The 139,379-nt window shown below is 60.5% G+C and overlaps 2 protein-coding genes across 4 annotated transcripts; one reads left to right on the top strand and one right to left on the bottom strand.

The window, feature by feature from the left end:
- Positions 1 to 33,946: 33,946 nt before the first annotated feature.
- On the top strand, positions 33,947 to 59,607 carry SLC19A1 (solute carrier family 19 member 1). Of its 3 annotated transcripts, XR_003517960.2 has the most exons (7): positions 33,947 to 34,074; positions 39,846 to 40,077; positions 43,546 to 44,299; positions 44,377 to 44,569; positions 46,841 to 46,982; positions 54,311 to 54,472; positions 56,411 to 56,542. XR_003517960.2 is itself a non-coding variant. In XM_027582975.2 (6 exons), exons 2-6 carry the CDS (start codon positions 39,889 to 39,891, stop codon positions 56,651 to 56,653), a joined length of 1,521 nt encoding a protein of 506 aa, XP_027438776.1. In that variant the 5' UTR covers positions 33,947 to 34,074; positions 39,846 to 39,888; the 3' UTR covers positions 56,654 to 59,607. The 3 variants fall into 3 exon arrangements, 2 of the variants coding, with proteins under 2 accessions (XP_027438776.1, XP_027438777.1); XM_027582975.2 differs by lacking the exon at positions 54,311 to 54,472 and having other exon boundaries at positions 56,411 to 59,607; XM_027582976.2 differs by lacking the exons at positions 33,947 to 34,074; positions 54,311 to 54,472 and adding an exon at positions 37,892 to 38,018 and having other exon boundaries at positions 56,411 to 59,607.
- Positions 59,608 to 59,671: 64 nt separating this feature from the next.
- COL18A1 (collagen type XVIII alpha 1 chain) lies at positions 59,672 to 109,357 on the bottom strand. The gene is given in 42 exon segments (XM_027582965.2): positions 59,672 to 60,050; positions 60,253 to 60,368; positions 60,729 to 60,926; positions 61,195 to 61,431; positions 62,351 to 62,383; positions 62,928 to 63,056; positions 63,521 to 63,594; positions 63,686 to 63,839; positions 64,328 to 64,361; positions 64,363 to 64,460; positions 64,691 to 64,734; positions 68,621 to 68,683; positions 69,113 to 69,155; positions 70,132 to 70,200; positions 71,469 to 71,543; positions 71,788 to 71,841; positions 72,063 to 72,089; positions 72,839 to 72,913; positions 73,156 to 73,218; positions 73,476 to 73,502; positions 73,585 to 73,614; positions 74,238 to 74,327; positions 74,652 to 74,687; positions 74,991 to 75,062; positions 75,679 to 75,714; positions 76,573 to 76,599; positions 77,714 to 77,776; positions 78,357 to 78,488; positions 79,862 to 79,888; positions 80,598 to 80,660; positions 81,180 to 81,338; positions 81,473 to 81,526; positions 81,894 to 81,980; positions 82,087 to 82,149; positions 82,471 to 82,497; positions 82,832 to 82,942; positions 83,207 to 83,277; positions 87,375 to 87,504; positions 89,426 to 89,485; positions 90,182 to 90,268; positions 97,076 to 97,620; positions 107,930 to 109,357. Coding segments are annotated over 42 exon segments (5,175 nt in total). The 5' UTR covers positions 109,308 to 109,357; the 3' UTR covers positions 59,672 to 59,836.
- Between the last annotated feature and the right edge of the window lie 30,022 nt (positions 109,358 to 139,379).

Genomic DNA, 139,379 nt, shown 5'->3' with positions numbered 1-139,379 from the left:
CAGAGATCATGCTGATGGAGAAATCAGAGCAATGGGGCAACGGTAGGACTCCATTCAGCTGGAAGTTCTGGAAAGGCCAAGCGAACGTGCGGCGCTCGCAACCAGATAGACTACGCATGCAGGGTGGAGGCGGGGCTGCCGCCTGGGAGGAGGCAGGGAAGGGCCCCCGAGTCCCGCCCCGGGGGTGGTCACATGAGCGTGTACAGGCATAAAACTGATTCTGCTAAGATTTGTGCATCTTACTCTGTGTAAATTAATTTTAAAAAATTAATCAAAAAACCAAACAAACCAAGAACCTTTCAAAATACAACCTGACATTGGTTGTGAATCCGTGGGGCGTGAGAGACGTGGCAGGGTCAAGGCTTCGGCAGCAGCGGCCGGTGAGTGACAGTCCCAGGGACGCCTGCAGGCCGCTGAGGGACGCCCGCCACCCCGGCCCTGGGAACGACACCCGAGCCCCAAGTCGAGCTAGCCGAAGACGGTCACTTTCTTCTAAGTGCATTTTATAGAGGATCTTTACATCAACGTGTTTGCTGTCTGTCCCCCTTCGGCTCGACCAAGGCATTGTTGTCATATAATACACCGCATGTCTTCAAGGACACGGCTTGTTGAGTTCTGACACGCATGTGAAAATATGTCCCCAGCCCAGACAATGAACCATGCCGCCACCCGCAGAGCCCCGGCCGCCGGGCCGTCCCTCCACCTGCCTGCACGCTCAGGCCAGCACTGGTTCCCGTGTCACGTTTCCTGGGACCTTGTCCACATGGACTCACGCTGCACACGCCCACTGGGTCGGGCCCCTCCCTCGGCACGCAGTTTCGAGCGTTGTGCGTGGGTTGCATCCCTGCCCTCACCCTTGCCCGCTGCCGGCCAGCATTTCAGCCACGGACACATTGCAATTTGTGTATCCACTCACTTGTCGATGAACGTCTGGTGGTTTTCGGTTTGGGGCTACTATGAATAACGGTGCTGAGAACATTCTTGAATGCGACTTTCTGTGGGAAGGCGCTTTAACCAGGAGCGGGTGGGGGCAGCGCCGGTCCCAGGCCGGGTGCATGCTTAACTTCCCAGGAAAATGCCAACGTGTTTTCCAAAGTGGCTGCTTCGTTCCCGTTCCAACCGGCATCACGCGCAGCTCCCACTTCTCTGCGTCCTCGCCCCTGACATGGTCAGTCTCTAATGTGACCGTTCTAGTGTGAGTGTCACGGGGACACATCCTGCTCTCCCCTAACCACTAATGACGTCGAGGACCACCACTGACGATCTCATCCCCAGCCTCTGCTGGGTGGGCTGCTTTTGGGGAAGCGTGACTGGAGAAATTTGCTCGGGGCGGAGCGGAGCCTTGCGGGCGGGCGGTCTGACGCACTGTTCTGAGCATCTCAGAGCTGCAGCTAGAGTCCTGGGGCTGCCTGCAGCCAGGGGCAAAAGGAGGACGCAGGGAAGTGTTTCTGGGTGGGCGTGTCGTGGCTTGTCACCACCTCACCGGCACCCCACCACTTTGGGGGTGCACGGCCAGCCTGGGAGGGACCCCGGGGAGGAGCTCCGCACATGCAAGGCACTGGTGGTGGGCCGGGGCAGCCACGGAGACCCTCGTGCTCTCCCAGGTCTCCCTGGGGAAGGGGCGAGGAGATTCCACATTAGGGGACCGGTAAAACCAGTCAGTCGGGGAGTCTCCAGCGCGGTGCTAACGAAACCACACCACGTCTGGTGGAGGCGGGGACGTGAAGCGGGCCTGGCGGACAGGAAGGCACAAACACCACAGTGTCCGAAATGGCCCCGTTTTGAGGAGCAAAATACACCATTTTGTCTCCCAAAATTTGTTCTTTCCCCTAATCAGGATTTTTTCCTCCATATAGAGCCACAAACTATGGCGTGGCTCTGAAATCAAATCTTTGATGTCCACCTGGGAGACAAAAGATGACGTTAGCGATTCAGGTGCCCTGATGCGTGGATTTTAAACTGGACGGTCTCACGTGTGAGCCTCCGGAGAGCTCCCCCACATTTGACAGCAGGGGGCAGTGTGGAGGCAGTTGTGCGCAGGACCTGACAGCAGGGTGGGACAGGGCCGGCCACAGCGTCCCCCACAGAGACATCTCCAGGAAGCCCGGCCACCGGAAACCACACATGGGGCGCTCACTGCCAGATTCCTCCATGAACGTCCAGAAAATGAACCAGTGGCCAGGCCTCGGAGGTCCGCAGCGTTCCGCAGCCCTGACGGGAACGAGGGCTCCTCCGGGCCCTGTAGCACCTCGATGTTTTATTCACTCGTGTCTTACATATTTCATGGGCTCTCCTCCCCCAGAGGCTTTGGAGGAAACGCACGGCGTGTCCTTGTCAGCTGCCTGGACCTCCTTCAGAGCAGGACGTGGTGGCCTCCACTCAGATCAGAATGACCTGTCCTGTCAGGCAGAAGCTCCTTGTAAGGCTTTTCCATTTTTAAAGCATTGCCTGAGAATGAAGTTAAATGAGTGCTTGCCCAGTGTGGCAGGAGAGCCCAGAGGGATGTGCCGTCGGGGCACGTGTGGGGTGCTGACCCCTCTGCGCGGGCTCTCAGGATGCCCAGGGCGAGGAGGGCACGCCTCCCTGCAGGCCTGTAGCAAGGACCCTGGCCTGCGCCTGCCCAGCAGGCCCAGCCAACAGCAGGGGCATCTGCCCGCGTCGGGCTCACGGGCCGCCTTGCTGCACATCTGGCTCCACGGTGTCCAGAGCCTCTGGTCCCTGTGTGCCTGGTGGGCATCTGCCAGGGGGGCTGAAGCGCCCCAAGCCCTGTGGCTAACCAGGACAGCCACAGAGCTCCTCCTTGTCCTCGGGAGGGGACCACCTGCCCTGTCCGCTTGTGCTCAGAAGTTTCTGGGCCGGATCTCCAAGAGCCGATGCTGCTATAGTGTCTCGGCGGAGGGGGCCAGGGCGGAGAGCCGCAGAGCTGCGGGAAGGACACGTCAGGTTGTGTGCATGGGCACACAGACACACAAGCCAGGCACACACACATGCATGCACACACACGGACACACAAGTGCACGCACGCACATGCAGACACAGTGCACCCGCCCACATGCATACAGACACGCATGCACTCACACGGATGAAAGGGAGCACTTCACGAGAAGGGAAAATGACCCCCGAGCCAAGGGAGGACCAAGGAAGGAGTGGAGCAAGAGAGAAATGGTAAATAAGTAAATAGAAGCAAATACATTGTAGAAATCATGATAACAAGGACTCCCAGGGTTTAAATGTATGTAGAGGGGCGCCTGGGTGGCTCAGTCGTTCAGCGTCTGCCTTCGGCTCAGGTCCTGATCCCAGGGTCCTGGGATCGAGCCCCGCATCGGGCTCCCTGCTCCGCGGGAAGCCTGCTCCTCCCTCTCCCTCTGCCTGCCACTTGCTCTCTCTCTCTCTCTCATTGTCAAATAAATAAATAAAATTTTTAAAAAGTACAAATAAAAAATGTATGTAGAATTCTAAAATAGAAGAACAGTAATGCAAAGGGTGGGGTAGAACAGCATCAGGGCTTTCTGCACGCGGGTCAGCTAAGAGGTGGCAGGACTAATTTCCACTAGAGTCTAACAAGCCAAAGATACATTGCAAACCCCGAGGTGACTACTGAAGGCAGCAAAGTAATTTATAACCGGCAAGTGAATCAAGAATGAACTTGCAATAGAGACAAAACTGGTCTGAACGGAGCCAAGAGAGGAGAAGGGGCAGGGAGCAGGTAAAGGGTCCATCTAAACCCAGATACTTAGACCAAATGCAAAAGAACCTAATGTTCCAGCTAATAGGTGAAGTTTGTTAGACTGGGTGCAGTGGGGACCCTAAACAAGGACACGAGAAGATAAACATAAGATGTTTTAGGTTTGTAGGTGTGCACGCACTCCCATGGGCCCTGCCCGCTCTGAAAGACCACACGTGGTGCAGCCGTGGGGACGGAACGCCGCTGGCGAGCGGGGGACGGAGAGAAACGTGCAGCCCCAGCTGCGTTCCCTTCGTTGTGTTTAAGTTTTGTCAGATACATACATGAGCTTGGTACCAATTTAAAAGGAAAAACAGGAAGAAGGAGGAAGGGAGCAACGAACCATCGGTTTAGGAATCTGGTTATAGCTTTCCCTGCGGAAGGTGCCCGTTGGCTTCCCAGGTGCCGTGTGAGATGGAATCAGGGACGGAACGAGGGCCCGCGAGCCCCCATTCCAGCCGAGGGAAGAGACGGCACTTACACTTGGATCCCTTTATGACGAAAGCTGACCCGAGGGCCAAACACAGCAGACCTTGCAGGGAGCAACTAATGTGAGCGCTGTGCCCTTCCTTACAGACCTCCTCACCCCTGAGCGGCCTCTGCACCCCAGGTCAGCCTCTCCCATCACCGGGGGCTCTGGCCAGGCCACGGAGAGGGTGGTACGGTCACCGGGGGCTCCGGCCCAGCCATGGGGAGGGTGGTGCGGGCCACCGGGGGCTCCAGCTCCGTTGAGCAGAAGTGGGACCGGCCCAGGCCCTGCAGCGCCCACCCTCAGTCAGAGCGGTGCAGGCTGCAAGCACACAGACCCCGCCCCATCTCAGGTTTAGAAGGAGGGGATCATCTTTGTCACTTGACGCCTCTCAGAGGGTCACCCCCTCCCTCCCCAGAGCCAGCCACCCCACTGTCATGGGAAAATATAACGAGTGAGCCAAAGAACACGCAGACCCTGGGAAGCCCCCCACTAGGTTTGCTCTGCTCCCCGTCAGAGTCCCTGTTCGGAGGTCCCTCGCTGTATAACACAGGACCCCGTAACTTAGGGACTTACCCGGGGAGTCAGTTTTGCACACCATCTCAAGGCTTCACTAGGCAAGAAGGTCCACTTTTTTTTTTTAAGATTTTATTTGTTTATTTCAGAGAGAGAGAGAGAGAGAGAGAGAGCCGGGGCAGGGGGAAGGGCAGAGGGAGGAGCAGACTCCCCGCTGAGCAGGGAGCCCCACGTGGGGCTTGATGCCAGGACCCCAAGATCATGACCTGAGCCGAAAGCAGACACTTCACCAACTGAGCCACCCAGGCGCCCCAAGAAGGTCCACTTCTAAGGTGACGTCTGTCTTGTTTGCCTGTGGCATCCCTCCTGAGCACCCTCCCCACACGGAGGCTCACCCTCCAGGCCTCTTGGGGCAGCTCCATGTTCTAGCAGTGTGGGCCACCTGGCTTTCCAGAATGTCTGCCAGGAGGACCTCCCACCTAACACCCAGGTTCTCCACGTTTGGCAGGAGCCAAGAGGCATGCGTGGAGCAGAATTTCTCCGATTCTTGTTGAGCTGATTTCAGGAAGAGCTTTCTGATTCCAAGAAATCCCCTATGGGACAAGGCCACAGCTGTCCTTCCTTGTTCATAGAAAGGTGCAAATCACTCCCTGGTCCCGGGGGAGGGAGGGGGTGCAGCTGGAGGGGTCCCGAGCCAGCAACCTTGGAACAGAGCCGGAAGGCAGGTGCCCAGGCTCCCCCAGGCTTCTTGGTGGCAAGTGGTGCCAGAGGGGGTGAGCAGGGGAGCACCTGCACCAAAGCTCCTGCAAAGAGTGTCCCCAGGAGATAGCCAAGAGCGGCCCCAGAGGGCGGACCAGGGCGGGCAGGCTCCCCGTCTTGCTGGGAGGGGTGTTCTCTGACACAGGCCTACGCTAATGGGCGCCGAGCCTGCCCTACAGCCCCGATTCTCCAGCGGCCCGGAGAGCAGGAGCACAAGGCTTTTACCCCTGCCCATGGCCGGTGCTGGCCCGGGGGGAGGACAGTCGTCCTGGGGAGCTGTGAGTGCAGCATTTACACACATACAGAATGCTTTACTTCTGACACTTCCGACCCCACATATCTGGGTTCTGTCTGGCCCAACTGGGTGTCCTACAATTTGTCTGTGAAGCCATCGACTCGGAAGCCGCGTCAGAGCCCCCAGACCTTGGCGAGGCGGTCCTGCCCCCACCTCAGATGCCGTCACAATCCTGTTGTCAACCGTGCTTCTGACCACCGGCTACAAATCAGGGTTCCCACGACCCCTCCTCGGGCCCGACGGATTTGCTAGAGCGACTCATAGATCTCAAGGAAACACGTTACGGGTTTGTTATATAATAAAGGACGTGATAAAGGGTGCAGATGAACAGCCAGATGGAGAGGCATATGGGGCGGGCCCGGGAGGGTCCCGAGCACAGTAGCTTCTGTCCGTGGAGTTGGGATGCGTCACCCTCTCCGTGTGGACGTGTGCACCCACCTGGGAGCTCTCCGGATTTACGGGGGTTCCTCCCGGAGGCCTGCGATGATGGCTCATTGACTCCATTCCCAGCCCCTCCCCCTCCCTGGAGAACTGGGGGGAGGGGCGGGGTGGCCTGAAAGTTCCGAGCTTCCAGTCACCGCTGCTCTTTCTGGGGACCAGCCCCACCCAGGAGCTCCCCCGAGTCACCTCATTAGGACAGACGATGCTCCGAGTGCCCTTGTCACGTGGGGAATGAGGAGGGCCCCGGCAGCGCTGTGCCGGCCGCGGGGCCAGAGACCAGTGCAGACGTTCCCTGTGATCTCACACCAGGCCAGCACTAGGCCTGATTCCCAAGAAGTCACCTCTCATGTGAGGCCTGGGCCTGACCCCTGGGGGACACAAGGGGTGTCTCACGGCCCCGGGGAGGCTGACAAGCCCGCTCAGGGGGCACAGAGGGGCCTGTCCCTCAGCCCTGCTGCCCCGGTCCCAATAAAACGACTCTGCCGTCTGTGACCTATGAAAACCAGGGAGCTTCCTCCTCACCTCACAGCTGCCCTCCGTCTGCAATGTCCGTGGGCCCAGCAGCCCGCAGGACCCCACCAGGCCCCCACGGCCCCTGGATCTGTCGCCGGGGCGGTAACAGCCGAGCTCCGCCGTCCGCTCAGGTGGGAAGCGCCTCCTGGGTGGGGACAGAGCTGGGGTCCCCAGGGGCGGGGGTGCGTTCCTGCAGACAACAAGAGGACAGGAACAGGGGACAAGAGACCAGAAGACGTGGTTACTTGGGCCAACTTCCATCCCCCGGTAACTGAAGGACAATCCCCGAGGCAATCAGCTAATGGGGTGACGACCCTAACACAGCATGGGCGCCAGGGCGCCATGTAAGCTCTGTGTCTGAAATATCAATCAGCCATCAAAGACGTGTGGCCAATGGCAGAGGAACCAGCAATGGCCCCAGAGCCCCACTCACGGTGCCCGGCCACGGGGCTGCCTGGACAGATGGGCAGACAGCCGGCTTCTCTCAGGACGCACCAAGACGGGGGTCGCAGGAACGCCCCACTTGTGTCGCCTGCTGCGGGCCTGGGAGTGACAGACAACCCCACTTCCCTCCCTCCCTGGGGCCTCTCCAGGGATGCCCCAACTCCCACCTTTGCCCCCATCCCGGCTGCACGGGCTGGAGACACGCAGGTAGACCAGGGGCCCTCAGCACAACCGTGCAAGTCCAGGGGCCCGGCCTGGGCAGGGAAGCCCCTGCCCTCCATGCCCGGGGCCTGGGGTGACCAGAAGGATTCGCTCCCACCCCCAAACACACCCAGGGAAACGTCAGGGTCCTGGCTGAGCCGTGTTTCACACTGATGCCCCTGCAGAGCTCAGTTGGTCCCCAGTGGACCCCCAAGAAGCCAGCTGTGGGCTCCAGGCCCAAAGGGGCTGCACCCAGGGGCTTCCGTCGGGGGTGGGGCAGGTGAAGGGGGCCTACAAGCAAGGGTACCACCCCGGGACTTGTTCGGGAGGGGCCATGCATACCTCATTCCCTGTGGAGAGTCTCTCCTGCAGGACATACCCAAAACAGGACCCCTCCGCAGGTCTGTCTACCGCAGGGGCTGTTGGGCCCCATCTGCATGGGGGTTCCCCGGGGTGTTCTCATGCCGGTGGGGGACGTGGGGGTGTCTGCCTGCCTCGGGGGGTATTGAGGTCAGAAGACGGGGCTCTGGTCCTGGTAGGTATGTCCGAGTGACCCTCGGTGACCCAGAATCCACATGTTCACAGACCGCAGGAGCCAGAACCAGACCCCCAGGTGCACCCCCAGGGCGAGCCTGGCCCAGAGGACGGCTGGGTGGCCGGGCCCTCAGGCGGGGGGACGGGGCTCAGGCCTGGAGCCTGCCTTGCTCACAAGCCCCCTGGGGGCTCACCGACTTTGTAGAGGAGGCAATGGGGAGGACAGGGGGGCCAGGCCCTGCTGCCAAGGCTCAGGGGCCTTCAGGAGACGCAGGTCCTCCGGGAGCCACGAGGAAAAGGGCAGAGCCTTGCCCGCACATGCATGCGCTCATGAAGATGCCTTATTTTCGTCGGCTCAGGGCCAGAGACAGTCCAAATGCTGGAAAGTGGATGGGACGGCGTGGTATTCGTGCCCTGGGAGGCAGTGCAGGGCTCCAATGTCAGGGACGGGCCACACTGGCCCATGGGGCAGGAAACGGGTCCTGTGGGGGCCCGGGGAGGGCAGTAGCTGGCTGATCGGAAACCGCTCTGTTCCTTGGTTTGGATGGTGGATACACACGTGCGTGCGGTTTCAAACTCAGAAGTGAACACCTCAGATCAGAGCATTTTAGCGTTGGCTTATTAATTTCAATTACATATATTTACATAAAATACCATGAATGAGACCCCCCCTCCGCCTCTGGTAAGAAATTCACGATCCTGCCTTTGCCACCGGGTGTCCTCGGAAGCGATGCCCACCTGCGTGCACAGGTGTGTGTGCGTGCTCACACGGGCGCGCCTGACGAGAAAGGAGCATGTTGCTTCTCTGCGGGGCCCTGTGCGCATGATGTGGATGCGAGGTGGCCGCCAGCACAGAGGGAACGTGCTGGGCGTTTCCACAGACGCCCAGGGCCCTGTGTCTTCCTGGAGCAGCTCACACCTTGGGGCCCGCCGTGAGCACCCCAGCGCCCTTCTCCGTTCTCCTTACTTAGAAATGACTGCCCAGGGCGGGGGAAGTTTCCAGTGGCATAAACCAAGGGCGATTGAGATGACATTATAAAATCCACCACTGCGTTCTGCACCAGCCCGGAAGGTCTGAGCGGTCGCTAGGATCCCAGGCCCCTGCTCCCACCTGTGCCCACGTCACCCCGCTCTACCCTACGAGGCCCTCCGTCAAGGTCACGTCCTGCCTGGGACGCCTCCTCCAGGGAGAGGGCTTTGCCCGAGTGGCACCCAGAAGCTGTCCCGTGAGTGCCCCGGATGCCTACATGCAGCCCCTGATCCAAGGCTCCCTCCATGCTTGGGAAATGCTTCCGGGAGTGGCCACTGTGTGCAGTGGGCCTGACCGACTGGCTGGACCTCAGAGCCCCACCCAGAGCGGACCACTGGCTGCCATCCCTGGACACCAGCTTCTTAGCAGGACGTGCTGGGAGGGCTGGGGTCCCTACAAGCCCCTGCTCTGGCCTCGGGGAGACCCTGGCTCTGGACCTCCCACACGCATGTGACCTCCCTAGGCCCCGGCGTCCTTTCTCAGAAGTGTCTGGATGGTGGAGGTGAGCAGTGCCCCCAGCCTGAGAGGACAGAGAACGCTGGTCCCGGTGCAGCTTTGGGATGGACAGAATGTTTGTGGGGGCCAAGTGGCCCAACTCAGAAGCCACTGAGGGCTGGGGTTGGTTCAGATAGGGAGTGTTTGTGTTTCCCTGCAGGAGTGGGAGATAGAGGGGTCAAGGCCCTGTGCAGGCTGCTCAGGCCTTGGGGGGACAGGTGCAGACCTGGGAGGTCAGGAGGCAGGAGGTGTAGACGCCTACATTGCACGGTGCGGAGGGTGCTGGGGCTGGAGAGGCTACCCGCAGGTCGGGAGCATGGGGGCTCCCGTTTGCTCCTACTTGGCTTGAAATGGATGAGGGCAGAGCCCGCCACCCTGAGCCCCCCATCCTTCGCCAGGTTGGCACCCAGTCACTGAGCAGAAGGACAAATAAGTGAGTCACAAGATCATGATGACTAGGCTCCAGCGTCACTCCCTGGGGGTCCTAAGTACTGGGGGACACAAAGTTTTGCAACCCCACCTTGAGGTATTTCAATGGAGCATCATCCCAAATCCAGCGGACACACACAGAGGTCAGGCAGGACGACTTGCCGGCTCTGCATCCACGGGAAAGTCGGAAAAGACGCCTGCAAAGGCGTCCCGGTCAGCAAACGGGGACATGACGGGGAGGACGCCCCCAGCAAGCCGTGGCCCTGCACCTGTCCGTGCGCACGCACGCGGAGCGCTTCCGCCGCTGTCCCCCGGCAGGACGGGGCTCGTCCCGCTCACCCTGTGTGCCCCGGTGGGTGTTCAGTGCATGTTCTCTGTGTGGACAGAGGAGAGGGAACGCCTCTCTCTGGTTTCCAGCTGTTTGTGCGGGGTCAGCCCACCACACCCACGGAGGATTTAGGGAAACTCTGGGCCACCCTGCAGACCCAGGCCCAGACCCATGGCCAAGCCCTCCTCGGGCCCAGCGCCCGGGACGAGCACCAGGCATTTGGTGTCTTTCTCTCTCAGAAAAGGATGGAAGAAAAGGATTTGTCCTCAGAAAGACAGCGGGACTCAGCACAGCTTCCAGCAAAGACAAAGGTAACATACTGACCACACACACCCAGCCGGGCGCGCAGAGCCTGCAGCAGACGTGAGCCGCGCTGAACGTGGTGCTGGGGAGACGCGGCGGCCACGTCCACCGCCTCCCACCACCCCCCCCCACCAGCTCTGGACTCCAGAGCGAAGCCCACCCATGGGAAGGCCCTGTCTCGGGGCACAGGGCTGTCTAGGGCCCGGGAGACCACCGTGGGACAGGGCTGGTGGCCCGGGGACGCCCCTCCCTTCCTACCTGCTGTCCTGGGAGGACGTGCTGGGCAGGGCGCTCCCCCCATGGGGCCTGCAGCAGCTGCTGCCCACTCGTGTTGGGGGGAGAAACGAGAAAACAGAAGAGGCAGAAAAGAACTCCCTGTGGAGCCTCCCGGAGGTCTCCCTGCCAGGGCAGGCGCGGCTGACCCCACCCCGAAAGCCCTCCGCTGCAGGAAGCAGCACCCTGGCGTCCCCAGCAGGGTAGGGGAAGGTGCAGCCAGGGTGAAAACTTCACAGAAAGGGAAGGGAGGGAGGGAAGGAGGGAGGGAGGAGGGGAGGGAGGGAGGGAGGGATGAGGCGGAGAGGGAGGCAGGGAGGAGGAGCGGGCGCCAGCAGCACCCGGAGACACCAAAGGGCCCAGGCCCGGTGCATGTGGCAGGGGTGCAGGCTTGAGGCACAGGGAAGGCAGGGGTGCGTGAGGGGGTGCGGTCCCACACAAGTAAGGGCTGTAGATATTTCTGAGGACCAAACAAAAACCACTGAAGTGGCAGAAACGCCGGTGAAAGCGACCTGGAAATGTTTCCCGCGCTGACCAAGAGTCTGTTGAGGCACATTGACGCTTTTGAGTCCAAGAAAGAGGCACAGATGTCTCCCGGGAGTGCATCTAGATTCCCGAACTTCTAAAAACATCCCACGTGCTTCCAGGGAAGAAGGGAAGGCGGGAGAACCACACGGAGCTTGTCCAGGGAGCGAACATCAGCCGTCCCCACTCGACTCCGCGGGCCACCTGTGCGGGGCCAGCGGCTCGTGGCCCTCCCCTTCCGGCCGGGCCCCCTCCTCAGGCGGCCATCAGAGTTCCAGCCACATGGAGGGAATTCCTGCGTGGGCAGGCCTGTCCCTCAGCACCGCGGCCCCCCGTGGGGCAGGCGCAGCCTCCTCCCCCACCGTCCAGTGTGCGGCTGAGCCCCTGCAAAATCCACGTCTGTGACCTAGGAGGGCAACGGACTCGCCAGTTCTAGGAAATGTTCTTCCCAGTGCTCTCATCGGAGGGGACCCCCCTTAGTGTCAAGAAACAGAATGCCCGACTCAAACCAGCTTCAACAGGAACTTGTTAATAAATCTTGACTTTTGTAAGGAGACGGTCCAAGACTGGGCAGGCTTCCAGTGAGACGTGATCAGGCTTCCACGTTAATCGGCTGACGCAGCCCCTCCAGGATACAGTCCGTCCTGTACTCAGGGCGGCTTCCCTCTTGATGTCAACATAGCTGCTGGTTCCTGCCTTCACGACCACACGCCACGAGACAGAGGGGGCGAGAGGGAGCCCAGGCTACTGCTCTCCCAGACTTCCTGACAGAGGCCACGAGAGTGCCCTGTGGCTGAGGCCAGCCCCTCCTGCACCAGGGTGACCCTGATTCCGCTAATCAGAGCACCACCCTCACTACGGAGGGGAGGGGTGAGTGTCCCCATCACGGGCTGCTTGGGCGACCGTGGACACGCAGGCAAAGTCAGGGCACTTACCCAATGAGGGGGAAGGTGGCTGGGCCGGCAAACCCAGATCGCCCACAGTGCAGCCCCCTCCCCGGGTGAGGTGGGGGGAGCCCGCCTGAGTCCTGGCTCCGGGGCCGGGGGCGGGGCCTCGCCTCTTCCCGCCTCATCCTCCCCTTGGTCCTGGACCAGGACTGGTTCTCAAACTGCATCCCTTGCACCCAGAGTTCAGGTGAAATCTCCTGGGTCTGCTGGAAACAGCCCCCGCTGCCACCCTGTTCTGGCGTGTGCCCAATAGCTGACCTTTGACCTTTCACAGGGTTGCACAATTCATGTCAGGAAAGGTTTTACTTGTTCGCCCTGGAAGCAAAGCTGAGGACCTCGTTGGGGTCTTCAGCCATCCCTTACTACGTCCGCACCACCCTTCTGCACCAAATCAGGGTCCACAGAGCCCTAGAGGGCTGAACTAGACAGTTACCCTCACCTGCAGGGAAGAGATGCTCGGGCCAGAGAGAATGCAGTTCCTTCTCAAGGTCAGGGGCAGCGGGGCAGAGCTGAGTCTCACCCCAAACAAATCCCCTGACTCGGGCCTTTGGGTACAGAGCCATTCACAGGTCAGGGCGTTCGTTCCTCTGTGCACACCGCGGTGTTTTCGGACTGAAATGGGTAAGAATCTTGTGTTTTTAAGGAGGGATGCGTCTGAAAAAAAGGGGGTGCACCTGGGTGGCTCAGTCGGTTCAGCGTCCAACTCTCGGGCTCAGGGTCTTAGGATGGAGCCCCACACCTGGCTCTGTGCCCAGCAGGGAGTCTGCTTTTCTCTCTCCCTCTGCCCCTCCCCCTGTTCTCTCTCTCAAATAAATAAATCTTTAAAACAAAAGAGGGGTGCATCCGACTGCTGCACGTTTGCTCAGCACGAACGGGGCAGGCGCGACTCCCCAGTCAGGGCAACCCAGGAGCCCATCAGCCCTCAGACTCTCACTGGTCCTGGTTTCGGGACCGAGGCGTCGGGAGACCACAACGCGGACGGAATATGGGGTCTGGTCTTCACGGAGGTGGGAATGCCTCCCCGAGGACGCGCACCAGATCACCTTGGCAGCAGCGTGAACCTGGCAGCCGGAGCGAGAGAGGCCCATTTGACAAATTAAAGATGTGACAAAGGACAAAAGTCCCTGGAAATTTCCATCCCAGTGCTGGGGACCGCATCTGGTCACCCCCATCAGGACAGCAGTGCAGGTGGCTCTCCTCCTGCCAAGAAGCTCAGCAGGGCATGTTTCCACTCAGCCTGTGAAGGAAAAGTAAACTCTTAGCTCAGTGCTTTTTTCTAAACATGAGACACGTTCAAAGGCAGAATCCGGAAGACGTGTTTGTCTTGGGACTGTGGCATCCTCGGTCCAGGCTGCTTGCTGTGCGGGGAGATGGGGCGGGACTGGACCAGGCCCAACGACACAGCCGTCTCGCGTGTGCCAGTTTAAATTATTATCTGTGTCTGCAGATTTGGGCATTTTCAAAGTACATTTATCATTTTAAAATCCAGAGAGAACTTGAACACAATCTTGAGGTCCTTGCAAGAGGCAGGGCTGAGGTCGACGGCTTCCCCACCCCCAGCCCCTTGCCTGGAACACCAGCAATTCACAGATGTTTCCAGAAACCCACAATTCCAGTTTCTTGGGTGGCTTTGTGGTTTTCCCTGCAGCTTTCTTAGGAACACAAAAAAACTGCACATATTTGAGGTGAGCAATTTGATATGTATGGAAACTATCACTGAAATCAGGATCCTAAATGTAGTCACCCCAAAGTTTCTTCCTGCCCCTTTGGGATCTCCCGTCCCCAGACAACCGCTGACCTGCTCTGTCGCTTGCGGTTAATTTGCATTTCCCAGAACTTCCTAGGGAGGGAGTGGTCAGCGTGCACACTTCGTGGCCTGGCCTCAGGGCATGAGTCGGCAGAGCCCTTTTCGGCTCACCTGGCTGTGGGTTGTGCTGGCTCGCGGCTCCTGTCCTCATTGTGCGCTCAGCTACAGATCCACCTGGGGCGGGACCAGGGGCGACTTCCAGTTTGGGGGGATTATGCACAAAGCTGCTGTGGATGCAAACTTCTGTTTCTCTTGGGTAAACATGAAGCGGTGGGAGAGCTGGGCCGTAGGAAAGGTGTGTCTTTAAGTTTTTAAGAAAATGCCGGCCACTGTGAGGTATCTGGTCCCCACGGCAGCGCCTGGCAGTTCCAGACGCACTGCCCCTCCACCCCCCGCCTCACCCCAGGACCTGGTGCTCAGTCCCTCTGGTGTGAGCCGTCCCGGTGGGTGGGGTGCCATCTGGCTGATCCGTCAGAGGTAAAAGTCTTTGCTTTTGTCCCTCCCTGATAAAGTGTTTTCTTTTTTAAAAAAATAAACTTCACTTATATAATACTTTTAGGTTTATAGAGAAATTGTAAATCTATTACAAAGATTTTCCACATGTACCTTGGCCCCTTTATAAGCATCTCACATCGGTATGGTCCATTTGTTACAATTAACAAACCAATAATAACACGTTATTATTAACTAAGCGTTCAGATTTCCTCAGTTTCCCCTAACGTCCCCCTTCTGTCCCAGGATCCCGTCCAGGACACCACGTGACACCGGTCATGTCCCTTTACATCTCTTGGCCGTGACAGTTTCTCTGATGACCCTGACCGTTGGGAGGAGGGCCAGTCAGGCGTTTGGGGGGATGCTCCTCATTGGGAGGAGGGCCAGTCAGGCGTTTGGGGTGTTGCCCCTCGTTGGGAGGAGGGCCAGTCAGGCATTTGGGGGGATGCTCCTCGTTGGGAGGAGGGCCAGTCAGGCGTTTGGGGTGTTGCCCCTCGTTGGGATTAGCATGATGTGGTTTCTCATGAGTGGGCTGGGGTCAGGGGTTGTCGGGGGGAAGACCACACAGGGAGGTGTCCGTCTCATCCCATCCGGCCCAGGTGCCTGCCGTCAACATGACTTGTCACTGCTCATGTTGCCGTGGTCACCCGGCAGAGCTGTGTCTCCCCGGTGTCCCCACCCCACGTGGCTCCTTCCCTTTCCTGCTCTGTCCCCTGGGGAAGGGAGTCGCCACGCTCAGCCCACACCTAAGGAGTGGGGAGGTGTGCTGTGCTCCCCGAGGACGGAGCGGCTGTGCAGACACTGGGATTCTCCTTCGGAGGAGGAGATAAGTACCGTTTCCGTGTCAGCGCATGAGTGACTCATTTATGGATGTCCGAATGGACTCGTGGATATTTATTTTATACTGTGGCTATAATCCAACAGGACTTCACTCTGTTGCAGGGACTGGTCCAGCTCTGACCACCGGGAGCCCCTTCAGGTGGCTTCTGTGTCCCTCTGATGCCCATCAGGGTGGGGGCTGTGCTCTGCTTTTGAGCACCTCCTTCCTTTCTGGCTCGACCTGGTGCTCCAGGCCCACCTTGGGCACATCCTGCCCGGCCCTCGAATCAGTGTTTCTGCAGGGTGCCCTGGTCCCTCTCACTGGGGAATGGTGTTACAAGCCAAGACCTGGGACTGGACATGCTCACGGCTGCCGGGCCCTCCCAGCCGCCGAAGAAAGAGATCTGTGAGTGCACATCAGCCTATGTATTTACATGCATCCAGAGTATTTCCATATGTAACCATCTGTCTACACTGAGCTAAACATGAGTTCTTGCTGAATCCATCACCACACGGGTCATTGCAGCCTCCTCCTCTTGCTTAGGTATAACATCCTCCGACAGCGAGACACCTGGCTCCCACCTTCCGCCATCCACTCAGGTGCTCAGCTCCCAGATACGTGGACAGCAGCAGTAGAATTAACTGGCACCCCCTGGGAAGCCCCCTTATCAACTGGAGTGCGGTCCTTGAGTTCAGTCCCCTGCTCCTTACAGACTGCACTCAACTGCAGAGTGGGTCATTGCTGTGTAGGTCAGCAGGTCATCCTCCACAGCGTGGATGCTGCCTACGTTTGTAACACAGCTGGATGTCTGTCACCTCCTGGAGTCTGTCCCTACACCCCCAACCTTCTAAAGTGTTTCTTAATGGGCATACGGGGACATTTCTGACCGTGTGCGCCTACTGGTGAGGAGCCTTCCATTTCTGAATGTCGGAAAAAGTCTATTTCACCTCCAGCTCTGCAAGACCATTTCTTGGGTGTGGACGTGTAGGTTGAGTTTCTCTGAGCACCTTAACGGCGTCACCCCACATGTCCTCACGTGCATCCTCTCGAGGACAAGCCTGCAGCTACTCTCACATCTGCTCCTCTTCGGAGTGTTTTCCTCTCTTCTGCTGGTTTTACGGTTTTTCTCTTTGTCACTCGTTCTGAGCGGCTAATTGTGATGGGCCTTAGCTTGGGTGTTGTTGGGAGTCTTGGTTCTACAGGTTCATGTTCAAATATTTATCTCACCTGCCTCTATGGGCTTGTCTGTAGCGCCCTGTTCTCTGTTCATTCAAAGTATGTGTTCACTGTATGCGGCTTCTGTGGCTGTATCTTCAACTTCACTAACCTTTTCTTCTGCAACGTCTAATCTGTTATTAATCCCATCCAGTGTGTTTTCTCCTGGGGCATAGCAATTTTTGTCTCTACAAGTTTGATTTGGGGCCGTCTGTATCTTCCATGTCTCTTTATCAAGCTCACTCTCTCTCTACCTTCTTGAATGTAAAAATGTACTTATAATAATTGCTTTCATGTCCTTGTGTACTAAATCTGTCTTCTTTGTCATTTCTGGATCTACTTCTATTGATTGATTTTTATCCTCATTTTTAGTCGTAGCTTTCTGCTCTTTTGCAGGCCTGGTAATTTTCAATTGGATGCCAGAATTATGGCTTTATGATGTTGCATAATGGATATTTTTACATTCCTATAAATATTCTTGAGCTTCGTTCTGGAATGCACTTAAGTTACTTGGAAACAGTTTGTTTCCCTCAAGGCTTTGCTTTCAACTCTTAAGATCAGAGCCACTTGTAGAGCCCAGGGGTGGTTTTTCCCTCCTGCTGAGGCAAACCCTGTGAGCGCTCTCCTCGGGGCCCCAGGAATTCTGAGGTTTCCCCAGCCTGGAGCGAGCGGGCATTATTCCTGCCCTGCATGCACCCTGGGGATGGGATTTTTCCCTCTTCCCCTTTTGGGGTTTCTTCCCTGGCCTTGCGGGTTTGCTCACACACACATACGGACCAGCATTCACCAGAATACTGAGTGGGAGCTGCGGCAGATCTCTGCAAGTCCCTCGGGGCAGCTCTTCTCTCTGTGGGACTCTGTCCTGTGATCCCTGTGGCCTTCCCTCTCAGATCCTCGATGTGGGAAACCAGCGGGCTCTGCCTGGGCGCCCCTCCCCTGCACTGCAGGGGGAGCTCGGTTCTCACGCCTCAAGAAACGCGGTCCCATCCTTCCCGGTGTCCAGTGTCAGGAACTGTCGCCTCAAAGGTTTGTCTAGTTTTACTTGTTCCGTGTGGGAGACGAAGTCTGGGCTTGTGACTCGGCCTCAGCTGGGATTAGAAGTCACAAGAGCTGGCCTCTTGAAGAACTCCCCAGAGGCCACCCCACATCTTAATAGTTCTTGGGGTTTCCCTCTAAGATGCGTGCATGCTGTACGTGTGGTGAAGTGTGAGGGGTGGTATGTGTGTCCGTGTGCTCAGGGCTGATTGCATGTCACTTGCCACAAAAATAGCTTATGGTTCAGGCCTGAGCTCTCTGCCTGATCATTTGTTTTAGATTAGGAAGAAAATCGTGGAGATTTAGTGCATGTTTCTGGAAGTTCTATCTTCCTCGGCTGCACGGGCTCCCCCACCCCTGGTTTAGCACAGTGTCCAGACCCTCAGCTGCATCCACTGGGCCGAGCATGGGGAAAAGTGAGGTACTCCATGTTCCAGCTACAATTCTGATTACGAGGACCCTGCAAAATCAATGTTCTAGTATCATAAGGAAGGACAAAGGTCATGCTGTTCTAACCCGACAGAAATTTGCTTTATTACAAATGGATGGCAAGGTATTAAAACACAACACCTGCATTTTTATTTTATACCTCGTTATTTTCAGCACAAATGTAAAGTTTTTGTTTGTTCCTTATTTTTGCCTCAGTCATTATTATCGGAAGCGATTTGCCCAAAGCTGGCTATCATTCAGATACTCATGCTCCCTGAGTTCACCATCTGGGTGAGTTCACCATCTCCAGGAACATGCTGGGCTGGCAGACAGACGCCGCATGGTTCATGTGGCCGCTGAGGTGGACTGGGTCCTTTCCTTTGTGTGTGATCTTATACCATGAGTGGATGAGAAATGGCCATATTTGAATGTGCAGGGAATAATCCCGACAGTGAGCGGAACTCCGGGGGGGCTGCCGTGCACTGAGCGCCACACACCTTCCCTCTCCAGAGCACCCTGTGCCCTGCGGTGAGTGCGGGCTGTCACCCCTCTGTCTCTGAGGAAGCGAGTCTCAGAGGAGTCGCGCCCATGCCCCGAGGTGACAGCAGCGACTCCTGATGACCTGTGACGCCACTCCCCTCGGAAGCCACGTGCCTGGTCTCTCCTTCCTCTCTGGCTCGGCCCCACCCAGAGCTAAGGTCACGAGGTCATCCTCCCCTGCTCCAGGAGCACTGACCCTGTCCTCCTTGGAGCCCCTCTAGCCTCCCTGTGTGCACACCATCCTAACCAGCGGGTCTTGTCAAGAACGTGTGTTGTTTTGTGCACCTCCTGCCTTAAGTTTCATAGGTGGTACGGGGTCGGCACACATCCTGTCCCTTAAGTTGGGCTTCTAAGGTCCATCCACGCTGTGTAGCTGATTAACTACCCACTGGGGCGCTGCGCTGAGTACCCAGCACCTCTGCCACGTGTGGGCACATCCTGGTGCGTGGTCCATGTGGCTCCAGGACAGGAGGCCTCGGCGACACGGACAGTGTCCCTGGGCTTCATTTGACCTGTGCAGGATGGCTGCCCAGTTCACATCCGGTGGCACCCGAGGGGCCCCACAGCCCACACCGCGGCCTTTCCGGGCCTGATGCTGTCCCACGTTTGCCACGTCAGCCAGGTGTAAAGTGCTGCTTCACCTGCACTTGGACTCCCCAAATCTTCTCGAGCGGCCTGCTCACACATGCACCTGTCCACCACGCTGTGCCCTTTCCACTCGAGTGCTGGGGTGCACACACCAGCCACGTGCAAGTGCTGTTTGCTCCTCTTTGTCCCCAGAACTGGGCATTGTGGTTAAAATAAATTTCTGTGTGACACGCTGCTCCCCACCCCATTCACTGCATAACCTTTTGTATTTGGGGGCATCCGAATTATGCTGACATACGAGAAAAGAAAGGCAAAAAACCAATTTTTAAAAATTTTTAAAAATATTTCTGGAAATTGGATGGTCAAAACATGGTGTTCTCGTGATTTTAATGTGACTACTTTCAGTTCTTATTTTGAACATCTGTCACTTGTCTTGTCATTTTCAGTATGTGTGCTCACCTGGCCCTTGTTGATACAACCCTTCACCAAACACATAAACGCGCAAATATGTGCAAACGTACTGGGTGTGGGAGGACCCCAACCTGGACTTGGTCTGTGGTGCAAGGCCTCTCACACTCGGCTGTTCGGCTGGAAGACGTTTGCAGGTGAGGGTAGGCGTGCCGACGGTCTTCTCCTTTAGGATTTCTGCCTCTGGCATCCTCAAATGTATCTGGTTATTGACCTCCTCTATGCTGTGGAATCTGAGTCTAACTGCGTCTGGTTCCGAGTGGCCACATGACCCAGCGCTACCCCCTCCCTGCGGACTCCGGCCCCCTCCAGCGCCCCCGGCCCCCCCCACAGGACACTCCTTAACTACAGCTGGTCTTCCTCAAATGAACAAGAATTCTATTGTCACACATTTATTCTGAGAGATGAGTTTGGATTCAATTTTCCAAGTTGGAAAAAAAAAACCACACTTACTGTATTCTGATTAACGTTGTGCTCACCATACAGATCCCATAGTTGGGGAGACAAAACTCGGCCCCATGGAGCCTCCCCGTGCAGGCTGGTGGCGTGGCTTCCCGCTTACACTCAAATGTCCGGCTGACAAGTTTGTTTCTTCCCCACAGATGCTCTGCACGTGTACATATGTACTTTTTAAACCAGCTACTTTACTCAATTCTCTTATGGCTCTAACATTTTGTTGGCATTTCCTTTGGCTCTCGTGGGTCTCCTGAATCTGTAGCCCCTGAAGATGAGCAGCTCCTGTGTGGGACTCTGAGCCCCTTCCTGTGTTCCTGCCCTGCCGCACTGGGAGCATCGGAGCCCCTCCGCGTGCCCGCCACGGTGGGTGCCCCCAGCCCTCACCAGGGAGGAGCAGCCACACGACTGGCTGGAGGCAGGGTCGGCAGACACCGCCGGCTGGGCTCACGCCCCGCACCCTGAAGGCAGGGACACGGCTCCTTGTCTTCTTTCTCCCAACGTCTCCACGGCCAGCCCTGCCATGTTCTCATGTCCTGCCGCACACGGGCGGGAGGGGGTGGACCTGGCTCTGGGCAGTGGGGTGGCTGGTGTGGCCCGAGGCTGGGGGAGCATGTCTGGACCGCTGGGGAGGGGCACTCGGGTGGGTGCTGCCCGCCCTGCTCTCTCTGGCGCTGGACGCAGTCTGCGTGGCTGGTGGCCACCGTGCTGGACAGCACGGGTCTCAGAGAAGGCGAGGGGAGTCCTGAACATCTGGGTGACCAAGGCAGGACCACGGTCAACGGAGCCTGGCCCGAGCTGGGTTTGGGCTGATGGCAGAACATCTTCTGGATGCAGAAGTCCCCAGAGCAGGACGAAGGTGGGAGAGCACTCGGCATGCCGGCCACACTGGGGGCCTGCGTCGTTCCCACTCTGTCTTGGGCCATGACTAGGGCGCCCAGGGGACTGTGGCCGGTCAGCAGCGGATGGCCGAAGCTTGTCCTCAGTCTCCGGCACCCTGCGGGATCTCGGCGTCTCCAGGTGGCCCTGCACAGCCCCCGTCAAGGTATGGCTTTGGGCCTCAACGTGCAGGGCAGGTCCCGTGTCTGAGCCAGTGGAGAGCCCGTGCCGCCTGCTTGGTTGACAGGAGGACCGCCCACAGCACGAAGGGCTCGGGGCGGGAGGAGGGAGACGTCAGTCACCCAGGCTCCCACCGCACCCTCGGCCCTTCTCCGTGTGAACCGTTGCCACGTGCACGTTTGACCTTGGTGAATGCACTCAGAGGTCGGAGAGGGGAAGAGAAGTGCCCCATCCGAGGGCAGCTGGACCAGTGTTGCCCACCAAGGGGGGTGGGCAGTGGCTGCTGGGGACCCTGCCCTGGCCGGCAGTGCTCCTCGGCTGTGAAGCCCCTGGTGACCCTTGCCCCACACTCAGAAGCCCCAGCATCTCCCCAGGACCGCCTCCGGCCGGCGGACCCCAGAAGCAGAGGCAAAGAGATAATGAGCCCCCCACCCCCGTCCTGGCCCCACAGCAGGCCCTGCTCGGCCCCCTTTCGGCCCAGAGTGGGGCAAGCGGAACATGACCATGGTCAGCTCTGCTGGAGGCTCCCCTACCAAGGCCCTGCTCCCACTCTGTCTGGGTCTCAGGCGAGACTGAATGATGCCACATTCCCTCCTGGACGGGACCCTGACCTGTGGCTGGGCTCCCAGGCCTCAGCTTTTCACTGGCCTGCTGCGGCAGCTTACGCCTGTGTGGTGTGGTGGTGCCCTCGGACAGTCCCCAGGCCCCCCAAGAGTGCCCTGGCCAGACAGGGCAGACCAGCGTCCTAGCAGGACAGTTATGCCCTCAGCTGCCCCATCTCAGGCCACAGTGTCCTGTGTTGGGACCTGGGGAGCTCAAGGTACACGGACGCAGGCCTTTGCCCATGCCCAGATAAACAGCTCTCACCCTCCCTGCCCGAAATCTGCCCGATGTGACCCCCCCATTACCACATATGGGCCACACGCAGAAAGAAGACATCCTGTGTCGCTGGCATGCTCCCTCACCGCCCCCCTGGGGTCCTTGGGCACCCCCACCCCAGGGGAGCAGCGGGGCAAGCCCTCCCCTGCCTTGCCGGGCACACCCGACGACCGGTCCCAGTGAGGCCCGGTGAGGCCCAGCCTGTCCCTTCCACATGGCCTGGGGCCCCTGGGATGCCATTGGCTCCACAGGCTGCCAGAGGCCCCCAGACCCCCCGCCGCACAGCAGAGAATGATTAGCTAACCGCCAAGCCAGGGAACCGCGGCCGCATTTGGAAAGCATAGCCCTAAAATACCCCGAATAGGAAGCCTCACAGGCACCCCCCGGGGAGGCAGTGAGCCCCTCTTCGTTCCGCACGGAGGCAGGCAGGGTCATGGCCAGGGCTCCCAGGGACCGAAGCCAGGGCTGTGGGGTACAGTCGCTGTCCTGCCGTCTCCCCCACACCGCGGGGTCGGCTTGTGCTGAGCGTCTGTGTTGCTGACCAAGCCCAGGCTCCTCATCTGAGCTGTGATGAGCAATTCCCTCTTGTCGTGAGCATTACTGGAAGCCCTAAGGGCGGTGAGGGCAGAGGGAGAGAGGACAGCCTTCCGCAGGACCCTGGCACCTCCCAGGCTGGGCAGCCTGACTCCATCCTGCAGCTGTGGCCTCCATGGGCCACACCGGGGTGGTCAGCCCTGACACCCAGCCCCAGAGTGGCCTCTCAGGTGGGAAGACACGGCTCCAGTCTCCCAGCCAGCATCTGGATTTACCTGGTGGGGACCCCGTGGGGACCAGAGGCCCCGGGCACAAGGCAGGGAGACACAGTAGAGCCTTGGGTGCAGAGGGGGTAGGGGAGGGGGTGCAGAGGGGGTGCACACGGGGGAGGGGTGTGGAGGGTGCATGGGGGGGCAGCCCATGTCCGGCTCACTGACTACACGCGCCCCCACTAGGGGCTTGGCCACTCTGAGCCCCTGCGCCTGGTATGTGGGGGCTCGACCCCAAACCCTTCCCCCACGACAGGACGTGGGTAGCGCGGGTCCAGGTCCGGCTCTCCCTCGCACGTCCTGGGCCGCCTCGCACAGCGCGTGGGGCACGGGGGCTGGTGCATACACGTGGCGCGACCCTGGCCTGTGGCGGGCTGGTCTCCGGGGGGGCCTGACTGGGGAGAATGCTGCCCCCTGAGCAGGCTCCCCCCACCCGCACGTCACCCCCGGATCACACTCACCAGCAACGCCAAGAGGACCCTGGGACCAGGGAGCCAGGCGGTGGCTGATGTCCTCAGGCGCGGCCAGGAGCCAGGTCAGTGACAGCGGCACCCTGAACCACTGGCTCACAGGTGCCCAGGCCGGCCCTGAGCCCTCAGGTAGCGGAGTCACACTGGGTGGGGCCGTCTGCACAGTTTCGAAAAGAAGTCCATTACCTTTAATTAGTACAAATGTAATCAATTTTAATTAGTTTTAGCTAATGTTAAACCTTTAATTAGTTAAAAACCAGGGTGTTCACACAAAAATGTCAGATTTCAGCCTTCTTTTGAGAAGTCGGCCGCACCAGCAACACCAGCCTGCCTCCCGGTTGGGAAGAGCAGTGGTCAGCTGGACAGAACAGAGGCCAGGTGGGATAGGGGGCGGGGCCTGAAGGAGGTCTGGGCAGTGGGGAGACGGGGGCCCTGGGCCGTGAGGGGGCCCTGAGGGAGAGAGGGGCCCTGGGGGAGACGGGGGGCCCTGAGGAGTGGCAGACTGGGGGTTCCCGGGGGAGATCGGGGGCCCTGGTTCCCCAGGCTCCATCCAGACTCCCGCCTCCCCGTTTCCTGGCGTCCCTGCATCTGGGGAGGCTACAGTCTTGGGGAGGGCCCATTATTTCCATCTGGGGTGGGTCCATGTGCTCTGTTTAGGCAGTACCCCCACAGACCAAGGGCCATGAGGGCCCCCAGGTGACTGCCCAGGGGCAGCGGCCGCCCTCCTCTGGGGACACCTGTCCTGCTCCCTCTCCTCAGGGAAGCCAGGTTGAAGCCCGAAGGGATGCTACCAGTGGCCACCCAGGTCCTCACGCCCCTCTTTCCACGCCTCTGTGTCCCCCCGCTTAGCAGCACCTCGTGCTTCATGGTTCTGACCCACGACCTGTGCCGCTGCCTTGGACACGGGGCCTCCTGCCCACACGAGAGCAGAAGCGTCAGAGTTCGCTGATTCGCACTGAAACATACCCGCTTCCCGTCAGCCCCCAAACAGCCGAGGGGCAGCATGGAAGCGTCGCTCGTCCCCATCGGGGCTGGCCAGGTTCCACGGGGCTCCCCTGGAGGCGGGCAGAGGTGGGGCGGCATGGGAACCGCACCCCTGCCTGGCTTTCTCCCCCTCCCTGACCTCTTCCATCTCCCCCATCCTGGCCTTGCCAAGGTCAGGGGTGCAGTGACCCTCAGGGTCAGCAGGAGCCGTAGAACCTGCCGTCTCAGGAGTCAGCGTGCGGCCCGGTCCCAAGCTGGGCACCCTCACCCTCGGGGCCACGCACTGCCTGGCGCATCCATCCCCTGTCGGCCCAGGGTACCCGAAGGGCAGAAGGCTGGTCCACGTCGGTCCCAGAGCTGGAGGGCAGGTGCGGGCAGGTGAGGGCCATGTAGGACTCGGGGGCTGGGCTTTTCCAATCTCACCTCTCCCTGCAAAATCTGCCGCCCACTGACCCCTCCACCAACAGAGCCCAGCCAGTGGCCACTGCCACCAGGCTCTAGCCTCGAGGTCTGTGACCCCCACCGCGGGGTGCCTGCTCAGGGGGCACCAACACAGCCAGAGCCCGTGGGGGTGCCAGCCCTGCATGTGGGTGGCAGCCCATCGGAGCAGCGTGAGCCCAGTCCACTCCTCTCCCTGCACTTGGGGAGGGACGTGGCGCTGGGCCCCTCAGCCGTCAGAGCATTCCCTGCTGGTCACTCCATGCCACCCTCCCTGCCCTTGACGGAGCCCACACTGAAAGGCAGGGGTGTGGTCACGTGCCCTTCCGGGCCCTGCGAGCTCGCCTCTTCCCGCCACCATGCCCAGTCCCCACCTGCCCACCCACTTGCCAGCTCAGCGACGGCTCTCAGGATCCAAAGGGCAGCACTGTGTTGTTGCCCAAGGAAGTGGGACGTGACGCCAGGAGCCGCCTGCCACCTGGTGGCCACGTACCCAGCCCGGGCGCATCTTCACAGCATGGCATCCAGAAAAAGGAGTAAAAGAACAGCGTCTGCAGGAGAGGACAGAGCCACTGACAAATGTAAAATGAGTCAATAACAGGATACAACATTTTGGGAACATAAAACCACGGAACAGCCCTATACACCCTGAATTTGTGATGACGGTCCTTCTGCAGAAAGAGGAGGGCTGGACCAGGGGTGCTGGCTCCCTGGGTTTTCTGTTACAAAAGGGGAAACAAAGCCTAATGTTAGGACTTGATAAATCTGGATGGGAGGTTAAAAGTAAAATAAAAGGAAAAATACCCCAAACACTAAGAAAAAGGTTCACCTATCATGTTGTCTGTTAACAGTACAATAGTAGAAAAATTAATTGCCTGGCACACTGATGGCAGCCAGAGGTGAGAGAAGCCAAGTGTCCCCTGGCTGATGCGCGGGAAACAAAATGTGGTCCAGGGGTGCAATGGGGTCTGTGCAGCCTTGCACAGGAAGGAAATCCCAGCCCCAGCTACAGCCTGGATGCGCCGGGAGGACATCACGCTCAGGGACCACACACAGAAGGACAAACCCTGTGTGGTTCCACTTCTGTGAGGCCCCTGGAGCGGTCAGCTGCAGAGGTCGTGAGCAGCGGGTGGGCACCAGGGCGGCGGGGGCAGGGGGGCTGCATTCTGGGAAGACAGAAAACCCCATGGTTCCCAACAGCGTGAGTGAAGTGGCTAACTCCATAAATTTCATGCTGTATGTCTTTTGCCATAATTTATAAAATGATAATAGCGAGGCCCAGGCTGTGGATGTGATGGTGGCCCCACCGGTCGCGGGAGGTGATGGCTGGGGACAGTGGGTGTGCAGCCCGGGAGCAGCCCGGCTGGAGCTCGTCTGGGACCCCGCCCTGGGGACAGCCTCCTGGGGAAACAGGAGTACTCGCTGCAGACACATTCGTTATAACCCGACACGGTCCCATGTCGCGGACATCTCTGAAATGGGTGGTGCCCCTTGTCCTCGTAGGCAGCAGGAAGAACCAGGGACACCCTCCAAAGGAACGGACCCACGGCCCTCACCGGCCACCGCTGGGGGTCCGCCCCCACCTCCCTCTTGGGGAGGCAGCACCCACTTCCGGGCGGTCCCCCCTGCCCTCCAACCAGGAGATACCCAGCCCCAGCCTCTGGGTCGGGGTCAGCGTTTACTCCCATGGTCGGGAGGTCCTCCCGGGGCCAGTACATGGCGAATTTGGGACAATCTGTCTGCTTGGTTTTTCTGGGAGTAAAAGAGCTTTTATTGCTCGGGGTCTTGAGTATTTTGTGTGCTTTGTGGAGCATCCTCCTGCTACCCAGACCCGGGAGCAGGGCAGGCGGAGGGGCAGACGCATCTGCCTGCGTCAGGCAGAGCCCAGTGGCTGGGGACATGCTCAGCCCAGGCCTGGCTCCCCGGACAGAGCAGGGGACCCGCACAGGGCTCAGCGAGGGGGCCGGGGAATGGTGCCTCAGCGCTGGCTCAGGCCGGTTCTGCTCCAGGAGCCTGCTCTGGGCAAGGCACATCCTCCTGTCCTCACCCAGGAGCCTCCGGAGGGCCTGCCTGCAGGGGTCTCTGCACATCCCAGGGCCGAACTCCAAGCAGGAGGCCGGTCCTCCCCAGCTGTGCTCCCTGGGTGGCCGTGACAGCCTGTCTCCAAGTGAGGACCAACAGCAGCTTGAAATGGGTGATGTGCCTGACTTAACAAGCAGAATTTGTACAACTCTTGACCTGTGTTGTCTCTTGTGGTCGCCATGAGCCACACATGGTATTTAAATTAAAATTAGGAAAGTTAAGAATGCGGTTGGTAGCTGAATTTCTAGTGCTCAGGAGTGGGTGGCTGGCAGGCGGCATCTCCGTCTGTGCTGGGCGAAAACAGCAGAAAATTTCCCAACCTCGGGTGGGCAACTATTTCTCAGGAAACATCAAGCAATATTCACAAAAGGGAAAGTGGACACACTGGACTTCATCAAAATCAAGCCTTCAGCTCTGCCAGCATGACCCCCAGCAGACGGAAGGACCAACCATGCCCGGGAGAAAACATTCATTCCACGCAGCTAACCTAGAACTTGAGTCAGAATCCGTAACTCACCTTAAAACTCACAGAAAAGAAGACCAATAACCCAGTTTTTAAACTATGCCGAAGATTTGAGCAGACGTGGAACAAAGACATACAAACAACTAATGAGCACAGGAGGATATGCTTGACGTCGGGATCACTTGTCATCGAGGCAGGAGACACTGTATCGCTCCCACTGGGAAGGTTAACGTTTAAAGGGCTGACGATGCTAAGTGTTGGCGAGCACATGGACCGTCCGATGGTCGGATCTTGGAAAACAGTGGGGCAGTTTCCTGCAAAGTTAAACCCTCACCTACAGGTGGACCCCACAGTCCACTCCTGGGCAGCTACTCATGGGAAGTGATAACTTACATTCACACGAAAACTTGGGCACAGATGCTTGTCGCATTTTTATTTATAATGGCTGAACCTGGAACAACCCAAACGTCCATCAAGGAATGAAGGATAAACATGTGGCATATCCATACGTGGGAACTGCCTGAAGAATAGGAAAGAGCGGCCGGGGGAGGCTGAGGCCATCCTGTGCGAATCCCTCTACCAGAAAACCGTCCTGGCAGGAGGCGGCTGAGCGCGTGCCTGAGGCCCAGCCGGAGGACCGCCTGGCGGAGGCTCTCCGGATGGCGATGTTGTGTGTCTAGATGGTGTACGGTGAAGGGGTGTGTTGTCAGAACATATTGAACTGCAGACGTTCAATGGGTGCGATTTATTGCACATGAATTGCACCCCCAATAAAATTGATTTTTTGAAAGTCTGCAGTGAGGCAAGTGGGAAAAGGCAGGTTGAGTGCGGGCCTCCCCCTTCTTCCTCCTTCCTGTCCTGCTCTGGTGGTGCAGATCTGGGGGGGCGGGGCGCTCCCAGAGGCTGGGGCAGAGGCCATAGGTGTTGGGGACAGGCTGCCCAGGCCCTCCCTGCCAGGAAGGAGGTGAAGTGGACAGAGCGCCGGCCTCTGGCCCTTGGTCACAGGTCAGACACAGTGCCCTGGAGCCGTGAGGTGGTGACACAGGTCAGGTGTGCTCTGGGCTGGGGCACACCCATGGCCACACAGGCCTCCCTGTGACTTGCAAACACCTCCCACGGAGACCCCCTCCCCGACTGCAGACCCCCACCCCACATCCTCCTGCACTGCAGGGTATGTCTCTCCCTGGGCCCCAGGTTGATGATGCACTCGGACCAGGAATGGCCAGAGTGACCAGCATCCACCTGAGTCCTGACCCCTCCTGGCTCCCGGACCCCAACCAAGTGGCAGCCAGGGGTCCCCATCCATCCTCCGACGTGCAGGACCCCACTGTTGGTGTTACTGCCCCATAGAAGTCACATTTCTGGATATGAAGACGGATTTCTTGTGGGAACTTCCTTCACTACTTTGTCCTATTTAGTCTTAGAAATGAACTTGAAAATTTATTTGCCAAGTTTCAAAAAACCAAAAGTTCCCCCTGAGACCTAGGGCAGAAATACAGTAAATGGAGGGTGGGGGGGTGCAGATCTGGGCAGCACTGACCTCTTAGTGATCTGAGGGTTCCCCAAGGGCCACGAGGAGCACCCCCGGCTCAGGGGCATGGGGTGGCGGTCCCCAGACCCCCCAGATGGTGAGCACCTCCCTCAGTGCTTACCAGGGACCCCATTTTCATTGTATCTCATGGTCAAATTGCTGAGAGAATTCTCTATGCCATGTTTTTTTTTTCATTTTTATTTTTTGAGGAACCATATTTTGGACTTAAAAAAGTCAAGTTTTATTTGCTTTCCCATGAATGCATTTTCTCTTCTCTCCCACCGCTTCATTCTGTTTCACTTTCTCTTGTTCACCCTGTTGTTCCATTCTGGTTTCTGAGTTAACTGCTATGTTGCTTTAATTTTAATAATAGAACCAAGAAAAAATGAAACAAAAGCATCCAACAGTGAATTTTCCTCTGAGGCCCTTGGGCTAGGTCCTGTGGGAGTCTGTGTCGTGTCCCAGCGGCCACTGGTCTATAAATAGAAGTGGTGTTAGCTCCAACTTCCTCTCTGACTCATTGGGAAGAGTGGCTGCTGACTTCTAACTGGTGGGGTCCTCACGCACCTTGTGTCTCACTAACATCTGGTTTTATAGGATGAAGATGTGACAATGCAGCCCAAGTGATTTTCATTTTTGAAATCATTTCCAGCTTCAATTTGCAGCTTGGTTTGGGGTCATCTTTTATATTTTTTCATGGGAATTTGGGGGAAAATGTGTATTCTCTCTATGCATACTGCATCTTATAAAAAAAAGTTAAAAACAAAATTCAACTGAGTAATTTGAAGATCTAATTGGCTTTATTCAGCAATTCATGACTTGGACAGCATCCCATCCCGCAGATGGAAGGGAGCTCCAAGAAGTAGTACAAGAAGGAAGGTTTTTATAGGCAAAGCGGGGGAGGGGGGGACGAGGAAGTTAAGGGTGGATAATTTCAGGCAAGGTCACCTTCCCTTAGGGAGGCAGGGGTCTTATCAGGCAGATTACCTTTTACCTTATCAGGAAGATTAGTGCTGACCAGGAAATTCCGAACTGATTGGTTTAAAATTCCACTCCCGGGAGAGGCTAAGACTACAATTAGGTCAGGTGTTAAGTGTTGGCGGCGCCTAGCACAAATGATTCCATTTGGGGGCCTGTTTCTTTTTAACAACAAAATCTAAACCGCGGATAGTGGGATTTAAGTCTCTAATATCGCCATCAAGCATTCCCTGTGGTCTACCCAAGTTTGCCACAAAAGGACTGACATCCCTTCCGTGGCATGTTCTCCTTGCACACCCACAGACTCAGTTTCTGTGTTTCAGTGCGATGCTGTGTGACTGTCGGAAGGCTCTGTGCACGTGGGTTTTATGGATGTAACATGCCCTCCTTGCCCACTTCACTTTTTTTTACCTTGAATTCCACTTTCTCGGGTGTTAGTACTATGACACACCCACCCTCGCAGCACCTGTGCCCTTCCTGCAAGCTTTCCCATCACTTTGCTGCGGGGGTGTCCTTTGTGGATTCTGCTTTTCAACATGAAGGCAGTCCACCCCATTTTGCTGGCCCCCGTCCCAGCCAGCCCTGCCCATGTCATTCTGTGAGGCAGCTGTCCCGGGCACTGGTGGCTTCCCCGGACGAGCCAGGGCCCTGGATGACAAGTCCGACGGCTGCATCAGCCCTGGACAGCACCTCCTGACCATGGGTTAGAACCAGAGCTTGGCCACATGGCCTCGAAGCTTCAGGGCCTGAACCATCCAGTGCTTGGGGGAGCCCGCCCCCAGAGGGAGGAGCATGTCACTGGCGGGACATCCAAGCCACCACCCTGCCCCCTCCCCACCCGTGGGAAAAGGTTTCCCAGCCAGACAACCTGAGTGGATTCTCTCAGCCGACCCACCCACCTGCTGCAGGGATGGGGTCAGGCAGTTCTCCAACCTTGTGGGCTGCACCACACCCCTTTCCTCAAGTTCAGAAGAGTACATCTGCTGGCTCATTGCCTTCCTAGCAGGTTTTTTTCCCTTTAAATTATAAGGCTGGGGGGCGCCTGGGTGGCTCAGTCGTTAAGTGTCTGCCTTCAGCTCAGGTCATGATCCCAAGGGTCCTGCGATCGAGCCCCGCATCGGGCTCCCTGCTCCGCGGGAAGCCTGCTTCTCCCTCTCCCACTCCCCCTGCTTGTGCTCCCTCTCTCGCTGTGTCTCTCTCTGTCAAATAAATAAAATCTTAAAAAAAAATTAAATTAAAGGCTGGTAATATCCTGCCTGTGATCTTGCTGTATAACTTTGCAATATGTCACCACTGGGGGAACCAGGTGAAGGGGCACTGACTCTGTGTTATTTCTTACAACCGCAAATGAATTTACAGTGATCTCAAAATAAAAAAAATTTACCACAAAAAAGAAGGCTGATAGAATATATAATTAAAGAAATAGCTACCCAGAAGTTAAAATTTTAGACTACGCAGTGGAGAGTACTTTACTTGCTGCATGCAGGGAAACTGTTTACATACCGCCCTTGGAGAAGCCCTGAAGTCGGAGCTCGCCCGCACTGCCCCTCCTTACAGACCCTCACTTTACTACCCCAGCGGGGGTGGGGGGTGGGGGAGTCTTCTCCTGCCCCCGCAACAAATCAGCCAATCAGAAACAGCCACAGCCCAGCCAATCAGAAACCACCACCACCGGGCCCTTCCTTTCTTCCGATCGATTTTCCTTCAAAGCAGCCTCTCCCACGTTCCCCCTTTTGCTCTGTAGAGCGACTCTCCTATGTTCTCTGGCCCTGCCTGCGGTGTTATAACTTGCACGTCCTGAATTTCAATTTTTCTGCTGTGCTCAAACAAACCCATTTTGCCAGTAGTTGCCGCTTTGTTACAATGCTTTTGTAACAAATACCCCAAACTCAGGAGTCAGCAGCAGAAAGCATTCTTTCCTGTCCACGCATCTGAGGGGGGCCTGGAGAGGGGCCTGTCCGGGTGCCTCCGGGCTGCAGTGGGGTCCTGCTCCTCTCTAAAGGCTCTCGTCCTCCTCGGACTGGTGGCCGCCGTGCCACCTTCTCAGAGCTGGAGGCGATGGGCCTGCCAGGGGTGCGAGTGCGGGGGAGTGGGGCGGGGCCCTGGCTGTCACTGCCCCACGTCGGACACCTGCTGGTCCCTTCCCGGGAATGCATCCCACGGGGCGGCTGCCAGGTCCCTGGGCATGACTCCTTCTGCTCTGTCCAGGCAGACCTGGTCATTCCTTGGTCTTTGCGTCCCCCTGGATGAATGAGGCCTAGGTCCTGCCCTTGGGCATTGGGCTTTTGCCGCCCCACCCCGGGGGCCGTCTCTGGGGGGGACGGTTGGCAGCCAGTCTCCCCATCCCCCCCTCCCCCATGAAAGTTAAAGGTAAACCTCAGCCAAGCGGAGTCTGGAGGCTGGGAGGGGGCCCTGCCACTCAACCCCAATCACAGGAAGAATGGCCAATCACAGACCCCACAGAGGAACCCTCCGCAGGAGAGAATCACCCGCGACAGGCCCCAACAGCGGAAGTTCACGGAATCTCCTACAAGACATCAGCCACCCCTGCAACTCGGCCATCGGGAAACTGAGAAACCGAGAAACCGTCATCACCCTGAACTCTTGCTTTTCTCCAGTAGACTTTCGTTCAAAACAACCCCTCCCAACTTCCTCCTTCTTCCCCATAAAATATGACCCTCTTCTTTGTTGGACTTGCCAGAGCTTGCGTGTCCCAAACGGCAGTTTGCTGCCATTCCTAGATCAACTCATTTGTGCTGATAAAATAACTGGCTGTTTTATTTTTAAGGTTAACACCTCCTTCTGCATGCGTCCGGTGGGCTGTGGGAACTGCAACTTCTCCCCAATTCGATTTCCTTCCTGGGAGCCTGGGATGGGTAGAGGAAGGTGGGAGCCAGGGGACCAGACCTGACCTCCCCTCCCCAGGGCTTCCGGGGTTCCTGGCTTCCCCTCCACCCCCAACCACAGCCCGGCTGGTTCTTTGTCAGTCTTGAGAGCTGACTGGGGGACCTGACTGGGACTCAGGCACTGGGTGCATTTGGGTAGGGGGCTTGCTGTGACCCCAAGAGCAGGTGTCTGTGCCTTGTTGGTGTGGTAGGCAGCCACCAGACCCAATGTGGGTCAGAGTGAATCCTACAGGTTGGCGCTGCGTGGGGGGAGGGGAAGTTCGTCAAAACCCCCACAGTTCTGTCCTGCCTGGCACAGTGACCAATGTCCCTGGCTTAAGCTTGCGGGTTAGCCAGAAAAGGAACGTTTAAAATGAGCCAAAAAGAAAAATCACATGAACTTCTAGCCTGGGAGGGCAGGCGGCGTTAAGCCCCAGCAGGGGTCAGGGGCCGGCACTCCTCCAAGAGGCGGTCACAGCTGGAAAGGGGGCAGGAGTGCCTCCCTCCAGGACTTCTGCGAGCCGCAGCCTGGGCCAGTAGGTGTGGGTAGGTTCCAGTGGGCTCTGGAAGGGGCCTCCCAGTGGGGGCTGCATGAGGGGGTGGTCCAATTGGGGTTCTGGGAGGAGTGGGTCAGTGGCGGCTTCAGAGGAGCGTGGGAGGGGACAGGGGAACAGACCAGAGGGCTGCATGGGGGGCAGGGGGGGCAATCCAGTAGAGGCTCCCGGTGAGGTGGGGGTCAGAGGGACGGCCCAGAGGGGCTGCTGCGAGGGAGCGGATGGGCCAGTGGGGGCTGCATGGGGGCGGAGCGGGGAGAGGACAGTCCAGTGGAGGCTGCGGGCGAAGAAGGGGCAAGGGGATGGTCCGTAAGGGGCTCGGAACGGGGGGGGCGGGGGAGGCGGTCCAGTGGGGGCTGCATGGGGGTGGGGGAGGGGAGCGAGGGACAGTCTAGTGGTGGCTGCGGGCCGAGTGGTGCGGCAGATGGACGACCCGGCGGGGGACTGGGGCGTGGCGGGGGTGAGGAGACAGTCGAGAGGTGGCTGCAGAGGGGGCGGTATCGGGAGGGGCAGTCCAGTGGGGGCCGAGGCCGGGCCCGCAGACGCTCCGGGGGTGCGCCTGGGCCCTCACTGCGGCGCCCCCGCCCGCGCCACGAGGCGGCCGCGTGACCGGGGAGCGGCGAGGGGGCGGGCCGGCGCGGGGCGAGCGCGGGCCGTGTAGCCTGTGCTCGGGCGGGGGCGTGGTCGGGGGGCGTGACCGGGGGCGGGGCTCCACCGCCTTTCCCGGCAGCGCCCGCGGCCACGGGTCACTGTGTGTGCCGGGACGGCGCGTGCGCCCGGTTCTGGTGGGTCCCCGGCCCCCGCCACCAACGCGCCCCGAGGAGCGGACGCCGGCCGCCCAGATATTTCGCGACGCGAGCGCTGGGGGCAGCGGGGTGAGTGTGAGGTCACGGGCGGGGGACTGGGGGGTGCATGCATAAGGCGTGGGCACTGTCCGCGCGTGCAGGGCGCGCCTAGGGCGCACGGTGACCCGTTCCTCCCAGCGGTGGCCGTGGATCCCGCGTGCAGCGCGGCACCCTCGCCTCCGCCCGTGTAGGAGGGACTCGGGCTTCGCTCGCGAGCAGCCTACTGCTCCCCCGCCGCATTTCTCCCCGGCGCTCGCGGTGCGCGCACGCTCAGAACCCCCGGCGCGGCGGACTCACCTCCTGTCACTTCCGCACGGTCCGGGTAGTCGGGGGTCTGAGCGCCGCCCCGACCCTCGCCCATCACCCTCGGACTCCGGGTCCCTTACGCGGGATGGATAGGACCGCGTGCACTCGGTGCTGGTCCCCCCGCCCCGGCACCGTTCCCCGGCAGAACCACCCTGGCGCACGTGATCCTCCGGCGGGAAGGCGGGCGGCGGGGGATTCCCCAGCCACCCACGCGACCGGGTGGGCCCTTGACGCGCCTCCCAGTCCCGTGCCAGGGCCTTCGTTCGTCTCCCAACCTAGAGCTCTGTAGGTGTAGACTGACTTCATTTTTTGGAGGAGCGGTTGGAGCAGAGAGTGCTGGAGAGTGTCTGATAACTTGGGCACTGTGCTTGCAGTCCTTTCCTGAGTGGACCCAACATATCTGCAAGAGGAAACTGTCCCCAGAGATCCTGTGTGCTTTCCCCGGCCGAAACACTTGTCCTGGAGAGTCCAGGGTTGTGGCGCAGGCACGCTCGGTGTGTTCCTGGGGTTCTTTACTATGTCGGGGTGCCCAGCCCCAGCCGGCCTGGTCTGAGTACAAGTTAGAATCCAAGCCAGCTGAGAAATCCAGAATGCATCTAGAAAAAGCTGTTTTCCATTCCGCTTAAAGTGCAGGTGGGATTTTGGAGCTGCCACCCGGTTCCCTGCAAAGTGACAGGTGTTTGCTCTCTGCAAGGGAGCCTGGAGGGCCCAACTGCAGCCCAGGTGGAATCAGCAGAGCCAGAACTTTCTGGCCTCAGGGAACTGCCTCCCTCTGCAGGTCTGGGAGCCCAGAGCCCATGCCTGAGGGTTCCCGGATGGTGTCTCCCCCTGCTGCCTCTGGCTAGACTGCATTGCTCGTTGTTTGCATTCTCCTGACTTGGTGCTACTAATTCCTTTATTTTTGAGGGGGCTTTGGTGGATGTTAATAACGCCAGATATTACAATTATTGGTGCTGGGCAAAGGTGATCAACACCTCCCGGGTGTTTTAAACTTGTGGGTTGAGTGTCTACAGCAGTGATGGCCAGGGGGCTTAATTTTACTCTTTGGGACAGGGAACTGTGAAGTGATTTGGGGGGAGGGTGCAAGGGTTTTTCGTTTTTACTAAGAATGTAATGAACCTTCCTTGTCAACCTGGAAGAGTAGTAGCTGGTTTAAAATACAAAACAAGACAGGTGGTGTTGGGTTTTGTTTTGGTTTTGGGTCTCCAGGCTAACTAGGTTCTGGAGGGACAGAGCCAGTAGTAGCAGCTGATGCTGCGTACTTGCCCCCAGGACGGGTGCTGGAGGGTTGCGAGGAGGGGTCCCTGTGGGAACTGTTAGAACCTTCCCTGGGAGGCACGTGATGGGGTCCTCGGTTGTCTCCCTTGACTCTCTTGGTCGGCCGGTATTTCCTTTGCTTGCCCTGAAGAGGCCTGAGGTTGCATGGTGTTGGCCTGGGGTCAGCACACTTGCAGTCCAGGCCAGTCCTCCTGCCAGCCACCTGCCCTGAGCTTGGGCATCTCATTTGCCTTCTGGGCTGTTTCTGCACCTGTGAGTGTGCGATGGGGTCTCGCCACCTTCCCTTCCTGGAGGGTGAGCCTGGGAAGGGCCTCTGTGTTTAGAAGAGCAGTCTCTGTTTTTGAGAGAGGACTTTGAGTCATCGCCGTAGTGGCTGGCCTCCTGTCAGGGTTGGCGATTACACCCAGCTCAGGTGAGTTGAATAAACGGACCCGAGGCAGACAAAGTCCACTCCGAATGCAGGCAGGGCCCCAGCCTCGCTGGCTGAGACGGCTGGCTTCTGGGTCTGTTGGCCCTTTTCTTCGAACCTGAGTCCCTGGCATGGGTGGCCTCTCCTGGGGAAGCTGAGTAACGGCCGAGGCTGCCTGCCGTGCCCCGGGCTCGCAAACACACTGCTGCCGGGGTGCTCTACATTTTTTCCGTAGCAGCCCCTCTTAAAAACGGACTTCCAGTCAGACTCTGGAGTTTCGGCCCCTGTTTCTGTGTGGCAGCCAGTGCTCCAGGGATGGGGCCAAGCTACTCCCCATGACCCTGTCCTGCTGCCTGGCTCAGCTTGAGTGACCCGTTGTCCAGCCTGTTTCAGAAGTCTTTGGAAGTGCGCGTGCAACGGTGTTGACAGAAGTGTGGAAGTTCGCCTCAAAGATGCACATTCCAGAGAGGACACAGGCCTTGTGTCCCCAGGTGTCTTCTCGTTCAGATGAACTTTCTCACTGACCACCTCTCGCGGGCTCTTGCTGTAGCCCCCTGCAGTGCTAGCAGCCCCTCAGGGCCGGCCCATCCTTTCTGCTGGGAGACCACTGGGGGCACTTGAGCTGGGAGGGGTGACCAGAGGTCTGCTTTGCCACATGTGCCATGCCGTGGGACCTCTCATCTCGGGAATCTGGGAGCTGTCCATGAAGGGGAGGTCCAGGACTGTGACCCTCCCCCCACCCCAGCTGGAGGAGGGGCAGGTTTTCTAAGCAACACTCAGGAAGGATGTCCGAAGCAGAAATGCAGGTGCCCAATTTTGAAGGGTCTGGTACCTTCTGTGCTTCTCGGCGTTTTCTCTGCCATTTCTGGCATGGGGCGGGGTGAGGTTCGGGCCAGTCGTGGGGCAGTAAACGTGCTATTTATCCAGGGTGAGCATCTCCATTCATGATTTTGGAGAGCAGGTCCTGGGCGCCCGGGCTGAGGAGAGCTTGAGTTCCCCTTTCTGGTGCCCATGCAGTGGGCCGGAGGCCACGCTGCTCTTCCGAGGAGACTCCTGCTGGGAACTGGGGACCTCAGGTGCACTGGCCCTGCGGGGGAGCCCCGCGCCTGTGAATGGGCCACAAGTGTAGAGTGAACACAGTGTGGTCCCCAGAGGCGAGATGTGTGTGTGGGACACAGCCCAGGGCTCAGTGAGCTGTGGGGACACAGGGGCCCTTAGCATCATGTGATCAAAGAACAGGTGGCCCCAGAGGCTTGGGCTTCTCCCCAGCAGCGGGGGAGGCCTCTCCTTCGCTCCCACCATTATGAAATGTGTGGGGGGCTGGAGGACTGGGGGGGCTGGGGGATTAGGTCGTCCAGCTTGCCCCCTGCACTGGGCAGTGTTCCCCAGTTGCAGGGATGGAGCTGGGGGGTGGGCTGGGAGGGAAGGGCCCCCAGGAGTCCTCCTGGGTCACAACAGAGGTTGACCAGCCTCAAACCCCAGAAGGACAGGCATGCAGGGAGCCGCCCCAGGTGCTGGCCAGGGAGCTCACAGGGTAGGGGGAGTGTCTGCAGAGACAGTGACATTGCAGACACTCCCCCTACCTCTGTTGTGACCCTGGAGGACTCCTGGGGGCCCTTCTGAGCAGTGGTTGGGGGCGGGCTTGCCATGCTCCCTGGGAATACTGGATGTGGAGCTCTGCGTGTCCAGCCAGGAACCCTGAGGCAGTGTCTCCCGGGGGTCCTGTGCTCTTTCGCCGGCTCCGGCATGCCTGTGGGACGTGTTAGGGTGCAGAGTCCTGGGCCGTGGCCCAGACCTTCGGATAGCTGCGTAGGGCAGAGCCCAGAGCTGGAGTTTCTGACGGTTCTCGGTATAGTGTAAGAAGCACTCCTCCTCGGGTTCGGAAGCTGTAGGAGTCCAGGATACAGAACAGAAAAAGTTTGTGTGTTTGGTGCTGGCGTTTGAAGCTTCCGCCATCGCCCCACGATTCAGGGTACACCAGGTAAGGGAAGTTCCCATTGCTTCTGGAGAGGACACCTTTTGAACAGGAGGGCCGAGTCCTCAGGCTCCTGAGGAGGGAGGTGGGGGGTGGGGTGGGGTGGGGACCCACTCCCGGGGACCCCGGGCTTGGGTGGATTCTTGGCTGTTCACCCCATGCTGGAGAGCTTAGCTGGGTGGGTGTGGGGTTGCCCTGGCATCTAGGGAGTGTACCTTGGCGTGGGAAAGTGAGCTTGAGGGGAGTCTTCGGGCTGGCGGTGCACCCTGAGGTGTGAGTGCTTCTGGCTGTGGCAGGCCCTGGGGCCCTCCCTTCCGTTTGTGCAAGCTCCCAGTGGGTTTGCAAAAGTGAGTACCAGAGTCTGTCCTCAGGAGCCCTTGGCCTGCGTCCCTGATTTGACAGTTTCCTGCAGGGGCCCCAGAAGGTGGGAACAGTCCTGCTCATTGGGCCGCAGTTCACTTTGCTGAGGCCCCAGGCCTGGTGTGAGGACTCCATCTGCCATCCATGGTCCTGGGTAGGGAGGGGGTCCTCTGCAGTCCCCTGGCTTTTCTGGGCCTCATCCTGGGAAGAGTGTGGGAGCACTTCCTGCTGGGACACCATCTGAGCTGCACGTGCTAGGAATCTGGTGGCTTTTCCTTGGGGTCCCTGGACCCGCCAAGCCCTGCAAAGCTGGCCCCACATCTTGGGAACTTTTTGTGCCCACTGCTGGGAATTGGCGGGGGTTTCTCCACAGGTCCTCTTGGCACGGGCTTCACCTGACACAATTCATGGCTGCTTGCTTTTGACTTAACTCTTTAAAAAGGAACTTTGTATCAATGCCATAAATGCAGAAAACCAGTATCACTTGACATATAGAAACAGTAACAGAGATAAACAGTGGAAACGTGGCGAGTAGATCTGATCCCTGGCCCTCTGTTAGAATGCGTTTAGTGGGTTTTGGAAGGGTGCTGTTCACACCTGCATCAAAGGGAGCCTTCTGGACGGAGAGTTCTCCGCATGTGACCTAGTGGTCTGAGTAATGCTTCTTCTGGCTCTACCCAAAGTGCCCCTGGGTAAGGCTGCCCTTAGGGGACACAGGGCTGGACAGGGCCACCTGGCAGCCCACGCCTCTAGCTCCTTCTCTTTAGGGGAGCCTCAGGGGCTGCCAGGGTCATGAGCCTTAAGGTCTGGGCCTCTGTCCCATGCGGTCCCTTCTGTCACCTTGTCACCCCATCCCCGGAGGCTCCTGCCCTCCTCACCCACAGTCAGCTTTACCGGCAAACCCCATCTGCCACGTCCCCAGCCACGTCCCCAGCCTTGTGCATGGAGTCCCCCCACCTGAGATTTGACGGGACGGCACGCCCAGGTTGCAGTTGGGGCCACCAGCCACCCTCGCTGTGGCCAGCTGTGTGCCTGGCGCCCCAGCAGGACTCTTCAGCCCATACGCTCTGAGCCATCTCGGGGCCAGGTGACCCTCTAGTAGCTCTAGCTGGGTGCGTGACACCAGCTGCACCCCTGGGACCTCTCCTGGGGAGGGATTCGTGCCCAGCCCATAGCCACAGCCACCCCACTGGGAGCTCTTGAGATGACTGTGCCTGAAAGCCTGGACTTTAAGTTGTGTTTGGTTTGAGTTGATTGATATTTAAGGAGCCCCCGTGGGTGGTGGGGGGTGGGGTGCAACAACCCTGCTGGCTCCTGGAGGTGGTGACAGGCTAGGCCGCATGGGCCCCCTCCCCGTGTGGGTGTGGACATTGAATCCTGACGACATGAGAGAGCACTGGAGTGTCTGGGGAGGAGGGGGGGGCGGTCTGAGGGCTGTTGGTGGGCTGCCCTGACCCTGGGCTCATCTTCCAGGAACGTCATCGTCTTGTCCGGGGCGCCGGGGGGCCTGGGCAGCATGGTGCCCTCCAGCCAGGAGGCGGAGAAGCAGATGCCCGCAGAGCCGGGGCAGGACCTTGAGCTCAAGTCCTGGAGGTGTCTGGTGTTCTATCTGTGTTTCTACGGCTTCATGGCGCAGTTGCGGCCCGGGGAGAGCTTCATCACACCCTACCTCTTGGGCCCCGATAAGAACTTCACACGGGAACAGGTGCATGGGCACGGCCTGCGGGGGGTGGGGGGGTGGGCATGGGTCTGCGGTTGGGGGGGGGTCTTGGGCACGGCCTGCGGGGGGGGCGGGTGTGGGCAGGGGCACTCCCCAGCCTGAGAGCAGTGGAGCCTGCCAGGTTAGGTGGCTGTGTGGTGTGAGGGGTCCTGCCCCCTAACCCCCAAAGGGGCACCTTCACACGAGGGCCAGACTCTGACTTCCTAACCAGGCCAAAGAGTGAGGGCAGCCGCAGAGGGGTCCTCATCTGCTGAGGGTCTGAGGGAAGAGTGCGGGGAATCGCAAGGGCTCACCTGGTGGGCAGGCTTGCTTCCAGCAGAGACCTAACAGCCATATGCCTGAAGAGAGGACCAAGGAATTTACTCCATGGGAAGGACAAAGATCTGGTTGAAACTTGACTAGTAGCTTCTACCCTGGGGCCATAGAGGAGCGAAAGCAGCAACGGGTTTTATCCCTAGTGCTTTCCTTATCTGAGGAACAAAAGAGCCGAAGGGCTGTTGGTAGATAAAATGCACCGACAGGGACAGGCCTTCTGTCCCGGGCTTCTGTCCGAGCTCAGGTCCCCACCCCACTCCTGCCCCGGAGCCTGGCCCCAGGCTGGCTCTGCCTGTGCTCCCTGGCCCAGCTCAGCCCCCGCCCTCAGCCTCCCGTCCCCTCCAGCGTGTCCCTGGGTCCCACTGAGCTGCTGGATTTTTCTGGGAGGCCCTGCTTTTCTCTGAGAGGCTGACCCCTCCCCCTGGCAGACCTTGGAATTCTTAAGTTCTCTGGAGTTGCTGTGCAAATGAGGCCTGACCCTCGAGGGCCCTATGGGGTGGGGGTGGGGGCGCTGGCTGTGTCTGACACCTGCAGGCGAGCGCGGGGTCTCCCCACCGCGCTGCCCGGGGACACTTGTCCACACCCGGTCAGGCTGCTCTGACCTCAGCACACTCTAGGGGCTGAACTGCAGGTTCCCCTCGTGCTTAGGCAGCGGCCAGTTTGTTGCCCCCGAGGGAAATGCTGCTTCAGGTGTCTAGGGCACAGCCGTGCGCGGGTCCGGTGCGCGGGCCTGGTGCGCAGGCTTGGACTCCCGTTCCAGTGGCTGGCTTCACGCTTCCCTCACCGGCCGCGGTTGGCACCGCCGAGTCTCTGCCCATCTGATAGCCGTCGGGAGCCGGCTTGCTGTCGGCGTGTATTCCTTTGGTGTGTGTGGCCCGGCCTGGCTGTCACCTGGCCGTCACCGTGCTTGCTGGGCCAGCCTCCACATCGTCCTGTGGGGCTGTCTGCCTCGGGCTTGCCCTGGGGGATCAGACTGCCTGTGTGTCACCTATTTCTCCCGGTGCTGGCGCTCCAGCAGGACACAGTGGTCCCCTCACTGTGCTCATGGTGTCCTGTTACGGGGGGTTTTAAGTGTTGGTCCCGCCAGACTGTCCTTCATGCTTCTTTGCTGAGGACGCCTGTCCTCCCTGCCTTAGCGAGTGCCTCGGGGAGGGGTCGGCTTGCTCTGTACCTTCAGGCGATGATTCCCTTACCCCACGCTGCCTGGGCTGAGTCCTGTGGGGCTGCGCCCACGGGGAGCCCCCATCCAGATCTGCGCCCAGCACTCCTCACAGGGCTGGCCCCACCTGTCGCCCGTCAGCGCTGGGATCAGGTGCCCTTCTTAGGGAAGGCCCCTGCCCTGCCCCTGCCCTGCCCTCAGGCGGGACCCAGCGCCCATCCAGGTGCTGCCAGGGATCGGGCTCTCGCGCTTGCTCCTGGATTTTGGGTCCCCTCGTCCCACTCCTGAGAACACACTCTGCATCCTTCCTGCCCTTCCCGTGGCTCTGGCCCCCACCCCAGTTGTCTTGGCTGCTCTGGGGCCCAGCCGAGCCTGCCCATTCAGAGAAGCAGCTGCCCTGAAGCTACCTGGATCCGGATCCGGGCGCGGTTCCCGGGTTTCGCCCGTCAGCCTGGACCTGGCCTGTCCACACACTAGGCTGTTGGGAAGGCATCCAGGCAACACTAGGCTCAGGCCAGTAGGAGGCTGTCCTTGTGCCAGTGCTGGGCCACTTGACGGATGTCACCTGCCCCAGGACTTTGTAGGTGCCCACTCCCTAGTACCTTCCAAGTGTGACATGGGTCAGCCCTTTGCCTGCCAAGCCCATTGAGGATGCAGGCGGGAGGAGGAAGGGAGTAGGAGGAAGAAGCAGGGGAGTGGGGGGAGGAGGAGGAGGAAGCAGGGGAGTGGGGGGAGGAGGAGAGGGGAGGAGGAGGAGGAAGCAGGGGAGTGGAGGGAGGAGGCAGGGGAGTGGGGGAAGGAGGGAGGAGGAGGAGGAAGCAGGGGAGTGGGGGGAGGAGGAGAGGGGAGGAGGAGGAGGAAGCAGGGGAGTGGGGGGAGGAGGAGAGGGGAGTGGGGGAAGGAGGGAGGAAGAGGAGGAGGAAGCAGGGGAGTGGAGGGAGGAGGCAGGGGAGTGGGGGGAGGAGGGAGGAAGAGGAGGAGGAAGCAGGGGAGTGGGGGGAGGAGGGGAGGTGGGGGGCCGGTTGGTCCTCCTGCCTCTCTGGCCCCTTGGGCTCTGGTGGCTAGCCATTTGTCCAGAGATGTCGTAACTGAGGGGCTATTTGATGCTCCTGGACACCACGCCCACTGTCTGGGCCTCTGGACACAACCCTAGAAGCGCTGTCACACTTGTCCGGGACCACCTGGGGCACCCCCTGGGCGGGCAGGGCTGCACACACCTGTGGGTGAAGGCCGAGGTGCTGGGGTCCACCCCGTCACCCAGAGGCTGGTAGGTGGTGGGCGCAGCACAGCCCCACTGTGGACCCGAGGCTGCTCTGCGGGCCTCGGTTTCTTTACGTGGGGCCTTGGAGCCCGCTAGCTCTTGGGGCTGAGGGCCGCCCGGGCTGGCTTAGGTGGTTCCGTGGCCCGAGTCACAGTTAGCGCCCTGAGTCAGTGGGTCCCCAGAGAGGCCGCGACCTCAGAGGGCCCAGCTGTGCCCACCCCGGAGGATCCGAGCCGTGGCCAGAGCCCCTTGGCAGGGTCTGGTGGGGTTGGGTACAGGGCTTCCCTCGTGGTGGCCCTGTGGCCTGGGGCCCTGTGAGGCTGGCAGTGGGTGGCCTCACTCTGCACACAGGCGTGGCCCTCCTGTGGCCTCTCCGCTCCTGTCCCCTTTCCCTTGTGGTGTCTGCTCTGTGAAACCTGTTGCCAGAGGCCTTTGCTCCCGGGGCTACCGCAGTTGTGTTGCCGAGAGCGTAAGTCGGTCACGCTGTCAGCGACAGGAGAAACCACGTCACGTTTCCTCTCGTGAAAGCACACAAACCCGATCAGCACATGTCACCGCGCCATTCGTGACCGTTCGCGAGGTGGTCCCGGCATTGCGTGGGCCATGTCCTTACCGCGGGATGCCTGCACGGTCCCGACGGCGCTGAGCCTGTAGGACCTGGTAGCGCGGGGGGATGCGGACACCGTGACCCCGGTGTCACCGGCCTGCTGTCCCCCAGGTCACCAACGAGATCACGCCGGTGCTGTCTTACTGCTACCTGGTGGTGCTGGTGCCCGTGTTCCTGCTCACCGACTACCTGCGATACAAGCCGGTGCTGGTGCTGCAGAGCCTGAGCTACATCTCCGTGTGGCTCCTGCTGTTGCTGGGCCGCTCCGTGCCGCACATGCAGCTCATGGAGCTTTTCTACAGCATCACCATGGCCGCCCGCATCGCCTACTCCTCCTACATCTTCTCGCTCGTGCGCCCCGCCCGCTACCAGCGCATGGCCAGCTACTCGCGCGCGGCCACGCTGCTGGGTGTCTTCACCAGCTCCGTGCTGGGCCAGCTGCTCGTCACCGTGGGCAGGGTGTCCTTCTCCACGCTCAACTACATCTCGCTCGGCCTCCTTGCCTTCAGCCTGGTCCTCGCCCTCTTCCTGAAGCGCCCCAGACGCAGCCTCTTCTTCAACCGTGACGCCCCTGTGTGCCGCGGGGCCGCGCCCTCCGAGCTGGATCGCATGAACCCGGACGCCAAGCTGGGCCGGGCGCTGCTGGAGGCCTGGCGGGACTGGACCCTGGTGCGCATGCTCCGGGAGCTGGGGGACAACCTGCGGTCGCCGCAGCTCCGCCTCTGGTCCCTCTGGTGGGTCTTCAACTCGGCCGCCTACTACCTGATCGTCTACTACGTGCACATCCTGTGGAACGTGGTCCACCCCACCACGGACTCCACCTCAGTCTACAACGGGGGGGCGGACGCTGCGTCCACCCTGCTCGGTAGGCCCCCGGCTCCACCGACCACGCCCGCCCTGCCTACCCCCCCAGGACGGCGGTGACGTGTCCTGTCTCCCCAGGTGCCATCACCTCGTTCTCTGCGGGCTTCGTGAAGGTCCACTGGGCGCTGTGGGCGAAGCTGGTCATCGCGGGCGTGACGGCGGCGCAGGCTGCGCTGGTCTTTCTCATGTACAGTACCAACAACATCTGGCTGTGCTACGTGGCCTTTGTGCTCTTCCGTGGTGCCTACCAGTTCCTGGTGCCCATCGCCACGTGAGTTGACCTGAGTGGGTGACTGTGTGAGGCCACAGTCTGGGAGGCCACTGAAGTGTCAGAGCCCAGAGCCAGGCAGTGGCGGGCAGCTGGGGGGCACACACCTTCCTCTTGCCATTTGGGGATGGACAGACCATCCGCATGTGTACAGAGGCCTCCCTTCCAGAGTGTTCCGTGGGGAGCAGAAGGGGCGTGTGCACGCAGTGCTGAGCTCGTCCGGGGTGTGCACTCGTGTCGGGAGGAGTGGTGGACCCGGGGTGCTCTCCTTTGGGCCTAGTTGTCCCTGTCCACAGCACAGCCCGTCCTGGCTTCCGTGACCCTGAGCTTGGTCCACGTGCTGTCCCCTCTGCTTCTCCCATGGAGGCTGCTTGGTGTCCACAGTCACCAGCCCTTGTGGAGTCCTTCCTCCCAGCTCCCTCCCCTGTTTTCCAGGCCCCAAGCAGTGCTGTGGGCCCGTCTCGGTGCACGAGGCCTTTCTTGTCCCCTCCCATCGCAGGGCAGTGACGCACGCACGGCCAGGGAGTGACCAGGTGGCCCAGCTTGCCGGCCGCCCAGGGCTGTCCTGATGCCCTCACATTCCTCACACCTCTGGGGACTCCCCTCTGTCTGCCCAAGGATGTCCCCAGAGCTGTCCTCCAGCCCACATGTGCTTTCCAGAACCTTCTCTAGCCCACGTCCTGCTTGCTGCTAAGATCCTCTGTGTGCTCCTTCAAATTGACCCTTCCACGAAGCTGATGCCACACGTGTTCATACCACACACACTCACGTCACACGTGCCCACGTTACATGCACGTAGGGGCCTCCCTCCCTGTGCCTCCCGCAACCAGCAGGTGGGCCTGCTCTGTCACCCTCCAGGGAGGGTGGGGGGCCCTCCTGGTCACCCTGAGTCACACATCTGTCCCCACTGCTTCCTGAGCTCAGGCGGCATCCCCAGGCCTGACTCTCCGCTTCCCGTGGCTTCCCTGCTTCCTGCCACACCATACCCTCTCTCAGCCGGCAGACATCCCAGAAACATTTCTTGGCACATGCCCCCTGTCCTGTCACCAGGATGTAGGCAGGTATAGAGGAGAGAACAGGTGCCTCCTCCCACCCGAGGCCTCGCTGCTGGCATTCAGGTGTCTGGCCTGACGTGACCTGGAGCTCGTCCCTCTGCCTCCTGCCCTGTCCACTTTGCTGTGGGGCTCAGTGTCACAACGCGGGCGTAACCGGGCTCTTGCTGATGCCATGCAGCTGGGCCCCAGTTGACGGCAGCGGTGTGTGTGGTATTTTCCTATGGCGGCCCTGAGATCAACATCCTCTTACCGACACTTCTTTCTCCGAATCAGGATGATGGCCTCAGGTGGATCCCAGAAGGGACCTGGCCAGGCGGGGCATGTGCTTTGGAAAGGGGGTGTTGATAGATAGCGGGAAGTGCGTGGTGGCCCTGCAGGCCCGCTGGCTTTCCCACAGGGACAGCGGGGCTGGCTCCTCCCCGGTGTGAGCGGCCTGTTTGTTCTGCGGGTTCTCTACTGCGTCAGCCGAATGTGCTCGGAGCCTTGTGCCGTGTCCACTGGCACGGCTCGGTTTGCTCCTGCTCAGGGTTGTGGAGACCACGGGGGACACGAGGAGGGGTGGCGTGGCATTCTGCCGTGCCGGGGACGTGGCCCGGTGTGGGTTTCCCTTGGACCTCTGCCTGACGCGCGTTCTCTCGCTCCGCGTGCTCCTCAGAAGGGGTCACGGAAGCCCAGTGGGTCGGCCTTGCTCCCACCCCAGACCCCAGCACAGCGGAGCCCCTCGGCCTCTGTCATCCCCTTGGAAGGCTTCTTGGGTATGTTTGCTCCTTCACTTTTCAGAGCTCTAGAGTATTTCCTGTCCAGTTACTCGTTTTTAGAGGCGCTTTGGGGATTTCAATGGGAATACCCTCACATGTCCGTGTCTCTGCAGAGGACCGGAGCTTGAGTGCACGGTCACTCCTGCTTTCATCGTTGCTCGCTGTCCTGTTCCTAATCTATGAAGTCTTCAACGAAGAACGACCGTGCTTCTAGAACCCTCCTCATGATGCTCTGCCCGTTCTCATGAGGATGACCATCTCTGCCCCAGAATTACCAGGAGACGTTTTGAACATCCTCCTGGGGGTGCATCTTGTCCTTGGTCTCAGATTCACAGAGCCTGGGGCATGTGCCCAGGAGCGGCGGGTGGCCTGGATGCCGGGAGGGACTTGCCGAGTCCCCTTTGTACTGGGGTGCTTCTCGTTGCCCTGCTGAGTCTCACCCTGGCCGCTTTCCCGTTCAGTTTTCAGATTGCGTCTTCTCTCTCTAAAGAGCTCTGTGCCCTGGTCTTCGGAGTCAACACATTCCTTGCCACCGTCCTCAAGACCATCATCACCCTCATTGTTTCTGACAAGCGGGGTCTGGGCCTCCCAGTCCACTCACAGGTGAGCCCATTTCAGCCTCACTGCCTGGGGGACGGGAGCGTCTGGCCAGAGGCATCTCCCACTCCATGGGTCTGGGACTGTAGGTCCGCACTGGGGGGTGGGGAGTTGTGCACAGGGTGGGCTGGGCATTTCTGGCCAGACACTCAGACTGGAGCGGAGCAGAGATGGAAGGGGCAGCCGGATGCCCTCTGGCCTCTGAGGCCGGCCCAGGTGCAGTCCCCTCTGGAGGAGCTCTGACCAGCCCCCGTGCTCCCCATGCTGGCTGATGTCCCAGGAAGGATGGAGGCGTGGCCGCGAGCCCTTTCCTTGTGTGGTTGCAGCGCACTGCCCTCCTGTTAGATCTCTGCCCTTCTGTCAGCACCTGTCACACCCACGCCCTGGCTCACGTGCCAGCTATCTGCTCCATGCAGGACAGGAAAGTCAAGCCGGTGGGGTGCCTGCTGGCTCCTCTCCGGTCCCTCCCCTCGTCCAACCCTGAGGGCGTTCTCTGCTGAGCAGAGCTTGAAAGTTCCTGTTCCTGGGAGGTTGGGGGACACTCACACATGGGACTCTGGGTGGTCTCAGCCACGGCAGGACCTGTCCAGGCCAGCTGGAGTTAGCCCGAGGTCGGGCATGCAGGAGGGATGGTAACCAGGCCCCTGGGTCCATGCCCTCAGCCTGGGGGCTTGCGGCCTCCATCTGCCTGGAGCCCGGACCTCCCTGGGCTTGGTGGGCTCCACAGACAAGTCCCGACCTCTGTCTGAGGGAGCTGAGTTGGCCCTTCTCTGGTGACCGCAGAGCTGACCCGGAGGAGGTGCTGGGCAGGGCACCTCCTGCCCTGTCTCTTGTTCAGAGACTGGCCTGTGGAGTTTGGAAGTGCCCTTGGGGAGAAGGAGGTCTGAACCACGTGCTCATGTCTGCAGGCTTCTGCAGGGCCCCCCGGGCTGAGCTCTGGGACTGTCCAGCCCGAGCAGGATTGGCAGAGCCCCCCACGTGGATGAGTGTGCAGTTGCACCCACGGGGTGGGCGAGAGGGGCTGGGGGTGCGGCTGGACCCGGGGGTGGGCAGCCTGGGAGCCTCCCCCGGAAGCAGCAGCTTGGCAGGAGAGCACCCTTGGCCCCAGAACTTCCCATGGAGCCTTGCCTGGCAGCAGCACCCAGGAGGAGCCCCCAGTTGATCCCCTCCGGGCAGCGGGTTGTTAGTGTGGATGGGCAGAGGCCCGTCTCAGTTCCCAGAGGGCTCAGTGGACCCAGCCCATGGTGGCTCTGACCTGCCTGTGGACACCGACCTCAGGTCACTGCCCCTGTTGATGGCCCTGTTCTGCCTGGCGGGCCAGGGGCAGTGTGCCTAGAAGCCAGGCGCTGCCCCGGGGCCCATGGCTGGGTATTACTGGTGGGGGCTTCCCCAGGGGCTGGGCCTTCCCATGTGGTGGCTCCCGGGTCAAGGGGAGAGAAAAATCCGTGAGATTTTCTCTAGCTAGTTTCATTTCCCAGTTAAATAAATCTAGAAGTGGGTTGGTTAGTTTGTGATTAGAAATGCTGATGGGATCCACAGGGAAAGTAGCCCCTGCTCATCTTGCTCACTTTCCCTGTTTACAGTCTGTGTATCTCTTCATGTCATCCCGAGTGCTCTTGACTTTAAAATTAAAACAGCAAAAATGGGCATATTGGGAATGACAAAGAATTGCAATTCAGGACAAGCAAAACCATAGGCAAGTCTGACCCATAAAGGAGAGGGACATATTTTATGGGGAAGAAGGAGGAAGTTGGGAGGGGTTGTTTTGAACGAAAGTCTACTGGAGAAAAGCAAGAGTTCAGGGTGATGACGGTTTCTCGGTTTCTCAGTTTCCCGATGGCCGAGTTGCAGGGGTGGCTGATGTCTTGTAGGAGATTCCGTGAACTTCCGCTGTTGGGGCCTGTCGCGGGTGATTCTCTCCTGCGGAGGTTCCTCTGTGGGGTCTGTGATTGGCCATTCTTCCTGTGATTGGGGTTGAGTGGCAGGGCCCCCTCCCAGCCTCCAGACTCCGCTTGGCTGAGGTTTACCTTCATTAATTCTCACCGTGTTGAGAGGGAGCGGCATTCAGGCTCGAGACTCGTGGGAACCAGGACACAGTAAGTGGGGAGCTGGCCTGGGTTTGCTTATTTTTTTTTTTTTTTAAAGATTTTATTTATTTGAGAGAGAGAGACAGACATAGCAAGAGACAGCATGAGCGGGGTGGAGAGGGAGAAGCAGGCTCCCCGCGGAGCAGGGATTCTGATGCGGGGCTCAATCCCAGGACCCTGGGATCATGACCTGAGCTGAAGCCAGACGCTTAATGACGGAGCTACCCAGGCGCCCTGGGTTTGCTTGTTTTTTAAGTTATGCTTTTTATTTTTCATTAACCGTACATTCGTATGCAGTGTTCGAGGTAACACAGACCCACACCTCTTCCCACTTTCCCTGCTGGTCACGCCCTGCGGGGCAGCGTCGCTCTGGGGGGCTGACTTTACACAGGCAAGAGCGAGAAGGCTCCGCCCGCAGGGCCCTGCTCCGGTCGTTCCCAGCCACGCCCCTGACCCCAACCCTACAGTCCCTCCACCATTTTTGTGTCTTCTCCTTTCAACAGTGTCCCTTAAGTGGAATCGTGGTCTCTCACCTGTGGGATGGGCTTTCTCAGCTCGCTCTCCTTGAGATCCACGTGGGTCACCATGCGTGTGCGTGCGTGTGTGTGCGTGCGTGTGTGTGTGTCTGTCTCTCCCACTGTCCGTCACCGTGTCCGTTGGGTGGTGGACACGGCTGTTGTACCTGCTCCCCGTGAAGGAGTCTGGGTTCCCAGCTTTTGGCTTTTGTGAATAACGGTGCTTTGAACATTGCACGTAGGTCTTCATTTGTCTGGGACGAGTGCCCAGAGGAGCCAGTGCTGACCCCTGTGGCGGTTGCGTGGTTTTTAAGGAGCCCCCAACCTGTTTCCCCGGTGGCTGCCCTGTTCGGCATTTCTGCCAGCAGATACAAGAAAGCCAGTTGCCCAGATCCTCAGGAGTTCTGGTGTCATCCCTGTTTTTCACTGAGCGTCTGCCTGGCATGGGGCGGTGCTTGTTTGTGGTCCCGTTCGCATCCCCCTGCTGGCGCCAGTGACGCTCTGCCCTCATGTGCCAGCTGCACGTCGCCTGGTGAGGCGGTCCCTCACTCTGCTCCGTTTCCTCGTTGCATGGCTCGTTTCCTCACTCTTGAGTTTTGAGCATTGTTTGTATGTTGTAGGTCCCAGGTCTTTGTTGGATTTATACCGGACCCTTGAACGACACGGTTTGAACTACACAGGTCCACGTATGCGTAGACTTTTTTCAACATATAGAGCACTATAGATGTGTTTTCTTTGTGATTTTCTTAGTATTTTCTGTAGCTTACTGTATTGTAAGAATACGATATGTAATGTGTATATTAACGGTGTGTTAATCGTGTTATTAGTAGGGCTTCCAGTCAACAGTAAGTTACTAGTAGTTAAGTTTTGGGGGAGTCAGAAGTTACACGTGGCACGCCCAGCCCCTACATTTTTCAAGGGTCAGCTGTACACGGTCCGTATGCATTCTCTGAAGCTTGTTCTTCTATCCAGACGGCTTTTGCAGAGCAAAAGGTTTTAATTTTGGTGAGGTCTGATTCACCTGTTTCTCCCTTTATGGATCTGGGTTTTGGTGCAAAGCGTAAGAACTTTTTGTATAAGCCAGGTTCTTGAAGATTTCCCCAACATCTTTTTTAAAGTTTTATAGTTTGGGGGTGCCGGGCTGGCTCAGTTGGAAGAGCATGCGAACTCTTGATCTGGGGGTTATGTGTTTGAGCCCCACATTGGGTATAGAGATTACTAAAATAAATAAAAAACAAAAAATGTAAATGGGGCACCTGGGTGGCTCAGTCGGTTAAGCCTCCAACTCTTGATTTCAGCTCAGGTCATGATCTCAGGGTCGTGAGATTGAGTCCCACATTGGGCTCCATGCTGGGTTTGGGACCTGCTTAAGATTCTCTCTCCCTCTGCTCCTTCTCCCCCTAAAAAACAAAATACAAAAAACAAAAGAAACATGAAGCTTTGCAGTTATACACTGAAGTCTGTGATCCATTCTGAGTTGATTTTTTATGAGGTATGAGGTTTCCATCAGGGCTGCTTCTGTCTGTGGACATCCGGTCGCTCCAGTACTCTTGTTGAAAAGAGTGTCTTTTTCTCTGTTGAGTTCCTGCTGCACCTGTGTCACAATCGAGTGGTGCACATCTGCGTGAGTCTGTTTCTGGGTTCTCCTCCTGCTCTGCTGTCACTGCAGTGTCCTGCCTTCCAGACATATGGGAAGCTCTGAAATTGGGCAGACCGATTCCTTCAGCTTTGAAATGTTTCTTCAGAATTGTTTCAGCTGTTTCTTTGCCTTTCCATGTAAATTTTAGAGTAATTTTGTCTACCTACAAAATTCTTGCTGGGATTTTGCTAGGGGTTGCAGTAAGCCCATGTCGTTTCTGGGAGAATGGGCATCTTTACTCTGTCGAGCCTTCTAGTCTGTGAACGTGGTGCATCTCTCCACTTATTTAGAACTTTCTTGATTTCTTTCAGCATTTTGTAGTTCTCAAAGTGAAAGTATTGTACCTGCTATGTTAGATTTACACCTGAGTATTTCCTTGTTTTTTCGGCAATTGTGAATGATACTGTATTTTTAATTTTAGTGTCTACATTTGCCTGCTGGGGCCGCCATATCAGAATACCAGAGACCCAGTGGCTTAAATAGAATTTGTTTTTCACAGTCCTGGAAGCTAGAAGTCTGAGATCAAGGTGTGAGCAGGGCTGGTTCCTCCTGAGGAACTTGGTGGTGTGTAGACATCGTCTTCTGTGTCCTCACGTGGCCTTTTCTCTGTGTGTGCCATATCTGGTGTCTCTCTCTCCTTCTAAGGGTACCAGTCCGGTTGGAATAGGGTCCACTGTTAGGACCCCTTTTGACCTTAATCATCTCCTTGAAGGCCTTATCTCCAAATACAGTCACACTGGGGGTGGGGCTTTCACAAGTGAATTTTGGGAGGGACACAATTCACTTCATAGCAGTATCTCTACAGACACATAGACGTTTCTGAATATATAGAAATACAGTTGACACTTGAGTGTTAGTCTTGTACAGTCTTGCTGAGGCCATCTATTAGTTCTAGGACGTTTTGGTCTTCATATGTTTTATATTTCCTGGTCTTGCCTTCCTGTGGCTGGCTCAACTTTCTCTTTATTATTTCCTTCTACATGCTTCACATTTCTATTGTTCATCTTTTTCTAGGTTCTTGAGATGGGAGCTTAGATTAATGACGAGACTTCTTTTCTGACATTTGCATTTTAGTGCTATGCATTTCCCTCCCAGTACTGCTTTAGCTGTATCCCACAGATTGGTGTGTTGCATTTTCATTTTTGTTCGTTCCAGTGTATTTTCTGATCTCTTGAGACTTTCTCTTTGACCTATAATTATTTCAGAGGCTTTTGTTTAGTTTCCAAGTGTTTCGAGATTTTCCTGTATTTTTTGTTGCTGATTTCTATTTTCAGAGAATACAGTCTATCTGATTTCAGTCCTTTGAAATTGGTTGAGGTTTGTTTTATGGCCCAGGATGTGGTCTGTCTTGTTATATGTTACGTGGACCCTCGAAAGGGCTGTGAATTCTGCTGTTGTTGGGTAGAGTGTTTTATAAATTCCAGTTAGATCCTGTTATTGATGGTGTTGTTAATTTGTTCTCTATCCTTGTGATTTTTGTCTCGTTCCATTGTTGAGAGAGGGGTGTTGGCATCTCCATCTTTGTGATTTGGTTATTTCTCCTTTCAGTGCCATCATGTTTTTGCTTCACGTTTATAGCTCTTTTGTTTGTTGCATGTGCCTTGGGAATTGCTGTGTGTGTTTCGATGAATTGAGCTTTTGGTCATTATGGAATGGAATGTCCTTCTCTGCCTCTGGTCATTTTCTTTTCTCTGAAGTCTGCTTTACCTGGTATCAACATAACCACTCCTGTTTTCCTTTAATTAATGTTTGTGTGATATAGTCTCTTTTACCCCTTGTTACCTGACTGTATTGTTATATTTGAAATGAGTTTCTTGTAGACCACATAGGGTTGAGTCATGTTTTTTCATCTATTCTGCCAACATCTGTCTTAATAAGTGGTGAATTTAGACCATTTATAGTTAGTGTAACTATCGATGTGTTAGAGTTTATGCTGCCATACCATTTTTGCTTTTCTTCTATTGTTTATACATTCTTTAGAATTTTATTTTGGTTTATCTGTTGTGTTTTTTGAGTATATCTCTTAGTGTAGCTTTTTTAATGGTAACTTTATGTGTTAAATGACTGGTCTGAGTGAAGTATGGAAATCTTACATCTTACTATGTCATTCTGCCTTCCACTGTCAATGGTACTGTTGTCTTAAGTGTTTTCTTTATGTACCAGTACCGCCACATGAGACAGGGTTCTGACTTTTGCTTTAACTATCAAACATTTAGAAGATTCTAGAGGAGAAGGAAAGTCTTCCATTTACCCATGATTTGGCTCACTGTGTTCTTTCTCTTTCCTGTTGGTCCAGGGATTCTTCTTTATGATTTCCTTTCTGTTTAGAGCACCTCCTTTAAGCCATTCTTTTAGGGTAGGTCTGCTGGTGACAAATTTTTCTCTTTTTCCTTCTTCTGAGAGTGTCTTGATTTCCTTTTCATTTCTAAAGATTATTTACTGGATATAGGCTTCTACGTTGATAGTTTTTTCTTTTAACTTTGAAAAATGTGTCCCTTCCTGGCGGTCTTCATAGTTTCTGATGAAAAATCCACTGTTTTTCCCTTAAGGTGTCACTTTTTTCTGCCTGCTTTCACGATTTTTTCCTTTTTCTTTGCCTTTTGCTTTCAGAAGTTTAAATACAGTGTGTTGGCCTAGTTTTCTTTGGGTTTGTCCAGTTTGTGGTTCCCTCAGTGTCTCAAATCTGTAGGTTTATGTCTCTTACCAAATTAGGGGAGTTTTCAGCCACTATTTCCTGAAGTACTTTTCCAGCCCCAACCTCTTTCTTTTTGTGGGATTCCCATGACACAGCGTCACATCTTCTGGAATAAAAGGGAATGAGGCTCTGCTTATGACTTTTCTCTCTGTTCAGACTTGGTGATTTCTGTTGTCCCAGCTTCCAGTTCATTGATTGTTTTCTCTGTCTCATCTGTTCTGCTGTTGAGGAGTTTTTAGCTTGGTTATGGCATTTTCAGTTCTGTTCTGTATCTCTTCTTCTTTTCTTGGATGTTTTCATCTGTTCCTAGTGTGTTACTGCTTGTTGAAGCATTTTCATCTTGGTGGCTCTAAAGTCTTTCTCCAATAATATTAACATCTGCATCATGATTCCGTTAGAGATCATTGTGGTTCTAAGTATGCTGAGTGAGTGACTGAACCCTGGACATTTCGGATATTATGTTACGAGATCTGGATCTAACTGAAACCTTCCAGTGTAACTGGCTTCTCCTGACGCTGCTCTACAGAGGAAGTTGGGAACATGCACGTTCTTACAGCCAGGTAACAGGCTCCCCACTCAGCTCTCCTGACCGAAGGGTGGATGGGGGGGGGCCCCTTATTACTGCTGGTTGGGGATGGGAGTTCCAGCTCCCCACATGGCCTCCAGCCTCCCGCAGTTAGGGGCAGGGGTGCCTTGTTATTGCTTCCCACAAGGCCTCCAGTGACACCACTGGGTATGGGGTGTTCTTGCTGCTGCTGGGTTGATGGTGAGAGTCCTCACTCTGCAGGGCAGGGAGTTGGGGGTTATTATCACCTGGTGAGAGTGAAAGTCCAGGCTTTCTGTGTGGTCCCTACTGCGGTAAACTTTCCAGCTCCCCACTGTGCCTTCACCACCACCACCGGCAGGAGGCATGGCACCTGGCTAGAGTCTGGGTAGTGAGGGTGGGGTCTGGTTGGAGTCTGGATAGTGAGGGTGGGGTCCGGTTAGAGTCTGGGGAGTGAGGGTGGGGTCCGGTTGGAGTCTGGGGAGTGAGGGTGGGGTCCGGTTGGAGTCTGGGGAGTGAGGGTGGGGTCCGGTTGGAGTCTGGGGAGTGAGGGTGGGGTCCGGTTGGAGTCTGGGGAGTGAGGGTGGGGTCCGGTTGGAGTCTGGGGAGTGAGGGTGGGGTCCGGTTGGAGTCTGGGGAGTGAGGGTGGGGTCCGGTTGGAGTCTGGGGAGTGAGGGTGGGGTCCGGTTGGAGTCTGGGGAGTGAGGGTGGGGTCCGGTTGGAGTCTGGGGAGTGAGGGTGGGGTCCGGTTGGAGTCTGGGGAGTGAGGGTGGGGTCCGGTTGGAGTCTGGGGAGTGAGGGTGGGGTCCGGTTGGAGTCTGGGGAGTGAGGGTGGGGTCCGGTTGGAGTCTGGGGAGTGAGGGTGGGGTCCGGTTGGAGTCTGGGGAGTGAGGGTGGGGTCCGGTTGGAGTCTGGGGAGTGAGGGTGGGGTCCGGTTGGAGTCTGGGGAGTGAGGGTGGGGTCCGGTTAGAGTCTGGGGAGTGAGGGTGGGGTCCGGTTGGAGTCCAGTGGCTCCGCTCTGTCAGGTCCCTGCCCTGGGCTGTCCCTCTCCTCGTCCTTTGGCCAGAAAGAACGGCTTTTGTTGGTTTTTTTCCCTTCATCAGCTGGCTTTTCTGGATTGCTGGTTTCTTCAGATCTAAAAATAAACACAGGGCAAAGGTTAAAAAACTCAGGGGCCACGTTGCTGTGTTCTCGGCCTGCAGCGTCCTGCTGGTGTGCCACCCCCCACCTCTCTCGGTTACCTTCTTACCTGAGTTGTGTGTGTAGCGTCCAGGGTTCTAGCCATAGTTGGGGGAGGAACAGAGAAGACACTCAGCTCTATCCCCCTGGAAGCAGAGTCCTTGAGGGTTCAATTGCCAGTGTTGCTTGTAAAGAGAGGCTTTCCTGGAAGGCAGCAGCAGGAGGCCTGCGGGGAGCAGAGTGCCGCGGTCTTGGGCAGGACTCACGCCTGGTCTGGCCCGCAGATGCGGGAGACCCCCCAGCACCGCCCGCCCCACGGTCGCGAGGATTAGGAGGGATGTATGCAGCTGCACCTGTCCCTGGGGCAGGAACCGGCGTGGTGCTCAGGGCTGTGCACACACAGATGTCCTCAAGCCCCCGGCAGCCGTGGGAACTTGACCTGCAAAGGGAAGCACATGTTTGTTGTAAAACAGAGTGAGCAGAGCCTCTTGGGGTGGGTCACAGAGGCCACACCGTACAGGAAACGTGCCAGGGTTCTGTGGGAAAGCGGCGGGAGCCCCCCCAGGGCTGCGCCAGCTGTGGCCTGCAGGGGGCCAGAGGGTGGGCCTTGCCCCCTGTGGGACTTGCTCCTGGGCTGCCCCCTGAGCGCCCACCCCCACCCCTGCAGTGTTCCCGTCGCCTCCACAGGAGGAGGGAGACCCAGGGAGGACTCCCCTGCCCCTCCCGGGCCGAGCTCATCCCTCCCAAACCCGCCCCTGCCCCCTCTCTGTTGTAGTTTCTTGTCTACTTCGCATACTTCCTGGTGCTGTTTGGTGTCTACCTCTTGGGGGCCGTGCTGGTGGTCCTGCAGCGCTTCCGGGCCAGCCGCCGTGCGCCCCAGCCCCCAGAGCTGAGCCCTGCCAAGGAGAAGGCCATGCAGATGCTGAGCGAACAGGAGGGCGGCCTCAGCAGCCTACAGCCCGAGGCCCTGCCACTGGCCTCCCAGGAGCAGAACCAGCAGCCCGAGGCCAAAGCCTGACCCTTTGACACCAGAGGCCACGCGCCAGCATCCTCCACATCCTGGGGCCTTGGCATCTCAGAACGGACGCCCCCTCCGCGCCTCCACAGGTGGCCTGCCCCTTGGTGTCAGCAATCCAGGTTTCTGGCCTCGTCCACATTACAGGGTTCGGATTGTGGAGCCAGTGGTGACCAGCGGGGACCCTTCATGGTACCTCCCTGTGACCTGCACCTCGGGGGCAGCCTGCCTCAGGAGGGGCCTTGGCTTGTCCTGCAGTGGCCCAAGGACGGTGCCCCTCCGCCCTGCTTGGTGCTCTGGTCCTGTCCCCCACCCACACGTGGTGGGCAGTGGGGATTCACACGCCCACCAGGCCTCCCCGCCATCTCCCCCCACCCTGGGAAGCAGGCCCTGCTCGTCTCTGGGGACCAGTGACTGGGACGGGGACTCGGGCTCCCGCACTGCGGGGCTGGGAGCCCCGATTTCTGTGGACTGTGGCTCAGTTGTCCAGGTACTTGCTTTAGATGATGTTGTTCCTTTTTTTTAAAAAAATTGACCTACACGAGAAACCTTAATGGGCCCCTGTTTCTGTGGGAGAAGCTGGACACTGCCCAGTGGCGGGCCCTTCTGTCAGGTGCACGCGGGGACGCTGGGGTCCCCGGAGCCCCACTTCTCCCCGGGCCCTGCACTGTCCTGCCCGTTTCTGAAGTGAGGTAACGCTGACCTACCTCACCGGGGACTGTGGGTGGCCTGGGGCCGCTCGCGTGCCAGCCCAGACGGACCGTCCGAGTGCACCTCCGCCGGGTGTGAGCGCCTGTTGTGTCCCTTCCGAGCTGCACGGTCTGCTCTCCCTGAAGGGGATTAACCCCCAAGCCCCAAGCGTGGAGGGCCTTCTGATCCTGTACTAGCCAGGCCTGGGGGGGGGGTAGGGGCAGGGAGGGGGACCCCTCCCTGCCCCTGCCCCTGTCCCCCCACAGGCAGGGACCCACTCCAGGCCCACAGGTCCTTGGGCTGAGCACAGCCCTTCCTACAACTCCCGTGGTCTGGAGCAGCGCCCGCGCTCCCTGGGACCGGAGGGAAGGGGGCTGCTTGGAGCCATCCTGGCAGGGAGCGGTCGGAAGGACACGCCTGGCCGGGGATGGGCTGCCGGAGCCTGCGGGGGGAGCCCTGGAGGCCGCCGTGAGGATGGAGGCCACTGTGCGGGGAGGCCGGGCATCCACACGCACTCACCGTGGCGCCCCGTGGACCCTGTGAGGAGGGGGCAGCGCTGTTCCCCGTCCGAGCTCAGAGATCTAGCAGGACTGGGTGGGTGGAGGGGGTGAGTGTCACCTCTGGTCCCTGAGCACATGACACAGGGCCCTGCTGTGCGCCCCCGCCCTGGGACTCCCCTGCCCTGCGAACCCTCCCGTCAGTGGCCGCCCGGCCGCCTGGCCTCAGCCGGTTCCACACGCAGCAGCAGCTGCAGGGAGAACGCGGGTGCAGGGCGCAGACCACCTGTGCGGCCTGGGAGCGAGAGCCTGTGAGGGCTGCCGGCCCCCCGGGGAGGCTCGGGAGAGGAGAAGGGTTTGGGGCCGTGGCAGCGTCCATCTGCACCTGTGTGCGGCCGCTCACGCCCACCTGTGCGTACACCTGTGCTCCCGCCGCACGAGCCACCGGCAGGGGTGAGGGCTCCGGGGCATCTGTCACATGATCACGAAGGCTGCCTGCAAACCCAGTGTCCGGGTAAAAGGCCATCTTTATTTGGAGCCTGTTTGGAAACCACGTTACTCCTGTGGTTTCCAGCGCGCAGGCCGCAGAGCTGCGGCGGCTGGGGGCTTGCCCATCACCCTTCCAGCATGGCCACCCGTGGAGGAGGGGCCTCTGACGTCTTCCCCAGATGCTCGGGTGCACCTCAGAATGTCCTGTGCTCCCTCCACGTCACGTGGCCGCCTCTTTCTTGGGCTCAGCGAGGCAGGCCCCCTGGGAGGGGATTCCTGGCCGGGGCAGGTGTGGCCTATTTGCCTCTGGATTTTTTTTTTTTAAGATTTCATTTATTTTACTAGAGAGCACGAGCAGGGTGGGGGCGTGGGGGAGGGGCAGAGGAGCCCGACAACGACGTGGGACTCGATCCCAGGACCCCGAGATCATGACCTGAGCCGAAGGCAGAGGCTTCACCGACGGAGCCCCCAGGCGCCCCACCTCTGTGGATGTTTGAACTTCATGTCCTGCGAAGATGAACCGGGACCCTGGCCCTGGGCTCAGCAGGCAGGAGTTCTGGCCAGGGACCCGGGGATGGGGAGCAGCTGTGAGCCCGGTTAGAAGAGACTGGGCAGGGGCTGGGCCCCAGGACGGGATGCTGCTATCCCTGGGTTGTGGGCCCCTCAAAACTCCTAGCATGGGGGCGTCTGGCTGGCTCAGTTGTTAGAGCTCTTGATCTCAGGGTCATGGGTGTGAGCCCCACCTTGGGGGTAGAGATTACTTAAGAAAAACTCCCCAAAGGCCCTGGCTGGGCTGAGCTCCACGCTGGGTGTGAGCTCATGGGTCCCTTGGGAAGCCAGTGTGGGACAGAGAGCTGAAGGTGGGCCCCATGTGCAGGGCTGCGGACGGAGCCACCAGCCCATGGTGGTGTTGGAACAAGGGCCAGAGCCTGGGGGGCCCTGGGGTCTGCAGTGGGAAGACACGCTGATTTGGGGAACTGCCCTGACCTGGGGGTGGCCAAGGAGAGGTGGCCACACCCTGCGCCCCTGGCCTGAGCCGCCCCAACAGCTCACAGCTGGGGAACGAGGGCTCATTACAGCTTGTGCAGCCCCTGGGCCAGGTCCAGAGGAAGGGAGGCCCGCAGGAAGCCGAATCAGCACCTGTGGGGGCCACGGAAGGCCGCAGGGGCACCCCACCCCCTGGGATAGTGAGTTCCCTTGCCGTGGCCAGGGTCTACCCCCTGGTCTGATTGGGGCCCAGAGGGAAGGGGACAGGGCCCTGTGTGAGGAGGGGAGGGGCGCAAGAGAGTCCTGGCACCAGGCTTTGTTTTAAACTTTTTAAAAAATACACTCTTTGGCTTCCTTTTATTTCTTGAGGGTGAACCGTATGCTGTGAACCATACAGGAAAGTGTCCCAGCTGGGTCCCCACCCTGGGGGGGTGGGCAGAAGCTCCGGCACAGCAGCTTCTCCACTCTCCCGGCCCTCCCCTCTGGCCCCATGTCCGCCTGTCCGTCTGAGCCGGCAGAGCCCCTACTTGGAGAAGGAGGTCATGAAGCTGTTCTCGATGCAGAGCACAATGAGGGTGTTGTGGCAGCCCGTGGCTTTCTGCGCCAGCAGCCGGCCAGCCAGCAGCGAGGACGCCTGGCCCGTGGCTGCTGCAGCCTCTGTCCGCCACGTCTCGCAGTAGCTGTCGGTCAGCCGGCGTCCGCTGGGGTCTGAGCCGTGCCACACGCTCTTCTGGGGCCTGCAAGATGCAGCGGCCATCAGCCCCAGACCAGGGCCTGCCGCTCAGGGAAAACGGGGTATTTCCCGAAGGCCCACCATGGCAGCTGGATGTGGGGCCAGGGGGAGGGCGGGGAGCTGGGGTCCTTGGTCCCTGGGGGCTCCACTTCCCAGACCACACCCCCTGCCCATCTGCTCTGGGGGGCACAGCCTGGGGAGCCTACCAGGCGGGGTGCTGCAGGACATCTCTGCCATCGAAAGAGAAGATGCGGGCCCCGGGCTTCAGCCGACCCTCGGAGCCTGAGAATAAGGCCTCCCAGCTGGGGAACAGCACCTCGTCCTGAGGAGGGAAGTGCAGTGGGGCTTATTCCCTCCCGGGAGATGTCCTGCCAGAGGTGGGCCAGCTCGCAGGGCACCCTCCCCAGTCCCAGATCCGGTCTGGCCCCGAGGAGCGCACAGTGGTGGTCAGGAGGCGCGTAGGCCACCAAGTCCCCCATCGACGTTTCCTAACCCAAGCTCCAAGGCGGCTGCACGTGAGGGCCTGGCCCTGCGGCCTGAACCCGAAGACACCCCCTGTGACGCATGGGACCCCTGGCAGGTGGCTGCAGGGGCTGGGGGCCGTGTGGGAGGCCCTGAGGGGGAGGGCCCGCCCACGTCCACGTCCACGCCCACGCCCACGCCCCAGAGCAGCCGCACCCACCCTGAGGTTAACGATGGGCACGCTTGTGCGGTCGGCCCGGCGCACGACGCTGTAGAGGTCCTGCAGCCGCGAAGACAGGAAGGCGCGGAAGGTGCCGGCCAGCCCCACGGCGCGCGCCTGCTGGAAGCACTGGAAGTCCGCCCCGCGGATGCCTCGCATACCGCCCGGCTGGGGGCTGTTCAGTGCCACCAGGTGCAGCTGTGGGGGAGAGCCGCGGGATCAGCCACCAGCCCCCGCGGGGCACCCGGCCCCCCCAGGGCTGAGTGTGCACCCTGCTGGGGGCCCTGGGGTCCAGAGCAGCCACCCTCGGGCCACCACCCCATCCAGCTCCCAGCAAGTCCCTGTCCTCGGCTCTTCCAGAGACAACCAGAGAGCAAGCCCCAGGTCCAGAGAACTGTCCCCGGCAGCCCCAGGAGTCCTTGTGAGCTGAGGGGCTGGGGAGTCCACATGGGGGGGTGTCACTCACCACTGGGTGGTAGTCCTGGTGGGTGTGGGTGTGGGTGGGCCCGCCAGTGGGGCGAGCTGGCTGGAAGTGCAGGTAGGAGCCGTGCTGTGGGGCTCCGGGGTAGGGCTGGGGGTCCGGCAGACGTGGGGGGCTGGCCAGGATGTCATCTGCCCGCCAGGGCCGCGCCGTGGAGTGGGTGAGCTCCCGCCGGGGGTACGGGTTGCCCACGGGGGGCTGCAAGGCGGCCACCTCGTTGTCCTACAGACGGGAAGGCAGACTGTGGCAGGGGCCCTGCTCTCCTGCATGAATGGGCTGATTCCTGGCTGCCTGTCCAGCACCCCCTGCATTCATCCGCACCCCCGGCGTGTGCTCTGGGGCAGGAGAGGGCCGGCCTGGGGATGGGAGGCTGGAGGGTGCATCCACGGACCCTGGGGTGCCCTGGAGAGTTAGGGCGGGAACCCTGCCAGCCCGATGCCCACAGCGGTTGCCTGGCCTTGTGCTCAAGCTCAGGACCACATTCCCTGACCTTCCAGCGCCCCCCTCACCTCCGCGCAGTCCCCCAAGCTTGCCGCTCCGTAGGCCCTTGCTCCACCCCACCTCAGAGAGGTGACCGGAACCCCATCCAGTTCCCAACAGCACCGAAGGCCTTCTGACGCAGTGTGTGCTTTGCCTCTGCTTGGATCCCTGTGCCTTGTCTCTAGGTGCCCGTGGTTAATAATCCATAATAAAGCATACTGCCTTATTATCCACCATCTCTACCACCTGTCCCCTGCCCGGGAGCTCCACGGGGCAGGGCCTTGCGTGTTCCTGCCTGAAACAGTGCCTGCCATATGGGAGGGCCTGAGACCATGCTGAGTGAATAAATGAATGAATGAATGTATGGGAGAGTGGACCCGCTGGGCTCCATGAGCCGACAGACCTGCGGAACCTGGGACGCACACCACCTAATGCAGCCTCGGTCCTGGGCCTTTACCCTCCAAAGAGCCACAGCGGTGGGAAACCCAAATATTTAGGGCCCTCCCATCCCCCAACCCCCCAGGGGCCCCATCTCTGTGCCTGGCACTATTGGAGGGTGGTGGGCGAGGCCCGAAGGGAGGCAGCCTCGTGGTCTGCGCACCCCGTCCCACACCCCGCACCCCAGGACCCTGGAGCTGTGGAGAGTAAGATGGCTCCTTACCGTCCCGCGTGGGAGCGGCGTCCGCGGCCCCAGCTGGAAGAAGACACAGGGGTTACCCCAGTGACCCCTGATGCCCGGCACCAGCCCCTCCCTGGTGGAAGCCGGTGTGGCCGCGTCCTGGCGCCCATGGCACACAACACCTTATGTGCGTTTACTTTCCAAAGTGGGAGAAGCGTCTGCCTTCGGCTCTGGTCATGGTCCCAGGGCCCTGGGATGGAGCCCTGAGTAGAGTTGGGCTGTCTGCTCAGCGGGGGGTCAGCTTCTCCCTCTGCTCCCCCACCCCCACTTGTGCTCTCTCTCGAATAAAAACTAAAAAAAACTGGGAGGGTCACTTCTCCGTGAACCCTAAACAGCTCCAAAAATCAGTCCACTCATTAAGAGTAAAGAAATGTAAGGAGGAGCTCCGTCCGTCACTCACCCCGCGAGGCGTCCGCCCCTCCGGACAGACCGCGGCTTAGGCCAGCCCTGGGTGTCCGGGTGCGGGGCCCCCCTCCCTCACACGGGCTCACCCGAACCCTACCGCACGGCATGCGAGCTGGGGAAGCTCTCTGGCTCCTTCCACGTACAGGGAACTCACCAGGACCTTCCGGAGCCCGTCGCGGACCCGGACATACAGCTCCTCCCTCTCAGCCACGAAGATGAGCCAGCCCTCCGGCACCCCCGGCACCTTGTCCAGCATGGTCGGATACGTGGCCCAGATCCTCACCTGCTAGAAGCCCGACCTACTGGGTCCCCGTCACACACAGGGAGCATCCGGGCTTGTGGGGGTGGGGAGGTGGACGTCCTCCGATGAGGGACTATCCTGCAGGCTTGAGTGGGGGCCTTTCTCCATCACACCGGCCCCTGAGGATGCTCTGTGGTGCCGGGGGGAGGCCACCCGCAGGGAGGGCTGGACGCCCAGGCCCCACGCTCTCTGTGAGCACTGCTGGGGCTCCTTCCTACTGGCCACATCCTCCCTTGTCCTCCCCTGCCCACCTGAGTGCCCCAGCCGCCCCCAGGCTGCCCACTTCTGCTTTGGGAACCACGTCTCAAGGCCACTGTGCATTTGCCCCAGGGGCAAAGCCGGGCCCAGCGCTGGGCTTCTCTGAAAGCCCACCCACAAAGGGAAGGGTGGCCGGCCGGGCTGGGGCAGGGAGCATCTGACCAGTCAGGCGCAGGGGGCACTCTTACCCCAGAGGAGGTGCCCATGGTTCCAGGGGGCCCAGGGGGCCCAGGTGGGCCTGGGGGGCCAGGAACACTGATGGCTAGAGGAGAGAAACCAGAGATGGGGACGCATGTCCTGGCTGGACCAGCGGGAGCCCGGGCCCCCACTTCCCACCCCCCCACCCGACTTACTTTGCCTGTAAGGGCCCGGAAAGGAAGGGGGTCCTGGGGGACCAGGGGGTCCAGGGGGCCCAGGAGGTCCCTGACGCCCCTCATGGCCGATGCCAGGGGGTCCCTGAGGTCCAGGTGGGCCAGGCTGGCCCCGAATGCTCTCTCCCTTGGGACCCTAGTTGGGGTCAACAAAACAGGAGGCAGGAGAGCTTGAGGGGCCAGGCTTCATCGGCCGAGGCCCTGAGGGAGCAGCTCGGGGCGCCCCCGCCTCCCTCCCCACGCCACAGGGCCTGGGAAACCTGGCCTCCCACATCGTGCACCCTTCACTGGGACGGCGTCCCAAAACGTGGACAGCGGTGCAGCCCCCCGAGAGCCCTCCTCCCCCCTCCGTCCCCCAGGCAGAAGCTGGGGCCTGGGCTCCCTGGAATCTTTGAGGGCAGGCGGTCTCCCTGAGGAAAGAACAGCACCAGCAGGCGAGTGGGCGTGAAGGTGGGTGTGGGCCCCTCGTGCCCCGGGCCCCCCGCCCCGACAGTGGGGGCGGGAACTGGAGGGGAGGGCTCGCGGGCACAGCCTGGGGGCTTGCAGGTGTCCACAGCCCAGCTGCACCGCCCTGGTCCCCTGGGGCCGTGAGCTCTGGTGCAGGCCTGGGGAGCCCAGACTTACCGGAATCCCGGGGTAGCCTGGCGGGCCGGGGGGGGCCGGGGGGGCCGGGCACACTTGAGCCGAAGAATCCGCCGCCCCCAGGCGCACCCTGTTCTCCTTTCTGCCCGGTGCCCCCTCGGTCACCCTTCTCCCCCTGTGGATGGAAACGTTGGTCTGGGAGCAGCCCGGCTCCTGTCGCTGGCGTGGGGGGTGGGCTGACCCCCAGGAGCCCTGGGTGGGCAGGTGAGGCAGCAGAAGCTTCTGGAGCCCAGGTCTGGCAGGCCTGGTGGGACAGGGCTCAGCTCCCCACTTTCCTACACTGCCCGAGCCCCGGAGAAACCAAGTCAGGGTGGGGCGGGTTTCGGGGCCCCGGGTATCACCCACCTTCATTTCAGTCCCCAGCTGGAGGAGGTCGAATGGGAACTGCCCTGCAGGAGAGAAGCAGCGGGGCGAAGGGGGCCCTCGGTGAGCCCCTTGGCAGCGCCCTGCCCCCACCTTCATCTTCCTTCCTCGCTCTCTAGAATTTCTTTGTTTCTGGGTAGATTTCTGGTGGCTCGGCAGGGTTCCCAGAACCCCCGCCCGCCTCCAGGAGCCACAGGTCTGATCCCCTTCCTTCTCTAAATGGCACCTTTTTAGAATTTATTTTTGTTTATGACGGGTCGTTGATTTTTGTAAACTGCCCTCCCAACGTCAGGAAATTGACTCATTCTAACGGTGTATCTGTGCGTCCTCCTGGGTGGTTGACGTTCAAACGCGTGTTGTCTGTAAAAATGGCCGTTTTATTACTTCTTTCCAAAAACACATGGCAGTGTTTCCCTCCCCCATCTCCCGCCGGGCTTCGGCCCCTGTGGCGGCTGGGGTCAGGGGGTGAGGCGGTCGGAGGGTCAGACGCCCGCCCGCGGGCCGCCTGCAAGGGCAGCCCCCAGTGCGGCGGCCCGCGGGGCTCCTTCCACTCAGCCCGGCAGGGGGCGCGCCAGGGTCACCGGTCTCTTCAAAGCGCCGCCGCCAGCTGTCCTGCTCGTTCACTTGCGATCGGTACCGTTTCTTCTCTTTTCTTCGAGGTAAGTTTGCTCTTTGTTTTCGGGCTTCTTGAGCTGGGCGCTTGGAGATGTGTGCCGGGTGAGGCTGTGACCTCCGGAGCAGTGAACGCACCGCGCTGGGAGAGCCTCGGGGCCTGGGGCTGGGGGAGCCGCCGCCTGGAGGGAGCCCCGCGCTGGGGTCCTGCTGCCCCGGGGCCACGGGGGCCGGGGCGCCCCTCACTACCTTCCCTCGCAAGTGTTCTGTCTTCTGCTCCCGCGTGGCTTCTCCATACCCGGGGCTGCTCTGTGTTCACTTTCCAGGTACGGCTCTGATGCTGACGTCCTGCTCGCTTTCTGCCGCACGTGGGCCCGTGTGGGGCCGAGCGGCGCCAGAGCTCCAGGTGGTCACCCAGCGGTCACCCGCCATCAGCTCCTCCACCTCCCGCCGGAGCCGTTCCTTCGCGCGCTGGTCCCATCACTTTGCTGAGAGCCGGCCACACCCCCACGATGACTGCTCCTTTCCGTCAGTCCTGCCCATTACGGCTCTTTACCTCGTGACGCCGCGTTGTAGGTGCAGGGAAATCTGGAACTGCTGCATTTTCCTGGTGGGTTTACCCCTTTATCGTTATAAACAGTTTTTTAGAATTTCTGGCAATGTTTCCTGCCTTGATATAGACTTGTGTGACCTCTCTCACACGCGCACACACACAGTGCATTTGTACACACATGCACACAAGTGCATTCACAGATGCACACATGCACACACACAGGCACACGCGGGTGCACACACACACACAGGCACACACAGGCGCACACACGTGCACACAGGTGCACACACAGGTGCACAGACACACAGGTACACACACGAACAGGTGCACACACAGGTGCACACACACGCACAGGTGCACACACGCACACACAGGAACACGCGGGTGCACACACAGGCGCACACACAGGCACACGCAGGTGCACACACAGGCGCACACACGTACAGGTGTACCCACACAGGTGCACACTCACAGGTGCACACACATGTGCGCACACAGGTGCACACTCATACACAGGTGCACACACAGGTGCACATAGGCGTACACACAGGTGCACACACAGGCGCACACTCATACAAAGGCACACGCAGGTGCCCACACAGGTGCACACTCATACAAAGGCATACGCAGGTGCACACACAGGTGCACACACATGCACACGCAGGTACACACAGGTGCACACTTACAGGTGCGCGCACAGACACAGGTGCACACAGGCACACACGCAGGTGCACACACACAGGCGCACAAACAGGAACACGCAGGTGCACACAGGCGCACACGCAGGTGCACACACAGGCGCACACACATACAGGCGCACGCAGGTGCACACACAGGCACGCGCACACACGCACAGGTGTACCCACACAGACACAGGTGCACACGCAGGTGCACACACACAGGTGCACACAGGCACACAGACACGCGCAGGTGCACACACTCAGGTGCACACACAGGCACACGCAGGCGCACACACGCACAGGTGTACCCACACAGGTGCACACACGTGCACACACAGGTGCACACAGGAGGTGCACACTCGCACAGATGCACACACACAGGCGCACACATGCACAGGTGCACACACATACAGGTGCACACACACGCACAGGTGCACACACACAGGTGCACACACACACACAGGCCTGGTTTGCTTTCCCCAGCTCCCTTCCCAGTAGAGTGCCTTCCTCCCTCCTTCCACGTTCAGCGTGTGTATCCTCACGTTTGCTGACTGTCTTTTGTAAGCAGCATACGGTTTTGTTTTCATCTGTTTATCTTGTGACTGGAGTATGCAGCGTACTCATGTTTGATGCACTGAATGACAGATTTCACGTCAAACCAGCTCTTCTCCTGCCCACTTTCTACATGTGCCGTCGGCTCTGTGTTCCATCTCTCTCCGTTCTGCCTTTTCCGGGGTGCATGTGTCCCCGTGGCCTTCTTCCTGCGTGTTAGCTTCAGTTGCGTGTTCCTGGTCTGTTCTTCGCTTATCTCTGCGCTGCACGGTGCATCCTGACGTGAAGCCAGATGCAAAGGAGGGCTGCCCACTTTGGAGTGGCCTCAGGATGCGTACCAGCAGCACCACCTCCTTCTCCCGAAGGGCCCCCACCATCCCGTCAGGGCTGGCCCTCCGACATCCCAAAGCACATCTCCATGGACGCAGACTCAGATTAGCAACCCCTGTCTTTCCCCATCCCGAAGCCTCTTTTCTGGCGTCTCTCTCTCCGGTAGAGGAGCCTGGTCTTGATCGGTTGCGCGAAGGGCTCCTTGAGCCTCTCCGCAGTCTTGGAAAACCCTTGGCTGTGACTCCTTCAGATGCTCTCCTGCCGGTGCCCCCGACCCCAGCCCTGGCCTGCCTGCTCCGTGCAGACCTCCCCTCACTCTCTTCCCCGTCTCATCTACCTAGACTCGTGCAGACTCTTCGGGTCCAGCTCTCCGTTCCAGAACGGAACTGATTCTTTCCAGGGCTCCCAGCTCCCTGCGGATGCCCTCATCCCCGCCCTACTGGAGCACTTTGTCACTTGTCTCCACCTTAGCTGGGCCTCCTGTGGGCCTGGCTCGCCCGCCATGTGCGCTCCGTCTTGTGTTCTGGTCTGTTCTGGCCATTTTGTTCACCTGCTCAGCCTCATTAAGTCCTAGGCCCTCCAAGAGCTTGAGTAGCCCTTAGAGGAGACCCGGGGTTTCATCTCTGACCTGCCCTCGCTCTGGGCTGTAGCCCCTTCCATGGAGGTCCTGGTCGGCCACCCTTCAGTTGGCACTGCCTGGGGCTGGGGCCCCAGCTCTCCGGTCTTCTGACCTGCTAGCTCCCCGACATTCAGACTGTTGTTTTCTTGTATTTCATTCAGCAGTGGAAGAATTTGGCAGAGGATTCTCACCATCTAAGGCCACTTCTGAGGGCTAGGAGTTCACCACCGCACCCCCCCACCCCAGGGCAAGCTGGCTGATGAGGGCTCCCGCACAGCCTGTGGGAAGGGAGGGGTCGCCCCGAGACCCGCAGCACACTGGGCCCAGCCCTTACCCCTCAGCCCTGCTGCCCAGGACCCCTGTCCTTGAAGCCCTGGGCCTGAGGCTTGCAGGGCCACCCAGGTGTCTCAAGCCCAGACCCAGTGCCACAGGTCCTGTCCGGGCCCGTCCAGGCCCCACGAGCCTGGGAGGGGCTTCTTTCCTCCAGGAGCGCAGCCAGGTCACCACAGAAGCAACAATGTTGAGGAACCCCTTCCCCAGCCCAGGGCCGCCCAGAGCGCCCTCACCTGGTGGTCCTGGAGGGCCCACATCTCCTTTGTCACCCTTGGGTCCAGAAGGCCCCTGGAGCCCTGGAAGGACAGAGATGCCAGCGCCCGTCATGGCGTGTGAACAGAGTGCCTGGTGCACCCGGACCCTGCTGACCGCCGCGTGTGCTGCACCCGTATGGGGGAGGGGCATCACACAGATTTGGAAACCCTCAGGGCGCCAAGCAGAAGCGCTCGGAAGCCTGCCCCAGGGACCGCGTCACTCCCTTGGGTTCACGAGCTGCCAGAGTGGGGGGCGGGGCCGGGGAGCCAGATCTAAATCGTGGGCGGCCGGCGAAGGCTGCACAGTGTCCACTGCTGCCTGGAAGGCCGACTGGGCGGACCCACGAGGCCCGGCAAGGGGGTGTGATCAGTCTGGATTAGTGCGCACGGGGCGCCAAGAGCTCCTGATGCCGGGAGCGGAGGGTTCAGGGGAGCTCCGGCATCCCTCCCCGAGGCCCCGGGCACCCTCACCTGGTAATCCTGGGGGTCCAGGGCGGCCAGACTCCATAAAGGCCTGCAAAGAAGCTGGCCAGTGAGGGGGATGCTCTGCGAGTGGAGCCAGCACCGATGCAGGCCCCCCGGAGCCCAGAGGCCCAGCCCCACCGTGAGGCCACACGGATAGCCCCCCCAGGGGTGCAGAGAGGGGAAGGGAGAGGAAACTGGGCTTTGGGGTCCGGAGCCCTGCTCATGATGGGATCTGCCCCTTCTGGGTCACTTCATGTGGCTGAACGTCGTAAGACAGGGGTGTGTGTCCCTCCAGGACCCCAGGGCTAAAGCCTCAGGCTCCCAGATCCAGCCCTCACTGCCCCAGGGAGGAGCCTGCTCTCTAACAGAATACCTGCCAGGTGGGCCTACCAGGCAGGCGGGCGTGGGTCCCAACAAGCCAACCCCCTGCCAGAAATTGGGCTGGCCCCTCCCTGGAGGTCAGCCCCTCCCTGGGGGTTAGCCCCTCCCTGGAGGTCAGCCCCTCCCTGGGGGTCAGCCGCCCCTAGAGGTCAGCCCCTCCCTGGGGGTCAGCCCCTCTCTGGGGGTCAGCCCCTCCCTGGGGGTCAGCCCCTCTCTGGGGGTCAGCCCCTCCCTGGAGGTCAGCCCCTCCCTGGGGGTCAGCCGCCCCTAGGGGTCAGCCCCTCCCTGGGGGTCAGCCCCTCCCTGGGGGTCAGCCCCTCCCTGGAGGTCAGCCCCTCCCTGGGGGTCAGCCCCTCCCTGGGGGTCAGCCCCTCCCTAGAGGTCAGCCCCTCCCTGGGGGTCAGCCCCTCCCTGGGGGTCAGCCCCTCTCTGGGGGTCAGCCCCTCCCTGGGGGTCAGCCCCTCCCTGGGGGTCAGCCGCCCCTAGAGGTCAGCCCCTCCCTGGGGATCAGCCCCTCCTTGGGGGTCGAGCCCCGCCTCCCCCCCCCCCCCCCCCCCCCCCCCCCCCCCCCCCCCGGGGCCAGGGTGCTGGGTAGGGCCTGTGAGGAGCGTGGGGAGGGAACTTGGCAAAGGGGGAGGACTTACGTTGCTGTCATAGATGGGAGTCCCGGGAGGGCCTGGGGGCCCCGGAGGCCCTGGGGGACCGGGTGGACCCTGCATGGGGAGGACAGCCAGCTCTGTCAGTCACGTTCAAGTCAGGCCATGGACGTGACCAGGGCAGCAGATATGGGCAGGATTATTTCTAAAAGTCTCAGTAGAATCAGAAAACTGAACTCATGGAAAGCATAGAATCCAGAAGCATCCCGTTTACTCTGGGGTTGTGGCGTCCCTGAGCACAGAGCTGCCCCTTCCAGGATGTCCCTTGGGAGACATGGACAGGGTGACAGGTGACATGGCCCTGGACGCTGGGGTGAAGCCTGTGTGTTTCCAAGTTAAGGGGACAGCCCCGGGAGGCTGACACCAGCAGGCTAAGCTTGTGCGTGGACTTCCCTTTACTTGTTCACAGAAAGGGAGCCGAGCGCCGACCTGGCCAGCGTGAGAAGGGCTTCTTCTGCAAGTGACCTGCGTCCTGGACCACGTGCGTCAGGGGGGAGACCAGGGAGAGGTGGTGGGCCATCCCTGCCTGCCCTGCGGTCGCCCCCGCGCCGCTGCCCCACTGAGGCCAGGGGACGGGACGCAGCACGGAGCCGGCCGCTCAGGCGCCAAAAGGAGCCGCCGGAGGCGGAGCCCTGTCCCGGGAGACGCCGTGAGCTGTGCGGGCGCCAGCAGGATGTCATAGCCACCAGGGCACAAAGAATCCAAGAGCCCATCCTCCTTCTCCATGACCCTGACCTAGCGATCTCTCACTACTTCAGAACTCCACGGGACGTGGCCTCTACTTCTTGGTTCTTCACGAGGCGGCAGCCACGTTTAGGCCATGGGAGGAAGGAGGCCACGGTGACGGCAAAACCAGAAAGGTGGCGATTGCCTGAGCCACTGGCCTCAGGTGCCCCTGTGGCCCGCCTGAGCCCCCTGCTCGCGGCTCCAGGAGGGGCGTCCGCCTGGCGGCTGGGCCTCCAGAAACATCACCGAGTGCGCCAGGTGGCTGGCGCGGTGCCCGGCCACGGGGTCGCCAGCAGGTCCTGCGTCCGCACGGCACCCTCTCAGAGACGCGAGGACAAATGCCCGAGCTAGCGAAGTAAACCCCTGCCCGCAAGCTGGCCGAGGTGCTGAGGGAAGGGACGCCACCGTGGGCAGGGAGGGCACGTCTGGAAGCCGCCGTGCCCTTCCGAGAGGGCCACGTGGGGTCTCGGTCCCGGCAGCGGCTTGGGCTGCTGTGTGCGCAGGTGTGGGGTCCTTGTGTCAGCGTGGTCACAATGCAGGGACCCCCCCCGTGACCCTGGGTGTCCAGCCTTGCCGTCCGCCCCTTGGGGGACACTCACCCTCATGCCAAAGCCGATGCTGCTGTGTCCTGGCTCCCCTTTCTCCCCCTTCAATCCGTTCATCCCCGGGCGACCCTGGGGCAGAGCACAGGGGCGGGGGCTGCTGCCGTGGCTCACACCCGGCCTCGCCCGCTCTCGGTCCCCACCCAGCGTCTCCTGGGTACCAGCCCCTGAGGCCCAGCCGCCCATGAGCTGGGCTTCGTCCTGGAGACAGCTGTCCTCACACAGGGACGGTCCCCGGGGGCAGGGCAACCGGAGGGACGGGGGCCACTCCCCTCCCCCATGCTGCCCCGCGCAGTACGAGATGCCGGGTCCTTACCGGGCGCCCAGGGAAGCCAATCTCTCCCTTGTGCCCCGGCCGTCCGTAGGGGCCCTGCAGAAAGGAGGAGGCACCTTTCAGGTGAGCAGAGGCCGGCCCCAGAGGGGCCTCCCGCCCGCGACCTGCCCCCACGTTTGAAAGGTGCAGCGGGGATGTACTCGGGCCACCCGCACCCACTCAGCGGCCCAGCTGTGACAGCACCCGCAGCGACCTTGCGTGTTCTTTGAGACTGCACACGCGTGTTCGCTGTGCAGGGGAGATGTGGGCCTACTCACCGGGGGTCCTCGGAAGCCAGTCTCTCCCTGAACAGAAAACCAGACACACGGTCAAATGGCTGCAGGCCGCCCCCCCACCCCGGCAGCGCCCTTGGGACTCTGACACCAGGGAGGGGAGGACACGGTGCAGGGAGCACACTCTGGATTGGGGTCTTTGTCCCAGGGGTGCATGGATGAGGCCCCCCATGGGGACCCACCCCCCCCGACCTCAGGGCTGGCAGAGTTCTCTGGACCTGGAGATCCGAGGTCCCACGGCCCACCCCCAAACAACCCAGGGAGCCTTGGGGGCCCCAGCAGGACTGCGCCCCACGGCCACTGAATCCAGATCCAGGTCTTCCCCAGACCCTCCCAGAGCCTGTGTCGGGGTGGGGACCTGGGGCACAGTCCCCTCAACCCACTCCTGAGCCTCCTGAGGGAGGAGTGGCAGCCCTCAAGCCTGAGGGGCAGCCTTGTCCTCTGGGCGGGGCCGCTCCTGCAAGCAAGGCCTGGGCTGGACACCCCCCCGCCCCGAGAGCCCCCAGCCCGTCTGCAGGGGAGAACCAGGGGCCGGCGGGTGGTGGCCGGGCTGGGCATGCGGGGCTCTGCAGGAGCTCGAGGTTCTTTCCAGTGTGGCTGTGACCGAGGGACAGACAAGAAAAGGCCAGGGACCCAGGCTACAGAAGTTTCTGGAAGGCTGCTCAGGCGTGGCTCTCACACTTGGGCAGGAACTGGCCCCTCTCGGGCCCCTCCCCAGCCTGGACGAAGGCGAGCCAATCCCAGGCACTTGACTGACTCACCTTGGCCCCTTTCTGGGCGGGGGCCAGCATGCTGCCATCGGGGCTGAAGAGCGGGCCCGGCTCGCCCTTCTCGCCCTGGAACAGCATGGGGGGCAGGCGTGAGGCCAGCTCTGGGGAAGGGGGGGTCCTTGACCCCCACACCCCAGAGTGTGGTGAGCAGGGGCCTCCCCTCCCTGGGCTCTGAGATGGGGGCGTCTCCACGGGGCCTCCATGGGCCACGGGGAGGTCAGAATCGGTCACATCTCCTGGCCACGTGTCCATACCCCAAGGGTCACGGAGGGGGCAGTCCCTGGGCAGATGATGCCCAAGCCGCTCACCTTGGGTCCCGGGAGGCCCCTCTGGCCTTTGGAGCCCAGATCTCCCTTTGGCCCGGCCGGTCCCTGTGGGGAGACAGAGGCAGGAATGAGGGTCACACGAGGGGCCCTGTCCCACCACGGCTGCCTCCTGGTCCTAACCCACGTCAGGTGGAGGAGGGCTCACGACCCTTCACCCCGCGACCCCCACCCCAAGCCTCCGCCCTGGTCCCAGGGGGGCTTTGCTCAGGACCCGGGAGGTTCTTCGGCTTTGCGGGCCCCCTCTGGCGCTGGGCTTGCCAGGGGCTCCCGGCTGGCGCAGGACGGGCTGAGCAGCCACTTACAGGAAAGCCCGCGAACCCCGGCCTGCCCTGCAGGAGAGAGGGGCGGGTCAGTGCAGGGCGGGCGTGTGGACACGGGCTGCAGTTCTCAGCGGGGACAGCTCGCACGTACCTCAGGTCCCGGCACGCCTCCCAGCACTTTCTGTCGGCACGCCGGAGAGACACGGGACCGCGGAAGGAAGGAAGAGACAGCGTGTTTAGAACGAAAATCGAACTCCTCTTACAGGATCAACAAATCCACACAGAAACTAACTGTGCAAGAAAAACGGCCTCGATAGTCCTCCAGGCTCTGGCCTCAAGGTCCCTCAGATGAGGGGGGAAGCCAGCTGCCGGGAGCCTGCCCTGCAATGGAGAACCTTCCAGAGACCCTGGGGCCCAGGGCCAGCCCCCCCCCTCCCTGCTGGGCCTGGGGGCTGGAGCGGAGCCGCCGGCATCGGCAGGAGCAGGGGGACCCCGGCAGGGCAGCTCTGTGAGGCCTGGCGGGAGGGGCCTTTTTCCATCTCGATTTTCTGCTACAGAACTTCTCTTTCTCTCTGGACACCCAGCCCGTATTTTTCTTGTCTTCTAAATAACGTAAAAGTCTCACCAGAATGAGACACAGTCACTGGTTCTGAATAGAACTTTGGGGGTCACCCTGGGTGGAGAGAGCCAGCGGCCCCAGGGGCCTCCCAGCTTCCCGTGGGGTCAGGGCCAGGCCTGCACCCACTGTAGCCAGTGCTGGGGTACGGCGGGCAGAGTGCCTGCCCGGCCATGCAGTGTCCTTACATCCTGCTCCGACATGTAGACGACAGGCCCCGGGGGTCCGGGGGGTCCGGGGAGGCCAGGCTGCCCCACTCCATCCCTCCCTGGGTCGCCCTGGAAGAGAAAGCCAGTTTCCGGCACTCAGATTGCTTGCGGGGGCCTCTGGATTGTCAGGGCAGCTCTGGGAAGGACCCCCAACCCACCCAGGCCTTGGAAGGGGTTCCTGGAGCCTACAGGGTGTGAGAAGGCGCCCGCGGCTGAGGATGGCAGCCCTGAGACCGCCCCCCTCCATCCCAGCAGGGCAGGTTCCAAGCCAGCACCCAAGACTTGAGGGTCTTTGCCCCAAGCCTCCGAGGCCACACAGGTGGCAGGGGCAAGGGCGCCCCCGACGCCTGGCCATGCACCTGCCCCGCTTGGGGACCCTGAGCCCCAACTTACTTTCTCTCCCTGGGTCCCTTTTTCTCCTTTGGGTCCCTGAAGAGATGGAAAGGAAACGGGTCACCTTAAACAGAAACTGACCCCCCTCCCCAGAGACCCCCGGCCACCAGCCCGGGCTCCAAGTGAAGATGTAAAGAGCGCTTCCTTCCTGGGGGGGGGGAGGTGGTGGCGAGCCAGGCAGGCTGCACCCCCAGCCCATGGCCTATGGAGCCGGGGTCTGAGCCCCTCAGGGTACAGAGAACTGGTCAGGAACCCCGGAGACCACACTGAGGCTCCGGCTTCATCAGAGCAGCTCCTGCAGGGTGGTTCCCCCCACTACAGTCCTGGGGAGCCACTCACCTGGGCTCCGGCCGAGCCCTCTCTGCCAGGGAGGCCGGGGAACCCGGGAGGTCCTTCGGCCCCGACTTCTCCCTGTACCCAACACAGGGAGAGACGAGTGTCAGCCCACCGCTCAGCAAACCCTGGTGTCCGGGGGGCTGAGGAGGCTGGGGCTTCTGTGGGTCACCAGCTCACCCCTGAGGGTGACTCAGTCTAGTCGGCCTCCAGCCTCCTTGCTAGGAGCCCCGAGGGGCAGAGAAGGGGAGGGGACCGTGGTTGGACAGGTTCCTGTGGTTCCCAAGGTTCACACCTTGGAGCCGGGAGGAAGGGGTCTGGGGTGAGGGGATGTCCTGGGGGTGTTGGGGGTAGGCGTCCTGGGGTGTCCTGGGGGTGTCCTGGGAGTGCCCAGGGAGGTGTTGGGGGGCAGATGTCCTGGATGGGGGTGTCCTGGGAGTTGCCTTGGGGGAGGGTGCCCTTGGGACAATCTTGGACTCTAAGGAATGAAGGCTGAGACCAGACAGCACAAGCAAGAACCAAAGGGAGAATGACCCTGGGTCTGGCCTTGGAGGTCACTCCATGCAAACCTCATCCCTGGTCTCTGTGGCTCCAGTGGGACGGGGCGAGGGGGCCGATGGGGTCCCTCTTTGCTCCCGAATGGAGCTGGGAAAGATCCCCAATTTCGTGAACCCGAGAAGAGGCTCTTTCTTACCTTGGCGCCCGGTGGTCCGGTTATTCCAGGATCCCCCTAGAGTGGGAGAAGGGTCCCCATGAGTGCGGAGCATGGGCAGCCCACCCCCACGGCGGCGTCCACCCTCCTCCTCCTCCAGGAGGAAGGCAGGGAGGGCTAATGATGTGCATGGCCTCTCAGGGCCCCCTCCCTGCTCAGCCCAGAGCGGAGGGTCCTGGGGGCCGTGGGGAGCTATGCAGGCACAGTGGAGCCTAGACTGTTCTGGAAGCTGCACCTTTCGTTTGCCCCAAGGAGCAGCTCCACCAGATGACTCCATTCTTAAGAAAGTAAAGCCAGTGTGTCTTTCTAAAGCGCAACCTTCTGAGACATCCCAGAGTTTTACAGATCAAAGCAAAACCTTCTAAGACAACATTCACCAAAGGAACTTTCTAAAACATCCTCCAGTGGAGCCTGTATGCCCTTGAACCCATGTGTCTGTGGGGACATGGCGGGCCCGAGGGGGGGGCCCTCCTGGGGCCCCCTCCCCCCCCGGCCACCCATGGGGAGGGGTGGGGGCTAGTGTCCTCCAGGGGGAGGGTCGGGGAGCAGAGAGCAAAGCAGGGAGGTGGGAGGAGTGCCCCAGGCGCCGCCCCACTGCCCCAGAGCCTGGGAGGTGGGGTGGGGGCAGGTTCCTCCATCTTCCCAGGTGGGCAAGCACCCTTCAGATGCACAAAGGTGGGAACCACGCAGCTTTAGAAGGATGCCCCCCCAACACGGAAGTTGCGGATGGACGAACGCCCCCCCCCCCGAACACGGAAGCTCAGGATGGGTGGTGCGTGATCGTCGATTCCCATTAGGGTTTTCCGTAGTTCACACATCGCCCGCGATGGACTCAGGCTACTCCTCTAGCAGGGAGGGAGGGGGGCGCTCACTGACCTTGATTCCGGGCGGGCCGGGCGGTCCCTGCGGGGCAGAGAGGGAACAGAGCCTGAGCCCTGCAGGAGGGTCTTCCCCCCACATGCGTCAGCAGCCCCGCGCGATTGCGGGAGCGGTGGTGTGTCCCCGGCACCAGCTGGACCCCTAAGGCAGCACACAGGCCGGCCGCCGGGGCAGTTGTGCCCGATGCCCTCCGTGGAGGTGGGTGGCCACTTGATGTGACGGAAGTGTCAGTGCATTCGAGCAGATGGACGGCCACTCGGTCCTGCTCTGGGCACTGGCCGCTGCAACTTTGCTGGGCCTCCGAGGGTCCCCATCTCCTCCACGGTCATAAAACAGCCCTGCCGACCCGTCCTGTGTACTTGGGTCTAGGACCCTAAAGAGGGATGGGACCTGTGCCCCCGGGACCTCGCTGCTGCCTCCCACCGGGTCCCTCTGCCCTCAGGCCACACAACAGTGACCTGTCGCCGCTGGGATCACACCCCACTGGATGGCCCGGCAGCTAACTGCAACCGCCAAAGACTAGGAGTTTTAATACGTAAAAGGAAAGACACTGAATTAAACGGCAAATAGCTTATCAGAGGCTTTGTTTCCGCCCAAGAGAAGATTCTCATTAACGTTGCGGGGGGCTCACCCCCGCCGGGCGGAGCGTCTCCACCCACAGTGGGCGCTGGCGGAAGGGCGTCCCGGACGTCCAGCGCCCGTGACAGAGGCACTGCCCACCCCCGACGTGCCCCCCACTTGTCCTAAGTCCTGGGCACTGCAGGGTGTCGCTGGCTCCACCCAACCCAACCCCGACCGGCACAGATGTTAACAGCAGAACGAGGTGGGATTTCTCAGGAATGTGCCCATTTTCATTGAAAAAATTCTACTCAGGTCAGAAGTTTATTATGTCCCCAAACTGGGGCCCTGCAGAGACTGGAGGACTGCTACCTTCCAGAAAGACCCATCTTTTAGGGCTCATTGCCCCCTGTGCACTCCCTGCTTGCAGAGTCCACTCCTGTCCTGAAGGCCCTGAGGGTGGACAGTGCCCAGGAGTCAGCGGCCTTGCTGGTCCCCCCTGGGGGACTGGTCCCAGGGACGGCCCCTGCCCCACACGCCCCCCTCCCCGAGAGCGGAGTGAGCCCCGCGAGGGTAGTACCTGCGACCCGCTGGCTCCTTGAGCCGTCGACCAGAAGGGTCCCCCAGAGCCTTCCATGTCATCCTGCAGAGAGCACAGGAGGGGCACCTGGGCCGGTGTCACTTACGGGAAGAGACCCCTCCTCGAGCCGGCCACTGACTCGGCCCTGGCTGAACAGGGCGGGCTCCGGGGGCCGAGGTCACCCGCAAGCAGGCGTCCTTGGCCCGAGGATAAGAAGCAGGGACGCTGCTGGGCCCGGGCAGCCCTCCTGAGTGTAGGTAATTTACTTGTGGGCTGAGCACCTGCTGGGGGCCTGGCTGTCGGACAGTGTTCGGTTTCTGCTTTTGTCCCAGGGAGCAGCCTTCCCCTAGCACGCACCGGACAGGGGCCCTGAGCAAGGACCGCTTGAGAAAACGCACGGCTGCTCCTTCCCACCAGCCACGGTTCCGCCGTGTGGCACCGTCCAGGCACTGACGCGGTCAGGAGTCAGGCAGGGCCATAAATACCCTGCCCTCAGTGAGCCTGTGGCTCGGACGGGGGCTCGGCCGGGGGCTGGGACGGGGCTGGGACGCCGGCTCCACCCCGGCGCCGGGGAGACTGCCAGTTGGTGTGGGGTGCCCGGGGGGACCTGCTTGCCTGGGGGACAGCAGCAACTTGTACTCACAAACCCTGCGGCGAGTTCTGGTCCTGGTGGCCCAGGGGGTCCTGGGGGCCCTGGTGGTCCGGCTGGTCCGGGGGCTCCTGCCAAGCCATTCTCCCCAGGAGCGCCAACAGGCCCAGGGTCACCCTTGCTTCCCTGCACAGGTGGGGAAAGAGGACGTCCCCACTTGTGGCTAAGCCCCAAGAAGCAACCGCATCCCCTGTGCGCCCACTTTCCTCGTAGGCTTTTCAACAAATCTGAAAAGCTGACGAGAAATGGGGTTCCGCATAGCAAACCCAGCAGCACCTGTTCTTCCTCTGACTTTGGGAGATGACTATATCCACTTTACAAACGGAACCGTGAGAGGTGGGTGTATAGGACAGAGACCCCGGCTCCCTACCAGAAGCCGCTGTTCTCCGCTTCCCCCGCCAACCTGGGCGTGGCCGTACTGCCACGGTTTCTCCCACGTCACGTGAGCCGAAGCAACGCGCGCCACTCTGCGACCCACGGGCGGGAGAGTGCAAGACGGAAGGAGCCGAGGGTCCCGAATAATGGCAAGGAAAGGGGGTCGCTGACCTGAATATCTGCCCAGGACGCTGGCTGAGCAAGAAATAAACTACTTTGCCGAGTCAAAAAAAATAAAAATAGAAATGAAACAACGGAGGGAGACCCCCAGAGCACGCGCCTGAGATGTTCCCTCCAGGTCTGGTGCCAGGTGTGCACAGAGCACTCTGCTCCTGGCAGAGGAGGGTGGGGGACGCGCTGTGGCAGGCGAGCGAGGGGAGGGCGCCCTGTGCAGCGATGGGGGAGGCAGATGGGGGCCCAGAGCGCAGCTGGGGGGGTGGAGAGCAGGAGGGCCTGAGGGTCCCAAGGCCAGGTGCCGGCCAGCGAGTGAGCAGGCGAGGGGCACGGGGATCTGAGACCGGGAGGGCCCCCCTGCAGAGGGCTGGGCTTGGCGCAGGGTTGGTCCCGAGGCTGGATGCACCGCCGCCTGGCCCAGCCCCACCCGACACCATCTCCCCTCATCTGCCAATGCAGGGACCACGGTTTTCTCTTGGCTGTGAGGGACGCGGGCTCCACTGGCCCACAGCCAGGGCAGCAGAGTGACCTGCCCTGTCACGCACGCGGCACGCCCTCCGGAAGGCCCCTGCAGTGGGCTGGGGTCCCCTCTCCGCTTCCCACAGGCCTCAGAGGCAGCCCCCCGAGAGCTGGGGCCCCGGGCCCTCCGTGAGCTGCCCCTTCGGCTGGTGCTCACCCACGTTTGGTCTCGTTTAACAAATATTCAGCAGTTTTGACATATTACCACCCCCTTGACCTGAGGGCTAATTTTAGGGGAATCTTAAATTTTACTTTCTTGGTTTTAATCTTAGTGCCTTTTGGTCACATCAAAAAAGCTCAGCTAATAATGTTCGATCTTTGTAAAGCTTCTGTGTAAGCGTTTTACTCTGGAATCTCCAGCTGGGCTGCTCTTTTATATTTATTTTTTCCAGTTTCCCACTCAGTTGACAGCCAGGTTGTCTTGTCCTTACCTTAGGTCCTGGGGCGCCCACTTCACCCTGCACGAAAGAGACAACAATCACTCAAAGCAGACGACGTGCAGCCAGCGAGGGAAAAGCAAACAGTTTCACTCATTTTATCCCAACCCACGAGGCCACTGTTTGTCCCTGGTGCTGATCTCGTCCTGCCGCGGGAGTTGGATGCCTGCGTGCCGCTCCCGGGGTACGCGCGTCTAGAGCTCTGGGGGTCTCTTCACGGCCCAGCACACCTGTGGGCTGTTGTCGTCCCCACTCCATTGCAGGCGGGACCGAGGCTCGGGGGGTGGGACCGACTGGCTGCCAAAGCCCCCCCAGCGGGAGAGCCCACCCTGGGCACAGTGGGTTCCCGGACTGCGTGCCCCTGTTCAGCCCCACGCAGCCCGGAAGGATCGCACGGGACGGCCCACACCCCCATCCTAGAAAGCACAGACCCCAGGAAACTTCCAAATCAAGTGTCAGTATTACACAAAATCCCCGAGTGCGCTTGTCACCGTGAAGAAACACTGGGCGCGGAGTCCTGAATTTTTGTGTAGTTCTCAGCCAACTCCAGACGCCACTGGCCCCCCTGGTCAGACCCTGGTGGCTTTGGCGGATGGTGGACGGTGGCCGCACCCTGCAGTAAGGCCACCTGCCTCCGTGTGGCCGCCTTGGTGGCTTTTCCCGTGTGCGGAGGTCACCTGGCCGCGCCCCCCGCCTGCACATGGCACTGCAGGTGGTCCCCCAGACTTACGGGGCTGCCTTTCTGGCCCATCTTCCCTGGTCCTCCTTCTTTTCCTGGAGGACCTGGTGGACCCTGGGGGAGAGAAAAGCAGAGTGTGGACCAGATGCAATTCAGTCACTGAGAATGATGTATGGGTTAGCGGAGGATTATCTGGGCATATGCACTTGCTGAGAATCCAGGCCGCCGGAATGGTCCCCGGACGGGCCGGAGTCGTGGCTCACCAGAGACCTTGCCCACGTTTACAGGGTGCAGACAGCTCTGCTCAGTTTTTACATTTCTTTCCTTTCCTCTACTTTTGTTTGAGTTAATCAAAGAGGGGAGGGTGAGGGGCTGGTCAACCACACAGAGCGGCGTGCCACCCACGGGAGGACGCTGAATTATACGTCCGGAGCTTGCTGCCGAGCAAACACCACGTTACGCGCACCTGGTTCACGTGGCCCAACTGCAGTAGCTGGGAGCAGGGAGCCGTGGGGTTCTGAGCCCCCTCCCATGAGGATTCGGGGAGTACGGGGAGGGGCTTGGTGTTCACCCCCCAGCCCAGGCCGAGCCCGGATGGGGAAAAGGGCAGGGGGGGCAGGAGGTCGGCCTTACCGGGGTGCCAGGAAGCCCAGGGGCCCCGTCCCGCCCGGGCACACCAGGAAGGCCTGCGGGTCCTGGGACGTCTGAGCTGTTCATCCCAAAGCGGCCTGGTTCTCCAGGCAGGCCTGGGACGCCCGGGGGTCCTGGGGGGCCAGGGAAGCCTCTGGGGCCCTGGACACGGAGAAACACAGGGTGATTATGGCAGCGCCTGCTGAGGGTCGCCTCCCCCCGCCACGGGATCCACTTGGGCACCAGTGCCGCCCCACCACAAGCACATGGAGCCAGCAGGACCCAGGGACACTCACTCGGAGGCTCTCCAGGTCACCGCCGAACCCAGACCCCTCCATGTCAATGAAGGTCTGAGGGAAAGAGCCCACAGATGTGTCACTGGGAGCTCAGGCCCACCCACCCGGCCCCCGCCCCCCGCCTGATGCTCCTCGGGAGCATCGCCCACACCACCCACAGCTGGGAGTTTTCCAGCAAGAAGCCGCAAACGGAAAAGGCCCATGTCCCGCCGAAGGAAAGGAACCAGAGCCCAGCGGGCCCCACAGACCCCCCACGCCCTGCAGCCCGGAAGGCAGGAGCCAACTCGCGGGCCCGGAAACCCTCTTGGCCAGTCGGGTGAGTCTGAAGAAGGAGGCGCTGGGAGCCAAGTCGGGAAGGGGGTCCCTTGTCCTGGGGCATCGGGCGGGCCCCGTGCTGGAAGAGGCCGCAGCCCCGACTCACCAGCTTGTCACGTCTGAAGGAGGGTCCTGGCGGCCCTGGAGGCCCTTGGGGTCCCGGGGGTCCTCTTGGCCCAACCCCAGGGTCCCCCTGGGGACATGAGACACAGTCACATCAGGGTGCATGGCCCCCGAGGCAGCCAGGGCTGGAGAAGGTGACGCGCACAGCCCGCGGCCCAGACAGCTCAGGGGCTCACCTTCTCGCCCTTGGGGCCCGCGTCTCCTGGGGTTCCAGGGAAGCCCTGCGGCCCAGGGTCGCCCTGGAGGACAAAGACCAGCAGCCCAGTCAGGGAGGGCGCGCCTCTGTGCCGCCGCCACCCACACTGCTGGAGACGTGTGGCCCGGACAGACAGCCGAGCCCCGGGAGAAGCCGCCGGAGAAGCATCCACATAACTTTGTATTTTTCTATCAACAGTGCGACTTGTATTTTCTCAGTAAAAGTTAAGCTGCATTTTCCAAAATGGCTTCATTTTGAAATCTCTGTGCTGAGTTGCGTTGACGGAGCGTCACAAGGTAAAAAGCCTGAGGGTCTCACACAAACGTGACAGATCAACCTGGCTCTGGAGGAAAAGCCCACTTACCGGTCTCCCATCTTCACCGGGATCCCCCTGGAACGTGCGAGAGAACCGTTAGCGACAGAGAGCTATACCCATCTTCCCCACGCCGATCTGAACACAGCCCGGAGCCCCGCTCTCCAAGCCCCGTGGAGGAGCGGGGGGTGGAGATGGAGATCCTCCCTCCCAGCGCGCACGGGCTGGCCCTGCCGGCGGCCTCCCTGACCGCCGACCGCCATCCGCCTCCCGGAGCCAGGAGGATGCAGCCTCACGGTCAGGGCCGTCCCGAGGCCTCCATCCTGGGGCCTGCTGCTCTACCACATCAGTGCACCTGCCCCCTCCTGCCCAAGCCCCTCACCCCAGCCTGGCCCCGGGAAGGTGGACTCACCGGCTCACCGTCCCTTCCGGGGGCACCATCCTTCCCCGGAGGCCCCAGGGGGCCAGGGGGGCCCTGCGGCCCGGGTACAGGCCATGCATGGGGACTCTGCACTGCAGGACCCTGGGAACGAAGAGGCGAGGGCACAGGCTGGGGGCCTACGGCTGCACCTCCCGAGTCCCAGGGGACATGCACAGGACACACAGCGGGTCCTGGCGCCAACAGGGCCAGCCACGGGCTCCTAGAGCTGCGCGGGGCTGCGGGGCCCCCGGGTGTGGGCCCAGGAGGAGCCCAGAGGGAGGGGTGCAGCCCCAGGAGCTGTACCCAGGTCACCTGTGAGTGGACTAGAAGCACTGACGGCCCTGGGGTCAGGGGAGGGGGCCTCACCTCTTCCAGGCCTCCCCCAGGGCTCCAAACGCTCCCTGTGGTGACCGCTTCCAAGCCGGGGAGGATCCGAGCTGGGGGAGGTAGAGGCGGCCGTCATACCCCGGAGCATGGCCCAGGCTGCACCCTGGGCTTGCTGCCCCGACCCCAAGCTGCCTGCAGTCCCAGGACCCAGCCAGCCTGGAGCCCAGCCATGTCCCCCGACACGCACACGCGCGCACACATGTACGCACGCACAGGCACACGTGCACACGGACACGCGTTTGGACAAGCGCACACGCGCACACACGTCGTTCCTTCTCTCACCAAACCCCTGAAGTTTGCTGCATTCATCACAGCCCTCCCTCCAGAATACCACACGTCCCCCAAGAGCGAGGACACTTTCTGACGCCAGATGGCCACACTCAGGATGTTTTGTGCTGTTATATACGGTGACTGAACACACAGCTCAGGTTCAAGTGTCTCCATCGGCCCAACGCCGTCCTCTGTAGCTTCTTCCTGGGGATGGTTGAGGGTGGAGGTTCCAGGACCCCAAGAAGTGTCCTGCCCGTGGGCCGAGTGCAGCCAAATCAGCTGCTGGCCTGCCTCTGCAGGGCCCGGAGCCGCAGACATGCCCACAGGGCTCCGGGGCGACAAGACAACGCAGACACGGAACCACAGTGCACAGGCGCCTGAGAGACTGGCTCCCGGCTCGTCCTGGTCATCCAAGAACGGGGGCCAGGATGGGCACCTTCCCCTTTGTGACCGACAAGGAATTTGGGGGGGGCACTAAGGCTGCTCCCCCAATCCTTCATCCACTGGGGTTGGCACGGCCAAGCCAGTTCGCAGACCCGGGGCTCACGTGGCAGTGAGGCCCGTTTGCTGAGGGAGGTTGGGAGAAATCTCTCTCCCCTCACTGGGCAGTGTCTCGGGCGGCACATGGAGACCGCATGGGATCTGAAGCCCTTTAGGTAACCAGGGACAGGCGCTCACGCTGTCCAGGGCTGTACCCACCTCCCCCACCAGCACAGCTGTGCAGGACCCTGTCCCACCTTCAGAATAAATCGGAGCCGTGTCCACGTTCCACGGTGTGGGGTGCTGGCTACTGCTTTGACCACAGCCCTTAACCACCCCACCAGTGCCTCCTGGATGCCCCTGAGCCCAGCTGACTCGCAGTCAGACACCGCCCACCGGGGACCCACCGCGAGTCTCAAGTCGGTGCAGGAGGGCAGCCCGGCCCCTTCCCCACAGCGGACGGCACGGGGTGCAAACTTCTCAGGCCCGTATTCCAAATACTAACATGATTTAGGGCAAAATAAAAATCTCTGCATTGGCGAACATTTAAACAGCAAAACCTTGCTGAAAGAAAGCAAAGGAGAGAAACTGTGTTTGGAAGACTCGGTGCTGCTAGGCTGCCCGTGCCTCCCCCAGGGCAGGCTAGGGCGCCGGAGACATCCCAGCCTCAGCTCCAGCGGGCCGTCCTCACAGAAACTGACAAACCGAGTCTAAAATGCATAAGAAAATGCAAAGGACATAGAAAACCAAAGCAGCTTCCCAAAGAAAGAGCAAATTTGGAGGACTCACACAACGTCATTCCAAGACTTATTTACAAAGCTACAGGAATCAGGATGGTGTGGTGGTGTTGTCTGGATAGTCAGATGGACTCACGGAACAGCACCGGAGTCCAGAAACCAACGCACGCTTAACAAAGGCACAGACTCAGCTCAGCAGGAGAATGGAAGGTCTTTCCAATGAAGGGGAGGGGAGGCAGGGGAGGGGAGAACCGTACTTTGCCAAATACCAAACTGGACTCAAAGTGGATCATAGAGCAAAATGCAAAACCTGGAACCGTAACGCTACCAGAACACGTCAGAAAACCTTTGTGACTCTTCGGCCATGACAAGAGAGGTGAGATCCATAAATGAACGAATTGGAGTTTCATCAAAATTAAAAAACTAACCCATTCTGCTCTTCTATCGACACTATTAACAAAACGAAAAGAGAAACCACAGACTGAGAAAATATTTGCAGAACACATGCCTGACGAAGGCGTGCCATCCCAAGCATGAAGAACTCCCAACCCTTGGGGTCGGGAACACACGCAGCCTGTTAAGATCGGAACAGATTCTTCACTGAAGACAACGCGTGAATGGCACATAAGCACGTGGAAAGGTGCTCAACAGTGCCAGTCACCGGGGACAGGCTGGTGACAACGGCACGAGCCGCCCCACGCACCTGCTGGGACAGTTCGAGGCAGAATGGCCACGTCCAGCGCCGCCGAGGAGCAGCAGGCAATGGCGTCTGGAGCAGCTACCTTGCAAAAGAGTTGGCAATTTCTTCGATCGTGAAATGCACCCATGCCGCGGCCCAACCGTTCACCCCGAGGTGCTGACTGGGGCAGATGGGAGCAGGTGTCCCCCCAGGGGCTTGCCCTGGAAGCCCACAGCATCTCCCACGGTAACAGCCCCAAAGTGGAAGCGACGCAAGTGTCCACCAGCAGCTGAGTGGACAGACACCTCTGGGTCCGTCCACATGAGGAGGCCACGCGAACCATCAGTGCAAATCACAACATGACGGAGCTCAGCACAACGGTGCTGAGCCAATGGATCCAGACAAACAGGCACTGGAGTGTGAGTCCACATAGGTAACATTCTAGAAAACGCCTGCGTCTGCAGCAACAGAAAGATCAGGTGTCGCTGGGGACGGGGGTGGGGGCAGCACGGAGGGACTGCAGAGCGCGAGACATCCATCTAGGGCTGGTGCACGCGGTCACGCCTTCCTTGTGATACTTTCATGGGCGACACACAGGTCAAAACTTATCAGATTGCATGTTTTTTTAAACGTATGCTGATCGTACTAGAAACAAAAACAAGAAGTGACCCCAGGCCCATCAGGGCTGTAGCCTTGGACTGAGAGCACAGTGAGGCTGGGGTGGGGTGGACCCTGTGGCCCGGCGTGGGGGTGAGTCCCTCACTTGGGACCTTGAGGGGCTGGACTCTCTGCCAACCTCGCCTGGCTTGGCTGCAGCCTCGGGGAGCAGGTTTGTAACCAACACCACCAGCACCAGGTCCTTAGAGGAAGGGCACAAAGAACGTGAACGGCAGGGTCCTGGGGGACCACCTGCCAAGTCTCTTAAGTTTCTAAGCTGCACTGAGCATGTATTAATTCAGTAATTTTTTGAAAGCAGTAAACGCTTTTCTCTAAAATAAAAAAAAAAATGTCTACATACTTTTCTACAATCTTGATATAAGTGTGGAAGGCAGAACCCTAAAAAAGTCTCCCTAAGCTTGCTGGCCCCTGCTTGCCCCATCAGACACGAATCCAGCACTGCTGTGAGAGCACTCTGGAGGTGTAACTTAGAGGTTACTGAGTAGCTGACTTACAGGTAGGGAGATTAACCTGGATTATCGGGGTACGACCCAACAATCACTCAAGGCCCCGGAATTGCAGAGGTAGGCAGGAGGGGAGGTTCGGGAGATTCAAAGCATGAGGAGGACTCCACCTGCCGTGATTGGCTTGGAAGATGTATGGGTGACTGGGAACAGAGGCACGTGGGCTGCCCCTAGAACCTAGGGCTGATCCCTGGGGAACCTCCAACCCACAGCTGCAGGGACCTGAGTTCTGCCAAAGAGCAGGGAGCGGGTCCTCTACAGGGACCTCTGGGAGAAGACACAGCCCGGGGACCACGAGGGAAGACGCGGGTGCCTCCCAAGGAGCCACATTTGTGGTGATCCTTTGGCGGCGACAGACGGGGGACATTCTCAGCACACCCGCGGCATGGCGGCCTGGCCTCTGGCAGGTCCACACCTGCAGCCCCACCCCCACCCCGGCCAGCAGACCCCCATGGCCACCAGGGGAAGTCCCCGACCCCAAATGCCGACCTGGGGCAGGCCTACTTCGTGGATGTCCCGGGCAGAGGCCGATCTGTCCAACGATTTGTGCCCCTTCAAAGCCAACCCTTGTGTCCCAGCGAGAGCCTGCAGCACCTTCGGACGGCCCCACAAACCCCCACCAGCAACAGCAACACACGAAATGAACCGTGGAGACAAGGCCAGGCCCAGCAGCGGCTCCGAGCTGACTCTGCTGGGGCCACAGGGGGCCAGGCGGGCGCTGACCGCTCCCCCCGCTTTGCACATGTCCCCGACGGACAGAGCCCCTCGCTGCCCGTGCACACGCCACCGAACGGTTTTACCTCCCAAGGAAGACACCGTGGTTTCTTCCTCGATTTCTTCAGTTCTGGAGTCTTCCACATCTCTGCCTGCAGCCAAGGGCGGAGAAGTGACCGGGGGAGCCTCGGGGAGGCTGGGTTTGGGCGACGGACCCTGGCAAGGTGAGAGTGGGAGAGACGGCTCCATTATTCGGCAAACGCAGATGTGCTGTGCGTGCACGCGCGGCCGACCTGCCAGGTTATGTGGTTTGTAAGACAAGATCCTCACAGATTCTTACAGAAAGATGGGAACGAAACACCAGGGGCTTCATCCTAGGGAGACGCGCCAGGGACCCCACAGCTGTCTTCTCCTAAACAGCCCGTGGGGACAGGGTCCCCCGAATGCCCCGAGCTGGAGGTCTTCCTGTGTGCCAGGGACGAGAACCCGCCCCGCTCGCTCAGGCCCCAGGACAGCCCCTCACTGACACTCAAGGGCCACAGCTCCTCCCCGAGGTCAGGGACCCGCCTGGGGGGCCTCACAGACACCTGGGGGGGGGGGGCGGGAGCCTCCAGCATTTCACCACACAGACGGCACGGGGCTGCAACTTGTCCTTGGCAGGGGCCACGACCCAGCACTTCACAGCCAAGGCCAGGTGACTGACACCCACCCTTGAGGAGATCAGGCCAGCCTTGCTCTGCAACCCCGTCTTCCGGGTCCCCCAGGCCCACTGGAGCCTCAAGGATGTGGGCACCAGCACGCCCATGTTCAACTACGCAGTCAGGAGGCTTCCTTCAACCGCCAGACCCACATTTGGCATGAGCTCTCTGGTGACTCTGCAGGTCAAGGCCCTTGGTGACCGTCATTCCTGGGAGGCCAGTCTGAGTGCTGGACACCAGGCCTCCCCCTGCAGCCATGGCCCCACTGATGCGGGGGAGATGCCCTGGGACCCCCGAGCCCTGGCGGGCCACCCGACACCCCAGAGCCTCTGAGCACAAGAATGCGGAGGCGGAGGCCTGGCCATGGAGAGCAGCTGGGGAGACCTGGACGCCGCGCGTGCCCTGGGCTGGCCTGCCTACCCTGCGCCAGCTGTGGCCCAGTCCTCTGCGCTCAGGGAAGCCACCACCGCCGGCCAGCGGGCCAGGTTTCCCAAACCGGGGCCTGGGCGGGCGGGGCTTCCCAGCTCGAGCGTGGCAGGCTATGGGGCGGAGGCGAACATGCGTGACCCGTTCTGGTCCTTGGCTCCTCTAGCCCACCAGGAGAGGCCACAAAGCCCAAAGCCCTGGCACTTCACGCTGCGGCCGTGGCAGAACTTGGACCCCCGTTTCTGTGGGGGCCCTGCATCCTGATGCTCTGGTTGGCACCAGGGAACCCTGGGGAGATGGGAGCTCGGTGGGTGAAGGGGCGACTGCCCAAATCCAGCCCCCATCTGCGAGGAACCCAGAGGCCGTCTGACGCAGGCGGGGGCCATCACGGGCACTACGCACGGACGCCGTGTCCTAGGGGCCCGCCGGGCACCCTCCCAGGGCTGCTCTGGCCAGTGCAAGGCCAGGAGGTCCCCAGCGCCCCCTGTGGGTGGAGCTCGGCACCCTGCCCGTCCCGGCCCCTCAGTGTGCAAGCCGGGGGACGGGGCAACTGGAGGTGGGCTGAGGGGAAGGGCAGAGGCAACACGTTCGTGCAAACGGATAAAGGCCGCCGTTTCCATCCTGCGCATTATTTGGGTGGTGGGAGCCAGGTGAGCTCTGACTCGGCCTCTGGAACCTTCCTCAGCGTAATACCTACCATTAGCACTCTGTGGCCCCTACAAGCTAATGCAGAGGCGTAAACAGAACAAGGTCACCCCAGAGACCCAGGGAGCCTTTAGAATCAGAAAACTTATTTTAAATCCCTCACGACAGAGATAAGAGGGCGCATCTCCTGGAGGGGCCACCTGAGTCCCAGGGTTCCGGTGTCCAGCTGGGAATGTGTCCTCAGGTCCCAGGGAGCCCACGCTGGTCTCCCATGCGTGCGCTCACACAGCCCCACTGCTGGGCAGGGTCCCGGGCGGGCAGCCCCCTCCAGGACCTCGGGAGGGCAGCCTCGGCTTCACAGCACTCACCGACTGCTCCCTGAGAGGCTCCCGGGTCTCCTCCAGCCCGCTCCCGAAGTCTCCAGACACCTGAGGGCGTGCAGGGAAGGAGGGAGCCGTGACCAAACGCATCCCCGTGCAGGGTTAGCCTGGCCGCCGGCGGGCACGCCCGTCAGACCCACGCAGAAGAGTGAACACGGTCCTTTTCTCGACTTGTCGTCCTGTCCTGGGTACACCGTGCTGGGAAACAGCCAGAGGACAGAGGCCCTGCACAGGGGGCTCCAGGCACGGTCTGTCAACACGGAGGCCGCGGGTGGACGGCCTCATGGCGCCGAACAGAGTGGCCCACGGCCGCGGGACATGTGACCCGTCCTTTCATGTGTGCTTGCGCACACGGCTGATGGCCTCACTCTGTTCATGGCCGTGGGGTCACCAGGGCATTTTCCGCTCTGGATTCTCCCCGGGAACATCGGCCCTATGCACACACACGTGCACATCCGGCCACGGCGACTACCAGCGACCGTAGCACCCAACTGGCTCTTCTAGGGATTGTTTTTAACGCTCTGGACTCGGTATGAGTTTTTAAGCGGAAAGTTCTAGGCAGGAAAGGTTCTTTTGATGTTATGAGTGAATGAAAGCATGGTCCCAGGTTCTTGGTACCCAGGGAGCATTTTTCAGAGAAGACCTTTCCAGTGCCACCGCTTCGGGGCTCCCAGCAAGCGCGTGCCCTGGGCCCTCCGCCCTCGGGGAAGAGTGGGTGGGTGGGGGAGGGAACCCCGTACTCACCCTGCCGCCGCCCTCATCGTCCTCCTCCAGACAGTGCAGGGGGCTCACGTGGGGGTCCCCGCGCACCCTCAGCTCCGCGATCATCCCCTGAAGGCAGAGGGAGAGAGGGGCCGCTGTCAGTCCCGGGGCAGGTGGTGCAGCAGGCCGGCACTCAGCGCGGAGCCCCGCGCCGCCGCCGGGGGTGATCTCAGTGGGGACAGAGCGGCGCAAGAAGGTCCAGGACGAAGCCGTCTCAGAGAGTGGAGCACGCTCAGGTCGCTCCCCCTGGGGCTCCAAAAGCACCCGCATGAGGGGACCTGGAATGGAGGCGGGCTCCCAGAGAGCGCTGCGTGAAACAGGCCACACCGGCCCAAGGTCACCAGTGCACGTGTCTCCCCCAAACCAAGCAGGGCTGGGGCCTCGGGAGGTGGTGACGGCGGAGGGGGAGCTGTGTGTGGCCCTGGCTACTTTGGGCACCGCCAGAGGCCATGACCGGAAACCAGCAGGCGTGCCCCAGGGCGCGGGTGGCTCAGACCACCCAGGCGGAGTCAGAGGGGTTGCTCCCCTGGACGCGCCTTCCAGGCTGAGCCACCGGGCCTCTTGGGCCACTTGCCGCAAGGTTTCCCTGCTGGGAAACGGTGAGTGTCCACACGTGTTTTCCAGTGTTTTCTTTGTTTCTCATGTAACATTTTAACCCCGGGGACGTACGCCGGTGCGTTTCTCCCAAATAGAAGCCACACTTGGTCAGTCTGAGAGGTGCGTCTGAACCACTGCGGTGATAGAAAGGCCTGGGTCCGGGGCCGGCTGGTGAGCACTCCCGTGTCCGTCCCGACCGCGGTGCGTCGTGCTGGAGTCGACCCCCGCAGGACACGGAGGGCTGAGCCATGCCCAGTGCTACGCACACCGAATGCCATTCAGCTGGTGTTGGCAAGCCGCGTGCTGGCCCCACCTGCGTTATTCAGTTTATTCCTCCAAATGACCCTCAGGCTCCCTTCATCAGCTGACCCTCGACACCCTGACCCGCCTGCTCCACACCCACAAGGAGCATGTGACAACAAACCAGCAACACCCCACCGAGTCCCCAGCTCAGCCCTGCCTGAGGGCTCCACTTGCTTCCCAAGGCTGCCTCCTCCAGGAAGCACTCCTGGATCCCTACCCAGGAGGATTCGCACCTCGGGGGCTGGTTCTGCCTGAGTCCATCTGCTCCCTCCACCCCCCAGCTGTTGACAGTGAGGCCTGTGGGGCCGCGTCCCATCTCTGAGTGTGTCACACATTCACGTGGATATGCATGATATGCACAGGCGTGCACATGTGTGTGCATCTGTCTGTGCTTACGTGTGTGTGATCTGCACATGCGTGCTCGTTCATGCACATACCCCTGTTCCTGGGAGGCCAATGAGGATGGCTGGACCCAGGGACCCAGGCGGGACTTGGGGGGAGTCGCCCCACAATTACCATGAGGTCCTCATTTTCCCAGCACACTTGTGGCTGGGCCAGTGCCCCAACTCGCAGGGGTGGGAGGCGGCTGAGGACACGGGTGGGAAGCAGTTGAATGCAGGCAAGCGATTCCCATTCGGCGGTGCACACACGACACCCTCCTTCGCAGGTACGCACAATGGGGCCAGCTCGGGAAGATCAGAGACAGGAATTGCCGTGGCTCCGTGGTCCACACTGTGGACTGTGGCTCCAGGATGGTCATCGGTTCCAGAAGGTTCTTCGGGGTGGCCAGGTGACGTCCAGGCCTTGTAGCACCCCCAGGGAAGCTGACAGACAGCAGCCAGACCATGGGGTTGGGGGAGTCAGGGGTGGGGGCGGGGTGGCCGTCCATGGGCCTCTCCCTGGGCTGGTGGGTGGTTGCACTGCAGGGGGGTGGTGGTGGCATCCTTCTGGAAGCATGCAGCCAAGAACTCCATCTCTTTAAGGAAGAAAGCCACCAGGCACAGACAGCGTGGTCTCTGGTGGCCAGAGAATAGCCCTCAATGTTTCAACCAAACCAGCAGTGGCCTGCGTCTAACCCTGAGCCCAGCAGGCCCCCGTTCAGATCCAGAACCACCCTCAGTGCTCCTTGCCTCCTCCTGCCACCGCCCCCCCCCGGGGACAAAGCTGTCCTGCAGTGTCCCCGCAAAGCACAAGGTCAGAGGGGGGCCCAGCCCTGCTCACAGTGGTCACTGGAGAACCCACCGCAGAGCCATCAGCGGGACTTAGGGAGGGCCTGACGGACCCCTTGGGACTTGTGCTGAGAGCTCCTCTTGGGGGCCTGGGGCCCTGAGCCCCTGTGAACCACTGCGGATAGAAGAGAGGCAGCATGGGGACTGGCTGCAGGCCGGCACCCACTGGGGCTGGGGCTGCAGGATGAGGGAGAGACAGTCCACACCCTGGTGGGGGAGTCGCTGTGCACAGTGGTTGGTATGCTTGAGAAACAAGTGACCTTCCTTCAAATTCTGGGATGCTCCAACTACCATGGGGGGTGGCCAAGCTGTGTGGAAGAGGTGTGCAAGCGTGTGTGTGAGAGCTTTGTGTGACGGGTTATGTGCAAGCATGTGTTTACGTGTGCACACAGTGAAAAAATAGCCTAGGTGGGGCCATCACACAGCTTGTGCACGTATCTAGCACGTGTGTGCCTGTGAGCAGGTGTGTGCGTGTCGGCACGTGTGTGCACATGTGTGCATGTAGTGTGTGTGCGTGTGCACATGTGTGTGGACAAGTGTGCACCTGTGTGCATGTGAGCGCATGTGTGCATGCAATGAGAGCATGTGTGTGCATGTGAGCAGTGTGTGCCCATGAGCATGTGTGTGCAGACCAGGAGCAGGGGACGCACACACAGGTGCCTTCCACCACCCAGGTTCCTGGGGGCACCATCGCCCACAGGAAACACAGGCCATCCTGGACTTACAAATGCAGGGGTCAGCTCAGGGGTCAGCAGCAGCATTGTGCTCCCCGTTGGAGGACCGGGTGGGTCAGGTGACATGGGTCACCAAGTGTGAGGACGCAGGGCAGATGTTAACTTCTAGAAGGTCGAGCTCTCCACGGGGCAGCAGGGGTGCCCCTGGGGTGGCAGCGATGAGGGGAGGGCGTGGGCGTTCCTAGCAGGTGGGGTCAGGGGGCTAGACGTCCTACCATGACGGTCCCCCCAGCCCCCGTCCCTCGAGGTTCTGAGCTTCCGACAGACCTGGCCCAGCACCAGCGCGGGCCCTGAGGGTCTCCCCAGGATGCCCGCGCAGAGGAGAGCAGGGCGCGCTGGCTCGGGGTGCCACAGCTCCCCAGGGACACATTTAGTGGGGAAGACGTCAGTTGTGCAAAAGTCACAAGACCCACTGCAAATATTGGTCAGGCTCAGAAGCAAATGTTGCGAAATCTGGAGACTTTGCACTTTGTTAACAAAGGCTGTTTAAAATATGCCCCACGCTGCCATGCTGTGGGCCACACGGCATAGCTGTGGAGACGATGAGAACTCTGTGCTGTGCAAGCCAGCCTGAGGTCACTGGTGTCGGGCGCCTCCCTGGGACCCCGCGGGCTGACCTCTGACCCAGGAAGGGCCGTGTCCTGGCTGCGGGCGGGGCTGAGTGAGCCCGTATGTGGGGGCACGGCCCGCAGCGCTCCTGGGCAAGACTCACCCCTGCCCCCACTCAGCTGCTCCGTCCTCGGATGCCCCCACCCTGGGTCGGCCTGGTCCCCGGTCGCCTACCGCAGCTGCAGCTGAGGCTGCCCCCCCAACCCCGTTTCCTCGCGCTCCTTGCTCCCGTGGCTTCTGACCACCTGCTTGCGTCAAGCCTTGACTGTTGGCATGAGAGCATCTGGCTTCCTCTCGGTTCCTTCTTGCGGGGTCACGTCCGGGCAAGTTTTTCCATCAGAGACAACGGCAGCCCTGTCTGTGCCCCGGGAAGGCAGGAAACCGCAGCAGTGCCGTGGCCTCGAGCCTCGGCCCTCCTCCCAGTGCGCGGCATCACTTCAGGTGAGTAAAAGGGGGCGGGAGTGCGTGTGGGATCAGGTGTCGGTGGAGGAGGGTGTGACCGCAGCACCCCCGCTCTCCTTCGGTCCGGGGAGGTGGGTCTGGGGGCCCCGGGCCCCTGACGACATGTGCCCGGCCTGCCCCGTGCTGTCCCCGGCATCCAGCCTGCCCGTGGCTGGCGGGCAACCTCCCAGCTTCGGTGGACCAGGCGCGGATTTACGCCGTAAGGTGGCCCACACGGCCGCGTGCTGAGGAAAGTCACCACCTGCCGCAGGCTCGCCGTCAAACAAAGTGACAGTTCCGCGCGAGATGCCACCGCGGGGGTGCAGCCTCCAGTAGGGCAGGGCCGTGTCCACCCCACGCAGCACTGGGGGTGTTTGTGGGCCGTCCGTGGGCCGAAGGGGCCACCAGCGGCCAGAGAGCCCGAGGCCACGAGGAAGGGTCCGCACAGAGACGCAAGCCCACGGCGGGCGGGAGAGCAAGGCTCTTCGACGGAGGGAGTCCGTCAAGGGAAATGCGGCCCGAGAGGTTTTGAAATAGTTAAAAATAGTAAGAAGGCCCCGGACCACTGAACAAGAGCACTTCAGCCAGGTGCCGCAGTACCTGGACGGAAGGCGTGATTTCCCAGGAGACACTCCTTCTCACATTTGACTCAAGGAGAGTAAACCTGCAAAGACCAGTGTTTCCGGCCAGAGACAAACAACAAAGGCTCTGCGGGCCGGCCGTGGGGCGCAGGGCCGCAAGGGCGGGGCGCCCCATCGGGAGGGGCCGGAGGCGACACTTCCTCCTGGCAGCCTAAGCCCCGTGCGCATTTCTGCCAAATCTTACAAATCCCATCACGGAGGGACTCTTCCCTGGGAACCTCAATTCAGAAAGTCTGCAAAGCCCCGTGCTAAACCGATCTGTCTTCTGTCCTCCAGGCTTCTCCCCTCCGCCGGCTGGAGTCTGATCCAACACCCACACAGAAATTCCTGAAGCCTCCAGTGTGCGGGGGCTCGAGGAGCCAGACCGCTCCTGGCTCAGGTGGACGTGGCCCAAGTGAAGCCAGCTGAAGTCAAGCAGCTGCCCAGGGCAGGCAGGCCGCAGCCCGGCGCCGACACCTCACTCCGTTCCTGTCTTCCCTACCCTCAGAGGCTTGGCCGCCATGTTACCCGCCATGGGCATCTTCCACGTAAACACTTAAATATCTCAATGGTTTAAGCAAAAAAGTAACATGATGAAAAGGCAAATTGGGAGATAAAAATTACAGTGGACAAAACAAAGGACCAGTTTCTTTCATATATAAAGAGCTTATATGAATCAGCAAGAAATGGATGAACCCATCAAAACAAAAAAGCAAAGACCATAAGCAGGCCAGTCACAAAAGAAGAAATTCAGTCAAAAAGCATGTGAAAAAATTAAAGTCTGTCTACACTAACAACCAAGACATGCACGTTAAAACACCCAGACACTGTTTGCTTATTTCGACGGGCGACTGTGTTCAGCGCACATGACACACAACCCTGACGAGGCCCAGGGAGGAGGCGCTGTGCGCCCTTGTCCACGACGGTGGTGACCTCCAGCACACCACGACACGGGCGACCCCGCCCCCACCAGCACACAGGCAGCCTTTCTGCTGAAGTGTTACCGACGCAGGGAGCGGGTGCCCGGGTGGCTCGGGCGGTGACGTGTCTGCCTCCAGCTCAGGTCATGCGCCCGGGGGCGGGGGGGTCCTGGGACAAAGCCTTGGGTGGGCTCCCTGCTCAGGGGGGAGTCTGCTTCTCCCTCTGACCCTCCCCCACTTGTGTTCTTTCTCTCAAATAAATAAATCTTAAAAAAAAAAAAGAAAGAAAGAAAGGAAAGATGCAGGGAATGTCTGGGGTGCTTTTCCATCTGCAACTGCGGGGGATGCCACTCAGCAAGCCGCCCGTGGACGCAGTCCCTCCCTCGACAGGCTTCCTTCCAGTTAATCATGTTTGAGGATCAAACCAAAACACAAAGAGGCCCAGTTTGGTATCAAAGTCCTGCTGGTTCCCAGACACCAAGGGTTAAAGTTCCTGCCAGAGGTGAAAGGTCAGCTTTCAGCCCCCAAGTCACCAGGACTTAGAACAACGTCCATCCGGCGGCCTTTGTCTGGGCAATAATTAACTTTCTGTCCCGGGGACACTGCCCCCTCGGGTGCACACAGGGACCCTGTCTGATCAGGGCGCGGGGGCGTTCTAGCTGTGGGCGGCTCCAGGGGCAGGGCTGGGGCTCGTGAATCAGCGTCCGCGGAGGGTGGGAGGCCCAGGGTCCGGGGGAAAACCCCCCCACCCCCACCCCCAGGCTCTGGGAAGGCCAAGGCCAGGTGCAGGGGGAGGGGGCTTCCCCGAGGACAGGTGGGGACAGCGTGCGCCGGGGTCCCCGGGGCACTTCCGTCCTTGCCGCTCCGAGCCACAGCTGCGCGGTTCAGTGACAATGAGGATAGTCAGCAGGCCTGATGTGGTGGGTGCTGTGAACCCCAGCCCGGCCCAGTGGGTGTGCAGCCTTCACGGGGTGCAGTCCGCCCCAGGACAGCCCATGCTCAGCGCTACGCTCTGCTGTTACTGTCTTGAAATCCCCGTTTTCATTGTGCACGAGTCATGTGGGCCTGGACACGGACCCTGCCCCCCCGGTGGGGCCCCGGGGTCACTGCAGGCATCCCACACAGGGGGGCGGGGGGCTCTTGTCGTGGCAGGGATGGGTGTTCAGGCAGGAAGGTGGTCCCAAGGGGCCTCCTGGACTGGGGACCTCAAAGGGGCAGGAGGTGACATGTGGGAGCCCAGCGGAGCCGGGACCCCCGGGGCTGGGCTCCAGCGGGGCTGACAGCTCTGCCCGGGGGCCGCCGTCCCGCGGGGGACGGCGGCACGAGGCAGGACAGGAGGCAGCTAACATCCTTGTCCCCCATGCCCGGACGGACCCCCACCCCCAGGGCCGGTCCCCCCGGAGCACAGTGGCCTCCAGGTTACCTGGAACTTGTCAGGATCTGCTCCTCCAGCCTGGGCCACGAAGAGGCCAGCGCCGGGCTCCAGCTCCAGGCCCCGCGGGGAGCGCACCAAGGGCACCCTCTGGAACAACTCGCAGTCCACAAACAGCGCCACGGTCGCGCCGTCCACACTGAGGGCGAAGCGCGTCCACTGGCCGGTGAAGGCGGGCAGACGGAAGCTGGCGGCTGTGTGGGTCCGCGTGGCCCCGGGCTCGGTGTACAGCAGCTGGATGTGCTGGTGCCCATCACGCACGCCCGACAGCCTCACGCCCACGGACACCACCGCCTGGGCCGCGTCCGTGATGGCAAACAGCACCCCCGCATCCTCGGTGGCAGGCCGGACGTGGAAGTGCAGTGAGAAGTCACGGAAGAACGGGCTGGGGAAGTGGTACCGGGCCACCTGGCCGCTGTTGGCATCCAGGCCAAAGACGAAGGCCGGCCCGACGTCGGGGTCTTCCACCTGCGTGACCTGCGGGGGTGGGGGCTCTCCAAGCAGCTGCAGGAGCCCCACCTCCGTGCCCAGGCTTTCTGCAAAGAGGAAAAAGACCCCCAGTGAGGGCATGCCTGGGGGATCCAAGCGGGCAGGGTGCCGGGGGACACTGAGTCACGAGGGGCTCCCCACCTGCCCGGCACCCGCCTTGCTTCTCCAAATACCACTCTGGGTCAGGACGTGCGGCCCACAAGCCGCTGCCCCCCGCCAATGGGCTCACGGGCCCCAGGAGGACGCGACAGGAACCGTCCCTTCTCGGGGAGGGAGGGGGCAAGGATGTGGCTGAGCACGACACGCCATCAGAACCGGCAACCTGCCGCGGGTGCCAGGGCCTGCATCCCCTCCTCACGCCATGATCCACCTCCCCACCCTCAGACAGCAGGAGCCGGGCTCCAGCCCCAGGGAAGGCACCCTGCCCGGGGTGCTGGCCTTAACAACATCGCTCCGTTACAGAAGAGAGAAGCCGTCCACCCCGCAGCTCCCTGCACTGTATCAACATTACCAACCCGCCTGGAAACGAAGTAAACCGCCAGGGGCAGAAAATCAGAATGGGGGGGTGTTTCTTGGAGGCTCCACCCTTAGGGTTCCAGGCCTGTGCTCACACTCGTAATACAGCAAATCCCACCCAGGGGCCCCAGCTTTGTCAGGGGCTTCCTCGGTGTCCCCTCCCACCATGTTCACGCTGGGCTGCCACGGCCACCCTGACCTGCAGAGGGGCCACGTGGTGGACGAGCCACCAGGGAGACCTGTGGTTCCTTCACCAACAGATGCTCACACTGGGCGGCCCCACCTTCCTCTCAAAGACCCTCAGAGTCCCAGCCCCCATTGGTTCACCCTCTCAGGAGCCCAAGGTCGGCCCTCCTCCCCCATGTCCTCCCACGACGTGGAGGTAGCTTGAGTCTAGACTGGGGACCCAGCCATGGGGCCCAGGGTTCTCCCTCATCTCTTGTCCTTCCAATGGGACCAGAGGCCGCTGTGGGGGGCCTGTTTTCCATGGCGCTGGTCCTGGGACCCAGCAGGGCCTGACTTGACCTGGATCTGCCTGAGCCTCGGAAGTAGTGTGGAGGAGGCATGCTTCCTGGGCATGCACAGGCCACCAGCAGCCTGACGATCTTGGGCCAAGAGGGTCAGGTGCTGGGGACAGAGGGCAGGGCCTACCTCTCAGTCCAGGGAGTGCAGTCACTGCTGGACACAGGGTGGGGCAAACACAATTTCAAGGACAAACCCATACTTTGGCGATTTCCTGTACGCATGCCCACTTTACCAGCTGGAGCTGGGACTTCGGGGCCACAGTCCAGCCAAGGGCCCCAACCGAAAGCCTTTTCTCTCAAGACTCCCACCTACAGTCTGGGTGTGGCCTATCTCCAAGGTGAGAATCACATGGGGGAGACACTCTTCTGGGAAAGGGCTGCTGATGAGTGGGTGACCTGAGGAAGGTGGTAAGCGAGCCCGCGACTGTGTGCATGAATGTATGTGAATGTGTGTGGTGGGGGGGGCAGGTCAGAGCAGAGGGAAGCAATGCCAAACCCCAACTTCCTAAGGCAAATTCTATCTTGCAAAGAGCTCTTTGAGAACAAAAAGTGAAAACAGTAGAGACAGAAGCCACCCACATGAGGACATGCACTTTGGGTGCCCTCCAGGGCTGGTCTACTCGGGGCAGTGGTGGGCATCTCCACTCTGCCTGGCCCTGACTTCTCACCCTGTCGGCAGCACCACCAGCCAGCCAGGGCTCCTCCATCCCTTGCAGGTAAGACCCCTGCAGATGGGACGTGGGAAGCAGCCAAGTGCAGTGCAGACAGCAGCCTCGTTGGAACAATAGCCTGGCCTCAGTGCTAGGGAGCAGGGGGACCTTCCAGGAGGACCGCAGGCTCTGGGAAGATGGTGGCTACTTGATGCTCAAAGACAGACAATGCTGTCCACCAAGATGGTAGCTGCTATGATGGTCCCTTCATATCAGAAGTTCCTGGAGCCTGAGCATGCACTCAGGGAGATGCTCCAAGATTAGGAAACTGGACTCTCACCAGCCTCCATATCAGTGGCCCTGCTGTCCTGACTCAGGTGTCCCCAAACTTAAACATAGATATGCCCACCACTGCCCTTCCTCCCAGGCAGCTAGAAGTTTTCCAGATTAATTTAGAATGCAAGAGGCCGCAGCCATTGATGTCCTAGGCTGAAAGACAAGAGCATGTTCCAAGGGCAGGCCCAGGGACCCCAGCGATGCACTGGCACCTCCTTCCTCTCCATGAAATTCCTCATGGTTCCCACTGGGAGTAAGCCTCCAAATGCCATGGCCCTAACATCATTGGTCCATTCTCCAGTTACAGGCTCTGTGAGTGGAGGATGGGGTCACCTCCCCACAGACCTGCTGACACCTGCTGCACTAAAGGCACTGGCCCAGCTGTCATGGGCAGGAACCAAGATCTCTCCAAAAAGCAAATGCTCATGCCATGCTCTGAGAGTTTAGAAAAACACCTTCATGGGAATACAGTGGGTGACATCTTTGGCCAGTGGGGGCCCCTCTTGTTGGGCCACACTCACCTTGGATTAAGGAATCAGGGGACTTGCCTAGTTGAGGACAGTTTCCCTCTCAGCAAACAGGCCAGCCATGACCAAGTGGAATTTATCCTAGATATGTAAGGCTGGTTCAACATTCAAAAATCAATTAATGGAATCCATCTCGTCAACACACTAACTAAGAAGAATCACAAAATCATATCAATAGATGAAGAAACAGCATTTGACAAAATCCAACACTCATTCATGGTAAAAACTCTCAGTAAACTAAGAATAAAACAGAATTTCCTCCATTTGATGAAGAATATCTACAAAACACCCCTACAGCTCATATCACATTTAATGGTGAGAAACTTGAAGCCTTCACACTGAGATCAGGTACAAGGTAAGGATGTCTCTCTCACCACTCCTTTCCAACATCGTGCTAGAGATTCTTGCTAATGCAATAAGGCAAGAACAGGAAATAAATGTGCACAGATTGGGAAGAAAAATATAAAACTATCTGTTTATAGATGACATGATCATCTCTGCAGCAAATTCAAAAGAATTGGCAAAAACAAAACAAAACAAAAAACAACCCTCCTGGAACTAATAAGTGAGTATAGCAAGGTTGTAGGATACAAGGTTAATATACAAAATTCAATCACTTTCCTATATACCAGTAATGAACAAGCAGAATTTGAAATTAAAAGCACAATACCATTTACATTAGCATTCTCACAGACAAATTATTTAGGTATAAATATAACAAATACATGTATAATATCTATCTATATGAGAAAAACTACAAAACTGCTGAAATAAATCAAAGAGCTAAATAAATGCAGGGATGGTCCATGTTCATGGATAGAAAGACTCAATACTGTCAAAATGTCAGTTCTTTCCACCTTGGTCTGTAGATTCAGTGCAATCCCAGTCAAAATCTCACCAAGTTATTTTGTGGATATTGATAAACTGATTCTAAAGTTTATGTGAGAGGCAAAAGACCCAGAACAGCCAACACAAAGTTGGAAAAGAACAAAGTTGAACAAACATTGTGTACAGGTTGGAAAAGAACAAAGGACCGACACTATCCAACTTCAGGAGTCACTATAAAGCAACAGTGATCAAGACAGTGTGGTATTGGAGAAGGAACAGACAAATGGATCAATATAACAGAACAGAGAGCCCAGAAATAGAGCCACACAAACATAGTTAATGGATCCTTGTCAAAGGAGCAAGGCAATCAATGGAACAAAGATCGTCTCTTCAACAAGTAGGGCTGGAACAACGGAACGTCCACACACAAAAAGTGAATCTAACGCAGACCTTACACTCTTCACAATTAACTCACAATGGATCACAGACTAAACGTTGAATGCAAAACTATAAAACTTTTAGAAGACACCACAGAAGAAATCCTAGGGGACCCTGGATAGGAGCATGACTTTTTAGATACAGCACCAAAGGTACAATCCAAGAAAAAAGAACTGATAAGCTGGACTTTGTTAAAATGTAAAACCTCTGTTCTGTGAAAGACCACGTCTGGAGAGTGAGAAGACAAGCCACAGACTGGGAGGAAACATTTGCAAAAGACACATCTGATAAAGGACAGTTATCTATGATATATAAAGAACTCTTAAAACTCAACACTAAAACACAATCTTTTTAAAAATGGACAAAAGACCTGAACAGAGAGACACACAGATGGCCAATAAGTAAAGCTGCTCCACGTCGTAGGTTCTCGGGGAGATGAACTCGGCTGCGCACCTACGAGAATGGCCACCATCCAGAACACGGACACCGGCGAGCGCTGGGGAGGACGTGGAGCGACCGGCGCGCTCGTTCACGGCTGCTGGGGAAGCAGATGGGGCAGCCACCCTGCAAGGCAGTCTGGTGGTCTCTCACAAAACGAACCGTGCTCCTCCCATACGACCCAGCAATCACGCTCCCTGATGTTTCCCCAGAGGAGGTGAGAACACACGTCCACACAAAACCCTGCACACGATGTTCGAGACAGCTTTATGCGTAACTGCCAACCCTTGGGACCCTTCATGCATAGCTGCTCTTCAGCGGGTGGGTGGACACGGGAACCGTCCATCCAGCCAATGGGGGAGTATTCAGCGCTAAGAGGAAACGAGCCATCACGCCATGAGAAGACACGGAGGGACTGTGAGCGCGGATCCCTGAGTGACAGAAGCCGGTCTGAGAAGGCTGCGTCTAAGATACCGCAGTGGTGGGTGCCAGTCATTACACACGTCTCCAAACCCACGGAGCGCACACCACTAAGAGTGAACCTCACGTACACGAAGGGCTCTGGGGGAGGACGAGGTGTCAGTGTCGGCTCATTCTTGGTAACAAATGCACAGCTCGGGTGCAGGATGTGGACAGCGGGAGAGGCTGTGCATGCATAGGGGGAGGGGGCAAGTGGGACAAGGGAGTGACACTTTTTGACAATTCCCTGAGATGTAATGAGCCAGGTGTTAGCCACATACACCCAATAATGGTGCCCCCCAGTACACACATCGAAAAGTGGAGAAGGTCCTCATTCGTGTTGCAGACCACAAGACACTGGCTCATCCCACTTTCTTGCTCGAATAGAACATAACACCCTCAGTGAGACAGACGTGCAGAGACTTCTTGAACCTAATAAAGTGTCTGAAGAAAGCTCTGCACCTGTTGCTTTATTAGAGTCACAACCGCAAAGTAATAATGCCTGGGGTGAGTGGAGAACGTAATGTTGATATCAGAGAAGAAAACATACTGAGAACGTTCTAAGAAACATCTAGGGGCGCCTGGGTGGCTCAGTTGGTTGAGTGTCTGACTCTTGGTTCCGGCTCAGGTCATGATCTCAGGGTCCTGGGACTGAGCCCCACATCCAGCTCTGTGCTCAGCATGGGGTCTGCTTGAGGGTTCTCTCCCTCTCCCCCCTGCCGCTCCACTTGCATGCATGCTCTTTCTCTCTCTCTAAAATAAATCAATCTTCATCCCTCGGGGAAGGTTTAACTATCTACACCTGATGGATTAATAGCACCATACTTCTCTGCATGTTCAACTCGACCCATCAAAGCCTGAGTGAAATATTTCTGATGATTTGGAGAGAAAATGCCCACGGACCATCGATCTTTGCAGAAGGTTGTGAACCCCCCGAGCTCAGGGCCGTGTCCAAACACAGCTGTCAGCCAGAGCCCAAATCAGGACCTGCAGGGACTGGACAAAGAGGTCGAGAGAATGAGCAGAGCCACTACAGCGTCAGGTGTCACCAGAAGCTGGAAGCGCCTGAAGGTCTGCCTTGGAGGAGGGAGGAACATCCAGAACCACCAAGAACGAGTGTCTCCCGTGGTGACACGGGACATTTCTGAGACCCGTCCCCACAGAAAAGAGGGACTTTGGGATACATAGAAAGTGAGCCCACGCATGCACAGTAAGATCGAGAATGTGCATACATGAGGCTGCACACACGCACGTGCACGCACCCACCATGGTAAGCAGGAGAGTGGCCCAACATGGCCATTCTGCAAGGTCTGCAACCCGCAAATGGTACTTTGCAGGTGCAATTAATGTAATAGCCCCAGAGGGGGAGGCTAACCAAATCTAATGACATACATCCTTAGAAGCATGTGTGTCTCCCAGGGAGCGGCACCCTGGTGGCCCCCAGAAGCTGGAAGAGGCAGGGGACGCTCTTCCCTGCAGCCCCCAGAAGGAACACAGCCTTGCAGACAGACACCTTAATTTTAGCCCAGTGAGACTGATTTCGGACTTCTGACCTCTAGAACTACAACCTTACCCATCTGCATTGTTTTAAGCCACTAAGTTTGTGGTCATTTATTACAGCAGCCACAGGAAACTCACATACACATATTTATGCAAAGCCACAGAAGGAACGGGGAAGATGCCCCATCCTGGCAGTGAGGGGGGCTTGGAAGTTGCATTCAGCCCTCTCTTGTGTGGCTCTGATCCCTATGCCTGTGTGTTCATGAGCTAGTTCTGGGATAAAAATGTAACCCAGGAGAGAAGCAGTGGAGGACAGGATGATGGGGCAGAGTGGTCCTAAGGGATGAGAGTGGCAGGCAAAGGCAGTCCCCCCAGGGCCGGAATTTGTGGGTTTGGGGGAAGGAAGTCTCACTCTAAGCACTGGCTACCCTTCACACTCCCTCCTCCACAGAACTGAGGCGACATGTCTGCAGAACCTAGTCCTTCAAAGTGGGGCTGCCCACAGATAGCTGGCAAAGGAGCAGCGTAGGGAGGCAGGGGTCCCTGAGCAGTTTTACATACTTCAAAGGCATGTCGGGGCCCCTGGAACACGGTCATGTTGCTTGGAGTAGACGAGGTAGCACACACAGCACTTCCCAGTCACGAGGTCAGCCTCTCTGGGTGAGTGGCCCCAGGAGAAGGAGTGGCTGCTGAGCCTCCCAGGTACTCCAAGAATCAGGAGATCAGAAAAAGGAACTTAGAGGGAAACCAGCATGGCAGTGGGGGAGAGGCTGGGCCAGACACCAGGAACGGAAATGATCACAAACCAGATCCTACACTAGAATCACTGACACACAGAACTCAACAGTGCAAAGCTGAGCATCTGCCCCTGCCACCTGGTCTGTGGGTTCTCCCCAGGCCCATTTCGAGACAAAAACATACTGCATATTACATGTGACAACCACATTCTAACATGGTAAACCTGATCCAATATCCAGATGGGTGGATGGATGGGTGGATGGGTGAATGAGCAGATGGATGGGTGGATGGATGGAGGGAAGGATGAGTGGATGGATGGATGGGTGGGTGGGTAGATGGATGGATGGACTAATGGATGGATCTGTGGATGGGTGAATGGATTAATGGATGGGTGGGTGGGTGAGTGGGTGAGCGGATGGATTGACGAAGGTGGGTGGATGGGCTAGCTTCTTGCATGATATGTAATAGTAACAATAGTTTAAGACCTGATTTCTCAACTGAAAAGGAAAGCAGTCAAAAATGATTTCCCTGCGGCAGGATGGACAGCTCCTTCACCAAGGGAAGGACGCTGTCAGGGAGATGGCCCCCATGTGGAGAGTCCAAACTGCCACTGCATGGGCATAATCACAGCCACCATCTTGCTCCCCCTCAGGGAGGCCAAAGGTGAGCTCTTGTCTGCACAAGATGACCCATGTCAGCCTTCCTCAGAGGAGGAAGGGATAACCGCTAGAGACAATGGTGAGCTGGATGCCGACAGGGCGGGTGGTCAAAGAAACCCAATCCTAAGCGTGTGTGTCTCCTTACCTGCAGACAATCTCATCCACTCCTCTGGGCACCTGACATCCCAGCAAGAAAGCCGAAGCCACTGCTGGTACCTCGTGAGAGCTCAGCCAGGGCAGGTTGCCAGGAGGCGGGAGGCAAGCCTGAGTATCTTTCCAGGAAGGTGGTCTCATCTTCTGACATCCGAGTTAGGTGGAAACCTCAAGTCACTGAAGCACTTAAACAACGCCTACTGTCTCTGAATTCACATTTCATTAAAGGCGGTAGATGGAAGCCCAGCAGTTGGGAAGCCTGAGCACTCGGCAGGTCTGTGACAGACGGGCTGGGCATCCTCCCCAGAAGACAGCGCCAGGCTCAGGTTGTCACAGTGATGAGACCTCACTGGCCAGCTGGGGCTCCCGGGGCCTGGGGCTCTGCTTGTCTGGCGTCCGTGGGGTACTTAAGTCCAGTCCCAGAGCCAGACGCCCACACCCACCTCCTGGCTTCCTGTTGCTATAGCCACGTGGCACACACACGCCTTTATCCCCACAGACCTGTTTCTCCCGTGCAGACAGGAGCAACAGAGGCTCCCAGACTCAGAACACGACCTGCCTTCCCTGTCATTTCCAGGGACGTCAGGAAAGGTACACAGAGAGCAAAGCCCAGCCTGCCCGCCACTGTCCGGCAGCCACACCCCCACTCGGTGCCCCCTTCCCCAGGGGGACAGTCCCCCTGCTGCTGACCCTCCCTTACTTGCTTTCCTCTGGGGCCTAAGGGACAAGCCCCCACATAGGCAGACTCGGCACCAGGTCCCCAACAGCGTGCTAACCCCTCGCCGGCTCCAGCCGCAGCAAAGGGGCCCCTCCAGCAGCCCTCTCCTCTCGACCACCTCCCTGGGCCCCAACCAGTGGCTGCACTGTCCCCCTCCCCCACCCGCTCTCCCTGCGGGGACAAGAGGGAAGCAGGTAAGGAAGGGCACATCCAGCAGGCTGGACAAAGCTGCAGCCTTACCAGGTGACCCGTCCACACCCCACTGCCCCAGTGTGAGGGGAGCAGGGGCCATCTCTGCCCTGGAGCCCAGGGCCCCCATGCAGAACACACTCAACAGAAGGGACATGAAATGGTGCTTCAGCGGGAAACCTCTGTGGGCAGCTCTGGTTGGGGCCTGGGAAGGAAGCAGCACCCACCCTTTGGGCCTCCTTCCCCTACAGAGAACCTTACCCCCTCCACTCTCCCCCCACCCCACAGCCTCCCAATACCCAGGTAGCCCAAGGCCCTCACTCAGCCCGGATCCTCACACTCATCACTGGGGAAACAGTCACCAACGTGGAGGAGGGGCTAGGGGGTCCCTCACTCCCTTCCCTCCTGATCAGGGCCTTCCGCTGCCCTGCTTGCCCCCATCAGGTGGGGACGGAAAGGCCCAGGGGCCTAGCAGTGGGGGATCCCCTGCTGAGAGGCCAGAGGAGGGACGACGCTCGCAGCCCCAGCCCTGGTTCCCAGGGGCCCCCACCCAGCCAGGCCACACCCAGGAGGGATCCTCAGTGTGATAAATGCCTGACCCCCACCTTTAGCCTGAGGGGGCGTGGACCGTTAGCCCTGCGAGAAGAGGCCCCCAGGGCTCTGCTGGGAACACGGCCTCCCTGACAGCCTGGGGGCCCTGCCAACGTGTGCAGATGTCCAGTAAGAAGTCCCTTTCAGGCCACTCGGCTGAGCAAGGCAGCTGTGGTTAGAGATGGTCCACACCCCACACCACCCTGCCTGGGCCACATGAGAACCGCCCTGCACCAGCTCCCAGCCCGCACCCAGTGTGGTCGAGCCCCCAACCCGAGGAGACCGGCTGGACCCAGCGGCAGGACCCTCGTGGGTACAGGCCCGGGATGGGCGAGACACGTGCGCAGGCCTGGCCCTCCCCGCCCCCCGTGCAGGAGGAAGCTGTGCTCGGGCAGCCCCTGGGCTCTGCCGGCGGGAGCTGCACCCGCCCCACACACTCAGTGGCCACAGCACAGACTCCCCGAGGCCACGCGAGCCCAGCATCAGGTACGCACGTGGGAGCAAAGAGCTCACCGAGGCTGCCCCTGCCCTGTGGATGACATCGAGCCCAGCCCGCCCACAGCCCTGGGTGCCTCCCCACTGGGCCCCAGCCCACAGGCAGCCACAGGCCCTTTGCTCTGCTCTGCATGCACCGGGACCCCCAGAGCCGCCCTGCGTAGGCTGTTCCGCTGCCATGACGTCCTGGCCACCGCTGCTCGCATGCAGGGCTCAGCCTCCCCACTCCGCATCTGCGGCAGCCGTAGCCCCTTCCCCCCACCCTCCTCCCATTCCCCCTCCGTGGAGCTGGGCACCAGGGCCGGGAACTCACCCACGCACATCCCCCAGGGCCCCGTGGGGTGACACCCCCGTCTTGGGGTCCAACCCCACCGGCCCAGCTCCAAAGCCCAACAACCCCAGGGACCAACACAGGTCAAGGCTGCTCTCGGTGGGGGGCGGGACACACAGACCCGCCGGAATGGGGCCGAGGCCTCGGGTGCGAACAGGAGCAGGCCCAGTGCTCAGAGGCCCACCCGGGGACGCAGGGGCAGCTGACCGGCCGGCTCACCTGGCAGGACAGAGAGGGACAGGGCGGGGAGGGGGGCCAGCCGTTACCTGCACCCGGCCCAATGAACACGCAGAGGCCGTCCTCCTGGGCCGGGAGCGAGGCACAGGAGACCGGCAGCCCGCCCCCGTCCAGGTGGCCCCAGCACGCGTCCTCCAGGGCCTCACAGAACTGGCGGCAGGGCGGAGGCGCGGGCGGAGGGCCAGCGCCACAGGGCGGGGCCAGCAGCAGGCAGAAGAACCAGGCGAGGAAGCGGTGACAGTGCGTCTGGAGGAGGTGCCCCCATGCCCGGGCGGCGGCCCGCACCTCCTCGCTGCTCCCGTGCCGCAGGTGGTTGGGCAGCCAGGCGCGCCCAATGCCCAGGTGGCTGCAGACGGGCAGGGAGGGAGGCAGGGGCAGGCAGCGGCCGCCGGCGGCAGGGACAGGCTGCCCGGCGGGGGTCAGCGGGTCCGCCCCGAGCAGTGCAGAGCGATTAGCAAGACCAGGCCCCACAGAGTTAGCCACGTGAGGAGCCCGAGCGCCCCCGTCCCCAGGGCCAGCTGAGAGCGGGATCTGAGACACCAGGGTGGGGGGGTCGGAGGAGCGAGCCGAGGGGCCGGTGAGAGCGCCCAGGGGTCCCGTCACCAGGGGGAGCAGAGGAGGCGTGCGTCTGCGGATGCCAGGGGGTCGGTGCTGCTGGCCGGGACGGGCTGCCATGCGCAGAAGTCCTCCGCTGTCCCGATCCTGGGGCCGCCCCGGGGACTGCCAGCTCCCCCAGGGAGGGGCCCCACCTGGCGCAGAGGACGGAGAAGCTCTACCTGCAGCAGGTGGTGGTGGCGAGCGCCCGCCCAGGAAGGGAGGCAGCTGGGTGGGCACTGGCAGGGTGCCGGCCTCGGTCCTCTGGGTGTCCGGAGAGCTTGGGGCCCAGCTGCCCAACCAGAGGGCGGTCCCGTTCTCCTGGGGGGCGCTGGAGGGCCCGGGGAGGGTGAGGGGGGGCGTGGGGGTCACAGGGGCTGGCGCCTCTGCCCCGGGGGGGCTTGTGGTGGGAGTGGCGTCATCCCACAGCTGGACAAAGCTCCGGATGCCCTGAGCCACATTCAGGATCTTGGCTCCCACGCCGGCGATGTTCTCCTCCTTCGTGTCGGGGCCCGCGGGGGAGGTACCGCCCGGGCCAGGCTCCGGCCTCTCCACGGGGAGCTCCGAGCTGGCAGGGGCTCTCCCCTGCTCCGTGGGGCCATGCTGGGGGGCCGCGCGTGTGCCGGTGTCCTCTCTGGGCTGCCCATGTGGGCTCCCCGGGGGCTCAGAGACCAGTTCGGCTGTGGGCCCGTCGGTCCTAGTGGACCACAGCCAGTTCAGGCTCAGCAGGTCAGCGCGGGCGGCCGTGAGGCAATATGTGACCAAGAGAAGCAGCAGCGGGGGGCCCAGGCGGCTGCCGGGGAGCCGAGCCATCAGTGCTGTGCCCTCGCGGGGCCTGGGCGGCCGTGTCTGTGTCCCGGGGCCGGGCCAGCCTGGCTCCGCCCTCCCCGCCCACGGGCCCGCAGCCAGCTCCCCTCTCCTCTGCCGGGGGCTCTTTCCTCCACCTTTCTCCTCTCCCAGAGGGAAAAAACACAAACCTCTAGATCAAGGTGACAGGCACCCCGGGGGCTTCTCAGGCTCTTGGCAGCAACCCCAGACTGCAAGAGGGACAAGTTCCCCACTCCGCGCTGACCCCTCCCTCCGCCGATCCCGCGCGGAGCTCCTCCGGGAGCTGGGTCCGCGAGAGAGCCCCCGGCCCGGCCCTCGGGCGGGCGTCTGCTCGGGGCAGGGCCAGGAACCATAGGCCACCGAGGGCCGCCCTGGCCCACTTGCTCTTGGAGACCCTACAACAGCCCCGAAGAGCCTGGCCCAGGGCCACCAGTCTGTGGCAACCCCGGAACTTATTCCAATTCTTGTGGAGGAAGTTAGCCTCTGAGACATTCGCCAGCCGAAGACCCTGAGGGGGGTGGTCCACGCAACCCCGGGGCCCGGCGCCCTCGGGATGCCCCTCTCTCCATCTGGCCAGAGCCCGCGTGCCGGGTGCGAGCAGACACTCTGCACTGCCCTGAGGGTGTCCAGCTCAACCCCAGAGCTGCTCAAGGGACTGAAGGCCACAGCGGCCTGGGTGCGTGAGGGCAGAGCAGGATTATGGGGCCAATCGATGCTGGAGGTGCCGGTGGCAGCAGGGTCCAGGCAGATGTGGGTCTCCCCGGACACCCCCGCCCCCCAGCCCGGACCGCGTGTAGAGCAGGCGCTCTGCCGCTTCTGGGCGCACGGGGGCGGGGCGGGGGCCTCTTCCAGGGACGGTCCCCAGGAAGCAGGAGAGGGGTCCCCATCCACACAAGCACGGGGCCAGGGCTCTGCCTTTACCCCCGAACCTCAAGGGACACAGCTGCCAGCTCGCTTACGCATGAACAACGGAGGCACAGAGACCTGGCTCCCAGCGGAGCCCAGAGATGGCAGAGCCGGGAGGCATCCGGCTCACTCACACAGACACCCCGGCTCGCCCAAGCTCACACCTGCTCACACCGTCATGCACACTGGCCTCACCACCGCATTCTACACCAGCTCCCACGTCCCCCCAACACCCCGTCTTCCCCAGGGCCTGGCAGGGTCTCAGCCCACCCTCCCCCGGGGCTGGGTTCAGCAGCGTGGCCGCTGTGACATGTCCCCAGCTGTCCCCAGCCCAGAGCACCGAGGATGCAATCAGTCAGCTACTGTCCAAAGGGCAGGGCCCGGCTGCTGGGGTCAGAACTCGGAACACTGTGTTCCCTCTGCAAAGGGGGGCATTCCATATGCAAACATCTGTACTAGGCCTCGTTGCCAGTGTTGATCCCCACCAGGCTCAGAATTCTTAGAAATCGTCTCTTTGCTTGAAAATTCACTAATGTGATTTTTATGCCTAAAAGTGTCTCCAGAAAATCTCAGGACAGAAATTCCAAAGGCCCTGTCCCTTCTCCCGCGCGCCCGGGCGCGTCTGTCAGAGGGTGGCTCCCTTGTCCGTCCAGGTGGCCCTGGGCCCTCAGCTACTCCCTGGGGCCACTCGCCGGTGGGGCCGGCCCCACACCCACTGGCTCAGCTCCCCTCTCAGGCTAAACCAGGGACCGAGGCCGCGCAAGGAGGGACAGCAGTGCCCCCACGCTCGTGCCCACACCGCAACCCAGCAGGGAGCCCCTCCACCCTCCACACCCCCCCCACGCCCTCCTACTCCAGAGCTCGCCCTTCCTGCCGCCCTCCAGAGGCCACCATCCCCTCAAAGCACTGCTAGAGCACCATGCCGTCAACCTGCTCAGAACACGCCAGTGCGGCTCCGTCCCCAGGACTCTGCTCCCCCCCCCGGGGAGCAAGCCACCATGGTGCTGCCATGCGAGCCTCTTCCACACACATCACACGCACTCACACTCATGCGTGCACATGGGTGCACGTTCCCACGCGCGCACATGCGCGCGCACTCACATGTTCACACACTTCACACGCTCACTCACACGCGCACCTACATCCCTGCACACGTGCATGCGTGCTCATATGCAGACAACAGCTCCCAGAAAGCACCACGGTGTAGATCAGCTTCCCCTTGTCCGCTCCTCCAGCTGTGGCCACAACAGGCCCCCTCCCCAGCCCAGCTCCTGGGGACACGCGCTGCCGGGTCTGGACCCTGCCGCTCCGATGAGCTCCGTGTAAAGGCTCTTGTCTGGCTCGTACCACTGGGGTCAGTGCTTGTTGCTGAGTTTCGATAATCACCCCACGTTGCCCGTGGGGACAGAGAAGCAGGGGACTCCCATTAGTCAGGTGCTACATTTCTGAAAGCACTTGGTTCCCGGAGGCCCCAAGCCCAGGAGACGCTCCTTATGGTCCATGCAAACCGCCCCAGCTGATGGACGCTGGGCCCCAGCCGCGGAATCCAGCCCCTGCGGCCACAGCCCACCCCCGAATGCCCCATCAGGCCAGGAAGTCCAATGCCCACTTGGGCAGCTCCAGCCCGAGCCTTGGGGAACAGGGTTTGGCCCCCCAACTTGGTGATGCTAAGTCAGGACTCTGGGCATCTATGAGCACCGAGGTTCCCTCCCAGCAGTCCCAGAACACCTCTCTGCAGCCCCCAGCCCCAGCACTGACTCCCAATGAGGCACCGACCCTGAGGCCGGCGGCCAACACACGGGTCTCCTGCTGGCGCCATGACCCAAGTTGCTCCCTACAAAGTGTCCCAACCTGTGTTTTCCTGGGACTGAAAACTGAAAGTCTACAGGGAAAAGCAGCCCCTCTCTCTCCGAGCACCCCAGTGCCCCCCAGGAGACAAAGAAGAGGAACCCCCCCAGGGATGGCTCAGTGCTCAGGTCAATGTGGCCGGAAGAAGCCCCTCGGGGCAGCAGGGCAGCCCCCCGGATAAAGGTCCAGAAGTCCAATGAGAGGAATCAGGACAGACCCGGAGGTGAGGGTGCACAGGTCGGGGGAGACGGTTCAGGCGGCACGGTGACCTGGCTCCCCACCCCAGCACGTTCACACGGCCATCACAGAGGCATTTCCTACGCGCAGGAAGGTTTCCCGGGGCTGCCCCCAGAAGCCCAGAGCCCTGTGCCCGCTCTGCCCTCCCCTCCGCGAGCAACCTGGGCAGGTTCGGGGTGTCTGAGCCTCCGTTGAGGCCCCGCGTGGGACGGGCCACCTCACACCCCTTCCAGATGGAGAGCACGTGTGGACCCGCCGGATCCCCACGGTGGCAAGATGCAGCCCTGCCTCCCGCCGGGGGTTTGTTCCATCTTGTTGGCCCGTCTGGTTTGGATTCCTGAATAATGCAGTCTTTTATTTTCATTTTTGAAAAAACACAAACACCCACACGTGAACCGAGAAAATTGGCTCTCCAAGGAATGCGAGGATGGCGCTGCCTCAGAACTTCAGAGCACGGCTTTCGGGGGGCGCTCACCTGTCAGAAACCCTCCCACCGTGACCTCCGACACAGCCTTCACGCTGAGGCCCCGAGTCCCCTCCGGCCAGGCCTCCTGGGGCTGCCCACAGCGGGGCCTCTCCTCCACGACTGTCTCCCCAAGACCCTGCTGGCTCAGGGAGCCCTGGGGCCCTCTCTCCTGCCCCTCCTTCGGGGACCAGGGACTGCCCAAGGCCAGCCCCGGCGCGTGTCCCCCAGCCTCCAAGGAGCAGACCCGGGCGCCCAAGCTCCCCGCACCCACTGCCCAGGGACCTGCTCCCAGGTGGCCACACACACATCCAGTAAAGGTCCCTCCACTGTGGACACATTTCCGGCTCTTTCGAAATGAAAACATGACTTTTCATCTTTCTGTGGTGCAACTGGTTTATAATTGCCTAACACACCTAGACGCTCTGCCTAAACTCTGCGTCTCGTGGTGACTTTTTCGAGCACGATGATAAAAGACGCAACAGCTCCCCAGATGCCCACTGAAGGCGCTGCTGCTAGGGAGCGGCTGACCGGCGAGCTCCAAGCAGGCCCCAGGCCCTGCACTGGCCTCTCCCAGCCACAGCCCGGCCTCGGGGCGCCGTCTAGATGAAGGGGCATGAGGTGGCCGGGCAGCCAGGGCCAGGTCAAGGCCCACAGGCACCTGCCCTTCCTGGTGGGCGCTCAGTCACCCGAGGACCCCGCCTGGTTCCACTGCCCTGTGGGAGCACACAAACCCCAAAACCGAAGACGACGGCAACATTGCACCACCCCGTCTGATTTCTAACCACCAGGATGTCTGGTCCACCTTCTCCAATCAGTCCTTGGAGTGTGGTTCAAACTCCCTCCCTCCCCAGTGTGCAGAGAGCAGAGACCCCCATATTCACGCCCCTTCGTGACACGGCTGACACAGCCCAGCATTTCCACAGCCCATGGGGTGTGAAGAACCACCCCCAGCCTGCAAACCCAAATCCCTCTGCGGGTGGCATGAAGCTCAAGAGAACCCTGTCGGCTCCTAAGGGAGGGCCAAGCCCTGCCCAGCACGTGGCTGGCCATCACCCCCATGCTGGCCTGAGGGTGACAGAAACATACAGGAGACCCCAGGCCTCCCGGGGGGGGGGGTTCTGTACGATCCCAGCCGCCCAGACCCTGGCCAGTGCAGGCCAACCGCTGGGAAGGATGGTCAGCGGACGTGATTTGCAGTCGGAGAGCAGAGATTCACCAGGGTCAAGGGTCACGGGGAAAACACGCCCTGTCAGCTCAGCCTGGCCACAGCGGCCACCCCATCCACCGCTTCCCACCTCCGGATGGAAGGCCCGCAGGAGGGCACTCGCCGAAGCCTGAATCCGAACATGGGGAAGCAGCTGGACAAGTCAGACCGGGGGGCATTGCACGGGACCGCGGGCTGGACTCCCCATAGATGTTGGAGGGGGTCCAGAGCAAGGAGGCGGAGGAAACGGCCACCAGGGGCAGCGCGCAGGCCTCGACCTTCCAGGGCTGCCGGCTCTGTAAAGGACAGCACGGGGACTCTGGAGCACGTCTGAGAGTGGACCGACATCACTGGGCATGTCCTTGCTCTAGGACAAGCACATGGAAGTGTCCGGGCAGTGGTCAGGATGCTGCCACTCATTCTAACCAAGAAGTGAGTTTGTGCATGCATGTGGGGTGTGTGCCATGCGTGTGCACACACACGGCCGTGTGATGTGTGTGCACGTACGTGGATGCTCCTGATTTGCACGCAGACGTGGACTGGGGAGAGCTGGAAACGTGGAGAGTGTTAACAGCCAGCAAAGGGCAGTGCAGGGGTGCGTTGAGTGAGCAAGCACCCACCTCCCCTCCTTTCTGGGCGTTTGAAATGCAAACAGAGATTTCTTTCTGCCTTCGTTCGTCTTGGGTTCTCTCCGTGGGCTTCACCTCGGGAAATCGGGCGAGCCGGTGGGTGTTCGGCCCTGAGCCATCACAACCCCTCTCTTACCCAACGTTACGATTTAAAGTTCACTTACGCAGAGCAAAACGGCTGAATTGCTCACTAGACTCCACGGGACTTGCCCCAGTGCCACAGAGCGCGTATTTTTACAGACTCTTTTAAAAACTCTTCCAAGACCCAAGGGGTGCCTCCCACTCTGTTCGTTTCCGAGATTGTTTTGGCCCTGCTGGTACCTTGAAGTTCCGTATGGGTATCAGAATCAGCTTGCGGGTTCCAACGGGAAGTCGGCGGGGTCCCCGGCAGGGTCGGCTCGGCAGACTGTTCCGGAGTGATGCCATCTTAACAGTGGGAAGTCTTCCGATTCACAAACACCAAGTGTTTCTCCATTTATTAGATCTTCCTTCACGTCTCTCGACACTGTTTTCAACTTCCAGAGTGTAAGTTTTGCACTCCTTTTGTTAAACTTATTCCTAAGTATTTTACTCTTTTTGTGCTTTTGTAGATGGGTTTTTTACTTAATTTCATTTTTGGATTATTCATTGCAAGTATATAGAAATTCAATTGATTTTTCATATTGATCATGTATCTTGCAGCTTACTGAACTTATTTATTAGCTCTCACCATTTTGCGTGGATTCCTTGGGACTCTGCATCTCTATGACCGTGTGGTCTGTGAACAGAGTACAGTGTAGAATGCAAGTGGTGAATGGGGGCATCCTTGTCTCGTGCATGGTCTTGGGGGGACACATCCGGCCTCCCATCAGCAGTCAGGATGTCAGCTGTGGGTTCTAGTAGATGCCTTTTATAGGGTTCAGGAAGCTCCCTCTGTTCCTAGTTTCTTGAGGGTTTTTATCACAAGAGGGTGTTGGATTTCATCAAATGCCTTTTCTATGTCTATTGAGATGACCGCATCATTTTATTCTTTATTCCACAGATATAGTGCATTACAGATGTTAAACCAGCCTTGCGTGTCTAGGATAGAGCCCGCTGGTCGTGGTGTACAGTCACTCTTCTTCGCTACTGGGTTTGGTTTGCTAGTCCTTAGGGATGTTTGTGTCCACATTTACAACTGGTACTAGACCATAGTTTTCTTTCTTGGGATGTCTGGATCTGGCTTTGGAGTCCAGGTAGCACTGGCCTCATAAAATCAGCTGTGAACTGCTTCCCCTTTTTATTTTTTAAAAGAGTTTCTGAATATCTGGTTTTAATTCTTTAACTGTTTGGTAGAATTCGGCAGCAAAGCCAGGCTTTTCTTTACATGGGTAACTTTGGATTATTAAATCAATCTCCTTTAATGGTTACAGATCTATTCAAATTGTCTCTTTCTCATTGTCTCAATAGTTGTGTCTTTCTAGGAATTTGCCAGTTCCCTCTAAGTTATCCAATTTGTTAACATAACTGTTCGTCATTAGGTTAGAACATGGTACAGGGTGCAAACAGAGCTGGAGGACCCACACTTCCAAATTTCAAATCTTACTATGAGGCTATGGTAAGCGAGGCCGTGTAGTGCTGGCCCAAGGCTGGATATGTAGGGCAGTGGAACGACGCATACATTGCTGGTCAAGAAGGCCAAGATCATCCAGGGAAAGAACAGTATTTTTTTAAAGATTTTATTTATTTATTTGACAGACAGACAGCAAGAGAGGGAAAACAAGCAGGGGGGAGTGGGAGAGGGAGAAGCAGGCTTCCCGCCAAGCAGGGAGCTGGATGTGGGGCTTGATCCCAGGACCCTGGGACCATGACCTGGGCCAAAGGCAGACACTTAGTGACTGGGCCACCCAGGCATTCCAAGAGTAGTATTTCAAGAAAGAGAGCTGGAACAACTGGACATTCACAGGCGAGAGAATGAAGTGGACCCCTACCTCACACCGTATATAAAAAGTAGCTTCAAATGGATCAAAGACCTGAATGTAAGAGCTACAACCATAAAACTCTTAGAAGAAAACACAGGAATAAATCTCCATGACCTCGGACTTAGCCAAAGAGTCTTAGATATGATGTCAAAAGCCCAAGCAACAAGGGGCAAAAATAAATTGGACTAAATCAAACTTTAAAACCTTAGTGCTTCAAAGGACACCATGAAGAAAGTGAAAAGACAACCCACAAAATGGAAGAAAATATTTGCAAATCATATATCTGATAAGGGACCTGTATCTAGAATATGTCAAGACTGGCTACAACCCAACAATAAAAGACACGTCATCCAATTAAAAAGTTGGCCAAGAATCTGAACAGACATTTCTCCAAGGAAGACATACACATAGCCGGCAGGCACATGAAGAGATGCTCGGTAGCATCCGTCATCAGGGAACTGCGAAGCGAGACCACGTGGGATACACTTCACACCCACCAGGACGGCTAGAATCAAAGGGCAGAGCGTAAGCAGTGGTGGTGGGCAGCAGAGAAGTCAGACCTCATACGCTGTTGGCGGGAAGGTAAACTGGTGCAGCCCCCAAGGAAAGGGGTCTGGCAGGTCCTCAAATCATGAAACACAGAGCTACCCTGTGTCCAAAAATCCCCCTCGGGAAACAGACCCAAAAGAAATGAAAGCACGTGCCCGCATGAGGACGTGCACACAAATGTTTACAGCAGCACTATTCATGATGGTCAAAAGGTGGAAACAACCCCGTCCACGCCATGAGTACCGCCCAGCCCCGAGAAGGAACAGAGCCGTGACCCCTGCTACCACAGCCCGGCCTCGGGACCGTTCTGCTGAGCGGGACCAGCAGGTTCCATTTACACCACGTACCCAGAGCACAGAAACTCGCCAACACAAGTTCGTGGCTGTTTGGGGCTGGGGTGACGGTGACCCTGATGATGGTGGGGACTTGCACAATATTCGTCACTGAACTGTGCGCTGTGTCAATCACACCCAAATGAAGGTGTTTTGAAAAAGAACGGAGTTGACGTCGTGTCTTGAAACCACATGGTCTTAAGTCAGACGCTGTGTGACCTCTATGTGTTTGTTAGTGAGATTGGTTTTTCCCACACATTTGATGGCAGCCATTCCTTCCTTCATAAATTCCTGTGTACCTTCACTCGGTTTTCTAAGGGAGTATTTACCACTTTTTTTTAAAACTACAGATGTGGAGCCTGGGTCACCTCTGCTGCTAGGTGGTTTCCAAGTTCACTCTTTCGAGATGCACGGGGACTTGACTTCCAGCGAAGCAAGCCTCCTGCCGGCTCCGTCCGTCCGTGCGCCCTGGTGCCTGGCTCGTCTGCAGTGCCAGCATGCCCGCAGAGCCATTGTCCCGCCTGCTCCGCCCCGTGAGGGCCGCTCACTCTGACAGGGCGCTCTGGAGTCCTGGTCCACATCCTATAGCGAGCCTGAGACTCCTAGCCTGCTACGGCCATGTGCACTTGACAGTCGGAAACCCGCAGCGGGCAGGCAGCTAGGGGCACCACACCATCGCCTGTGCATTAACCCTTCCCCTCCTAGCGACGTATACCTTTTTCATTCACTCAACAAATACACACTGAGCTCCCCCTGGGCGTCCAGCCGTGCTCTGGGCACTGACGAGGCGTCAGCGACAGTGTGGGAAGGTCCATGGCAAACTGGACACAGAGGGCACACAGGTGACCGCTGCAGGATGTGGGACAGAGGGAAGACAATGCAAACATGTCCCCCACAGAGCGACACCAAATTCTAGCTCAGCTGCCCACGAGGGGGACGGGCAGCCTCCGCCAGCCTGAAGGATGGACAGTCCCCACTCTGGGAGTCTTGAGAGTCACTACGAGGCCTGTTTCGCAGGCTATTTACCCAGAGCAGAGTCCCCCCATGCCTGCCATTGAAGTGTTTTTCTGGGAATGGGGCCACACGGCCAGCGTTTCACACAAAGGCTCTTGACCCAGGAAATTAATGTTTGACTAGTGTTCACCAGAGCGTCCTAGGGGCCTGGGGGCCTGGCATCCAGAGCGTCCATCACTGCATCGTTCCTTAGCAGCATGGAGAGATGGTGATTCATCCCCACAACCCCAAATACGGGCATAGCACGGTGCCTGGTCCTGGACCTCCCAGGACCCCGGGGGACACCTCGGGAGGACCTGGTGCCCCGGCGGGGGGACTAGGGGTGGCAGGGGGAGGGGTCTTAGCACCTCAGGGCAGGGGCTGTCGGGGGCAAAAAGGGAGATGATTCGGAGAACCTGCGGAACCTTTTAAGCCATGAACAGTCCGATTCATTTTTAAGGGTTTGGCGGGTTGCTCATTAACTGGATTTTTAATGGAAGGCTGGAGGGCAGGCTCACGGGGCCAGGTTCCCATGGGGAGGGGTGGGGGAAGTGGCTGACCTGTTCGGTCCCCCCGATCTGTGGTGACCACGCTCCAGTCTGACTGGGGCAATGGGTCAAGCACCTCTTATGTGCCAACACCCCAAATCCGCCAATACCCTCGAGGTCCCACACCGTGATCCCAGTCCCCATGCCTGGCCAGGGCAGTGTGGCTGATGGGGGTCCCTAGACCCATTCCTGACCACAGGCCACCATGAGGACAGTACCCGGGGCTGCTGCCTGCCCTGATCTCCAGATGCACAGCAAGGATCCAGAAATAGCCACGTCACACAGAAGAACACATGGGGTGTGGAGGTGTTCACCCAGCACATGATGGGTGTTTCTGCCGTGGACACAGAGGGCAGGCGGTGGGGGTGGGGTACACAACCAGCCATATATAGGCAGGTCACCCCCAAACCCCAACATGCACCTGACTCAGCGCACCTGACCCGGCAGACCCGACTGGCACCACACTCTGGGCTTGCACCACAGCAGCTGGGCAGAAAGCCCACTGGCCACGGCTTCCCCTTCTCAATTCCACGTCCACCCCAGTGGCCGGATGCTCCCATGATGGCGGGACTCGCCCTTGGGGCCATGCCCTCAGGAAGCGAAGGACCTGCAGGGCGGTGGCCTGGCCTGTGTCTGCCTCCCACCCTCCCAGCTTGGGCAAGCTTGTTGGCAGGAGGGTGGCCAGCAGTGCCGCCCGATGCCTGATGACAGGCTGGAGGCCCCGGAGGGTGCGGCTGGGAGAGCCTGCCGGGCAGGAGGACACAGGCGAGAATGTGCCCCGGGAGCAGGGGCGTCCCCGTGGGTGTGCAACCACTTCACTGAGAGCAGAATGTGAGTTTTCTCCTTGTTTTTGTCATACTGGGGTTTTCTAGTTTTGGGTTTTGAGGGGACAGTTTGGGTAGTTATAAAGACAAAACTCACAAATAAGAATAAAGAGGAAAAAGATCAAGGTACAGGAACTGAGAAATCCAGTGGTTTTGCTTCAGGCGTGTCCATGCCGTGCTGGGTGGGCAGCGTCCAGTGGCAGCCCCAAGGTGGCCTGGGGGCGCCCAGGGAGGGTCCGGCCCATGCAAGCGTGCCTGAGCCCACAGGATTTTGAGGACGGGCGCGTGCATCTCTCTGGGATGGCCCGGTGTTCAGGCATGGCCAGAACTAGCCTTGGGCTGGGCCCTCCTTGGGCGTGGACAGTCCTCCAGGTCAGCCCTGGCCCAGCCACCCCCCACCTGCGCCCTGCATGTCCTCCTTGGGAGCCGCTTCCAGCTGGGGTTGAGTGAGGGCCCCACAGGGCTCCGCAGGGTGGCGGGCAGGCGAGGGTGGTGGCCAGGCCAGGGCGCTGGGATTCCCAAGCTCTCCCAGGAGGACCCGCCGGGGTGTCCTTCCCGCATGGCTGGGTCACAGGCTTGACACCCACCATCACGGCGGGGCCCACGGGTGGTAGGAGAGATGAAGTGTCAGAGATACCACAGTAGGTGGGATGGTGGCCTCAAAAGTACGCCTAAAGCCTCACGGAGCCTGTGACTGCCGTAGTTGGGGAAGAGGGTGTTGCAGGCACAATGAGTTAGGGACCTCGAGGAGCCCAGATGGGCTAAACCCAGTGACAGGTGTCCTTATGAGGGACCGAAGAGGACAGAGGGGAAGCCACACGGAGACGGAGGCAGAGACGGGAGGGGTGTGGCCACAAGCCAGGGAACCTGCGGCCCTGGGGTCTGGACGAGGCAGGAAGGGCGCCCCCGGAGCCTCTGCAGGGACTGTAACCCTGGGACACCTTGCCCTCAGACCTCTGGCCTCCGCACTGAGAGAGGACAGATTTCTGTTGTTGTAGGGCCCTGGTGTGTGGTAGTGTGTGACGACAACCCCGGGACTCCCCCCGACGCCTAAGGATCCATGGGGAGCAGTACAGGGGCCAGGGGTCAAGCTGAGGGGCAGGGAGCAGCAACACCCCCCCCAGAGCTATCTTGAGCAGTTGGGGGACTCCTGGCTGGGGTGGGTGTGCTGCCTGAGGGGAACACGGCAGAAACTGGTGGAAGACGCCCACGGAGCACCCGCCCAGCCCCACGGAGGACGCCCACAGAGCACACGGTGCTCGCTGGCCTCTGGCTGGCCTCCGTGGCAATGTCCACAGGAGAACCGGAGAGAAGTGGACACGTTGCCCAGGCTGCCCAGGCCCCTGGACAAAGCGGGGAGGAAGCTCCTGTCACCACTGCCACAGGACCCTGACGTGGACCTTGGCCAGGAGTGGCCTGTGGTCTCAGCCTGGTCGTGGCCGCCCACTGGGGGTCAGTGCAATGTGCCCTATGCCCTGCTCTGGCCTCGACCCCTGGGGCCGGGTCCTGGCCCTGCTCTGGGACGTCGGGAAAGTGGGGGAGACGCAGGCCGCGGGGCCCCACAGACGGAGGCTGAAGCAAGTCCCTTTTGCTTCTTCGGAAAACTGCGGGAGAATGCTGGGAGATACGAAGGTGACAGACGCCCCGAGAACTGGCTGGGACCCCAGCATGGCTTCTCCTGTCTCAGCTCTGATTCTGGAGGCAGGGGCAGGGAAGCAGGGGGCAGGCGTGCCCACCACTCCGGGAGGATGTGGGAACACGCAGACACCCAGGCTCTTAACCCTAAAAACGCTGCAGCAGCCCTCCCCAGCCACCTCGGTCCCGGCCCAGGCTGGCGTCTGCCCTCCTCACGCACCTGCGACGAGTTCACCTCCCGGCTCTGGGGCTGTTTACGTCTCTTGTGTGTATTTATTTCCCATCTTTAAGCTGGTGTTTTCTGACTTGGGAAGGCAAGAGAGACAGAATCCCCCGTGGGTCGCGTGGAAGAGCCCTGTCTGCCATTGGCATGGCGCTGAAATGGGACAGTGTGTCCCCGGATTCTAGCCTCCTGCTTTCCATCCCCGCCGGGGCGTGCGGCATGGCTCCCAGCGTGGTGTCCGGTGCTCTCCCCGTGTCCCTCCGACACCTGCCCCCAGAGCACTGTTGCACAAGAAGGTGGAGTGAACTGCAGGAAACGTGGCTCTCTCCATGAAGGAAGCTTGGTCCCCCGCATCCCAGCCCCAAGAAGGGGACTTGTGTGCTTCCCACACTGGCCCCCGAGAGGGGCACACAGAGGGGGCTCTGCCCTCTCACTCACGCCACACGCACTCAACACACCGAGCCCCGCCCAGGACCTTCAGGGGAGGCCAGGCCACCTCCAGCGGGCACCTCCCACCTGAGAAAAAGAAAACCATTTTTGTCCCGCGTGATAAACCAGGTGGGGTGACAGGAAGGGAAACGCATCCAAGGACATGGGGGGAGGGGCATTCGATGGCATGGGGGTGGGGGGAGGCGGAGGCTGGCCGTGGTCCCCAGCCTGGGCAGTCTCCCGGGCCCTTGCACAGAGAGCAGGGGACCTGCCCGGGGCCACCACGCAGGCCTGCTTCACAGGCCAGGGAACCACAGGGCACCATCGCCTGTCACGACCCCCGTGGCTTGCTTCCGGCGGCCTTGCTAAGCCCCCATGGAACAGCACAGCTGGGACCATGTGATCAGTCGCACCCAGAACTCCGGGAACCTAACTAGGACAGAAGCTGGGGCCACCACAGCCACAGAACAGACCGATGTGCTCGGAGCCCCGCGTCTGCATCTCCACCTGCGGGAGGTCCGGGAAACCTGTGGCGGCCGTTCCCCAGCACCACCCCCACGGGGGCCTGCCTCCTGCCTGCTCGCCCCCACCCGCGGCCACAGAGGGTGCCACGTGGAGGGAGTGCCACGTGGAAGGGCAGGGTCAGAGGGCCACCAGCTAGCCCATGAGTTCTGTTTGAGTTTGCACAGGGAAGCAGCCCGGACACCCTTGTCTACCCTGCTCGGATTTTCACTCTGGCTGAACACGGTGGAGGCTGCAATCCCCTCCACAGGCCTGTACCTGTACCCAGAGCCAGGGTGTTGTGTGTACCGTGTACGGGGCCTCCTTCGAGCGGTCACCCCCAGGTAATGCTGCCCCTCCACATCCCGAGCCCCACATGCTTCAAATGCCCCAAACCATCCAAAGTGGCCGCAGCGGGAAGAAATCATGCCCTGTTCCTGGACCAGCTGGAAACCCCCAGCCGTCTACACTGGGATCTGCCCTGTGCCTGAGGACCCTGGGCCCCCGCCCACGGCACGCTGTCCAACCCCACCGACCGGCAGGGGGAGCCACAGACCACGCAGACCTCTGGCTCCTCCAGCCCCGGGTTACCTGCAGTCAGCAAGAAACTTCCCTTTTCAGGGCGACAGATTTTCTTAAATTGTAAAAGTAATGCACATATTGCAAGAGATGAAGGCCTGGGAGGTAAAAGTTAACCCCTCCTCACACTTGGCTCTCCTCCACCCACATGTACACCGTAGCCGCCCTTACACAGAAATCCAAGAGTGCTCCCTGCCACCTTGGACCCGCCTGCACTGGGGACCCCCCCGCAGAGCTGATGCGAGTGCGTGATGGGGGAGGGGCTCAGACAGTGTTCTCTGCATCCCTGGACCCACCTGCACTGGGGACCCCCCCGCAGAGCTGATGCGTGTGAGCGATGGGGGAGGGGCTCAGACGGTGCTCCCTGCATCCCCAGACCCGCCTGCCCTGGGGGCTCCCCCCACAGATCTGATACACGGTGGTGGCTGGCCATTCACAGCGGGCTTCCCGATGTGTGTGTGCATGAGGCTGGGACTACGAGCTGCATGGGCAAAAGCAGGACACACGGACGGAAAGACACTGAGCACGCATCTCAGCGCCCTGCACTGTGGGTTTGTGGACCCAGCTCTGCACACGCTGACACGGTGGCTGGGCGGCTCTCAGGAGCGCTGGGTCAGCCGTCTGGAATTTATTTTATGTCTGGTCACACATGGGGGCGTCTGTTGTCTGCTGCTGCGTGGACACCTGCTGGTGCCATCAAGAAACAAACCAGTCTTTCCACGAGAATAACAACGCCACTTCCCCCACTTCACACCACGTCACTGTGAAGCGAGGCTGGGCCGGGTTCCCCGCCGTCCCGAGCGGGCAGTGAACACCACGGGCGTCGGGCCAGTGGAAGGCCCAGGGCTGAGAGGGAGCGGGTGGGGCGTGGGTGACAGGCTCCCCACCTCCAGAACTCGGCATCGGAACAAGCCCAAACCCCAGGGCAGACAGCACCTCCCGCTGACTGGAGGCACCAGGGTGGACACCTTCAGTTCCAACCACCCCTTCCTGTCTGCAGCCTGGAGAGCGGCCTCGGTCCATGGCTTCAGCCCAGCCAGCATCCAACCACGGCCACCGTGTTGGCTGGTGAAAGCCCTTCTCCTTCTGGATGAAGCTGGAAATGGATATTCCATTAAGCTTTTAAAGGCATAAGAAACGTGGTCCGCAGGAAGTTATAAAATGGAGCATAGATTCATCTGAAGATGGGGTGCTGGGCACACACCCCCTTCCCACCCCCAGCCCCAGCTCCCACGGGTGCTGCACACACCTGCTGCATCTCCCCTGGGGCCTTCCCGACGGCGCGGCTCTCGGACGCGGCCCCACACATGGCACAGGGAAGCCCATGGCCAGAATCAGTTAGCACCCAAGCTGGTCCCTCACCGAGCAGGATTTTAGCTGAATTCCTTTGAAAACATTCTTCCTCAGCAAGGGCCCCAATTGTCCCGGAGTTAGAGAGTGTCCCTCGGAGAAGAGCGGGGCCCAGCGTGCCTCCTACTGGGCCCCCCGCCCTGCGGCCCCACGTGAGGCAGATCTGGCCCCCTGAGGCGCCTCTCAAGGCCTGGGTGTCAGGAGGGGTCCCTGGGTTACGGAAGGGACGTGCATTCACTTCCTGATTAACGCTCGCACGCCCATCCGGGGGGCCCCGGAGGACATCCGGGGGGGCACCAAGGAGACCCACTGGGTCCCCACGGTGCCTCAGCCCCGGGCCAGACCGACTGCTTCCCCGGTGGGAGCCGCCCCATCTGTCCCCACATGCAAGCTCACACTTCCTGCTCCCTGTTGCCCACCTCCAGGCCCTGCCCACCCCACCGGGCTCACCGGCACCCCCAAAGACCGACCAGATGTCCCTCCCAAACCTAGCCATCTGTTTCCCCCACCTATGATGTGGTGCGGTCAGGGGCAGGGCTGTGGGCCTCACCCCTGCAGCCCGCCTGGCACTCGGGTCCACGCTGACGCTCCCTCTGCCGGGATGGGGAGCACCGCAGCCCCCCACACTCACCAAGGATGGGGCCGGCCTTCCCACATGGCCCTGTGGCCACAGCTGAACTCTGGATGCGGGGCCAACGGCGGGCCTCTGCCCGACCACCTGGCCACGGACCTGGCCTCAGACCAAACCGCCCAGTCTGGGGATGCTGGGGAGGGGCTAGGTTCCCTGGCTGGAAGGGGCCCCCCACCCCTGGACACAGGGCCACGGAGGAGACGCGTCCACCACTTTCCTCTCCCTCCCCCCCCCTTGCTGCTCCACCCCAGGTGTGTGCCAGCTCCTCCCCCGCCTTGTGCTCCCAGGGCGCACCCCACTGCCCACGTCCCTCCGGAACACCACATGGGTGGGACACCCCCTCCTCGATGAACTCCCCCCCCCGACGAGGGTTTTCATGCCCTGAGCTCTTCTCAAACTGCAGCCTGTCTGTGTAACACGAACAATGGCAACAGCAAAGCTTCGGACTCCAGAATGGGCTGTTCAAAGGCCCTGTGGTCGATCCAGTCCAAAGCAGCTCCAGCACGACTTGATGGAGATGACTGGAGATGATCTGAGTGTGTGCAGGAGACACCTCCACCTCTAGGCGCCGACGCCCCGGACCCCTGGCCGGGGTGTGGTGCAGCCCCCATCTCTTCCCCAGCGGCCAGCCTGACCCTGGGACACACCCCAAACCACCTGCACGTAAACAAACAGTTGGTAAGAATGCGCTGGAGTTCTGTCTCTCGCTCCCTCTGGTTTCTTCTCCTCTTCGACTTTAAATGTTGTCCTGACAGCCCTTCCGTCAACGCCACACACAAGCAGTCCTCGACTGTGAGGCACGGAGGCCAGAACGGCTGCAGTCACCCCGGGACAGCATGAGGGAGCCCCGCGTGGACACGTGAACCGTGGCTTGGAGTCGACGGGAGCAGCCCTGCCTTCAGGTTGAGGGCAGAGGGCTCAGGAGCCGGCACCCCCATCCCTGCGTGGGAACAGGCTGCCGTCCTGCCCTCTGAGGCCTGGCGTCAAAGGTCAGAAGCTGCTCCGAGTTTCCGCGATGCTCGCCCGTGGCACTGGGGGGGCCCTGGAGGGGACACCTGCCCCCAGCTAGATGCTTCTCTGTGCCATCCGGACCCCTGCACGACCATCCTGCGGCCAGCGCCTCGGCGAGCCTGTGTCCGGGGGGAAACGGCAGCATGGAGGAGACACCCGAGTCCCTGAGTCACACTCCGGAGACGGGGCCGTCGCCGCACGAAGCAGAGAACACAAGGGCTGAGGTGCCCCCAGACGCTGCCCGCCACCTCGGCCCCTCAGACGGCCACCCCAAGTCCTCTTGCAGCCTCTCGTGAAGACAAACGGATGGGAGGTCACAAAGGTCTCGGTGAACGGATGTCCTTGTGGGCCTGGACGGGACAGGGTCGATCTGATGAGCCCGCAAAGGCCCCAGGGCTTCCCGGCCCTCCTGCCTCCCAGGCGGGGCCTCGGCCGCTGGGGCTCCCACTCACAGGAACCGGGACGGGCGGCCACGCTCAGCAGGCAGCCCCGACCTGCTGGTTCTAAAGTCCGCTAAGAAGCCACTTACAAAAGTGAAGGACTGCTTTTAAGAAACTGAATGAAATGCTCCACCGTCCAAACTGCCTACAGACATCTGAACACACTGGATGTGCTTCTCTCCTTGCTCTTGCAGGACCCTTGAGGGTCAACAGAAACGCACATTCCGGAGAAACGAAACCATTGTTGTTGTTTTCTTTGGTTAAACTTTTAAGTTCATGTTTCAAGGGGGATTAACATCTGTGCAAGCTGTTGGTTTTCTCCAGACTGGTGTTTTCCCACAGGGTCATCTCAGCGAAGAGGACAGGGGCCCTCCAGGGGGCACGTCCCGGGGTGGCTCCATGGCACATTCGGCAAAACTTCGGAAGTCGGGGGGGCAACCAGGGGTCGTCCCTGGTGTCCGTCGGTGGAGGAGTGGGCAGGCTCCAGGCAGAGGGGACGAGACGGCTCCCTTCCCGGGGGCCCCTTCAGAAGTCCCAAGTCCTCACACGGGCGCCAAGACAGGGAGCTCATCCTGGAAACCATGCATGGCAGATGGCATACAGGATCGCAGAGCCTCAGGGGGCTGTTGGGGGGAGCCCACCCTGGGGAGCCCGCTGCTCAGCCCTTGACACAGCCTGGTCCCTGAGCAAGCTCCCAGGGCGTCCCTCCCCCCATCCCTGGTGCTTCTCCCTGGGCTGACCCGCCCCCCTCGCCCAGGGCTCCCTACCCTGTAGGATGCCCTCCTACCTGGAGGCCATGACCCTCCACGCAGGGGCCCAGGTCCAGAAAACAGAGGAGGCACCCTGGCCCCTGGTATTTGCCCCATTCACAGCTGACAGCAAGCTGACCGGAGCGTCCCCGGAGGCATGAAGGGTGGGGCCCCCGAGGCCTTTGATGAAGGCCTCCTGCCATGGACCCAGAGTCCAGAGTCAGCCGGGCATCGGGGGGCGGACCAGCATGCCACCTCCCTCGACGTCCAGCTTTGCTCACCCCCGGCCAGCTCCCCCCGTCCTCAGGAGCCCCCCAGCTGCGTCTGAAAGCCTCACAGAGCCGGCGGGGGGCTGCCTGGGGTGGGGGGCTCGGGGAAAATTCTGTGGGATCTGGAAAAGCATCGGCACAGGTGCTGGGGCCTTGACCACCTCACCATCCTCTGGGGCGTCAGGAATCCCCATCGGAATGCCCCCGCCTCCATGCCATCCGGGCCTGGCCTCCACCCCCAGGCCTGGACGCCATGTGGGGTGGGTCCCGCCTCCACGCGGCGCGGCCGTGCAGGGCAGCGGGGGGTGAGTCTGCACACAGCAGGCGCTCACTGGAGGTCTCCGCAAACACCCCCTGCTGCCCTGGACCCCAGCAAGCAGGAACTTGAGAGACCCGGAGCTCTGTTTTGTCTCAGACCCCCTCCCAGGCCTGCCTGACAGCCTAGATAAGCCGCTATGAATGGAATGTGACCTTCTCCTGGACGTCAGCCCCCAACGAGCAAATAAATCACCTGGAAGAGAAATGGCCCGGCGCCTGCAGGACAGAGCGGTCACGCGCAGGTTACAGCCGGTGCGCTGTGAGGTGTGGCCGTCCCCCCACGGTCCTCTTTCTGCCTTGGTCCCACACCGCCCAGCAGACCCACGTGGGGACTGTTGGTGCCGCAGAGCCCCATGATCACGGCTCCGGCCGGCCAGTGCCCCTGACAGGCTGCCTGACAGAAGTGCTCAGGGCCAGGGGCCTCTGCCAGGCCATAAAAGGTCTTTCCGTGTGGTCTTCGCCTAGAAATAAAAGCCAATTCACTGACGAACCACCAGACCTGAGGCCAAGATGAGCCCTCTCCACATTCTTGGGCTTCCAGTGGCTTAGGCAGCCACCCACGTTTTCCATCTGCCTTTGGAACCAGACCCGGGGTCACCAGCAGTGACCCTGAGCCCGCCCTGCGCAGCCCAGCCCCCTCCCCTGCGGCCCATGCAGGCCCAGGGAGGGCAAAAGCCCTGCGCGCCCCACCTGGGACCCTCTCGGGGCAACCAGGCAGGTGGCCGAGGGCCCCTCTTTCTGCCACGTTAGTGGATTCAGGACGTTGGTGCCACAGGAGGGCAAACTGACAGGAGCTGGGAGGACCGTCCACCTGCTCCGAACTTCAGCTCAGGGTCACCACGGACGGAGAGTCCTGGCACATGCAGGACACAACCAGGGCCCGCGGTCCACACCTCCCCTCATGCAAGGCGGCCAACAGCTGTTCTGCCGGAGCGTGGGTGCAGGACCGGGGAGTGACTGCTGTGGGTGGGAGTTCCCTCCTGAGAACGGTCCAGACCCAGCCACGTGACTGCTGTGTGACACTGTGACTAAATGTTCCTGAATCGCTGACTTTAAAATGGTTAACTTTATGCTATGTGAATTTTACCCCCCCAAAAAGGTAAGAATCCAATTGTTCCGACCTACAGATGTTAGAGCTCATGACATGCGTGGAGATGGCCCACCTCGTGTCCTGGGGTCTCCGGACCTCTGCCCCGGTCCCTACCCGTGCCAGTGGGTCAAGGTCAGCCTGTCTTCCCACAGGCCGTCAGCCGTGATCAGGGAGGCAGCCCCATCACGCAGCCCATGCAAGCACATGGCCTCACCCCCCACCGGCTCCCCAAAGCTCCAAGGGCCCCTGCCCAGACCCCGCACAACAGGGCAAGATGTACCCTCAGTGGTGCTTGTGGAGGGACGGGGTGGGGGGGCAGCCAGGAGGGCTGCATGGGGGAGGTGGTGTGAGTGGTGTCCTGGGCTCCCAAGACGATGCTGGGAAGCAGCCCACGCCGCGGAGGCCCCAGGGCCGTGAGTCACTGTGCCTCGTTAGTCAGACCTGAGCTCACAGCCCAGGTGTGAGCCCGCATCCCTGAGGCCTCGGATTCCTGAGGCCTCACCCCCTCTGCGCCCAGCCACAGTCTCAGTGCTCCCCAAGTCAGAGTGAACTGTCAGCTGCACAACCAAAATCAGACCCCAGAACCTGGCGGGGCTCAGGGCAGGAAGCAGCACTGGACGCTCCGGGCCCGAGACCACAACCCCACATCAAGAGGGCAAAGTGAAACGTTGTCGACTCAGGGCAACTCACTCCGCATCAGCCCAAAACCCTAGCAGGCCTCCTGGAGCTTCCCGCCAGGCACAGCTGGGCTGTCCTGACATGCAGGCAGACGGGTGAGGTCACGGCCGGGATGGGCGAGGGGCAGGAGGGGGCCTGCCCGGGAGAGGCGGTGCGCGGCCCCCGGGCTCAGTGCCCTTGCCAAGAAGGTCCCAGCCAGCGCCCGGGTGGGGTCAGGGGTCTCGGGCCACAGGAGGCCGTCAGGCCGGAGGACGAAAAGCCTTTTGGGCCGCTGGTGGGTGAGGGGGCATCCTGATCCACCTCCTGGGGTCCACGCCTAGAAGTGAGTGGGGGTCACCGGCAGGGAGGGGTCGGGAGTCTCTGGGAAGGCTGTGCACCCGTAAGAGGAACAGGGACAGCCGGGAGGGGACGTGGCATTTCGATGTGAGCGCTCTGGTGTTCACACCAGACCCCCACGGGGTCCGGCTGTGTCAGCTGCCCCCGGCCGCTTGCAGATGCTCCAAACCCTGGTTTCAAACCTGCATACACTCCCCACAGGCATGGGATGTTGGGGATGCGCTGTTCTGGCAGCCCTGCGGGTGCAGGGCTCACTCCCCTGCATGCTGAGCGACCTCTCGGCGCAGTGAGGGCAGCTCCCTCTCCCCGGCATTCCCAGGTCCCAGCAGGCCCCAAGGTCCAGTCCTCTGGGAGCCAAGCTGAGCCAAGCCAAGCGGAGCCGAGAGCCCCTGCAAGGAGGGGGCGGCCGGGGAGAGCTCCACACTGGGGAAGAAGGAGACCTTACTTACGTCCACGAAGCCAGAGTCCTCACCAACAGGCACCTTGCCCGCGGACAGCAGGCAAAGCCCAGCAGACGAGCCACCCAGACGGGGAGCTGGGGGCCCTTGCTCTGCACCCAGCTGCTCCAGAGGCAGTCCTCAAAGCCGCAAAGCCTCGGTGTACTTGGAGGCCTCCTCCGGCAAGCTGCAGTGGCCACTGCTCTTTCTGCGGGGTCACTGGGCCTGGCCCATGCGGGGCCCTAACGGCCCAGCGTGCGGCAGTTTGCTCCAGCGGATGAGGCGTCCCCAAGCCCTGCTGCTGCACCCCTTCCCAGTCCTCACATACTGTCCACAGATGGGCCAGCCAGGCTCGGGGCAGAGGAGGCGACACTGCATCCCCCCAGCCCCTGGGGTCACAGACGCCCCTCACCCAAAAACACAGCCCGGGCCCTGTTCCCCGGCTGGCGTTCCCGCACCCCGCTGGGGGCTGAGCCTCCGCCCACGGGTTCCCAGCCCGTCACTGGCCGCACCAGGAGCTCAGCTGGGCCCCCCACCCCCACCCCCCGCGGGAGCCACCCTGCAAAGTAACTGCTCCAGGTTTACGTCCACATCCGGGAGAGGCGCCTGCACCCACACGGTTCTCCCCTGGTTCCCATTAACCAAGACAACAGGGTCCACTGCCCCGCGAGGGTGTGCAGACACAAGTCTAGGTGAACGATGAGTCCTAACTATGGAGCACCCAGCCTGCCCTGTGCCCTCCTCTCCCCTCCCCATCCTCTGCTTCCACTCTCAGCGTCAGGAGGACCCAAATCAAATGGATCCAAGTTCCCATCAGGGCCCAGCTGCATCCTCCAGGGCGCAGGAAGGGCCCTTAGCCCCCTCCATCTAGTCTGTAAAGCCACAAGCCGTCTGGTCGCCTGGGGAGCCCCCACACGGAGCCCTCAGGGGGGCCGTTCCTTGCAGGCACCACGTCTGGGTCCGGATCCCGGGACTCTGTGCCTTCCCGGGACAAGGAACCGTGCAGGGAAAGGCAGGGAGGAGGGACGGGTCCAGGGCACCTGGGGCCTCAGGAGTGCGGCGAGCGGCCAAGCCCCTCCTGCCAGGCTCCATCCCCCCCGGGCGCCCCTCTCTCTGAGAGAGAGCTGTGGGATCCAAACAAGCTGAGAAACCAAGAAGTCACCGGGCTGGGGTCACACACCATGACGGTCTGTGGGCCAACCCTTCCCAAAGGGACGGTAAAACCAACAGCCTCCAACGGCAGCCTCTGCATCTGTGGAAAGTTCCAGCACAGAGCCCCTGACCTGCTGCCGCGGGCCGCGGGGCCGCGGGGCCCTGGGCCCTGCCCTCTGACCCTCAGGGACACCCTGGAACTGAGCAGCACCTGATCCCCCGCCGGCGCCAGCCGCCTCCTCCTGGAGGCCCCCTGAGACCCTCCGGAGGGCCTGGTGCTGCCTGTGGCCACAAAAATGGGCAGTCACGAGGCAGAAGGGGGACAGACAGGCCGGGCAGGGCTCCGTGGGAGGCAAGCCGTGTCCGTGAGCATCAGCCCCGGGGGACCCCCCCAGGACGCAGCGAATGTGGATTCGCTCCTCTTCGCTCCTCGGACGCCCTTCGAACGGCCATGAGGTGTTCATTGTGCTCTATGCACCTCAGACCAGGCCCCCGGTGGGGGGAGGCGGCCTGCCCAGCCCCTCAGGGGCTGTCCTCCCCACTGGCTGCCCACTGTCCCTGGCCTAGGTGCCTCCTGGGCAGACGGCCGGCTCCGCGGCCTGCAGACCCCAGCGTCCACTCCACTCCTGCTCACGCTGTTCCGTCTTGGATTCCAACTCCAAGTCTGGGAGAGCCGGCATGTTCAGCCACTGCCCGCAGGGACAACGCTGCAGAGCCTGGTCCCGACACAGCCCCAAGGTCCACCTCCAGACCACGCAGCCAGTGGGAGGGCACCTTCCCGCTGCGTGTCCACAAGACATCTGGCAAAGATGAAGCTATTCTTCCAGAGGGGGGGTTGCCCCGCCAGGCCGGATGTGTTAATGTTTGACCATGCCCGAGATCATTAACTCAGCGCTAACCTGGGTGACTCAAGGGCCACGGGGTGGGGGAGGTGACTGTGCTGCGAGGCAGCCACTGCTGACCTGGGCTGACCCTGCAGAGCCGCAGACTCAGAGGTCCACTGTCCTGAAGGAAGTCGGAAGTGCACACCGCCCACCCCAGTGGAGACGGATGGCCCCCAGGGTCCTGTCCTGCCTGGGAAACACCAGCGGGTGAAGGCTCCCACATCCTTCTCTCTTCAAGTCACCTGAGCCTGTTCCTGGAGGAGCGAGGGTGACCGGAGCCCCCATAGGCACCCACAGCCAGCAAGGGGACTCAGGGGCTTGGTGACCCCCAGACGAAAGCAGCCATCCTCAACCCTCCACATTCAGGGACCGATTTCCAAACGGGGTCAGCCCCGGGGGTAAGGGAACAGTAGCAGGGACGGTGGGCCCCTTGAGCCTCTAGAACCCGCGCAGCGGGCCTCTCCCCGTGGCCGGGCAGGGAGTCCGTGAGCGGTCCCGTGCCCTGAGACACAACCCTGTGTGACCGTGCGGGGCACACACGTGACTGCGTGGGGGCACATGTGTGAGCGTGTTGGGTGGGAGGGAGTGAGGACCCCCACACCCCCCGAACGGGACACGCTGGGGATGGAGGGAGCGGCAGCAGGAGCTGAATGACTGGCGGGCTCCACACAGACACCGTGGCCCATGTATGGCTGGTGAAAGGCTTGGGAATTCCAGAGGCAAGGTCACCCTGAGCGGGCCGCCACACCCCTGCGCCTCAGGGAGACCGTGACGGGCACAGCATCTGCTGTGTCCTGTGAAAGCAGGTCCCTGGCCCGGGGGGCGGAGAGGCCTGGCAGCCTGCTTCCTGGAGCACTGGGCCGCACCAAACGGCCTGGTTTCCAGGAAGTGGGGGGTGCACCAGCGAACGGCCCCCCCACCCCACCGCCCCTCTGGGCTGGCCTGGCCGGGGGTGGGGGCACACCAGCCCGCGGAGGCCCCAAGCCCACCGCCGACAGGTGGAGGGGACGCCTTGTTACCGCCGCTTTGCCGCCCTCATGCGGGCTGGGCCGCCGCGTCCTATGCAGTGGGGCTCCCTCCACTTACGACAAACCCCGGCCAGGTGACCATCCTGCTGCTCAACCTGCCCGGACTCGTGCTTCCCGGGACAGCTGCCGCCATGTCCTGGGGCCGACACACAGACCTCAGCTCCGCCGTGCGGCCCCTCCGCACACGGTACGTGATTTACAGTTTCGGTGAGGGATGCCTGGGGGGCTCCGTCGGTGACGCGTCTGCCTTCAGCTCAGGTCATCATCCCGGGGTCCTGGGATCGAGTCCCGCATCAGGCTCCCTGCTCGGCGGAGAGCCTGCTTCTCCCCCTGCCCCTCCCCCATTCTACTTCCTCTGTCTCTCTCTCATACAGGTAAATAACATCTTTAAAATAATAATAATAATAAAATTTCAGTGAGGACGAGACATAAGGCCTGCAAACACTTCCCGGGACAGCGTCCAGTCTTGCCCAGAGCCTGTCTGTCTGTCCATCTGTCCTCAGGGGAGGCCTCAGAGGGGGCTGAGCACCCCAAACTCAGGTACCAACACCCCAGGACAGAGTGGGAACCAGCGCGGGTACCCTGGGGGCTCATGGGGAGCTGTAGAGGCCAGGCTCGCAGTGTGAGGGGCACACATGAGAGGCAGGGATGGGCCATCATCCAGGAGAAAGTCAGGATCTGCACGGGCCACGGCAGGAACCAGGCCACAGGAGCAGGGCCCACACGCGGCCACGCCCAGCCGCCAGCTCAGAATGTGGGTCCCCCAGTCCCTGGGTCCCGGGAGCCGTGGCCCCTGCTCCCCGAGTCCTGCACCGCTGTCTCGTTCCCCACCACTGGCCCCAGAAGGTTCCAGAGGGTGGCGGGAGTGGGCCTTGGGGAATGCCACTCCCACTCGCCCGCCCTAATTCTGTTGCTGGGATACCAGCAGGGGAAGAAACGCAAGCATGCTGGATTAGTGTCTGGACAGCACGACCCTCCCCTCCCTCTCAGATGTGATGGGGACCGAAGTCGCCCAGCGTCCTCAGCTGAGCAGGAATCACGGACGGAGCTGTCAGGCGCCTCGTGGGGACAGTCCTGCAGCGCGAGGGCCATCCACGGCCTGCTCCCAGGCCCGGGGAGCTGCCTTCCTTAGCGATGACAGAGCTCAGGTCGCTGCCCCACCGCCCACAGCCCCTGCTCGAGAACCGTCCGGCAGGGGCTCAGCGTCCAGCCGGCCCCCTCCTCCCCTCCCACCCCCCAGAGTTCGAGGGGCCGGGGGTCTCCTGGACGCCCCGAGGGCGTGAGGACCTGTGGCCATTGTGGCCATGCTCTCTCTGAACAACCACTTCCATTTTTCTCCAGAAGCTGGTTTTTAATTCTTTGCACCCATAAGAGCAACTAAACAACCTCTTGTTTTGAGTCGGAACCACGTGGGCCCAGGCCATGCAGCAGATTAAATGACCCGTAAACTAGCCTCCGTGGGCACTGCTCCCAGGACGGCCTCCGGGGATGGAGTCTGCGGGGACGCGGCGGGCATCTCACCTCCCCTTCCGTGGACCTGGGCTGTGTGGCCTCCAGTGTTGGCTGCAGTGCTGATTGCACCTGCAGACGTTTACAAAATGAAATAGTCTTACAGGTCATGAACGCCGCACAGCCCAAGCAGGGGGACCCGGCCCCTTCCCTCAGCGCGGGGCCAGGGGAGGCTCTGGGAGGGCCCGCCCGCCATCCTGCGGTGACAGCCGTTCTGACATTTCTCAGCTTGAGAGAGAAGCTCCCAGGCCTGGACACCAGTGGAGGTGTGGGTTCTACCCAGTGGCCCCGGGAAAGCACGAGCCCCAGCGGGTGCCCCCCGAAACGTCACGGTCGGCCGCTGGTTCCTGACATGGTGCAGGCCTTTCAGGGCTGGCCCCATCCCCACACTGTGTCTTGGGGTCACAGGCCCCAGACCCCAGCACGAGGCAGAGACTCGGCGATATGGGCGACGTGGGCAGGCGTGGGCATGTGCGCCCTGAATGTGGCTCTGGCAACCCAGAATGGGGGTTCAGCTGCCCGTCTGACCTGCCGGTGATGTAAACAGAGGAGACAGGATGCGTGGGGGACCCTGCCGTCCTCATGCTTGTCTGACGGAAGACAAGAGAGAACGCAGCTCAGTGGCCAGGACAGACACCCCTCCTGCCAGGAGGACAGTGGAGAATCCTCCAAAAGAAGGGTTTGGGATCCCAAAGGTCACCTGTCCAGCCATTCCTGGACACGACAGTGCCGAGCAGGGTCTCCTAACGGACTGGACGCCGGACCCCCAGGGCCTGTCCCACGCAGATTCAGGCTGTCCAGCCTCACGCGTGCGCGTCATGCCTGCCATTCCATCGAGGAGGGCAGACACACAGACGATACCAAGTGACCTTTCTTCCCCAGCACACTTGTCTCTCCTTCACGTACGGACGACACTGTGGATTTCCGTTATGTGACAGGGTCACCAACGTGAGCGCCGCGTCCAGCCCCCGCTCACGCACGCACTGGCCGGGTGTCAGGATGGACAGCAGGCGGAGGTCACTACTCCTGGGAGGCGGAGGGGGTGTCCAGAGCAGAGCCGCATGGCTGCGGGCAAGGACGGGGCCGTCGCGCGGTGGGGACACGTGCGGACGTTGAACGAGGCCGTGGTGCATCCACCTTCTGCTCTCCTGCCCTCGTCCCTGACGAGGACCCCACAGGGACGCAGCCCGCGGGTGGCACAGCCTCACCTGGCCCCGCGGGACGGAGACGCCACGCCCCCAGCTCCTGGGTGATGAGGTCAGTGAAGCCTGCGGCAGACGTGACCCCCAGAAAGGGCCTGGAAGCCACGGGGGACAGCAGGAGCGCCCCGCAGACATTTGGACGCCCCAGCCAGGGGGGGCCAGGACTGGTGGGACCCTGCAGTCTGCTGCCCCCCGACACCCAGGGAGCCCCCGTGACCCAAGGCCCCGGCTCACGGAGGGGAGCTCCCAGCCCCAGGACAGACAGCTCGGGCGGCGACGGGCCGAGGCGGTCGGCCGCGGAGGCAGGAGGAAGACAAAGACGTCGACGATCTAGCTAAACAGAACAGGAGGCGCATGCAGCCGCTGGAGGGTCTCCCAAGGACCCCGCCTCGTCTCAGGGTCCTGCCTGGTCTTCCGAAGCTCGGACTCACGGAGAAGAGAAATCACAACCAGCTGGGGCGGGTGCGGCCGGCGGAGTCTCAGCGCCGCCTCTAAGTGAGCCCCGCACACGCAGTCCCGATCGCCCACGAGCCCCTGCGGAAAGCGCATCAAGGAGCTAGAAACTTTGTTAAAAAGACAAGGGCAAAGGTCAAATGAGATGCTTCCAAACACGTAAAAACTCACACAGTGAGTAAATCCTGGAGCGCTACATCAACCATCCTGTGCGCAGGAGGGCCGCCTGCCAACCGAGGCAGTGAGGCCCACGGGGGAGACCAAGGCAGGAGACGGTTTGTCCGGGCGGCAGCTGTGGGACTTCCAATCGAGCCGCAGGTCTGCATGGCAGGGTTCAACCAGTAGTTGTTTACTAACTAGTTAGGACTCAAAATCCAGTTTAACTAGGACTTAGACCAGAGCACAGGTCCTAGGCTGGGACCAGACCACGGCGGAGGATCGGCCTGGCCTGGGGGCCTCTGGTTTCCCATTGTATGAAGCGATGCCACCCCCGCCCCCCGACCTGGGGAGGAGCTTCACGCCCTCCCCCCGTGGCCCCATCTCCTGGCCGCTCCTGACCTGAGTGGGGCCTGCAGACCTGCACAGAGGCCCGAAGATGCCTGTCTGCTTCTCAGAGCCCAGGGATGGGAACTCTGCACCCCCAAGTCCGCGGCCCAGCCTGCAGCCCCTCCCCAGCATGGGGCAGCCCACAGCACTGCCCAGAGGACGCAGAGCCAGGCCTGCAGGAGCCCCTCGCCCTGCCTGGATGTCCCCCACATTTGCCCCACGTGTGAGGTCCCAGAAAAGGCCACTGTGCCCAAGAAGAGGTTAAGGTCGCCCAATATTCGGAAGAAAACAAAGGCAGCATTAGGAGGTGTGGCCAGTGTGGCCCTTTCCTGAGCAAACCAGTCTCCACCCACACCACCCACCAGGTCTCCGGGCACTGCCGCAGCAGCGTCCGGATGACCCCGGACACATGAGCGTCAAGTGCTCCCAGACGGCTCAGTGCATGTCTGGTCAGCCTTCTTTCTACGGGAGGTGGGGTGCAGTGAGACGAGGCCCCCAGTCCTCTGCCCCCCGTCAAGCTTCCCACCCCCCACACGCCCACTGTGCCCCGAGGCCCCCGGGTCAGCCTTTCCCGGGCGTGTCCAAGCCCATGACTGTTGCCCAGGGCACAGGGCACGCAGGGCCTGATCTGCTGGGACGGGAGCGTCCCCTGAGCTCTGAAAGGCTGCTGGGACGGGCCCATCGTGGATGTCTCTGGGGGGAGCCCTGGCCCGGGAGGGTAGGTGTGCAGGACAGGGGAGCTGGCCTCCGGGGCCCGAGGGGCAGGAAGCACATCCCGGGGGTCCTGCACAGGTGGGGGGACCAGGGTCTCACATGGACATAGGACTCTGCAGACGAGAGGCCTTTGCAGGGACCATGATCCCACCCCTTCCTGGGACCGAGCGCTGGGCTGGGCAGTGTCCTGCCGCCGCGGGGACAAATCGCCCCAAAGCTGGTGGCTTAGAGCAGCACACGTTTAGTTTCTTACAGCCGTAGGGGTCAGAAGCCCAAAATCCATGTGTCAGCGAGACTGGGCTCCTTCCCGGAGGCTCCAGCAGAGAGTCTGCTTCCTGTCATTTCCAGCCTCCAGACGCACCTGCACGGCCTGGCTCACGGCCCCTCCGCACCTGCAGAGCCAGCCGCCTCGCTCCCTCCAACGGCGTCTCCCTGGTCCCCGGCCCTGCCCCTCCCGCCTCCCCATCCTTGTTGGGATGCCAGGATTACACGGAGACCCTGGACACAGCTCCCCGGCTCAAGGGCCTTCGTTGAATCGGCAAGGCCCTTCCCACCCCGTAAGGCAGCGTTCACACGTCCTGTGGACTGGGGCGTGGACATCTCTGGGGGCTGACCACATATGCGTGGGATGCAGAAGTATAAATGAGGGATTTGTGTCTGGATTCTTAAGTGGGGACGTTAGGTGTCCAGAATGCTGGCGTGCCATCTCCCTCTCATGGGTGGCTGCGGCTGTTTTCGCGACGGGGACGGGGGCTTCTGCCCCCAGAGCGAGGGGCCATCCACAGGGGGCCAGGCCAGCGGCCAGAGTGCAGGGTGGGTGGCCCAAGTCTGTTGAAAATGTCAGATTTCCCCATAAGGACAAGAACGTTTGTGTTGGGATGGGCGCTTTTGCCTTTCTGGGTCCAAACCTCCCATGGTATTCTTAATTAATTATTTTCACAATAAAAGGTTATGAATGAGGAACATGGCCGATTCTGAGCCAGCCCTGGTTAAGCCAAAAGCCGTGGGGTTGCAGGCTCATTTTAGCCAGAAAACGCCCCGAGGAGGGTCCCCCTCCCTGCCCAAGACAACCAGAGGTCGCTGCGGACAGTGCCTGCCGCAGTGGGCACACGGTGACCGCACAGCAGACAAGGGTCAGCCTTGAGACCAGAGGAGGCCAAGCAATAGCCAGGACCTTGCCACAGGGCAGGAGAGCCCGGGGCCCGGGAGGGGCGTCTGATTGCAGAAGGGCCGCCCTCCTCCCAGGGGCCGAGAGGCTGAAGGCAGTTCAGCACCAGGCACAGACTTGCTTAGGGTGGCGGGAAGCTGCTTAGCTGAAATCGTTGCTTATGTAGAAAAAGCGTCTCCCAGCCCCATCGACACCCGGCTCCAGGGGCACCTGCTGGCCTGCGATCCTAGAGCGTTGCCCGGGGGACGG

This window comes from Zalophus californianus, chromosome 1 (assembly GCF_009762305.2).
Source record: "Zalophus californianus isolate mZalCal1 chromosome 1, mZalCal1.pri.v2, whole genome shotgun sequence".
NCBI lineage: Eukaryota > Metazoa > Chordata > Mammalia > Carnivora > Otariidae > Zalophus > Zalophus californianus.
Note: the sequence above shows the minus strand (reverse complement) of the source record. Positions and strands in the feature narration are given on the sequence as shown.

Bases quoted from the DNA above. Each gene is read 5' to 3' on its own strand.
- SLC19A1 (XM_027582975.2), top strand. From the start codon at position 39,889: ATGGTGCCCTCCAGCCAGGAGGCGGAGAAGCAGATGCCCGCAGAGCCG. The intron at 40,078-43,545 runs GTGCATGGGCAC...GCTGTCCCCCAG, and splicing joins AGAACTTCACACGGGAACAG to GTCACCAACGAGATCACGCC. The intron at 44,570-46,840 runs GTGAGTTGACCT...TTTCCCGTTCAG, and splicing joins TTCCTGGTGCCCATCGCCAC to TTTTCAGATTGCGTCTTCTC.